Genomic DNA, 144,179 nt, shown 5'->3' on the forward strand with positions numbered 1-144,179 from the left:
ACTGGCAATGCCAGCAGATGAGTGAGAAATAAAGTGCAGAGGGTTTACTGGAACTATGCCATCCCCAGTGAGACACCTGTAGTTGAAATTCTGGACACATTAAAACACAAACTTTCTGTCATATGCAGTTGGTTACGACGGTATGGCGAAAGTCATTCCAGACGCGTCCAGAATGCAACATACGGGAGGAACCTGCGGAGCTTTTTCAGATCTCTCACCGAATCCCAACAGAGCGTCCAGACAATATAGTTCTCGGCGACGAAAGCGAAAGAGTATTGGGATAGACTTTGGGGTTTACCCGCCAAAGCATGCTGAGTGGATCACCGCCAAAGGCACTCGCCATGCCAATACGCCTGGCATCAATTTTACGGATGTTACCGACGAGGAAGCTCGACGAGCCATAAACAGCTCGAAGAACTGGAGGGGCCCAATAAATAAAATATGGCCTACGTGCTAAGTGCGAACTGACATACTTAACGTACTTAGATGACATCAAACTGTATGCTGGTACTGACGACCATCTTGGAAATTAGTTGCGAATGGTAGAATGTTCAGCCGTGATATTCGGATGGAGTTTGGATTAGACAAGTGTTGAATCCAAGACATCCGCAAAGGTCATCACGAGCCGCATGCCGGACATAGCATTGGTGACCTCCACATCGAAGCTATGACCGAGACAGACATGTTGGACCATCTCATTTCTGGCTGTACTGTTATGGCACCGGTGCAATACATCACCGGGCATAATGCTGTATGTAAGGTTATCCATCCAACCCTTGCATACAAGCATGGGCTGATCACGGGAACATGTCCGGTTTACCGATATGAGCCGCAAGCAGTACTTGATAGTTCTGCTTACAGCATGTATTGGGACCGGCAGGTTCTGACTGAACGCCACACTCTACACAACAAGCCTGACGTACTGTTAGTTGATAAGACGGGTCGCTCTGCGTATATTATTGATGTTGCTATCCCCCATAATAGCAACATTGAACGGAAATACGTGGAGAAGAAGGTGAACTATGAGCCATTGGCTCGGGAAATCAAAGAAATTTGACGTCTCGAGCGGGTGGTTGTATGATAGTTCCCATAATATTGTCAGCTACAGGTATTGTACCTAAATCCTTCACGGCTTCCCTTGATGTCCTGGGACTTTCGCACAGTCTGGTTCAAACCATGCGGAAGTGCACCATTCTGCATACGTGTTCGATATTGCGGGGAGTACTCGACGGATTCTCCCATTGACCTACCACCGGCCACCACCACCAGCGCCCCTTTAGTTTTTAAGTAGGTAGGATCGTCCGAGCCTAAATGCTTGGCACTTAGTGCTAGTGTTAGGTAAAATCCGCCATCTGCCGAGATTGTGATAACTCGGAAACAATACCACAGTGTGAGAGAGAGCCCGGTTTCCATCGCAAAGCGACTCTGCGACTCTTACTATACTTTGGATCAGAATCTCTTCTACAATAATAATTCACGAAAGGTAAATCATTACGTTTTGTTAATGAAATCTTACGTTGATTCAAACATCGCTATAGTTGAATACAGTCACTACGTACACTATTAGCTACATATTAGGTGTACTATTAGCTTATAGCGCGGGACAAAGACTTCATCCTTCAAAGGTTCAGAAAATGTTCGGCCATTCCTTTTGCAACAAAGTGCAACCTACCCTAAACCAGTTAGTTAGTTTAGTTTAGAGGGGGGGGGGGGGGGTCCAAGGAATTCGCATCATTGGGCAAGCACCCAAGTTGCAAAATTTATGACTTGCGGTTTCGTCCAAGGCAGTGGCAACTCACCAGATGCTGCCTTACCTCTGCTCTGGAAGCAGCGTGACCGAAGTGGCCCGCAAACACCCCTGCACCTGATCTGTTTTCCATGACTGACCCATCGGTGAAGATTATTAAGTCTGTAATCCCAAAAGACTCGTGGCTATTTATCGACCGTTCTCCTCTTTTGGTGGTTACGACGGAGTAAGACTTTTCGAAGACAAATCTGGAAACCATATGATCGGCAGGCTTCAGAGCCACCTGATTTTTGGCTAGAAATTTCTGGATAGGCATGATCATAAGATTGACCGCCTTTCCTCACGCCAACATCAAGCCTATATTGGTCATTAACTGCTTTCCGTTTCACCTCCAAATAAATTGGTAGTAAATTTAGAACAGCTTCGAGGGTCGCGGTTAGTCATTCTTCCAGTAATACTTACGCAACCAACCCTTCGAATCTACGTCAGGAGCAGTTCAATTCAGACGATTCTCGCATGCATCAAAAAGGGTTTTATTATGGATGCATACATCCAATGAATCCCTTTGGATGAAAATCCCCTATTGCAGTCCTGCAGCATCTAGGGATGTATGCAACCCTTATAAACCGATCTACTAGTCTTTCCAATCCTTTTAGCAGAAAGGAAATTATACTGATCGATCGAAAGCTTTTGTGACCGTTTAGGTGGGTTTCTCTGCTTTAATTATTACCGTCACATCACGCCAGCTGGTTGGAATATAATCGTGTGCTAGGCATGAAAGGTATATATTCCGAATATGTGGACTCAGGGCATCCATTTTCCCTACTACGAAAGCATTAATAACGCCATCCTGACCCGCATACTTGTATCTATGGAACGGTTTAAATGCCCATTTCACTCATTCCAATGAAACTACTTTGCATTCCAGAGTCCAACCTTCCGGTTGAAGACTATATGTATCTGTAGGCTCCGAGAAGAGATTTTGAATGCTACCTTCATCGCTTTCTGTGTACCTGCCGCTCGGTAGATAACCCAACTGCTAGTTGCGTTCTTTGACAAGGATTCACTTGAGCTTTGAGGATTAAGCAGCACCCTTGTCGTTCTCCTCGGTTTCACCAAATTCGAGTTTCACCATCTTTTTTTTACCTTTCTTTGGCATAATGAGTAGACAGCTCTCTTCAAAAGCTTCTCCCATGCTAGTTCTGATTATCTGGGTTGCTTTCTCAATTCCAGCAATGTACTCTCCGATAAGAGCCGCAATGCCGGAGGATAGCACCGTGATGTTAATGACCTCTTGATCTTCATTACCTAAATTGAGGATGTACAATTCGGTGCCTACTAGATACTCCAGTAAACTCGATAGTCCCGGGTTGATGTAGGAACTTCCCTAGCACATATGATGAGCTTTAAGATGACATCCTGCTATTATTCCCATGCCGTTACTTTTGGGAGCTTACTTACCTCTGATGAATGTTTCACTGGGAACTTCTTCTACGTCATAAGGGAAATAAGCAAATCACCATAGATTTTCCTTATCTGCATGTTACCTTTTTATGGTAAATTTGATCGTTGTGGTGTCACCATCCCATAGGCCTTTAACCAAGATAGATTGGAGGTCTTTTGAATCCACCAGATAGGAGCGGAGTCAATCACTTCCACTGGCATACAGCAAGTCAGCATGCTGCAAATGTAAGCCCCTAATTTCCTCACCAATAATCAATGGTTCTTGCATGAGGTATGTACATGCCTTCCAGCTATTGATACAGCTACTGATCAGTGCAGTGGCATATTTACAATTCTGCAAATGTATCTGAGAGGTGCGGCACTTCATTTACGATTCAGATGAAGGTTCCGTGGGCTGCATGTCCCATTCGATGGTTTTAGGAGATAACACTTCTAATGTCCCAACCCCCAGTAGAGTAGGCTGCCCGATTTTTGCCGAACCTTCTCCATATCCGGTTCAGGAACGCCAATAATAAACAATGATCTCGGCTTCTCGGTGATTCCCCCTGCATTTAGGTGGAGCTGATGAGATTATTCTGCACTCTAATTTGTTCCAGGACCTCAGCGCCATTACGTTCCTCTTCTGAAAGCCAGAGAAAGCAGGATGAGTCGCTATCCCATACATCGCTGAAAGAGGAGCAGTACTCGTTCCTGCTTTCGTCGACAAAGTTTATCCGTAACATTTTACGGAATACACGTATCGATTCAAAGCGTAGTATTATCCCTTGCGAGGATGCAGTCCTCACAGCTAGGAGGAGTTTTCTCCTAAGCTGCTCACACTGCTCTTTATCGTAACCGGCATCACACAAGAACTATCCATCGGTTTCGATAACCATGGCTGCAAATAAAGAGTTGGAATCGTCGTAAGACCGCTGCCACTATGGTTTTCCCTTAACCCCAAATGCGACAAACAATACTTTTCCTTCAACGTCGGCACAACCCGGTGGTGTGTTGCCCGCAGGCATTGTTTTGCCCGACAGCCGTTTGACTATTTGCTGCCCGAACACAAATGCTTACGTTTAGGTAAGCCTCAACAAGTGGCGTTGATTGGAGCCGGGGGCCTGAGTGCTGACACAAGGGGACTGCTTCAGTTCTGTCATTAAGGACTGGATCCCAAAAGGGTTGGTTCGCACTTGAATAAGTGGAGAATCTGAGCGGCATAAAGTTCGGTGCGCCGTCGGCAGAAACCAAACTTCCTAGATACACAAATTGATCGGCATCTTTGTCATTCTGTCCATTAACGCAGATGGAGAGAGTACGCTGAGCTGCCAGAATCTTGATTTTGTTTGTTTTTATCTTCAGTCCAAGTTTCCTTCCCTCGCTTTCCAAATCCAGAGCCACTTGGCCAAGGTACATGACCCGGCGAGAGAGCAAATAGATGTCATCAGTGTAGTCGAGGTGTTTTAGGAAAAATGTCATGGCTCATTGAAGTTCTCCACATCGTTCGGACGAGGTGCCATGAAGAATTTGACTAATAACAAGTAGAACACCGGAGACCGTCAAATCCAGCAGCTTTATTCCGTTTGAAGGCACTGATGACTGAAATGCTTTCTCATCTGTTTGGGGGAACATCCCCATGTTATGATGCCATACGGTTAAGCACCACAGTAATGTGCTCCTTCCACTTCCTCAGCCGCTTGTCATCTTGGGCGAGGAGTCGATCGCTAACTTCCCTAACAAAAGAGGAACCATTAATCCCTCTATTTCATCGATTCGCTTCCAGAGTTCCACCGTCAGCCAGTTCTTGAGACGTTCCTCGGGACTTTGCCGATGACCTGCTTAGCGTCCGCGAAAACAGTATTTTTAATGACAACCCAGTATTCATCAATATTATCTGGCGTGTTATTCAGGATATCTGTTATTCGATCAGCAAGGTAGCTGCTCCACTGAGCTGTATCAGGTAAGTGGGGTGGTCACAGCTCTCCAACGCCGCGAGAAGTAACGAATGCAACACGCACGTGGATAGTGGATGGTGTCACGAGGCTCTCAAATCACCATCCAACGTATCAAGCCATAGATGTCTCGGTCTCTCGGTCTCTTTAATGCTCAGACCAATATTAACAAGTGAATTCTCGTTAGCGCGAATTACATGAGCAAACTATTGAAGGTACCTCTACTGCCGGACATCGTTATTATAATAAAACTAATACTTCCAATATATTTATGACATTTTTCATGCTCTTTGCAACACGTTCAATATTTATTTTTAAGAGAGAAAGGTTTGTGGTAACATTAGTCATTAAATTCAACGTCTATGAAAAATTGAACTACACACACACTTAAGGTGAACATTTTTCGCTTGGCAAAGCACCTTATTTTGCCAGAACATCAAAAACAGTCTTGAGCCGCTCACAATATCTCGATAATAACTCCAGCACAAAAATCAAACAAGAAACTCCAATCAGTGCTCCAAATATCTCGTATGCCCCGGATAGTTGCTCATTACTGAACTGGCTTGCGGAGGGTCGAGATCCATGAAGTGAATATTTGATCTCAGTGAAGTCATTGTACCACTTGCCCAGCAAACCCCCGGTTGAAAACATCAAAACGATATCGTTCATAGGTTTCGCTAGGAATGAGTGTTTCTGAAAATAAATGCAATTGGGTTGGACCAGCACCCTCTCCTTCAAGATATGTAATGGGCCACCTTTGTAGTGAACGCTATTGAAATAGGCCACATAGTCACGCGGCAACAAAATACCCGCTTTTGGCAAACCCTTTTGTAGTCTTAATAGGTATGCATGTTGAGACTCCACAGATACTGTGTAAATCCTTTTGAGGTCCTTGTTAGCAAACGCGATATCCTCAGTAGGAGGATCGGTGTGAATTGTATAACCAGCATCGGCCAGCTCTGCAAATGTACTCGGCAACTTCTTTTCAGTGTTCGACCGAATGAAATCGTACAGAATACCCTGGTAAGTACCACGAAGTACCAAAGTCAAAATCAACCATTTTAGCAGGATGAACCGGGCGAAAGTGCGATTCGGTGGATGATTCACTTGTCCACCGAGCGCACTTATCAGCATGTTGTATATAGGGGTTCTATTATTTGATCCTATGATGAAGGATTCGACGGGACGTTTCGCAAAATATCGCAAAACGACTATGAGGAAAGCAGCTATGAGAAAAACAACTAAAATCCAAAACCAAACGGCGTCGCTGAATGGGTAAAAAAGACGTTCCAAAGCTGTGTAGCTTATTCCTTGTGGTATAGCAACAACTATCGGTACTTGGTAGTAGGAATAAGTTGATGCGAAATGCCTCACTCTCTGCTCTGAATATCGGAAACATCCTAAAGTTAGATCCGCTACTCCATTTTTCAGCTGAACGAAAAACAAGGAATACATTCTTTTGAAATTTTTGCTCATTAATTCAATACTTGATATAGAATCAAATACTAACCATCTCGAAAGTTCCAGTCATACTGCCATTATCGAAAATGAACCCCCGTGGGTTTTCCGCTGGAGCCGGTATATGTCTGATAGTAAAGTTAAACTTTACCGACAATTGATCCAAGATACCTCCTTCACTGCCATAGAATCGCAGAGAGCCGTCACTTCGGTATTCCATGAAAATGAAAGGCGGGTTTACCCACGTTATCACCCTCAATGGGCATTTGTGTAAGTTGGTGATCTTTTTGGGGAATAGATCGATATCCAAAACCATAGAGCCATTTACGAAGCTGTTAATTAATATCGGAGCGGTGTTGTTACAGTGAAGACGGGTGTACGGATAGTAGGTGTAGAAATCAATGGTAGACCACATGGATTCAATCAGGATGTTCACATTCGTTATGGCCACTCTAGCGCAATCGGCAAGGATTTTCTCAATAGTCACAGAATCATTTCCAACTTTGCTATGCAGAACTATTACGTAGTGGCCAGTGGAGTCGTAAATATGTGCAATTTGAAGTTGATGCAAAATAATCCTGTAAAAAAAATGAATTTAGCTTTACTGCAAGGTATCTAAAAGTCATTTGGAGGAAGGACTGACTTTCGCCCTCCTCTAGTTTTAGTTATTTATTTAAAGGAACAATTAGAGAAAAGTAAAATTGCCAACTATGTATTCTCTTCAAAGGGAGAGGAAACTAAATAACTTGTACTATTCTTAAAAGGGATAGAGTAAAAGAGATCGGGGATCTAGGAATCAAGGAGCGAAAGTAGACATCAAGCACCACGAAAGGAACTTCAAAAATGGCTGCCCTGTGTGCTATGAAAAGTAATTCCAAAAATAATACCAGCGGAGGCAGAGTATCAAGAACGATTAGGTGAAAGAAAAAAAATTGATCAAAAAAATCCTTTTAAAGAAAAGGGATCAAATTTGCGTTGTATAGCTGCAAGAGCAAGGCAGGCATAATTACTCAAGGGACACCAACTCGCAAAGCAATATTCAAGGCTGCTTCTAGCGGCAAGGTTAAAAAGTATTAAAGAGGGCTGTCGTACAGTGAAGTCGGAAGGAAAACGAAACAGGACATTTTGGAAACACCAACACCGAAAAAGCAGGGAGGGAGTCTTGCAGAAGATTTGAGTTAGTACGGTATAGCCCAATATTTGCTGGCATTACGATGCTTATTCACCGAGTTGTCCAGATGGTTCAAGGGGTTAGAGCGCTGGGCTGTCGTAGCGGAAGTTCCCGGCTCAAAACTCACAGCAGAGAGCCATTTGTTATCGTGACTGGATGAATGAAGAGCTCTAACACACTTCAGGCCCCTGATGCAATATGGATTGCACAAGCGCTCCAAATAAGACTTTCATTGACACCAGACTTACCGAGACGCTCCCACTCTCTCTCACTCCACTGTTCTGCACCAAGTGCCTTTTCGCCGACCCACTCCTCAGTCATTTTGGGAGACTAGATTCCACTGCATGGCATAGCCCACAATGCAATAGTGGCCCCTCCTATGACTTATCCACTGCCGCTTCCATCGTCCGGCACAATACTTAAGGGTGACCGGCCTGTGCGCCCACCAAGTTCTTCGTTTGAGATAGTGTCAGATCAGCGTACTCCAATGATACGAAAGCTTGAAGCTTTGGTGTGGAATTCACTTTCCAGGTGTTACTCTTATATATAGAGACACAAAAAAAACACTAACACTGAACAGTCTCAACTTGCTCGTAGTGTAGAGGTAACTGCAGTTCCAAATTTTAGACAGGGCAGCGAATGCAGATATAGCATTGCTAATGCGTCAGCCAACATCCACTTCGGTGCCACCGTCAGCAGAAACTAATCTTCCAAGATATACAAATTGTTCGGCGCTTTGATTCTCTGTCCGTTAATGCAGATAGGGAAAGTGCGATGGAGACTGAGAACTTTAGCTTTGTTCATATTTGTCTTTAGTTCAATTCGGTTTACTGCTCTTTCCAAATCCAGAGCCATTTGGGGGAGTTCCATGACCCCAGAGAGCAAACAGATGCCATCAATATAGTCGAGGTGTTTGAGAAAAGATGTCATCATCCATTAAATTCCTCCACCTCTTTCGGACAAAGCAACATGAAGAACGTCACCGATCACAAGAAGAAATAATATCGGCCACAGGATGCAACCCCGGTGGACTCCACTTTCGACCTCAAAATCCCCTGAGATTTTAGCTCGGTGCAGCACCTGACATTTTGGGTCATCATATGTCGCTCTGATAATAGCTATTAGTTTCTTGGCAATGTCCCTCCAAATGCACTCCTTGTTCACGCTATCGAAAGCTTTCTCGAAACCGATGAAGAGCAAGTACAGCGACGATCTAAACTCTATGCCCTGTTCCAAAATGACCCGCAGGGTGTTGATATTGTCAATGCAGAAGGATTCAGAGTGGAAAGTCGATTAAGCTTTCAAGATGCTCTTTGATGCGTTACAGGATTAGTTCAGCAGCTCCTTGACCTCGCAAAGATCTACTTTGCGAGGTCAAGGAGCACGCAAATGGCCCTCCAGTTGTCACACTCAAAACAGGTCCCTTCTTTGATCTTGACAATCATCTCCTTCTTACGCTTTCTATCAAAGATCTCGGATTCCCAAAATTTCCGTACAAGTGGAAGTAGATCTGCAATAACTGGAGGTGCAGCAATGCGACATTGATGACGGAAATAATTTCTCTTCTACTTTGAGGAGAATCCATATCCGCAACCTCACCGGATGTGAAACGATTAAGATCCGTGCTGAAGTGTTCTTTCTACTGCTTCAGTTGCTCATCATCAAGGATGAAAGTATGCTCCGAAGAGACCTATGAACATTCACTCATATGCACGTGAAGGTGTGGTTGCATGGGCATGTTTATGCGCATGTCGTATAGGTGGGAGCAAAATACCCACCTGTGGCCAAAAATACCTAAGGAAAGGACACTTAAAACAAGAAACCAATATGCAGGAAAAAGGGGGAGTAAAAGCCACGATGCAGTGGCTCGGAATTCCAGCACCGGCGGTTTTGGGGAGTGGGCAAGCAGGATCTTGGTCGTCGATATCCTTCGACTGCAATGCCTCGATAGTGGACTACTTGGCCACCGTTGCATCTGATACTATAAGTAGAAAACGCATCTAAAAGAGTACATCACTCCCAAATACGCCTGTTCCAAGATGCTTCACAAACTGGACATTCGTCAGCTGACAGTGAGGTAACTACACCTGATCGGGAGATCTCGCAGGAAATAGTACCTAACCGATTTAGGAAAAGTTCGACGATCCTGAGTACTCCCTTGAAGCCAATATTGCTGAAGAAACGAAATCAAGGAAGCTCCCGGAAAGCTAATAAATGCGAAAGTGCACAGGAGGAGAACAAAGCAACAGTGTCTGAATGCCGACGAATCATCGTTCCCTCCACTCGGAGGGTAAATATTAAAATTATCAAAATTCATAAGGAACATACACAGAGGCACCAAGCCATCAAAACCATGGTCAGAACTATTCGTGTTCTGTACAACGCTGGCACGGGCGATAAAAGCGCCTCAAGGAAAGCAAGCATCACTGACACAACACAAGGAGACCCTTCCTTAAAATCCAAAGGACGATAAACTTAAATAGACGACTTCATACAAGAAAAAATTAATTGATCATCAATTGACGATACGAACCAGCAAGCGAGAATGCTTCAAGGATCTTTGCACCGAGGTAGACCAAAACCCTGGGGAATAGCGTACAGGGTTGTTATGCAGAAGATAAGAGGTCCAACACCACAACTGACCCTCACATAAAGGGGAGGTGCAAAAACTATAAGCAAGCCTTGGACGTCTTTACTAGAACTGCGGTAGTCGAGGAGGAACTTGTATAGATTTTCGGGAAAATCGATGGCAATAAAGCTCCTGGTTTCGATGCTATTCCCAATGGAGCCATTCAACTCGCTAACCCAACATGATTCTCAGCATATTTGAGCCATGCTTGGTAAAAGGAGTTTTCTATAATCGGTGGAAGTGGCAAAAACTTGTTTTGCTCTCAAAGTTCAAGTCCAAGAAACCAGGGCATCCATCATCAGACCGTCCGATTTACCCCATAGACACGGTAAGAAAAACTCTAGGTAGGGGTCATCTACAATAGGCTTCCCCCTATCATAAAATGTAGGGATAGCCTATCGAAGCGACAGTTTGGTTTTCGTCAAGCTCATTCAACGATCGACACCCACGTTTAAGTGTCTTTGAAGCTGGCTCCAGACGGAATGTCGTCTAATAAATGCTTTGCCGTGATGACGTAAGAAGTCAAAAATGCGTTAAATTCAGCCAGCTGGAAGTGGATAAAAAGCTCATTGGCTGAACCAGAGGTCCTTCTCCTTCCCGTGCCAAAGAAGGCTATGATAATCGCTTTTGCTTATGACCTAGCTGTGGTTTACGTCGCGAAATAATCTGAAGATGTTGAATTGTATGCTAGCGAAACTCCCGGCGTCTTTACAGTGGGGCTGGAGATGATTCAACTTGCCCTTGCGGAACAACAGACTGAGGAGGGCATGATTACCAACCTTCGAAACAGGAACACGATTAGTATGCGTGTTAGTGGTCACATGATCACTACAAAGCCGATTATCAAATACTGGAAGGTGATGACTGACGCAAAGATAAATTTCAAGGGACACCTGGACTATGCCTGTGAGAAAGTAACAATTACCAACGTATCGTTAACACGGAAGATGCCTTACATTGAAGGTCCAAGATGTAGAAGCAGATTACTTGCGACCGGAGTGGTTCGCTCTACCCTGTTATACGCGGTACTGGTCTAGGAGGAAGCACTAGCATGTGAGAGCAAGCGGAGAAGGGTAAACATGACTCCCCGCTTAGTGGTGTTAAGGATGTACAGCGCCTTCAAGTCAATCTCAGGCAAAGCAGCGTGTGCCGATGTGAGAATGATCCCGGTGAACATCCTGCTAAGTGAGACACGCTGTCCGCCGTCTTGTACGGAGCAGAAAAAGGAGAATGAATCCACCTGAAAGGGGTATAGAATCCCGAAGGGCCGTTGGAAAAGTAGCAACAACGGTGGGATTACACGCAAAGAAGTCGCTAGACCCACACTCTGATTCCCCATATTGAGGAGTGGATTCAGCGACGACATGGCGTGATTAACTACCAACTGACTGAATTCCTGCCAAGACATGGAGCGGGAAGTATCTACATCGGTTTGGTTAGACAATTCACTCTTTTGCCCTGAATGCGATGGCACAACTGACACCCCGGAGGGAGGAGGAGTCTGGAAAACTTCCTTAAAATAAACATAAGCCCTCAGAATATCGTCGGGGATATGCTCAAATGGGAGACAAACTGTTGCCCAGTGCATTCGGCAATCGAAAGAATACAGGCCGAACTTGTAAAGTAATGTTTTGCGGCATGGAAGTCCCACGGGGAAAAAAGAAGGAGAAAGTGGGGCAGTTTTATTGGGTGAAAATTCCATATACTGCTGCAACCTGGCTTGGGGGTGTCTCTGTAATATTTCTACCTCCGTCGATAAATAAAAACAAGTCAGAAAACCGGAAGCTAGACGCTTCAGGTGTGAAAGGTTTTGTGTATTTCTTTTATAAAAACACTTCATTGGACATTTGTTCCATTAGTAGCTAACACGTAATTATGCATATATTATGTGAGAATATCTACTTTTGCGTTATATTGACATTCAAAGTCTCGGATTTGCACAGAAGCACAACTTTGACCTATGATAACTTTGTTAATAATAGTGCGATTTCCACCAAACTTGGTAGAACCATCCTCTATATTGGAGCCTACATTGCCGCATGATTCTAGGATGAACTTAAACGTTTTACAGTCGATTACAAAAAATTATAGTAAGATACTATTATTAACTGCACTTGAACAGATATCGGTATGGAGGGTATTTCGGAGCCTATGTACGATGTAGGGACAGCCTTCTGATTTATTGTATAGTATGTTCAACTCTTAACTTTTATTCAGACTTTCCACTAGCTTCAACCTTAGTCAATCTGCCGTAAATGAAGGCACGCCTGAACACATTTTCCACTCTCCTCCTATCCCTCAGTTACTTCACTGGATATAATACTAATAATCAACGACTACTTACCGAAACGCTTCATGGGAATCAACCATGACAATATTATTATATCTTAAACTTTTTTCTTGCAAACCATCGTCGTGATTCAAATACCAAAGACTATGATCAATTTCAGTCAAAACCTCATCCAAAATATCCTTTTGAAGGAATCCCATATTCTCATCGACTGCCATAGTTGAAACATAAAAGATTGACTCGTTAAATAACTGTTTTACAATATAAGCTATTGCCTGCGTCATAGGACGACTCTTTTCCGGATGAATTTCGCCATTGAACAGGAAGCCGTGAGCGCTACCAAATATCGTAATTTACACGAAATATAGAAGAACTCTAGATGAATTCATGGCGCCGACTGAACCTGCATTTCCCATTTGCGTTCTGGACGAAATTACCTATTGATTCACTGGGAATCCTTCCAAAATTGTGCACAAATTGCATAATGAGTTTTCTAATGGAGAGAGCTGTGCAATTTTTTAGCTTTCGTGCGCTTTTAGTCGCCAGGAATACCATAATTTGAAGGGCAACATTAAGTTCTAAATGTGTACCCTCGCAGAGGAACTCTTTTATCCAAACATTTTCATGGTTTCTAATGCATATTAAATACGGCATTGAATGACTGTGAAGAGTGAGGGATATCATTTGAAAGTAAGTCAAAAATACCATATAATAAAGAAATCGATGAATAGAATTTTCCACGCTCTATACCGTAGATAGTTTTTCGAAGGAAGACATTGAATTGTTCAGCAATATCATCCGAAATTTGATAGAAACAGTTTTCCAGATGTCGAAGCAATTCTACTTTTTATCTCAGAATCCTTGAAGCATAACGGGTGACCTTTAACCAGCACAAAAGCGAGGTACTTTACAATTTCAACCACCCTTATGCGGTCGGCGTAACTGCAACGTTAAAGGCATCACTATGCATGATGTTCCAAATTAGTTGAGCCAATGCAAAACCCTCGAGGACACCTGCAGATATACGGTATTCCCTGGGTCAGTCACTCATGTCTATCGGGTTTACTTTCTCTCAGATGGCCATCAACAAAGCAGCTGGGTACACTGATCATTGCCAACCACTTTTGTATTCTATCCTAATTGTTCAAATTGAATGCATTTCGCACATCCTGGCTAATGCCCAATACTTGTTGGCACTATCCTTTCCATTTTCGTTCAAACTTGTACTTAATTTGACGATATTGATGGTTGATGTTGATAACTTCTGTGATAAGCAAAGTATCAACCTAACAATAGGAATCTATTCTAAGTCACTCATTCCAGCCTTTCGTCCATAGCGTCCAAAAAGCATTTGGGTGTGCACGAAGACAATTCACTAGGAAGCTTGCCTGCTTTAGGCAAAAGCACTAGCTTTTAGCATTTCCAGGAAGGGCGAGAGATCCTTTCCACTAACTTTGCAAACATGTTCGGCATCGACTTAACAACCAGCTTAAGGACATTAATCATAATAATCGTTGGTGCAACAATCCAATTGGGTATGGATCTTCATTCAACACCATAGTGGTATAATACAAAACTACGGTACACTGTAGCAGATACTAACCACATTTGCGCTCATCACCATCATCAACGGCGCAACAACCAGTATCCAGTCTAGGCCTGCCTTAATAAAGAACTCCCGACATCCCGGTTTTGTGCTGACCTCCACCAATTCGATATCCCTAAAAGCTGTCTGGCGTCCTGGCCTGCGCCATCGTTTCATCTCAGCCAGGGTCTGCCTCGTCTTCTTTTCCTACCATAGATATTGCCCGTATAGACATTTCGAGCTGGAACGGATTAGGTGACCCGCCCACGATAATCTATTGAGCCGGATTTTGTCAACCCATAGATTTCGTCGTTATGCAGACTACGGAATCGTCCATCCTCATGTAGGGGACCAAAAAGTCTTCGAAGGATTCTTTTCTCGAACGCGACCAAGAGTTCGCAATTCTTCTTGCTAAGAACCCAAGTTTCCGAGGAATATATGAGGACTGGCAAGATCAAAGTCTTGCACAGTAAGAGCTTTGACCCTATGGTGAGACGTTTCGAGCGGAATAGTTTTTGTAAGCTGAAATAGGCTCTGCTGGCTGACAACAACCGTGTGCAGATTTCATCGTCGTAACTGTTATCGGTTGTGATTTTCGACCCTAGATAGGAGAAATTATCAACGGTCTCAAAGTTGTGGTCTCCTATTTTTATTCTTCCCGTGTGACCAATGCGATTTGATGTTGTTGGTTGGTTGGTTTTTGGTGCTGACGTTGCCACCATATATTTTGTCTTGCCCTCATTGATGTGAAGCCTAAAATCTCGCGCCGATCGTTCGATCTGGATGAAAGCAGTTTGTAGGTCTCGGGCCAGTAGTTGTGTGGACTTAAAGAGGATCGTACCTCTTCCATTTACCTCAGCATCGCGGATCACTTTCTCGAGGGCCAGGTTAAAGAGGACGCATGATAGGGCTTCCCTTTTTCGTAGACCGTTGTTGATTTCGAATGGTCTTGAGAGTCATCCTGATGCTTTTATCTGGCCTCGCACAGTGGTCAGGGTCAGCCTAATCAGCCTTATTAATTTCGTCTGGCTACCGAATTCTCTCATAGCCGTGTACAGTTTTACCCTGTCTATGCTATCATAGGCGGCTTTAAAGTAAATGAAAAAATGGTGCAACTGATGTCCATATTCCAACAGTTTTTTCATCACTTGCCGTAGAGAGAAAATCTGAGCTGGTGCTGATTCGCCTGGAGTGAAGCCTCTTTGATATGGGCCAATAATGTTCTGAACATATGAGACAATCCGGCCTAGCAAGATAGAGGAGAATGTCTTATTGTTGGTACTCAAAAATATGCTACCTCTATAATTGCTGCACTGTGTGATATCTAACTTTTCATATATGAGGCAGGTAATGCCTCTTTGCCAGTCGTCAGGCATTGATTCGCTGTCCCATACCTTAAGCACAAGTTGATGAATCACTAGGTGCAATTAGTCGCCTCTATATTTAACCAATTCGGCTGTAATTTCATCGGATCCTGGCGACTTATGATTTTTAAGCCGATAAATTTCACGGACTGTTTCTTCTATACTTGGTGGTGGCAGTATTTGTCCGTCGTCTTCAGTTGGCGGGGCCTCCAATTTTAAGATGTTCTGGTTGTCCAGTAGTTCATCAAAGTACTCAACCCATCGCTCCATTATGTCCATTCAGTCGCAAATCAGATTTGCCTCTTTGTCTCGGCAGGATGAGCATCGAGGTGTATATGGTTTCATCCTGCTGACTTGTTGGTAAAACTTCCGCGCCTGGTGCGGTTGCTGCCTGTACTTTTCGAGTTTACAGACCTATTGGTTCTGCCAGGCTTCCTTTTTCCGTCTGTAAACTCAGTTCTCCGCTCGCCGCAGTCCGGGATAAGTCTCCACGCGTGCCCGCGTTCTTTGAGAATGCATTACTCGGTATGAAGCATTCCTCCGTTCCGTTGCTAGCTTACATTCATCGTCAAATCAGCCGCTCCGACTCTTTTTGCGGCTGAAGCCAAGTATATTTGTCGCCAGATTTATGATAACGTTCTTCAGGTGACGGCGGTTATTGCGGCATCCATTTCCCTCTTATAGGTGTCGCGGAGGGTTGTGTTGTGGATGGCTTCAGTGTTCACTCTCACCTGATTGTCAGAGGGGATTCTGGGTGGTGTTGTTATTCGAGCTCGGAGCACCATGTCAACGAGATAGTAATCCGAGTCTATATTGCCCCCCTATATGTTGTGGCCTGCATCAAGGCTGGGAGTTGGCGCCGTTCGATCAGCACGTGGTCAATTTGGTTGAAAGTGGTCCTGTCTGGAGAGGCCCACGTTTGTTTGTAGACGGCTTTCCGCGCAAACCATGTACTTCCAACAACCATTTAGTGTGGCACTACTAATTGAGTAATCCGTAGTCCGTTATCATTTGTATTTTGATGTAAGCTATGGGAGCTGCCTGAATACGGGCTTCGTCCCTACTTCGCTGTTAAAATCTCCAGGTATGATGTTTGTTGGTATCATACATCGAAAAGGCTTCGGACTTATATTTCTAAATTTGCCTCACAAGCGCAGACCGCACAGCCGTTCGCTTATGTTTTCAAAGCCGATAACAGCAGGTTTCATTTTTTGGCTGACTAAGAAACCTACTCCGAGCACATGGTTTACTGGGCGGTCACTATAATATATGGTATATTGACTCTTCTCCAGGTCCCTGTCCATCGCATCTCTTGCAACACTGTTACTTAAACCCTATATTTGGACAGGGTATCGGCTAACTGCTTAGCAGCTCCATCTCTGTACAAGGAGCGCACGTTCCATGAGAAAATGCCCAAATCGTTATTTCATTTCGTTGCCAGTTCGTTGTGTAGTCAATCCAGTCCGAGGCTCCTTTGTGGTTTCGTAACAGGTTTATTTTCGGTGTAGGTTTGTCAGCCCTGCCCAACCCCGCACCTGGAGGACCAGTTGATACAATTTGTGGTTGCCCGTGATTATTACCCTGATCTCACACAGGTACCCATTCACAGCTAAGTCGACTGGTACCCGGTAGTCAGTGACAATACAAATCCCTCTGCCACTAGCGAGTTTAGAACCGTGACCTTCCACTACAACAGCCAAGTACTCTTACCACTAAACCATCCCGATACTTAAGAACTTCATTAGGTATTTATCATGCTGTAAGTGTCCAGTATTTCTTTCGTTCTTACTCCAAATATTACTATCTTTCTGCAGGCAGTCCAAACAACGAAGGGGCTTTTTAACCTTCTATGAGCTTCAAACCAGTGTTGAGTCTCCAAGTCATCGGAGGGGACGCAAAGTACACCGTAGGATCTAGATAAGGTACAATCTCTGTAGACACCACAAAAAGCTTATCATAAAGATGTATCAAGCCCTACGAACGTCCGTGCTAGAGTAGACTAGTGTGGGATTCGTTCCCACTAAAAACTACTTCACCAGCATGAGCTCGACGGAATCATCATTTGAGTACTTACTTCGCAAGATGAATTTGCATTTAGGCATTCAGTAATCTCGTCTATCCAGTTTTCTCCCTTTCCCACTGCCTTTGTCTTCCAGCTCGTCCTATATTTTGACATTTTAATTGCCTCTAGCAACCGTCATGTGCCCAACGATGCTTTGACGGCTCGTCTGAACTGAACTGAACGATAATGAGGTGTAGTTTATTGAGGAAGTCCAGCGCAGATATCGACCATGAATATTTCGATGAAGATCGGAAAAGGAGGTTCTCCATTGGGGCTCCTTTCAGATGTTTATAATTCTCACTCCCTGAAAGTGAAGTAGTTTTCCTCTATAGAGATTTGAACTAGCTTCATGAACTGTTTTACTTTACCACTCCATTGTGGATTTTCATTTTGTTGAAGAAGCCAGTGCTTTACTAAAGCAATTGCTTCTTCGACCGGGATACTTGGAAAAAGAGCCCTCACATCAAAAGACACTACGGCTTCGTCTTCATCGATTTCCCTAATCAAGTGAAGAACCTTGGAATTGAATTCTTGACCGATCTAATCTCAAGCTGTTTTTCCATATTCTGGAATTTCTTTACTAACCACTTAGCAATCTGATGCGTGGGAGACATTTCTGCTGAAACGATTTCCCTCATTCCCTTGCATAATATATGCATCTTCGGGAGTCCTTTAATCCTAGGAAGTCCTGAAATTAAGACTGCTAGTTCCAAAAAGCAGCTGGCTTTCCTTTACAACTCTGTCTACCTTAGTGACCTTTTCTATGATATATCATTAAGGCAGTTTTTAAACTCCGCCGTGGAAAACCTGTCCCTTCAGAATATTTCGCCATCCATTCGGGCTGCCCATCCGGTATTCTGCTCTTTTTGGGGCCCGATTCGCTCTTAATCTTTATGGAGGTAGCTTGATAGTCACTGCAAGCATAGTCCTCTTAGCTTGCCAAGCAAATCTTCTAATTAAAGTGAATGAGGTCCCAATCACTACGAATATAGCACGTCCTCTGCGGTCGCTCCATTCAAAAGCTCACGCATTAAACCCCCAGCTATGAATGTAAATAATTAGATGATTTTTCTTCCCTTCCTTTAATTATTTACATTAATTCTCCTTTAATTATTTACATTAATTCAATTGCTAGAAGCACCGCATGAATACGTCCTCGCACGTTCAAAGCCAAAATGTTCAGCATCTGCTCATAGCGCAGGATGGAGTATGACAGCTGCATACTTGGATTCCTTCCATTGCCGCTTTGAGAGATTCCTCCTGGGGATGCTGGATTATTACCTGAAATGTTTGTTCCCCACAAGTCTAGAACGCGCAGGCACTCTTATCAGCCTCATTCGTGTTGGGAGCTTCCCTGGACTGCAAGTGTCCACATCTTGCTTCCTTGTTGACAGTTTAAAATTTAGGGTAGCGCCGTAATCCTTACTGGTATGCCCCCCCCCTCTGAAGAAGAAGAACTTCTGCATCGATTTACAACGCAGCGAAAACGGATCGGACATTGAAGGCGTTCATCAATTTATCTACTTGTTAGCGTTGTTTTTAGTCATGGCCGCACCAAATTCAGTTTCAATCGGAGCGTTGTAGGGCTAGATCCGAATTCGCCGTTTTTTCTATAATCCGGAAATGCAGATATCTTAACACCAACATCAAGTTGATCCCGTCATGGAAAGGTATTCGGACCCAGAATTTTTTTCTGAACACTTGGAAAAATAATAACCATTCAAGACCCCCTTACCTATCACCTGGAGAAAGTCAATGTGATGGTTTCGGTTTTTCCCTGTCCATACTTACGGCGAAAAGGTCAAGAAAAACTCTCCTTCAGAAAGAAATAAATGGGCAAAATATATGACGCCTTAGAGCACACCATACATAGCCTTCGTACAATTGATATAGATTATGGACATGGTTACGTTTAGCTTTGCCCCTAAAGACCCGTCACCATGGACAGATTATTTCTAATTGGGTCCACTTCTTTCTGTCCTTAAACTTTAATTGAAAAAAACATTCTGACTAGAATTCATCGAGCACTATCAAATTTTCCAGAATGATTTTTTTCAAGTCTCCAGTAGTCCAACAACAGTCTACGACAAAGAGATGCCCTATCATGCGTCCTCTTTACCCTGGCCCTTGAGAAAGTAATCCGTAATGCTGAGGTAAATGCAAGAGGTACGATCCTCTTTAAGTCCACCCAACTACTGGCCTATGCTGACGATATCGACATCATGGGAACAACCACCTAGGACGTACAAACTGCCTTCATCCAGATCGAGCAGGCGCGCGCGAGATCTTGGGCTGTATATCAATGGAGACAAGACAAAGTATATGGTGGCAACATCAGCATCGAAAACCAACCAACCAACAACATCAAACCGCACTGGTCAAACAGGACGAATACGAATAGGAGAATACAACTTTGAGACCGTTGATAATTTCTCCTATCCACGGTCGAAAATCACAACCGATAACAGCTACGATGAGGAAATCTGCGCACGGTTGTTGTTAGCCAACAAAGCCTATTTCAGCTTACAAAGACTGTTCCGCTCGAAACGTCTCACCATAGGATCAAAGCCCTTACTGTACAAGACAATGATCTTGCCAGTCCTCATGAATTCCTCGGAGACTTGGGTTCTTAGCAAGAAGAATAGTGAACTCTTGGCCGCGTTCGAGAGAAGAATCCTCCAAACAATTTTTGGCACCCTACATAAGGACGGACGATTCCGTAGCCTACATAGTGACGAAATCTATGAGTGATACCATGACCGCCCGGTTCTGGATAAAATCCGGCTCAATAGGTTACGGTGGGCGGGTCACTTAATCCGTATGGATGAGGATGATCCCACCCGGAAAGTCTATAAGGGCAATATCTATGGTAGAAAAAGAAGGCGAGCCAGACCTTACCTAAGATGGCGCGATGGCGTAGGCCAGGACGCCAGAGAGCTTTTAGGGATATCGAATTGGTGGACCTCGGCGCAAAACCGGGATGTCTGGAATTCCTTATTAAGGCTGGCCTAGACCGGATACCGGTTGTTGCGCCTTTGATGATGATAAGTAGTCCTTCTTACCAGGTAATACTGTCTCTCAGTAGCGTTTCCAATCAGAAGCTGCCAAACGAAATTTAATCATACATTAACGCTTCCATTCAACACAAATACAGCCACGAGCATTCGCTCATATAAATTATATTATGTCTGGCAGATTTGCATTTTAATGTTTCAAATTCGCTTTAAACTACTTTCTGTCCAATGATATAATCCTCTACCAATCCAGAACAGCTGGGACAATCAGATACGTATATTCAGGACATTCAAAGTCAATAATCCTAATTACAATTACTATCAGCTAAAAGGGATATATCATTGCAGCATGGATCGAATAGAAAATTCATTCACTGTAATTCCTGCCGACAGGATAAGCGGCAGAGGGGCCTGCATACACTGCAGGGGACTACCCTGACCATGATCTGCCATGATGCAAAAACGCACTAATTGCAAATGTATGTATATTTCGCTGGGATAATTGCAAATATTTGCACGAGTTTTGTATTAATAGGATTATTAGCAGCAGATTAACTTGCATTCATCGGACTATTATTCTATCTTAATCCCACTACGTGTAGCAATCCTGAAGCGTTAAATCTCAATATCGGGGCTGAAAGCAAAAACAGACAGAGCGGCCAATTTATCATTTAATTTGACAGCGTTATTTAAGGGTTTCAAGCGGATGGAGGAAATGTTTCTTTTTCTCTTACTGAATCGTGACTGTAACTCACTTCTTAGAAGCTTTTCTCAACTACCAATAGCATTTCTCAGCACCTTCTTTTTCACCAAAACCCATCAATTGAGGTTACTAAGTGAGCTGAATCGGATTTTTGTGGTAATGACTGCTCGATTTTTTCAGCTAATTTGTGAAAACCCTGCAGTATTCCGATGTATCTATAAAAGCCGACCGCCATAACGTTGGCTATTGTCAACGGAATTTTAATGAGCCAAGTCCTAACCTCTACGGGTTGCTGCAGAATATCATCAAGAATCATGCCGACTTGATTCGAATGCCGCTGAAGTATTTGGTTTTGAAAGTCCATCCGGTAGAAACTATCTGATTGTTATTCATCCCTTGGTGAGATCTGGTTGGCCAACCACACAAACGCGCCACCGTTTACAGTTCGCTAAAATGCCCCTCCTCCCAGGACTTTCCGAGACGCCTGCACTTCACCAAGTGTTCTTGGGGCGACCAATTCGTCGGTCATCTTGAGGAGTACGCATAGCGGCAATACAATTGTCGTCCCTCCTTAATGTGTGACTTATTCACTGCCACTTCCGCCTTCCGATCACAAGTGTGACTGAGCTGTTCGTCGACTAATTTTCTTTTTAGTGTCAGGTCAACCTACTCCGAAGATTCGTCGCAGACAGGTTTGCACGGAGGCTTGGAAGCTTCTTGATGAAGATCTTGGAACTATATTTCCAGATTTGATGCGTTGATGCGCCGCAGGATTGTATTCGGGCTCACTGTTGGCAGAAACCACGTTTATCAACACCATCAGTTTTCTGCCCTTTAAAGCAGATAGGGTAGGGGCGATGATTTATCAGGTTGAAAACCTTGGCTCCGTAAGTATTTATTGTCAACCCAACTCTACTTACCTCTCCTTCTAAATGCAGAGCCATTTGACCAACGTCTATGACCGAATGAGAAAGCAAATATATATCGTCAGGGCAGTCTAGGTGTTTAAGAAAAGATGTCGGAATCCATTGAACCCATCAGCGTCCTCCAGATAAGGTACCATGAAGAACTTTACCAGTAACAAGAAGAAATAATATCGATAACAAGATGCAGCTCACTGTTGGAAGCCTTCGCGAAATCGGTAAAGAGCAGGTGAAGCCTAAATATAAGCTTCGCGCACTGTTCCAAAATGATCTGCAAAGTGTTAACGTGGTGAATACAGGTGAATTCAGAGCGGAAACCAACTTGCTTGCCGTGGATCGAGATGTTCCACGGCAGGGAGGATGTAGATACACCTACTATTGTAATTGAAATCTTAACTATCAAACGTTTTCTACTTCCTGGGAAAAAACTTAGTTTCCCAGGACTTCCGCATGAGTGTAAGTAGTAGATGCGCAGAAACTGCAGGAGCAGAGATGAATGATGATCTTCGGCAGCTTCTATTTCACTGACCAGCGCAATAACACGGTGCATACCACGTTCGTGTTCACCGTCGCACCCCGCGATCAATAGAGCCTTCAATCCCCTACATTCATCTTTTTGTTTCCATTATTTAGCAGTCAGTCAGCTCTTATGACTCTCGATGAGAACATGGCCAACGACCTGTTTAGTACCCAAGAACGAGAATTTATGTTGGCAGCGAATTTTTCATCAATGTTCTCAGGTGGGTTACTTAGGGTATCAGCCGTTCTATCAGTAAGAAAACTCTCCCACTCCCGAGCGACGGCTGAATCATATAAGCAGTCGATATTGAACTTGGGAAATCGTAGCTTTCCAACCGTGCGAGAGGTCGCGAAAGTAACACCCAAGCGAATCCAAGCCACCATCAGATAATGATCTTTTTCCTGGCACGCACTTCCCGTAGACAACTCCTAAATTTACTAATTGGATTATTCGTACGATTTCAAGCAGTTAAACGCAACTGGTCTTATGGCACGCAATGATGAGGAGGTGCAAGCTTCAGAAATCCGCAAACCTCCCACCATCGTAACGGTTGCCAGGACCGAGTAAGGTATTGTCAAAACCCACCTTAGCATTCAGATCACCAACCACGATCACAATGTCATCTTCAGGAAACCTTTCCTCAACTGAAAACAATTTCCCACAGAAAGAATCCTGTTCCGTATTATAGGAAATTCCTTTTGGTACATAGCACTATATAATGGTAACGTTCCTTAATCTGGACCAGAATATTGCAGTCAAAATCCTTCCAAAAACCGGCTCCCAGGTGAAAAGAGAGTGCCTTGTGTTGACCATCAGTAACAATCCAACATCAGATTCGCATCAATGTAAGGAGATATGTAATGAGTTCGTGCCGATAAGTGTTCTCAGCTTTGACACCCTCCGAAATAACAACTTCCAAAATATGCAATAGAAGAAAAACCTACGGCAGAGAAAATTTAGAAACAGATACTCTCCGTAATACTCTTCCTAAAGGCTGAAATCTATAACCCTTAGTCTATCCCCCAGTGTATTAACCATCTCCATAAATGACTTGACCATATCAAGCTAAACTCGAGCACGTACAGGGAGCTCAGACAAACTCCTGATAATAATCTTGATAATAAACGTCTTTGACACTCTAATCTCTATGTTAATTAGCACATTTCATCTGACATCTTCTTATAGCCAAACAACCAGGCAGACTGATTGCAATATCCCCTCCTCCGAAGCAGACTCATTGGTTTAATTTTGCAAATTAACTTCGTTGGGGCCTTCGTTTTGGCCCCCTATATGAGGATGGACGATTCCGTAGCCTACATATTGACGAAATCTATGAGCGATATCATGACCGTCAGGTTGTGGATAAAATCCGGCCCAATACGTTACGGTAGGCGAGTCACTTAATTCATATGGATGAGGATGATCCAGCCCGGAAAGTCTATAAGGGCAATATCTATGGTAGAAAAAGAAGACGAGGCAGACCCTGCCTGAGATGGAACGATCGCGTAGGCCAGGACGCCAGACAGCTTTTAGGGATATCGAATTGGTGGACCTCGGCGCAAAACCGGGATGTCTGGAGTTTCTTATTAAGGCAGGCCTAGACCGGATACCGGTTGTTGCACCGTTGATGATGATGAACTTCGTCAAACACAAAACAGCCAGATCACGACAGTCCAAAAATTAATGAAAATCCTCGCCTTGTGGATAACTGGAAACCTGTTTCATCCTTTCAACCTACGCCAAAATTTTCGAGCCGGCCACGAAATTGTTGGGAGAAAATTTCTAGTTCGCCAACCGAACAGGTAACTCGATTGACCGTATCCTCCTGGCTATAAAAGAAGAAGATAGATGTAATACCGCAGAAGTTATAGGCCACCATAAGCCGATTAAGCAGAGATATTTTTAAGTCTTTCACGCCATTGAGAATTTCTTCAACGTCAAAGTGAGTCGGATGTTGAATTTAAAAGTCATTGAAAACTCGCCTAGTCCTGGCCAGTTCTCCTTGTGGTGAAACCTGGCAAAAGTTGGCTTTTTCTTGGTGTGCCTAAGATAAAAAGTAAAGGACGCTTTTCCTTTCCCTCTCATCGAGGGGATTTCTAATCATCTCCCGAAGGGTAGGTTTACGAGTATAGAAATTCCAGACATTAAGAATACATTCTTGCAAATTTCACAGGATTGGTCATCCACGAATAAGATTCCCTTCACAGTGCCAGAGCGACTACGCGATCAGCTAGTGATCATGACTTTTGAACTCTACAATGCACCTTAAACCCTAACCTTGAACCAACACGATCTGTATGAGAGGCCCTGCCCTGACATTGAACATGAGCCAATTTGTGGCGATCCTGACAAAGTATGTACCAGGTCTGAAATTTCTTGCCTGAAAATAGTGAAACAACTGCAACTGTTACTAGCAATTTATAGATTATATCAGCGATTTGTACCAAATTACGCCAAACAGTTTTAGCCTTCGAGGCTCCAAAAACGAGTCTTTCTTCTCAGCCCCGGTCTCCCACAATCCCGACATCCCTAAATCTTTCATCTCCCACTTGAAGCAAATCAATATGGCATAGGAGGGGAACATGAAGTCGCCTATAGTGTACGTTGACTTTAATAATATATTCTGAATCGTATTCTCTCATGTAGAGCGCGTCATTTGTGGGCGAAATGCGTTTTGAATCACTGCGTTGTTAGAGCATATTACAACATTCTTGCCCACTTAGTCAAAATACATATAATTGCCACATATGCCTATATATGGCATAGCGTATTAGCCACATCCAATTTCAAACGCTTCGCCTTCATCCCAACTAGCTTATATTTCATTTATGCTGTTCTGAATTGATCATCCTGAAGAACCGGATTATAGGATAGCCAACCTTTCTTTTAATATGTAGCCTATTCATTGGTACAAAACACAAAACAACGATGTAAAGAAAAGAATATATTCATGCTTTGCTTTCTATAGTATAAAAGGCAATCTATTCACTCGCGTGTAAATAAAATGATGGGAAAAAATCTCTATTATAAACACAAACACTGTCATGCCTATCAACACTGTATAAATCTGATAGGCTCCTATCAAATTTTGATTACTGAATTGTTTAGGATATATTGTTACCTTGTCTACTGCGAATTTCTCGGTATTAAAGTTCTTACTCCACTTCATAATTAATCCGCTGCTACTGTACCGTATGACCAATCCATTCACTTCCACGATCAGGTAAGAATACTTCCGAAAAAGCATCGAATACTGCTGCATCAACAAACGTTCATTTACTATATATAGACGTCCTTCCCAATAATTCAAATTGTTAAAATGTATGACCATATCCCTGGCAATCAAAAATCCGATATTTTCTTGCGTATTTTGAAACTCATAAAGAGTCGAGAAATCGACTTTCACTGGGATCTTATTGAATTTCTCCAAATCTGTAGTAGGTAATGCCCACTCAGCAAGCAGAGAGTCAACCCAAATCGAGTACTTCTCTTTCCACAGCTCCTCGAGAGTATTCGGCAATTCTTTTTCTACATTGGTTCTTATGAAATTATATAAAGCACCCTGATAAGTACCACGAAGGACCGCTGTTATGAGAAGCCACAGCATCAACATGAACCTTGCAAAATTCCGCCCTGGCAAAGGGTTAACTTGTCCACCTATCGCAGCCACCCACATATTATAAAGGGGGGATGTATTTTTTAAACCTACAATGAAGACTTCTATTGTCTTTTTCGTAAAACATCGAAAAAACGGTCATCAAAATTGCTGCGGCCAAGAAAAAAGAACACAAAGCGATCCAGATATAAGCGTTGAACGGATACAAAAGGCTTTCTAATGATGAGTAAGATAATCCACGTCGAATTGTGATCACCAACGGTTGCTGATAATGAGGCATCGTGACTCCTAGGACTTGTGCGCGTCGACTGGAATACAGAAGACTTCCAATCGTTATGTCAACTTCACCACGCTTTATCTGGAAAAGAATATATTCATTAATAATATATTACGAACCTTCAACTAAACGGCTTTACTCACCACCCCAAAAATACCCGTTGCGGTTCCATTGGTAAAAAGTCTCGCACCAGAGAAACCCTCAACTGGTGGAGGAATCAGGACCACAGTGAAGTTCATATGCTTCGCTAAGTGATTCAAAATGCTTCCTTCCACTCCATCTAAGTAAACAGACCCATCGTCTTTGGTTATCTTAATCACAAATGGGGGACTGTGCCAAGTCATTACAGAGAATGGACAGCCGTGCAGATTCCTAGCCTTTCTAGGGAAAAGATCAGCGTTGGTCATTTCTCCATTTTCAAAACTGTTGGTTATAACTGGAACTACATAGCCGCAATGGAATTGTGTAAAAGGGAAGTAAGAATACAGGTAAACTGAATTTGGTACCGGTTCAACCAGAACAAGGACATTTACGATAAGATATTTCCAGCAATCCAGTAAGATTTCATATATACTTTCGTGGTATTTAGAATCGTGACGAAACAGAACAATCAAGTAGTAACCAGTGGCGTCATATATACTTTGATCCCTTAGCTCCTTGGAAAGTACCCTGAAAATAAAAATATAAAAAAGGCAATCAGTCAAAGCGGGTGTCATTTGTTAATGCTTTGGCACACCGCATCTTTCTCAATAATGAGGAGCTACCAGTTCTATACCAGCTTCCTCAAAATCCTACTCAAGCTGCTTAAAAACAACATCGAATGATTTGAAGAAAATGCACTGGATGGCTTTGAGGACGTAATAATAAGACCGACATCTCATTTTTCTACTCCCCGAATCCTTTCCAATATTCACTAATGAAAAGTATCAGTAAACAAAATGGACCTGATCAGTTTGAAAGCACAGTTCGTAATTCCATTCAATCCCAGGATCTAATTATCCCCAAAACATATGTATGTCTCATCTTCGATAACTGTTGACTTGGCTTATCCAGAAGACATCCGTTTGTAGCATTCCTTAAGGAAGGACGTTTCAATTTTTTGGTTTCCTAAGTAACTCCGCATCTCGCTAGAGGAGGTACTGCTCTTGCATCTTCTCCATGCTCGTTCCATTTCGCTTAATACCTCCATTAAACATTGATCGATTGAATGTTGGATCACATGGAGGGAGAGAATAGTATCACGCCATGAAATAACTCCAGGAGGGTAGACACGTTCGAACTCAAAGACGAAAGGTCTACGACACATGATGTACCCTTGTTGAAAAAAAAACATTGATATGATCATACAGCTATCGGCACAAGATACATACACACTCAATGACTCAAGGTCTCAATGATAAGCCTTATCACTGCTGCTTATGATAACTCAACTCTCAAAAGAAAAGTCGCCACCAAGTTATGGTATCCTCAATATATTCAACAGATGTTTGTTTCCCTTCCACTGAAACGTCATGTTGATAAGTAAAGATGGAGAAGGTATTTAGTTGCGTCAGCATAAAATCCTCTCAATAAGTTGAGTATAATGAGAAAACTGCCTGAGGGATTTATCAAAGCTGAGGCAATAAGTATTACAAGAGACCTATGGCCAAATCCTTAAGGTTTCTAATAAGTGCGATCTACAAATAATGCAATCTAAGGGATGGTCCGAAAGTCAGGGCAGCTAGACATATATAGCCATTCAAGAACTACCTAAAGGGCTACGCCTTATTTTATGAAAGCCAGAAAGCACACCGGAGAATAAAGGATGATGCTCTTTAATTAACCTAACGTCATAAGTGCCTCTTGAAAGAAGGAGAAGGAAAAGAATGGTCTAAGATGTGAGTAAACGTTACACCCGCAACAGCAGAAATTGAAGAGGTAGACGGAACTATTGGTGAAAGCAGGAATTGAGATGTGATTTGGCCTCTGAATGTCAAAATTGAGTGTATCTTAAGGCGAGCACCCTGGGTCACTCGAAGAGCCCTCTTCAAGCAGCTAGTTGCCAAATACCCAGGAATAACTCGAAATTATCTGCCCACATATTGAAAATAATGAGGATCTAAGATTGGATGACATTCCGAAAAAAGTTTTCAAACTAACTGGTTGAAAAATTCTGGGAGCGAAAACATAAGAATCCTGGAGATTCCTTTTAAGCTTGCTCAGTACAGTCCCTTAACCGTTTCTCCCTTTGCGATTTCACAGAAAGGTTCTTACGTACGGAACGGCATTCCTATTCTCATTCTGACTCATTGCCTTCTAACTCAATATGACCCGGAACTCTTGGTACCCAGACCTCATTGTACAAGCCAAGGGTATTTAATTTATCAAGTTATCCCGATACTAATCTGGAGTTCACTTCGTTAGATCTGAGTATAGTTCGCTTTAAGGTTGAAATAGGCCCAACTAACTATGGCACGTATCTCAGACAGAATATGGTATGCTCACTATTTGGTTCAAAGTATTATTTCCTTCTACCAATGACCCATGGGCTCGTTTCTTCTTTTGTAAAAGACCCGCTTGTAATCAGCAACGGTTTAAGCCATAGATCACTGCCACGATCTCCTAGTCCGCCCTGTTCCATTCTCCATCATTTTTCAATTCTCTTATGAAACTTCATTGTCATGGTACCTGGTACTGATAATTCAGGAAAGAATGCCAATCCTTTTCCAATTTAGGCCACTCTCCGCATCGCAATTTCTCCCGCCATTCTGAAGATGGCCCCTAACGCCATTCTTATATACGAAGATGAAGCAGAAGTAATTCCAGAAGGACTCCTGCCGTTGGGCATATTTTCATAGCCTCAGTGATGCGCTCAAAAACCAGTCTTTGAAGTTTGCATAGCTATTGAATTCTTTTGTTGAGTTTGGTTCTGTCAGCGGTATCCAATCTCCTAGGTGGAACTGGAAAGGGCTAGGACGCGACTAGCACGATCCGCATCCTACAAAGAAATATGCACCGGAATGCAACCGCTCACGAGTTGCTAATCAATGAACTACACCGTAACAAAGATCCATCTTCCTGGCATCTCAACTTACCTGGTACCGCTGCTATCTAGAAACGGAACGGCACCGGAATTCGGGTTATTATCAAGGACGGAGGACAATGTGAGACTTTCCACACAGGCTTAATGCTCTGGAGAACGCCGTTTTAAGCACAGAGGAGCGAACCCTAGTAGGCAGTGATTTCAATAATAGCGCCTTTGAATGAGTGGGACATGTCTCACTCCAATTTGAAATGACAGCGAAGATCGGACAGCTCGTTAAAAACACCAGATCCACGCCAACGTGCAGGAGGTACCCAGGCTGTAAAGCAAATATTCCTTTACTTCGGAATCACTGGACTTATGTTACGCATTACATTCGGGTTCTTCTCGTTGCGAAGAAGATTGAGCTCGGCCGGTGGAGGGACCGAATGACGAGGGGTTCTTTAAACTAACAACTCCTCCCACTAATGAAAGGAATTCGGTGACTTGAAAACTCCCTAAGCCGGGCGAGCTACAGTGCTAGCCTCGTCGATCGCACAGTCTGTGCTATTTGCAAAATGACGGTGTCAATTCACTGAAAATTCCTGGACTGCAATGGGCATTGTGGTATGACTTTCTACGCCAAATGTCTGGTGATTCCCCTTGCTTTCCTAGCATTCGGAACATTAGCTATCACTGCAAGACTTGCGGTAGTTGCATCCTATCTGATGCGATTCAATCGCTGCATCAGCACACCGCAACTTTCACGTCGATTCAACATACAGTTTCAAAGTTAACATCTAACTTACTGCCTTAAGCGTAGTCTTGGATTTGGAGACACCCCTGTCTGGCTTTGTATCTAGCCAGCCGACGACAACGGCTAACAATACTGGCACCATATCTAAGTTGCCCCAATTGACTACACTCCCATCTTTATCTAGTATTCACTATTCCAGTGTAACTATGAAAAATCGTACGAGCCCGAGGGTGCCGAGCCAAATTATCCCTGCTTTTCCAAACCTACTATATTTTTTGCTGCATTCTTTTCAACAACAGCCTCAAGGAGAACCATTTTCCCGAGCAATGGAAAGATGCTCTCATCATCTGTATCCACCCACGAAGCGATCGCACTCTTGCTGAGAATTTCTGTCTCATTTCGCTCCTATTCTCCTGTTTCAAAATATCAGAAAGGTATGTCAGCGACTGGTTGTTCGCCCACTCTGGCCGTCTCATAATGAATCAGCAACACCGCTTTGTTAAGTGTAAGTCCACTGCTTCTACCCTGCTCGACATCACCAGCTTCGTGGTCAAATGTCTAAATTTAAATCACATGATTCTCCCTCTATAAGCCTTGTTTCATGAATTGCCTCTTACCTTTCGAACTGATCTTGCCGCGTCTGCTTTAATGGTTGCACATCCCGTCCGTTCTGCCCCTTCTCTGGCATGCCACAGGGCTCTATTCTGGACCCTTTATAATTTTTATTCTCTATCAGTGTCTTCCTCCTCTTTACTCGACCTGTTTGCTCTATGCCGACGACCCTGAGCTGTTTTTCGCCATATGGTCGACTGTGGACTGTGCCTCCCTTCAATCAAGCTTAGATGCTGAAGTTCGCTGGTGTGTATGTGGAATGTGTATGTATTACTCGCTCAAATCCTCACCTACTTCCCTTTCCTACCCTTTGATCGCATATTTCTTATCATATCAGAACTACACACAGGACCCCGGAGCTACCTTCGATAATAAGTTCCGCTTCGACAACCACTGCCTCGAAATCACCAATCATACTTCGCTCCTCCTCTAATTTCGACTCGATCCAACCCATCCTAAGTCTCTTCAACTCCCTCGTAAGAATACCCCTCGAGTACTGCTCCATAATCCTCCGTGACCCTGTCGTAACTGTGATTGTCTTACCCTTGAAAAGGTGCAAGGTGACCCGTTATCTCTTTTTAAGAAAAGCTTTCCTCGTGTGGGCCGTCCCTCCCCCCAACCCAGTCCTACAGCAGCGTAGAACCTGATGGACTGCTCCGTCTTTTATGATATCCCCTGCCGTCCTGCGTCTTATAATTTTACGAAATACTAACATTTTCAATGTGCCCTTTGCCTAGCTCGAAATATCTTTCCATTCCCCGATTTCAAGACTTGGTTGAAGTTATAACGCAAACAGCTTGGTTCCTTAAACTTCTTTTGCTTCAGTAATTAACGTCCTTGCTTGCTTCTCCTTCTGAAGGCAATAAGAAACTGGAGTTTTAATCTGTTTATTGTTTATTAATAAATAAAGAAATAAAGTGTTAAATGGTTCCAGACTAGATCTCAGATGACCAAAAGGGAGGTCTTATGCTGGAACTCAAAATGTCCGAAGAAAGCCACTCTGAAGGCTTCCGCAGCGAAGTTAAAAATTTACTTAGTGAAAGTGCAGCCACCTAGGTGAGATCACTTTTAAGGCTGAACTCCGCACTGCTTTAGGGGAGCAGTTCAAGCTGCACGACTTACAGGAGGCATCCGCTGCAAACCTTAGAAACGCGTATGGAGGTACACAGACGGCGACCACCCGGCTGCCAGCAGAAGCAGCGCGCAAGCGGCTGGATGTCGGGAAGCTCAGTATTGGTTGATATTGATCGGTCTAACCGGTGCAAAGGTTGTGGTGAAACAGGTCACATTGCTCAGGATTGAAACAAAGATCACAAATGTATGTTATGTAATGAAAAGGAGTACCTGAACAACGGGCATATTGCTAAAAACGGCAAGAGTCCCGAGTTCAAAAAGGCGCTAAATACAATTATTGTAGGGTCGCTCAAGATCTGCTCTCGCAGAAAAACCCACGAATCAGAGGTACAAGTGGCTATAATAAGCAAACCCTATAGAAACCCTAACAATAATGTATAGGTAGCCGATCCAACAGGGGACGAGGGGAGGGAGGAGACCTCGTGGGCATGCGGCGATCAAACCATTCAGGAATGTATGAGGCAGTTCACATGTGGATTCGTATAGGCAAAAATAGACGGCATATACGTCTACAGTTGCTATGCCCCTCCAAGCCTAACGTTGGCCAACTTCGAGGACATGCTGAACAGATTGGTTTTGGATGCAAAAGGATGGAAACGAAATGTCATCGCCAGTGATTTCAATGTAAGAGGACGTTATCTCTTGGAGGCTTTCGCGCAATTAGATATCATATTGGCTAAAGATGGTCAGGTTGATACTTACCGGAAAGTGAGGTCCGGTTCGGTTGAGGATTTAACTTTTATTAGGCCTTCACTAGCTCGTGATATGTCGTTGAACGCCAGTGAATAGTACACCCACAGTGATCACCAGGCAATAGTCTTTAACCTGAAGAGCAAATTAAGCGGTTGGAAATTTGCTCGTCCAAAAATGAGGAGAACGTCGGGTTGGTCTGCGAAAGCATTTGCCGAACAAACATTCATTAATGTATGGTTGGACCAGGATCCTATAGACGGAACACCCTTGAAAAGAACCCTCCATATCATGGAGCGTATTGCGAATACATGCGACCCATCGATGCCGAGACGTTATACTTTCCCTAGTAGAACGCCCAACTGCTAGTGGAATAGTGAATTATCAGATCTTCAGTCGGCGTGTCATCAGACCAGGTGAGCGGCTCAGAGAGTAATGGGTAGGAATGACCAGGAGGTGAAACAGTGAACTTATAAGAAAGCCCGAGAAAACCTGAAGGGACTGCTTCAAGCAACTCTGCGCAGAGGTGGACATAGATCCATGGGGAGACGCCTACAGGGTTGTGATGGGAGGATTGTGAGGTCAGGCAGCTCCGCAAATTACATTCCCCGATCTCCTACTGAAAATCGATCAGAGTTAGTTCCCTCAGGAAAGCACAAGGGGTTAGAGTCTACGGACATCTTTAGATGTGGCTGTAATACCCCTAATAACGACGAAAGAAGGACTGGAGATTTGCGGGAGGCTAGGAGACAACAAAGCGCCTGGCCTCGACGGCATACCAAACAAAGCCCTTAAGTTGGCCCGTGGATGAAACAAAGGTTAGTGTTATTGAATATACCTGGTGAGCCTCCTGCTGAACCATCTTCCTAAAGACCTATATGTCTATTTGACACTATGGGGAAAATGTTGTAGCCAATAATCTACAACAGATTGCTCCCGGGGTAGACAGTCTAGGAGGGTTATCAGACCGACAATTCGACTTCTGTATGGTCAGATCAACAGTCGATACCACCAACCGGTCACTGGCTTAGCTGAAAATACCATGCATGGAAGGGATGGCACTAGCAAGACGTGCAAAATGCATTCAAGTCTGCCAATTGGAACCTTATAATGAGGTCATTGGCAGCGATTGGTGTACCCAGTTAGTTTAAACTGCGCTAGTCGACAACTATTTAACAGATAGAAGGCTTTGGTAGGACACAGACAATCGAACCAAAGAATACATTGTATCCGAGGGTGTTCCGAAGAGCTCTGTGCTGGGACCGCTTTTATGGAACATCATGTAAAATGATGTCTTTACGCGCCAGTTGATAGCGAGGCCGCAATAGTGGAATTATATCCATTCAAGGCAATTACTAGTATAACGAATTGGCAGAAAGGTATAGGTCTTGCACTCGCGGAGGCTAAAACCCGAAACTTGTCACGAAACGATATAAGAAAACTACTGTCCATATCAGAATAGGGAAGCATATCATCACTTCCAAGCCAGCAATTAAATACCTTGGAGTGATGATAGATGCGACGTTGAATTTCAAGCAGCACTTACAAAATGTTTGCACCAAGGCGTCCAATGACAACATGCCCCTGGCAAGGATGATTCCAAATGCTGGGGGTTCGCGATGCACTCGCAGACTGCTTACAACTAGAATGATGAGCTGTATACTGCTTTACGCAGCGCAAATTTGATCAACTGCATTGTATACCGCAAAGGATAAGCACGTTGTATAGAAATACCACCCTAAGAGTGTGCCGTGTTTAAAGAATCATCTTAGACGAAGCGGCCTATGTAGTAGCCGGAATAATGCGGATCGACATTTTGACCGACAAAATGTCACGTATCTATGATGGAACCGATTCTTCCTCGGATCGACAAGTCAAAAACGCCGAAAGGGAGGAATCGTTAAAGAGGTGGCAACAATGGTGGGAACAGGCAAAAAAAGGGCCATGGACCCACAGATTGATTCTCATCATCAAGGTGTGGACGCAAAGAACGCATGGTCAGAAAAACTATGATCTCATGCAGATTCTCACGGGACATAGCGGGCACCGTAAATACCTCTATAGATTTAAACTCGTCAGCTCACCCAACTGTCCCAGCTGCGACAATATTCCGGAGGACCCGGAGCATGTTTTCTTCCATTATCCTAGATTCGCTGAGGAAAGTAATAGTCTATGGGAGGAGCAGTAGCACCGGAAAATATAATGGGGAAAATGCTTGCATGCCATCAGAGCTGGAATGCCCTGGGCGACATGCTAGGGTGGATTCAGCGAATGTTGAGTGAGGCAGAGGAGGCGGGAAAGGTGGGTTGCGAATGCAATCGATGGGCGAAGGGAAAGGCTAGAGCCATGTCCACCCTGTGACGAAATACTTTGAGGTGGTTCCGCGGGAAAGAGGACAGGTGTTAGTGGGTGGTTTTAGTGGGTAATAATCCCACGCGCTGGAACGTGTGTACCAGCGTCTTTGGAAGATTTCCTCCCCCGGAAAAAAAGGCAGACAGACAGACAGACGGACAGACATATATGGACTCGATTCTAATAAGGTTTTGTTTCACACAAAACCTTAAAAAAAACAGTGATCAAGCTCACACTACCTAGCGAATAATACTATGACAGTCTTGGTTGGTTTGATCCTCAACCCCGTTCTCCTACACCAGATGCTAGTAAGTCCCAATTGGATTCTTTCACATCGCGTTGTTAAGTACAGCCATCAACTGATACTGGGCAGTTTCAGGCGAGGTTAAGTTATTGTTCCTTTTAGAACGCAATGGATCGGAGCCTATGATTATAAAAAAGGGAAAAAAAGCGTGGAATGTCAAGAACCGCTCCCATCTGTTTAATTGGCTAACATTGGCTTAGGGTCTTCTTTCTATGGCGCCGAACGTACCCAGGCTGTCTGCCAGTGGGTTGACTTCATATAGGTCAACAAGAACCGAATCGAAGGTGTTGTCAACCAGCCGTCGCGAGTCACGATCGGGAAGGTATTAGGAAATTGTTGGTTATCCTCCTGGGAAGCTGAGATGGTGGTTTTTGATTGGGATGTTATAAATAAAGTGACTAATATTAAGGTCCGTTAGCTAAACTGATTTTGAGACTCCAAACGACAACCACTTTGTCGAGTCAATAAACGAGTTCTCCCCCGCCAGGAGGAAATTCAATAGTCCAAACACTGCTATTTGAAAAAAAGTTCTTTGAAGATGCGGAACATTAAATAAATTGAAATGGAAAAATTTTAGATTGAAAAATTTTAATAATTGATACAGTAAATGAATCTCTACTGCAAATAAATTTGAATCTAGATAGATCTAGATAGGTAGATAACTCACCGAAATGCTAAGTACGAGTCTACCAGGATAATATTATTAACTCTTAGACTGGTGGAGTTCATATAACCACCATCCTCCAGATACCACGTGATGCAATCCACCTCGCGCAGAGCCTTCGTTAAAACATCCCTCTGACGCATATTCGTTGTCCTTCCTATTGCGATATTAGAAATATACATAACATTTCCCCTATAAAAATTTTCAATGATGAAAACGATGGCCTCCTTTATGGCGTCACTCTCCTCTAGGCTCATCCGGTCATTACGCGCTAATGCGTAGCTTTGATAACTTAATGTAATTAACACCAAACAAACAAGATTATTACGGGGATGCGTTTTCAACACCATAGCGAAGTTTAACAACATTCACCGACTGCAATCGAGAAACTAGCGCCGCATTTAGTAAGCTATAAAGGGATGGAAATGCTTCAGGTTTTTTTTATAAAGGGACATGCAAATAGGACATTATTGCTGCCTTATATGAAGACCAAAGTGCCCTTTTAACTGTAGGTAGCAATTAAGGAAGGTCTCGTGGCAATTTGATGTTCCTATTGTTACCTTTTCGCTGGAATTTTCAGAATACAAAACAACATACTATATAACATCATCGAAAAATACATTTATCAAAGCGAACGTACACACGAAGAAACAGAAAATAATGTGCATTTTTGAATAAATATAAATTATTAAGGATGCGCTGGATTTCGCACTCTACCCCAATATTCACCATGTAAATCATGGTCAAGGATTACTAGCGAATTCAAGCGAATCAATATGAACTTCTAACATTGCACTTTTAGAAAAACATCCTTTGAATTGCAAGTTCTCCCGCAAAGCACGCAACCGCTGCCAACGCACCATCCAAAAGTATATAAAAAATGCCAGCCAGATCTTTCCATCGCAGTCTAAAAGGGTGTGAAAAGTCATGATTCCTTGGACTGGTTATATCTCGTATCCATTTCTCCAAAAGTCCTGAACCCCCGATTGCCAGCAAGTCTCTTGTAAATATCTCCTTCAAATGCGAATTTTTTCGAAGAACGAGCATGGATCGCCCGAGAATCCTTAGATCCTTAGCGTAGAGAGTGCTTTTCATAGTTAAGTCCTTTTTCTGACGTTTCAAGTCGAAGAGATTAATATTCAACTTAGATGTTATCACGGTTCCTTTATAGTTGCTGTCGTCTAATTTACCCAACATTTCGTCCGCGGTTTTATTGGTGCATGCTAACCTGCAGTGAAGACGACTTTAGAAGGACAATTACAAATCAAAAAGTGAAAGGTTACCTTTTTACTAACATGTCCCCCTTAATTTTTTCACAATACTGACTTTCCGCGAAAACTGGGTATCCACTTTTTTCAATTTTCTCATAAGTATCCAACGCCCAATATTTTGTATCGACCCTCATGATATCGAACTGTTTCCCAACATAAGCATTTCGGATAACAAAGGATAAAAGTATCCAATACAACACTAAGGTCCTTGCAAAGTTGCGTTTTGGTACGCGGGGTATACCCCCTCCCAATCCGCTGGAGACCAAATTCATTACTGGATTTCTCACCGAGGCTCCAATAACAAAATTTCTTAGAGTGGGCGCTGCATATTGTAATACCATAATAACAAGGACTGCAAGTAAAAATGTGAAGGCTATTAGCGTCCATAGCAAAGTTCCAAATGGTAAAAAAATTTGTCCATAGCTGCCATAGCGAGGTTTACGAGGTATCGCAATTACAAAGTCCCGAAATAAGTGGAAATTTAAAACACTAAAATAGTCGGCACCATATCTTGGTGATGGCACGTATCCACCTGCGCCTAGGGAGGCATTATTCAAAAGAATCTAAAATAAAAAAAAAGAAAGTTAATTGATGAAACTTGTGATGACAATCAGTGGCATAATTCCAAGCTACGTATCTATCTGACGCAAAATATGGCCGAGGTGGGAAAAAATTCTTGCGAGCCGTATTTGGTACCATGATTCAATTCAAACCAAACGCAAACGACTCTCTCTCGAAGATGAAAAAGCAACATAATTAGCGGTGACAAGGTCACAAGGTGACAGTAGGCGCCATGCTTCCAACATCTACCAAATGCCGATTTAAAATCAGCGACCGCAGATGTAATCATCACAGATGATCCAGGTAAAGAGCCCACAACGACAAAAACTATAATCAAGCCCTTTTGACGTTGAAACTTAACCAGAGACTTTGGAACGCTGAATTGCTGAAGGTTAATATGTAGTAATATCTGCAATGAAGCTCTACTCTCTAGTCTACTCAAAAACTAAGGCGATTATTCAATTTGCAAACAAGTCGGAATACCGGAAGTAGGACGCTTCATATAAAGGCTTTGTGATCATCTTATGTGAAAAACTTCCTACGAACATTTTCCTGTTCGTTGATAGCCACAGATTCAGAGCGGGGCTGAGAGGAGTGGAATGAAAAGGACCTCGTTAAATACCAGGTGGTTGCTGAGGAATATAACATTAAAAGCCTGGCAGACGAACAGAAGGCGAAGCCCACCGCTCTCAAAGGCAATCAATCTTAAACCGAAATCGAACAAAAACAGAAGCGGAGCAGAGTGTGCAACAGCTTGAACGCCAAGCAACCTCTGCATACAGGTAAGCTCTGCATACAGCAACCGCCAACCGGCGAGCCACGAATTACGAAAACTCCAGTGACATCGCCAGAAGGGATGGCAATTCCCTAGCGGCAAACTAGCGCTGGAGGGGTGGACCAGTGCTGAGGCCAGGCTGCTGGAAATGGTCGCCGGCCATCAAGAGGCGGTGCTGGTTGGACTATTGTCGGAACATTGAAAGCACCAGCGAATCTGCAAAACTCAGTAAGATTCTGTCCAAGGAACATTGAAGCCCACCCTTCTTAAAAAGTCGGAAGGTTCCTGGACGGAATTTTCTGGTGAAACCTTGGAGCTGTTAGTTCGGACGCACTTTCCCGCCAGCGAGAAGGACTGTCAGTCAGAGCCTTACACGGCAGCCACTTGACAAGAGCTGTGAACAGAGGCACGTCCAGGGGTGGCGCCGTCTCTTCGATGCTTTGGTTAATAGTGGTGGACGAATTTTGCGAATATTGGACAGGAGCGAGGTAAAGGTAGTGGTGTATGCCGGGATGTTTCCCTCCATTATGAGCCAGTGTCCTCCGCCGACACAAGAACTAAAGGATCTGGTAGTGTATGCAGAATCAAGTGCGCTTGAACTTTTGCTAGGTTGGGATGCGAATGATCGGCAATCTTAGAGAAGAGAAGCTGTTTGATTTTGTCACTTCAGCTGATCTGATGACCGCGAATGTAGGGTGCCTTCCTACGTTCGTGGGTCAAAGAAGAAGTTAAGTAATTGACCTAACATTCTGCTCTTCAAAGTTGTTAGAGTGGATTGGAAACTGGCGATTGCTAGATAAAGTCTCACTCTCTGCTCGCCGTTACCTAGCATTTTGTCTGACTATTACAGACGAACAACCAAAGACGGAATCCTAGGAAAATGGATTGGACAAAGTTCAATGAACTTCTCGGCGACAAAGTGGAGCTCCCTAGGCGAATAGGACACCTTTGACGATAGAAGATTAATTGGAAACTCTGAATCACACACTTTTAGATTGCTTTGAAGAGGCTTGTCCTATTTGCTGAGGCCAACGTGGTAAAACGATAACTGCAAGGACTCAGGAAATCAACCAAACAACTTCTAAATCGTGCTTGAAAAAGCAATGGAGATGAAGACTGGTTAAACTTCCGGAACTCATGACGTGAAGATAAGAGGCTCGTAAAACGTTCGAAACGAGACTCTTTTAGAGCATACTGCGAGGAATTGGAAGATGAAAGGGAGAGTTGCAGGCTGTGCAGAGTCCTTATCAAGGATGAGTCGGTCACGTTGGATTCTCTCAGAAATGGATGGTAGTTCCACGAACTCCGGAGTTGTGTCTATACAGACTCTCTTGGAAGTACACCACCCGGGGGAACAGAACTCAGAAGTGGAAAGAAGAGAATTGCGGTTTCTGCCAATCCTTCAACCCGAAGATGATGCAAAAGAAATTGGGGCTATGCAAGAGCGGTTGTTACTAATGAAAAGACGAGAGCTGCTATACTGTCATTTGAACACTTCAAAGCACCTGGCATGGTTACCATCTACCCAGTGATGCTGAAGGACGGTATAGAGCAGTTAGATCAACTTCTAAGAAATATTTTTCAAAGATGTCTTACTCTGGGCTATGTGCCTCCCTCTTGGCAGAAGGTGAAGATAATCTTCATACCCAAGCCTGGGAAAAATGAGTATTCAAAATCCAAAGAACTTCAGGCAAATCAGCTTAACATCATTTTCGCTGAAATGTCTGGAGAGAATGGTTGAGCACTACATTCGAGAGAAGGCGCTAAGGACGCACCCGCTAAATGAAAACCAACATGCTTACCAACGTAGAAAGTCCTGTGTCTTTGATTTCAAAAATAGAGGACGCAATTCTGAAAGGTGAGTACGCGATGAAGGTGTCCGTGGCCATTGAAGAGTCTCTCAGGGTGAAGTGTGTACGATCCTAAGGACGGCAACCTGAATGATTTAGGGCGTTGAGTAGTACTTTAATAATTTCATAAATGGTTCAGGAATGTAGAAACCAATTGAACTCTGTTTCTAGTTTCAATACGTTGGAATTACTCTGGATACCAGATGTGGTGTAGAGGAAGATGAAATCTCGAATGCGTTAGCAAAAGAGGCTTCAACTTTCCCCATCCCCATACTTCTATCAAAAACTGAGAACAAGTTTCCCATAATGACAGGTGGCGGAGCTTTAATGCTGCTAGACATACCAAACTTTTCCTGTCAGAACCAAACAAACATACTGCAAAGTTTCTACTGTCGAAAAGCAGGAAGACTTGCAGAAGTATTGCGGGCGGTCTGACTGGCCATAATTCACTTGCTGGGCATATGTTCAGAATAGGAATTATCCAAGATGGTACATGTCCATCCTCTAATGGGGAAGCAGACTCCACGGAACATTTTCCATGTGAGTACCCCGCCTATCACCGCATCAGAAATCAGATTTTTCGTGATGATGTGTTCCATCACATCCACTAACGGAAATCCTGCGATACATAAACGAATCCAGGATATTCCATTAGACAGGGCAATCGAGAACAATGCACTATTAAGGTCTGAGGGCTCAGAGGCTTTGCTGCTCCTCCACCTCAAACATACACACACACATGAGCTTGCGGACTCGACACAAATCCAACTGAAACGGAACTAGTGCTACTCAACATCAAGACACGGATACCCGAATTCCACCTACCGCGGCAGAACGAACCAAGGTTAGTTCTTTTCTCCAATGTAAAGTTTCCGTGTATAATCGTCCATCCAAAGCTGAATTGCAGGTTAAACATAGAACTGAGGGGCCTATACAGCCTTCTACGCATACAAGAGAACCTTTGCAAAAATGGGGTCTCCAGCCGAGAATGGTTCTCTGGATGTACACAGCTGCCCCATCCTAACATGCGACTCTTATGGTGGCTAGCTTTGAGCAAAAAGTACAATAGAACGAAGCTTACCATGGCCCAAAGAATCGCGTGCGCCGGTGCTACCAGAACTCTCCAGTTCTGACCGGCAGATGCTCTCAATGCCTTCCCCTACATCTCCATATGAAATACGCGTACTGGGCCGTCTGACTCCATCAGTCCGGATGGTGGACAGCGAAGCCCTACGGCCATAGTAACATCCTAGACGAAGTACCTCGGGAAATCTGGGAATTTCCAACCACACCGGCGCATCAAAGGTGGTCTGTGGAGTCGGTGCCTAGTTTCCACGAATATACACTATGTATACCAGTCGTATGGTCTTCCAGGTTTCGTCTTGTATTCCAAGCGGAATTATTCGCGATAGTGCAAGTCTGTCAGGCTGACAATGATCCGAGCCTCCGATAGTCGAACAGCCATTAACACCTTGTGCTGAGCGACGACATCCACCACGCTGATGGGGTTGTGTAGAAACGTGCTTAACAGTCTGGTTGGCCTGCTAAAGATCAACCTCATATGAGTACCCAGTCATAGGAAAATAGAAAGGAATGAGTGGGCCGACGGACTGGCTAGTCGAGGCTCTGCTCTTGGAGAAACCAACTCGCACCACTAAGCAGCCGCGGACTTCAGATGACAAAGGTCCACCTTCTAAGCCAAATTAAGGAGGATTTGACCGCTTATAGCAAAACCCGATCGCGAGAGCTCTAATGCCAGACGAGTGGAAATGCAAAGAAGATTGCAGCGACCTGAACACTGGCTCATGGAGGATCATGCGCAGACTCAACAACCCTTGCAATTCGCATTGTCGAAGCTGCGGATAAGTTGGGGGGGCCTCAGGCATTTCTTTTCCGATTTCCCAACTCTAGCTAGAATCAGACTACGGACACTAGGTGAACCATTCTTTGAAAATTTCACAGAGATTTCTAGCTGCAGGGTTAGAGTGCTGCTTTCCTTAGTGAATGCTACGAGTTGGCTCTGAAGATCGGAGCCAGCTGGACTATGCCTCATACCTTTCATAAGAGCGTCGGAATCTTAGGAGTTTATGGCATTAAAACGGCGCAGTACAGTGCTTATTGAGCTCTTTCGAGCGGCCGTAGGTACCTACCTACGTACCATCTTCATCCTAAACAAATCTTTTCTATTAACGCATACTGATGTGTACATAAATATACGCACATACCTATATAAATTGGCAGCTCGCATATCGATCGTTTGTCGTCATCGGCCTACACCATCGACATGAACCACAAAAACAAGAATATCACTAAGAGCCCCCAGTCAAAGTATCCTGGAATGTATATCGAAAGTTCGTTACTATCATCAACACCACCGTAGTCCAGCTCGACATCCCCTTCTGGCGCATATCCAAAGACCACATCTGTTTAACTAACTTTCAGTCCCCGCTATGATTCATCCAGGCGCTAGACTCGAGTTCCGACCATTACTGCGAATTAACTTATCCAGACACGTAATCTGACAGGATTCATGAATTCATTGCTGAAAGTTAAGTACATTACGCCTTTCTGCTGTTCACAAGCGAGTTCGTCCCGTCGTGATCGGTTGCTCCATTTTGTTCTATGAAAGACCTGATCTGGATGAGGCCGCGAGGCTTCAGATCCACATGTAGGGTATTAAGCCACCGTTGTTTTGGCCGGCTTTTGGGTCGCTTACCATCGACCTCGATGTTCAAACCAATCTTGGCAAGTGAATTTTCCTTAGCGCGATATTCTTATTTCTAATGTGATCAAAGCGGATAACGCGACTAGTCCAACACAACATCTTCGTCTTCATTACCGCAAGACGCAGTTCACTGTCTTTCATAGTCGGTCAACATTTCGAACTAGAGAGGGAGACAAGACGGACCACACTGTCGTAAAGTATAGATTTGAGACATTCGTTGATACGTCGATCAGAAAGAACACCAGTTGTGGAATGCCGCTTCATCCAGGTTATGCTAATGTGGGCAGCGATTTCATAACGCAGTTCTGCATTGGCTGATATGATTGAGCCGAGATTGGGATGGATAGTATCTGTTTCATGAGGATCGGTTGACAAAAATTATGTTTTATTTATGTTGCATGAGGCGATTATTCCATTTTTGGACAAATTGCTCAAGATTATTTTTACTAATAGACGACAGGAAAACATCATCTGTATAAAGCAGTGTATAGGGCGCTGGACGTTGGATGTCCCGTATGACAGTGTCCATAACAAGAATAAAGAGGATTGGTGAGAGGGCGGCGCTTTGTTGGGGAATTCCAACAGAAACCAAAGCAGTTTTAATACACCCGCTACATTTCGAACTATACTTTTCGGATGGTGGTAGGCAAATTTAGCACAGCGCACAAAGGAAAATTTCGGTCAATCAAAAGATCACTTTAAAAATTGAGGAGCTCTTTCAACGAGGTATCCAAAAATTACCAAAAAGACCGTAATAATTAACGATGACAAATACTATTGTCATATATCGCCCACCTAGAATAAATGCTCAAAATCCAAGCTATTCAAATGAATAAAACAATACACAGAAATACAATACTTACTGCAGTAGCCAGTCCGGGTTGCGCCTTTCTCTCCTGGGGCTCTTGCAGGTAATCAACGGTTTGCATCGAAACAATGTCCATTGTGAAATTTCGTAGTTCAGCAATGGATTTCAAAGCATTTCCTTCAATTCCATCTAGCGTAATTCCTTGATCCCCATTCAGTTTTACCGACATAAATGGAGGATTGTGAACGATCAGCATTCTGAGAGGACAACCATTAAAATTTGTCAGTTTCTGAGGAAAAGGGTCAAGTGACTTGGAAAACACTCCTCTTTCCTGGTTAAAGCTGTTTATTTGCCTTACACCCAAATTAGAACAGTTCTGTGCAATCGAATATGGAAAGAAAGAAAACATCGGAATGCGACTACGTCCTGGTTGAAGGTGAACCACTAATACAGCCAACACATTAAAAGCAAATATCAGATAGAAGACCTCTTCTATGTCACTTTCCGCACCACTATACACAACAATGTACATCCCATTTTGTCGGTACCTACTCAAGGGACTCCACTTCAAAATATCACGAATGGAGTCCAAATTATGTACAATTAAAATGCTACGTAATCGCTCCCAATCCTCACATCCTGGCACTGAAACAGTTTGAATACTAACTTTCATACGGGGCTTCATTTTAAGAAGGATACTTTCAGCGATCACCATGTTCTTGAAATATTGTTCTCCAGGATCAGAACCAACGTTTATCATAATGAAAGGATAGTGGTGTAACGCGAAGTGAGTTTCGATGATAGGTACTATAAAATCCGCATTTGATGGGTCCTTGAATGGAATTAACTTCAGATTTACTGACGTGGCTTGAATAGATCCTCGAAGAAAGATCCAAAAAAGAAGAACAATTTTATTATAAAGCATTTTAACCAAATAATGAACAAGACCGATATACATAGACTACCAACTAAGTTACTCCTTAATGCAGGACACCTTTGAAGCTGAACTTTTTTTTAACTTTCCTACATAATGGATTTTATATTAAGTCATTAGAAAGCATATGTAACTATGCCTCCTGTTCACTCGTTAGGCCTCCATTTCTAATAATTGCAAAGGAGAGATGCTTACCATGTACTAATGCTATCCTGGCGGAATTACCATAAAAGCAGTCATTTATCTATTGTCCTAATTCTACGTGGTATGTTCAATGTGCCAGAACATTTACTTTACAATTCGATATACGATCTGCAAACTGTATTTTATCAAATCCAAAATAAATTATTTGCAAATAAAGTTTAGATTTTATTTCTCTTTCCGGTTAACATCCACTTATGAAAGAATTGGAACTTAATCGTCTATGCGATGGGGGAACCCAACCTCGGGATGCCGTAAAGTCAATGTACCTCAGAACCTGAATGAGTTATTAAGTTTCTTCGCCTTAATCTATAAAAATTGGACAGATGGATATGAAGTGCAGAACCACCTCCTCCTCTTCTTCATATTGTCTGTTCATATTCCACTCACAACCCCATTTTTCCTGGAGGCAAAGCCTGGTTGGAATCTCAGCAATGAATGTCCTCAAGAGGCAATAAAAATAGTTCCTAGCTATCCGAGGTTTTCCATTCCCTCTTTCGGAGAAGACTCAGCAATGAATGGAGTAAAAATGGTCCCAACATTATGGAATGAAAATCCTGTTGATCCTATCAGTCACCGTTTTCATTATCTATATGTCCCAAGGTTCTGGAAGCCAGTGCATCTGGTGCTAGCTGGCTGGAAGAGTGGGCTAGTAACCAACAAATTTCGACACCTCACTGCTACTGAAACGATAACAATGCCTCGGATAGGTACCGATCTCATACCAAAAACCTTTGACTCTCGGAAACGGACTATTAATCAAAAATCAAAAAACTAAAAATAACTGACGGTTTGGTCCAGGGCAGAGGCAATTCTTTAGACGCTGCCTCACCTCTGCTCTGGGAGCAGCGATGTTTAGGATAATGGTTTCTGGAATCTGCTCGCACTACTCAACAATGGTATCGGGTCTTCCAGAATGATCACTTTTTCCAACTCAAACAAGAATTTCAGTGATATAGCTTGAACATTCTGGGCGTAAGCGAAATAAAATGGTGCGACTCTTGAGAGCACTCCCCTTCCTCTTACCACCTCTATGGCAATATATTTTTGTACTCCTGAAAACCAAATGATAACAGACCAGAATCGGTGTCGAGTTGTTTCTAACGGCTTCCGTAAGCAGCAGTCCCTTCCCCTGGAAGCCAGTTTCTGACAAGCTTCTCGCTGTAAGATTCCGGAAGTCTGTGGTATGGTAGCATATAGTTCGAACAATCAGCCTGCTATAAGGTCAGCTAGATGACTTTGCAATCAGCAAAATATTTAGGAGTTATCTGCTGAACGCGCGTAACAAGAGAGGTGATCACATAAGCAAAGGGATCATCATCTGTTCGTGTATCAGTGCACTCAACAAAAGTAAAACATCTGGGGTTGACAGTCTCCTTGCAGAGTTATTTAGCGTTGCACTTGCAGTTACTGCAGATCCGCAACCTTCAATCGTACGGAAATAGTGCGAATATGAGACCATAACAAGAAAGTGAAAGAAAGGGATGATCGCCATGTTTGCAAAGAGGGGCACCCGTTTTGAGCGTGAGCATTGAGTATCTGCGTGCTGCCTGCCCACGTAGATTTCGCAAAATATCATGTGCTGCACCAAGGTAAAATCTCAGAAGAATTTAAGGTCCAAAGCAGAAACCGTCAGGATTTCGTCTTGTCACCAATATTATTTATTCTTGTTATCGGTGGCGTTTTTCATGCTGCCTTGTCCGGAAGACGTGGAGGACTTCAATGGACTATGACATCTTTTCTCAAACACTTCAACTGTGCTGATGATATCTGTTTGTTCTCTTAATGGGTAATGGACCTTCGGCAAATGGCACTAGATTTGGAAAGAGAGGCAATTAGACTTGGACTAAAAACAAACACGAACGAAACACTATCGAAAACGTAGATCAACTTTTTTATCTAGAAAGCGTGTTTTCTGTCGACGGTTTAGACGATTTATCTAGAAAACGTGTTATCTCCGCAACAGACCGAAGTTGAAATTGTTCTGTCCTAGTATTGTTTCTGTGTTGCTAGATGTGGATACCACATGAAAAGTGACCACGACTGTCACTCGATAGCTCCAAGCCCTCGTCAAAACCTATCTTCGACGTATCATCGGAGTACACTGGCCTGATAATATTTCAAACGAAAAACGTGATTGACAGGCTGGTCTGTCACCCGTACGCGATGTAATCAGAAGGCGAAAGTGGCAGTGGATTAGGTCACACATTAAAGAGGGCTGACGATTCCATGGCTTCACTCCAGGTAAATCAGCAACACATCAGATTTTCTCTCTGCGGCAAGCGATGGAAAAACTGTTGGAATATGGACGACAGTTGCACCATCTGTTCATCGACTTTAAAGCCGACTATGATAGCAGAGCCAGGGTAAAACTGTACACGGCCATGAGAGAATTCGGTATCCCGACGAAACTAATAACTCTGACTAGGCTGACCCTGACCAATGTCCGAGGCCAGATAAAAGCAGCAGGATCACTCTCAAGACCATTCGACATCAACAACGGTCAACGACAAGGGGATGCCCTATCATGCGTCCTCTTTAACCTGGCCCTCGAGAAGTGATCCATGATGCTGATGTAAATGCAAGAGGTACGATCCTCTTTAAGTCCACCCAACTACTGGCCTATGCTGACGATATCGACATCATGGGAAGAACCACCCGAGACGTGCAAACTGCCTTCATCCAGATCGAGCAGGCGGTAATCGGCGCGTCATCTTGGGCTGCACATCAATGAAGGCAAGACAAAATATACGGTGGCAACGTCAGCACCGAAGACGAACCAACCAATAACCCCAAACCGCACTGGTCAAACAGGAAGAATAAGGATAGAATAATACAACTTCGAGACCGTTGACAATTTCTCCTATCTAGGGTCGAAAATCACAACCGATAACAGTTACGATGATGAAATCCGCGCACGGTTGTTGTCAGCCAACAGAGCCTATTTCAGCTTACAAAAACTGTTCCGCCCGAAACGTCTCACCATAGGGTCAAAGCTCTTACTGTACAAGACTATGATCTTGCCAGTCCTCATGTATTCCTCGGAAACTTGGGTTCTTCGCAAGAAAAATTGCGAACTCTTGGCCGCGTTCGAGAGAAGAATCCTCCGAAGAATTTTTGGCCCCTACATGATAATGGACGATTCCGTAGCCTACACAATAACGAAATTTATGAGCGATATCATGACCGTCCGGTTGTGGATAAAATCCGGCTCAATAGGTTACGGTGGGCGGGTCACTTAATCCGTATGGATAAGGATGATCCCACCCGGAAAGTCTATAAGGGCAATATCTATGGTAGAAAAAGAAGACGAGGCAGACCCTGCCTAAGATGGAGCGATGGCGTAGGTCAGGACGCCAGACAGCTTTTAGGGATGTCGAATTGGTGGACCTCAGCGCAAAACCGGGATGTCTGGAGTTCCTTATTAAGGCAGGCCTAGACCGGATACCGGTTGTTGCGCCGTTGATGATGATGATGACGATTCCATTGTTGTTCAAGTCATGCAATAGAACTTACTCTCTCAAGTCCATCAGCCCAATTGGACTTGGCGCAAAACAGGAGAGGAGTTCGAGTGTCTCGAGAAGTCCTTGAGGAGCTTAAGCGCATTTCAGCGAACCATGAACAATGCCAGGTAGACGTTGTTGACACGCTATACCCCAAAGGAGGCAAAAAGGAAAGGCAACGGACTGGTACTGATGCTCTCGATTTGCTGCTACTTGCAGTATTCTTAAATACTCGGGGGTGCGAACCGTGCATAGGGCATGGTGCTGATGTGCTCGCAAATCCTGCACGAATTATAACATCTTCGCTGTTGTGCTGCTTGTTATCTCATGAATTCCAGTACCAAGTAATAGCACCAATGTATAAATCCAACGAAATCAAGGCGAAAGAGATTTTTGGGAACTCTGCCTGAAGCTCAAAAGATCTCCCATGAACATGGGAATAGCGTCGCTGTACGCTATTGAGCCAAATAGGCAAAAATTACCATTCATAGAGGGTAACGTTCCCTGCAAATATCAACATCTTTCGACCTTGCTAGAATGTTTGCTCCTGCTCTTTCTTCCAAATGAATTTTACCTTTTTCTTAAGAAGCTAGTCAAGTAAACCATGCAGATCCTTCAGGCCTGCGATGAGTTTGCGGCGATAGTTGATTTAGATGATAGTTGATGAAATGCTCAGGTTCAGTGGAAGTCGATTTCAGTCGAAGTCGAAATCCGGGATGTCCGGAGTTCCTTACTAGGGCAGGCCTTGACCGGATACAAAAATTCTCGATCTATCAACTTCTTTCCTAGTCTGCTGGCTAGCAGCATTCATATTGTGGTGTTGAAATTCTTATAGATACCAAGTCTTTCCAGAAATCATCGCGTTTCTCCTCTGGGAGCAAAAGAAAGCACATTTAGAACGATGAGAGCTCAGCATCCCGTTCAGGGGTTAGTCATGCTCCCCTTGCTATTGTGCTATCATCAGCAAATTTAATTTCACAGTATACATTTAACGACTTGAAGCGAAGTCTAGCTTATTGAGATGATGCAACCTTCTGTACTAAAAGTAAATTTCTCCTAAGATGTTCGAACTCCTCATCCTCGCAACCTGCTCGATAGAACTTCGGAATGCTTGTATTCATCCTCGTTGGTACAACCAGGGGATTGTTGTTTCCCCAAAGACGAATTATCGGAAGCTGGTTTGCTTGAATTTAGATTGGCCTCTGGCATTTGCATATTCATTTCAGCGGGTAAGACTTAGTAATATACAGGTGCCGATTTGAGCCCTGTGCCAACGATACTAAATGAAGGAACTTGCTTCAGCTTCAGGCTGGTTCCCAGTTGAATTGATCCTCAATTGAATATATGGTGACTCAAATTTTGGACAACATGACCGATAAAATCGAAGTATTGCTCTTGTTTTGTATATCTTAGAGCTTCGTGATTGACGTTGGTTTTTGGGGAGAAAGGATGGCATATAACAAAACACCAGGTAACTGATATGAATATCGGGGAAATGGACCTTTTTTTTGAGTAGGGTAGTTGAATGCGTTTACGCAGAGAGTGTTGAACTCCCGCAACAGCACGCTGTCGGACTACCAACTATGCACCTCTCTGTCATCAGAGAACCAGCCTGGAACCTGACGTATTACTTCGGGCTAGCCCTCCCGCTCTCCCGGCTTTGGGAGCCTTCAAGTCAAGGAATTCCTTTCACCAATGAGAGGGGAGGAGAAGAATGGAGTTGTCAGTGCAGGGAGCCCCTTACCGTCCGATCCCTCCGCCAGTCGAGTTTAATCATCTTCGCAATGAAATGAGCCCGAATATAATGCGCAATACGATTCTAGCTGCCAGCACTCCTCAGCATCTGTCTGACAATGTTGTCTGGAAAGAGCTCCCCTGTGTCTGCATAAAGCTGCTGATGAAAGCCGTCCCACTTCTCGCAAGAGAAAAAAGTGTGTTCAGCGTCATCCTCCTCTCCATTGCAGAAAACACAATCAGGAGATCGCGCCTTCCCAATCCTGTGCAGATAAAACTGAAAACCTGCATGCCCACTTAGAAGTTGAGTAAGGAAGTAATTAATCTCACCGTGCGTTCTGTGCAACCACGGGTCTCATTTGTCGATGAGCCGCGCAACTCATCTGCCCCTTGGCTCATTTTGATTTAGACAGCTTTGTGCTCCTTGGCAAGGAGGGCAACAGGGAACACTCCCGCAATCACCATCACAGCCGGTTCGGAGACGGTGCGATAAGCAGACACCACTCGCAAAGCTCCTCGCCTCTGCACTTGAGCGAGGCGTTTACGATCGGGGGCAATACTCAACGTTTTCCGCACTATTAACATCAACCCGTATAGGATGTCTGGGGAAACAATATCCGCACAATGCAGCCCATCTGGTCGGTGCTCAATATGCAGGGCTTCCGCAGAGCCCCGATTTTCCGGGGGTCATTCACCTTGTTAACAAGGTTTTACCACCCATTAGCTTTGCTTTTATTTATAGCGCTGCGGAGTTTCCATTTTCCTGATCTATACTGTGCCTTTATGCCACATGCCTCCTCGTTGGCGTGCAAACGTTGTGCCAAACGGCGGAACTTATGACGCTTCCTCCGTAGGTCGGCAAACTTTGCCGTCCACCAGTACATAGAGGCTTGTCGCGCCTGGGGCCCCTCCGGGGCATAGTAGCCTCACACGCCGTCGTTATCGGGTCCACCACTGAATTTACGACGGTGTCAGCTACGACGCTACCACCCCCGGGACTCACCACCCGTCCACCGATGATACCAGAGATTCCGACGCAAAAGTGATGTCAGGAATGCTCCCTTGACAGCCTGGGCGCCGAAACGTTGGCATGGATCCGGTGTTTAAAACTACGCCGTCCAGAATCAGTTTCCCCCTGGAGTCTGAATGAAGCATGCCCCATTCAAGAGCCCTGGCATCAAAATCACCGCCTACCAGGATTCGTCCCTCCGTGCTCGAAACGGCGTCATCCAGAGCATCAAGCCGACTCCGAAAGTCCGGCATCGTCTCGTTCGGCGTCAAGTGAACGCTAAAAAACGTTATCCCTAAACACCGGAGCCACAGCGAGCTTTTGGCCTCGAGATTCACTCTGGAGATTCACGCTTTATCGCCTCCTCTACTTCGACCTTCTGTGAGGCAATCGAGATCCCGGATTTCTAGAGAGCACATAAGCTCTAGGTTGGAAACAAGAGCCTTCTTTCCCAACAACCCCTTGACTGCTTCGCAGAATGTACTCTTGCTAGTCGCCTTCGGGGCCAGTTCGACGGGGACTCTGTCAACCCTCGTTTTTCCTATTGAAAACACCTCTGCTTCGTTTTCTTCGGGTTCCATCCTGTAGCGGATTTCACTAAGGGCTTGCGCAAATGTCTTACCTTCCATCGACTTAAAGAGCAGAACCGATGGTCTAGTCCTTCGTCGTTTCCTCGTCTTTTCCGCTTATGGCTTTTGGTTTACAGCCTCCTTGTCTTTAGACAGACGGGTCTCTGGCGACATAGTCAAATGTTTCCTTTTATCCTTCTTTACTTACTTTTTTTGCGCCCTGGGAACTACTTTTATCAATTATTGTTTAGGATAGTGAGGAATCCTAAGTCTACATCCGCTTGATGTTAGACCGGACTAAATGAGGAGCAACTTACTCTCACCTCTTTCGGTCAACGAATCCCTGGTTCGAGGCATGACACCCAAGCATTTAAAAATAGAGACTAACGGTTTTGTCCAGGGCAGAGGCAACTTACCAGACGCTGCCTCGCCTCTGCCCTGGGAGCAGCGTAACCGTAAATGGCAACAGATGGAAAAAGCTCCTTTATTTATTCACAAAAACACGCCAAGAGTGCGAGTTATATCCAAGTGAAACTGGGAATAGTTAGAATCCATTGAACCGTTTAGGAAAAAAGAGGGACACCAGTTATTTAAAAGTACACGTGTAAATTAGGCCATTGAATTTTTGGGTCCCACTAAGTTGTTATTGCTGGTGCCTAGAGTATCTATTTCATTTCTTCTTTTGAATTTTGTAAGGCCGAATACTCCTCCCTCCTGAAATTTTGGCCTATCTCTTTTCTCATTCGCCGTGCGGAACGGCTGATCCTTGCTTCGTTGAACGCTAAGCGGCGTGCTAAAACACCTTACTTTCCCTCTGTTAGAATTTTCCAGTGACTTCAAATTTCGGAAAATTTGCTAGTCGTCGGAATGACCCCCTTAAAGAATATTATTTCAAAACTCTCTAAAAAGTGCTCAATTATGTGTGCATCTACATACGTATAAAAAGCACCCACATTGGCATGCAAATAAATTGCATTAAAGTAATTATCTCATGGGCTTTTATCTGAGAGCTATTGTCCTAAACAGAAATAATTGAAAATCGATGGTGCTTTCAAAAGGAATATCCTCTCTATTCAAAGGACATCAAACAAACAGACCCATTACTAGCTCTAATTTATAAAGGAATACCACTAGTCAGTTCCGAGAAGCCAACGGAAAAATTCGCCCAAAATGCGGATTATTTTGGGATTACTAATTCTAGTTGCACCTTTGCACACCGAAGGATTTTGTGAAGACCTATTTGGAAAGCCTACTTACAAGACATCGTTATCCGAGGCGGTTGTCAATGTCATCCAAAAGTTCTTCACTGCAAATCAGGCAGATATTCAGATTCTTTCCAGAAAATCCGGAGATGACTTCAGTCTACTCTACCTTGTAAACGAGATCCTTTTTCGTATTCGTGGAGCAATTTCATACATGCATTGGCATGAACATCTTCCCAAACGAATTATGCCAAGCACATACAACATGCTAGTTGTGGATGACTACCGATCCTTCCAAAGAATCTACGAGAGATTATCTAAACGTTCGGTCAACTTTGATGGCTACTTTCTGATTATTATCTCCGAAAACTTAGAGGGAAACATGGAAGCTACTCTGAACCGTATTTTCTTGGACTGCTACAATAGGTATATAACGAATGTGAACATTTTAATAAGGAGAGCCGATCCTGATTCTGAAATAATTGATATGTACACCTATTTCCCCTTCACGGAGACACAATGCCAGGACACCCAACCAGTTCTTCATGATTCCTTCGTGGATGGAAAGTTTTCTTTGAATGTAACTATTTTCCCGAATAAAGTACGGAATATCCATCGCTGTCCATTCACGATAGTTACGTGGCACAATCCACCCCATATGTTCATTAAAAATGAACCAGGAAGATATATCCTTGACGGGATTGATGGAAATATCCTAGGCATCATCCAGAGAAAATTGAATTTCAGTCTGCGGTTCGATTTCAGTGCAGCTAACCGCGGGAATATTTTGCAGAACGGTACGGCCACTGGCGCACTTGCATTGGTAAGGAAATTTTGTAATTTAGAATTTTTAGGACATACAACTCACTATGGACAAAGTTTCACCTGTACGAATTCTCATTAAAAGGTATAATAAGCACATTATCCACAACTTCTCTACCAAATTGGAGTACATAGATATGTTACCCCTTTCAGGACTTTACTCAAAGTACTAGCCATTTGCCATAACGGGGAGATTAATAGGGATGCAAACTGTTCAGCAAGAAGCAAACTAATTTGAAAATCTGCCTGGCTCTAGCTATGCTTGGCTATGAGTGGGCAATTGCAAAAGAAGTGCATTTTTATTAGCAGCACGTGTCGTTGGAAAAGTTCGAATAAATTCTCATAATTACCAAAATTAGTTGGACCTACAAGTAAAAGTAAGGTTTGTATTGCCCGAAGTTCTCTTGATAGCAGGCCGATGTTGCTATGTAAGGTCAAGCAGTCCAATATCCTAATTCCGTGAGCCCGCAACACTGCATAATGCATTTAATGTGAAGGTCGAGTAAAAGGATGTGCAGAACTACATTGAAGACGTCTGCTTGATAAGACCTCGTACCCCAGTAGTGCCCGTACACGGAGCTCTTTCGATTCTGCTAAGCCTGGTCCAACTGTATTCCCTGCTCAGCGCTGACTATGCCCAACAGAAGGGAGGGTCAAATAAAATAAAACTGCGAAGCCCCCATTTTTCCATGAATCACTTTCTACAAGGATAGAAAGCTGTAGCAACTTTTTTAACCGCCAGTTCTACGTTTAGTCTCCAATTGAACTTAACATCCAAGATCACACCCAAATACTTTACATTGAAAGAAGGTAACATTTGTCCGTTATGTTGCAGGTAGTAGAACTCGGCGGTGATGAATATATTAGATTAGCTTTAGTTGGATTTATGCCAAGTCGCCGCCCTGCGACTCACAAACTCACTTTTTCAATCCGATATTTAATAGCGACTAGGGCTACATATTCTCCAAATGTCCACCCATTTTTGTTTGCAAAAAATGCATCCGAACTAGTAACGCCAGAACTTCAGGAGAATACTCCTTTTAGGAAGCATCCTATTTTTAAAGGTACGAGGGGCTTCTATGTTCCCTGGCCACGATCTTGCTGAGTCTTGTGGAGCTGCTGATAATTTCAACGTTGTGACAGAATTCAACCAAGTTTTGGTTGTATAACGTTATACAACCTTGGTATGGCATTAATGGCTGTTCCAGATATTAAAGACCGTTTTATGCACTCTTTAGATCTTTATACCTTTTAAGTATTTAACCAATTTTATTTTTGAATTTAACTTTATTAATTAAACACTTTGTTAATTGACATTGTAGTGGGGTAGTCGTACTAAAACTGCATTCAAATCTCTAAGAGAGAATAATTACAAACGATATTTTTAGTTTTAAGTCACGAGTTCAGATTTGGATACCTCATTTCCCAAACGTTAGAGACAGAAGAGAAGTCTCGCTTCATCTGTTTCTTTTCTGCCCCTAACTCATGGCACACTTTTCTCGCCGGTCCTCCACTCCCGTGGCGTGCTACGCAAAGTGGATAGATCCGCGCCATCTATTCGCTCGCACTCGCAACATTCGAAATAAATTTCGAATGCTGCGAATCCTGCCGCGCCACATCACTCCGCCTCCAGATGAAACCTAGGGGTTTCGGCGACTGATCCCGGAACTTCGTTCGCCGTCAATCCACAAAACGGACACGACGCTGTTTCGGGGCGGACACGGGTTTCAGCCTGGACAGAGAGACCGCCCTCCTGCGTCCACCGATCTCGAGCTGGAAGAAATGTTCTCCCCGCTCGAGAACGCGGTACGGGCCCTCATATGGAGGCTGCAGCGGCTTCCGGACGGCATCCGTCCTGATCAGCACGTGCGTGCATGTGTCCAGTTCCTTGGGCGAACAAGCAGATATGGACGAGTGTCGAGTGGGTGGTGGCGCTTTGATGCGTCGGAGATTGTCCCTCAGCAGACGCACCAACCCCGACTCCGTGAGACCCGATCTCTTGTCGAAAACCGGATCGCTTGGGAGTCTTGGGTTCTCCCCATAAACCAGCTCCGCGGGGCTGGCAGCAAATTCCTCTCGGCGGGTTGTACGAAGGCCGAGTAGGACGAGAGGCAAGACTTGAGTCCAGGACGGGTCGTCGCGTGCCATAATGGCGGCTTTCAGCGTCCGGTGCCAACGTTCTAGCATCCCATTGGACTGCGGGTGGTATGCAGTAGTCCGCTGGCGTTTAAAACCAAGGAGTTTGCCTAACTCGGAGAAAAGGGTGGACTCAAATTGCATTCCCTGGTCAGTGATGACCACTGCAGGGACGCCAAAGCGAGGTATCCACTCTCGACAGAGGGCTTCAGCACATGATTGCGCCGTAATGTCTTTCAGAGGTATTGCCTCAGGCCACCGCGTGAACCTGTCGATGATTGTGAGGCAATACTTATAACCGTGCGAGTCGCGCAAAGGCCCTATTATGTCGAGGTGTATGGTGTGGAAACGCTTGGTAGTGCGGGGGAATGAGCCCACTTCTTTCCTTACATGCCTGGAGACTTTACACTTTTGGCATGCGATGCACTCTCTGGCCCAGGAATTGATATCCTTGTTCATGGAGGGCCAGAAGTATTTTCCGGTGACTAACCGGTTTGTTGTCCTGATGCCGGGGTGCGCCAAGTCGTGAACTGCGTGGAACACTTCCTTGCGAAATGTGGCCGGAATGTATGGCCGAGGTCCCTTTTCCGAGTCTTCGCAGCAGAGCGAGAGGTTTGAGCCGAAGATGGGCAACTCCCGAAATTTGTATTTGGGGTTGGACTTGAGGCTCTGAAGTGCTGCGTCATCCACTTGCGCCTTGGCAATAGCCGAGAAATCGAGTGAGGCGGGGATGTTAACTTCGGAGACACGAGACAAAGCGTCAGCAACAATGTTGTCCTTCCCGGACACGTGCTGGATGTCTGACGTGAACTGGTTTATGAAGCTCAGGTGTCGAAGCTGACGAGGGGACGCTTTGTCGGGCTTCTGTTTCAAAGCGAACGTGAGAGGCTTATGGTCCGTGAACACTGTGAACGGCCTGCCTTCTAGGGAGAAACGGAAGTATTTGATGGACAGGTATGCGGCGAGCAGTTCGCGATCGTAGGTGCTGTAGTTCCGTTGAGCGGGATTCAACTGCTTCGAGAAGAAGCTCAACGGCTGCCAAACTTGGTCCACCTTTTGGTGAAGGGCAGCACCTACTGCGATGTCAGAGGCATCAACAAAAACGGCTAGGGGTGCATCTTGCAGAGGGAATGCCAAGAGTGTAGCGTCAGCCAGTTGTTGACGGGATTTGTCAAACGCGCAGATAGCCTCTTCAGACCACACGATCTCTCGTGTGTCCTTAGTTTTGGGGCCAGACAAGTACGCGTTCAAAATGGACTGGAGATGGGCGGCCTTGGGCAGGAAACGACGGTAGAAGTTCAGCATGCCCAAGAACCTCCTCAACTCCCTCACTGTCTTTGGACGCGGGAAGCTTGTTATCGCTTGCACCTTGTCTGGGTCGGGCTGTATTCCTTCAGGGGAAATGAAATGGCCGAGGAATCTCACCTGTTGTTGAAGGAATTTGCATTTCTCAACGTTTAGGACTAAACCGGCCTCAAGGAGACGTTGAAAAATGCACTCGAGATGGGCTAAGTGCTCAGACTCAGTGGAAGAAGCGACCAAAACATCATCCAAATATACGAAACAGAACTCAAGGTTTCGCAGGACTGAGTGAATGAACCTTTGAAAGGTTTGCGCCGCATTGCACAATCCGAAAGTCATCCGGGTGAACTCGAAGAGTCCAAAGGGTGTGCATATTGCCGTCTTTGGAATGTCTTCAGGAGCTACTGGGATTTGGTGATAAGCCTTGGTTAAGTCCAAGGTCGAAAAGATGCGGCAATTCGCGAGGTGATGCGCAAAGTCGTGGATGAGTGGAATTGGATATCGGTCAGGAACAGTCTGTGCATTTAGCCTTCTGTAATCCCCACATGGGCGCCATTCGCCGTTTGGCTTAGGGACCATATGCAGTGGGGAAGACCAACAGCTGTTTGAGGGCCTGCAGATACCCTGTTGAACGAGTTGTTCAAACTCTTTCCGTGCAATTGCCAGTTTCTGAGATGGTAGAGGACGCACCTTCGAGAAGATCGGGGAACCAGTAGTGATAATGTGGTGCTGCACATTGTGCTTCACTGGTTTGGAGAGACTACAGTTGGTAGTAATCTGGCTGAACTTTTGGAGAAGTGCCCGAACACGAGAGTCGGTAATGTCTTCTAATAGAACGGAAAGATTATTGCCTGGGTGAGATACCATATGTCCCGACGAATTAAGGTTGGTCATGGAATCTATAAGAGACTTGTTTTGCAAGTCCACCAGCAATCCATAGTGACACAGGAAGTCTGCGCCTAGTATGGGGAAGCTGACATCCGCCAGGATGAAACGCCACGCAAATCTCTAAGAGAGAATAATTACAAACGATATTTTTAGTTTTAAGTCACGAGTTCAGATTTGGATACCTCATTTCCCAAACGTTAGAGACAGAAGAGAAGTCTCGCTTCATCCGTTTCTTTTCTGCCCCTAACTCATGGCACACTTTTCTCGCCGGTCCTCCACTCCCGTGGCGTGCTACGCAAAGTGGATAGATCCGCGCCATCTATTCGCTCGCACTCGCAACATTCGAAATAAATTTCGAATGCTGCGAATCCTGCCGCGCCACACCTTCATGGTGATGACGGCTATTTTCACCGGTTGTGGGCTTAATATATTCCTAGGACCTGGTAACCGCAGGGCTGGCGTGCATCGTCGATCCATCTATCAATTCCGTCAATCATAGATTGCTACCAAAGCTTTACATGGTTCGCTTCCGATTGTACGAAAGCAGATTCTCAACGAACATACAGTATTTGCGGGTAATTCAAATCAAACTCACTTTCCCACTACTACTAATGACTGGCCGTTGCTTAGATATTTTTTTTAACTTGCCGACTTTTGTTGGTCAGTAAGTCTTCAAGTGCAGATTGAGTAGGTAGTCGCCAGGATTCAACTATCGCTTGTTGTTAATACAGTTTGAATTTGCCGTTCTTCTCTAGGCGCCTCCTCTTACACCTTCATTGTGACTGTTCTAGGGAGTGATGTACTGCACAGGAATATCTTCCCTTCCAAGTTGCTTAAAGCATCGGATTCCACGGTGGCTAAGCGGCACTTGAATGATATCGGGCGGTAGCCTGTTTCGCAGTCCTAAAGGCCGCCAGTGCTGGGGTTCTAAGTCCCGGCTCCGATTGTTTACTCGTCCTTCCATCGTCCATATAGGTTAATTGCTTTAAGTCTACTAGTAATCTGTATTTACAGGTAGATGTTTTTCTCTTATCTACCATGCTGCACATAGAGATATCCATGCACACAAAATTCAACAGATAGGGTAGGTTGGTCGTAAGTATCAGTGGTCGCTTCGAGGAACCCTACTAAGTGCTTTTGTGCGCCGTTTTTATGCCACCAACTCCTAAGAAGATGACTTACGTCGTAAGACCAAAAGGAGCAGAGTCCGGTCGGCACAGATCTTCAAAGCAGGTGTGTAGCATTCACAATGGATAACAGCTTGTCCACCGTGTCACTAAAGATCTTCATGAGGTCCTCAAAGGGTGATTTACGTAGCATCCGCGCCCTGGGTTCAGCTAAAACTGGGCAATCGGAAAGGAGATGCCTTAGCATTTCTCCATTGAAAGGCTTTCAGTATCGCCAGTATTTCCTCTTGGAATACACTAGCAGATCCTGGACGAAAGTTCGACTTGGCTACACTCAAGGAAACTCCCGCACCGCTCCACAGATCATCTTTGATATGTTAGTGAAGAATATTGCATCATAACTCTCCAACACATCGCCGGTCTTCTACTCCGCCCTAGTTGAAAAGTCCACAACACAGTTGGTCGTGAAGTTCGCCTTGCGTACAATGCAATCCGTTGGGGACGCCTACAGTGCAGGATATTACTAAGGCTGTAGGGCTGACAGCAGTGCTCACTAAAGCGTATATAATGTGGAGCTTCGGACGAAGAGATGCAGGAGTACATTGAGCGCATCTGTTGGTCAGGACTGCAACTGGCAGCCGCACACGCAATTCTTTGTATTTTTTGAATTGCATTTTGTATATTTTGCTTAGCGGTTGTGTACATCTAGAGAATCAACAACCGGAGACCCCAATTCCTCTTGCAGGCGAAGAAGGCTATGCGGGCCTCCTCACCCCTCAGTTCTACGTTCAGTCTCCAATTTAACTCAAGATCGAGGGTCACATCTAGATATTTTACATTTGAGGAAAAAAATCAATCTTGTTCGTTTACCGCCCAACCCTCCTCCGTCCATCCCAGACCTACCTTTCCCACCGTTCCTTGCATGATTTCACTCAAAACTGGGAGAAGCATACCTAACACCAATATCACCAAATTATTAACATACCACACAACCTTCACCCACTCCTGGATCCTTCTAGCTCTTCCGGTATGAAAATCACATGTGCGCAGACCTCGACCTTTGACTCCAACTCGTCTGTCCTGCGAGTTTCGCCAATTTGCGCACTGGGGAGTTTCTTCTGGGTGGCTTGACCAAATTTAGACTAAAAAGTATCCTGTCATCTGAATAGGATCTCTAGTCAGACACTCTCCTGTTCTACACCCTGAAATCCACAGTGTTGGTAAATAGGACAATATCAAGGAACTTCTCCCATATGTCACAGTCCCCTGAGCTGGGAAAATGGAAATCGAACTGACTGCCTCTTTTATACACCAACAATTTGTATGTTTGTGTCAATAATATAATCAAAGAGAGACTCACCTCCTTTACTGATTTCCTAGATGCCCAAAGCGTATACCTTACATTGACGTCGAAGCCTATCAACATGTCGGCCGTCATTACTGCAATGGAGGACCTCAAATGTACACGTTCTCCGCTTACGTCTGTTCCATTTTGACCACAGACACCCAGTCCGAATATAAAAAAGCGTGCAGGCTCTTCTTGACCTGCAGGCTTTCTGTGTCTGTCCCGACCAATGTCGCTTGTGTTATGCATTATTTTAATATATGCTTTAAAACCCATTGGGAGTTCGAGAGATCGTAAGATCGGACTTGACGAATTATGCAACCTCAACCTGAAGCATAGTAAGGCCAGGCCGCCCATATGTGACAACTACTGGCCTATTCTGACGATATCGACATCATGGGAAGAACCACCGGAGTCGTACAAACTGCCTTCATCCAGATCGAGCAGGCGGCCCGAGATCTTGGGCTGGACATCAATGAAGGCAAAACAAAATATATGGTGGGAACGTCAGCACCGAAGACCAACCAACCAACAACATCAACACGCACTGGTCAAACAGGAAGAATAAGGATAGGAGAATACAACTTTGAGACCGTTGACAATTTCTCCTATCTCGGTCGAAAATCACAACCGATAATAGCTACGATGATGAAATCCGCCCACGGTTGTTGTCAGCCAACAGAGCCTATTTCAGCTTGCAAAGACTGTTCCGCTCCGCACGTCTCGCCATTGGGTCAAAGCTCTTACTGTACAAGACTATGATTTTGCCAGTCCTCATGTATTCCTCGCAAACTAGGGTTCTTAGCAAGAAAAATTGCGAACTCTTGACCGCGTTCGAGAGAAGAATCCTCCGAAGAGTTTTTGGCCCCCTACATGAGGATGGACGATTCCGTAGCCTACACAATGACGAAATCTATGAGCGATACCATGACCGTCCGGTTGTGGATAAAATCCGGCTCAATAGGTTACGGTGAGCGGGTCACTTAACCCGTATGGATGGGGAAGATTCCACCCGGAAAGTCTGAAAGGGCAATATCTATGGTAGAAAAAGAAGACGAGGCAGACCCTGCCTAAGATGGAGCGATGGCGTAGGCAGGACGCCAGACAGCTTTTAGGGATATCGAATTGGTGGACCTCGGCGCAAAACCGGGATGTCTGGAGTTCCTTATTAAGGCAGGCCTAGACCGGATACCGGTTGTTGCGCCGTTGATGATGATGAAAATTGAGACTGCTTACAGTAAATTCGAACTCACTAGTCTAGATATAAGAAGTCTTCAAGTATTCCGCAGCTCTCCTGCGTTCGGCATCGTCCTTACCCAAGACATCCTCGTCTGTAATTAGTCCTAAATATTTGATGACCGGTTTGTAGGTAATTAAATGACCCCCAATTTTAATGCAAGCGGAATTTGAGGAGGCAATGCATTTCCTGAATCCGTCGTCGGTGTCACACCAGAGCCTTCGTTCCTGCAAGTATCTATCGACAATAGCAGCGAATAGCTATGTGTACCAAACGTCGTTAGGAACTTTTGGGTAGGACCCATTTTGCCGAATTGTATGTATTTCCTCCGTCTAGTGTCACCTTCATACAATATTTGCTGGTACAATCCTTTCCGTGAATTGCATTTTCGTAAAAGGATACCATACTGTCGACCTGAATGGCCTCAACAATTGGAAGCACTAGGCATTAACCACCTTCTACCGCTTCCATGATGCTAAATGCTAAATCATATTCTACATTCTCGTTTCAGATTCTCAATGGACACGGTAATATTACTATCTGCGCACATGGATACGTGTTCACACGGCCATCAAGGATATCAGCAAGTACAAACTATTTCTCGGCATCTGTTGTGTTCGCCATCCCCGCCCGGAAGTGTTACTCATCCTTCGAGAAGTTATTTTTCGTATTCAAACACGCTGTTTGGTACCTCACCCTCGGAACCTACGTCGCAGCTATTATTCTAGTAGCGGTTGCACGATTTTTCAGCAAAAAAGTCGTGAATTTCATCATAGGAGATCGCAATGATTCACCTTATTTAAACATGTTCACCATCTCAACTGGAGTACCCGTCTACAGACTACCTAAACGCAATTTTGCTCGATATCTACTGATGGTTTGGACATTAAGTTGGTTGGTTCTCAGAAGTGCCTACCAAGGTGCCCTTTTCCATTATCTCCAAAAAAGTGAACCGCGTCCGCAAGTGTTAACACTGATGTCCTTATTGAACAATGGTTTCACTCTATTCGTGCCTGAAGATTGCTTGCCGTGGTTTTCAGATTTCCCAGAAATCAGGCGACGCGTTGCCTTAATGAACATGAGCCTTTGGGAGTATTTCGAAAAGATGCAAGATCCCGAATATAAGGGAGTCGTTCTGACTACAGATATCCAGATTGACTACTACAATCACCGCAACCGAAATAAGACGCAAATTAAAAGCCTGGAAGAAAGAATGTTCAGCTCACCGCAAAACATTTTCTACCCAAAATATTCGTACTTGGTCACCACAATTGATCTGATTATTCAAGACTGTCTCTCCGGGGGGTTGGTCACTCACTGGGTCAAAACTTTCTTACATGAACCGGCTTCAGAGAGTTCTACGGCGCATAATCCGATTTCTTACTTTGATTTGAAAGGAGCTTTCTGGTTAACTTCGATGCTTCTATTGCTCTGTATCCTCATTTTCTTTCTTGAACTGCTAACGTGGAAAATGAGAAATGCATGGATTGTGAAAATTTGCAGAAGAAAAATCCCAGTCAATAACAGAAACGTTCACTAAATTTTATATGATCAACTGTAGTTTTGAGAATATTTTAAAATTAAACTGCTAATCACTAGGCGTAGGAAATAGAGTTCTCTACGCTATCACAAAATTGTCACAGAGTCCTTTTCGAAAAACACTGTGCTGTGTCAGTTTCACTTACTTTAAATGTAGTGAATGTGTCTTAAAAGTTCGCACCTAATATTGTTTTGTTATTACGCCACTAGAGAGAGAGTTCAAAATATATATGTAATACTCCATGTAAAGATATTATCTTGAATGGGAAAATAAAGGACATGAAATATATAAAATGTGTCTGTAGTTGGTGGTCTCATTTTTGTTTAATTTGATTTGCGATAAATATACTTAACACATAGAACACCAGCTTGGCCAGGATCTTTCGCATAGAAAGTGTAGATAACCCTGGATATATGATATAACTCGCGCTCGTACCTACCCTCTCATGAGAGGTTCTGAAACGAAGCAAGCAATAGAGCTACAGCTTTCCCACATTTTGTTTACCCTCTATTTACCAGATTTGGTTCTTGCGAGCCTTTCCAATGATTCGCGGCTTGGACAAAATGCTTAAGATGTAACGGGAGGATTGCCTTGGCAAATCGTCATTAATTGAGCGTTTTTTAAGGTTTTGCGTAAAACGAAGCGTTACTAGAATCGATTCGATGTCTGCCTGTTTTTCTTTTTCTGTTTATAGATATGGAAAGCATCACCTCCCCTCACCCGCTATGCTTCACGGATCTATCTAGAGGCAATACATCACGAGATGGATTAAAGTCCTACCGGCTTACCCTTACGGTGAGCGTTGCTCCCTCCCTGCCACTTTTTCGCTAGCGCTCTAACCTTCGAAGCTCCTCCTGAGTACAGCTTATGGTGCCAATAACTGCGTTTTACATTTCTTGGGATCTCCGTTTGTAAGGGTCTTGTCAAGAGAAGTTGAAGCTGTTCCCTTTCATTTGTAAATCTCGGACATACGAAGACTATGTGCTCCGGGTCCTCGTATTCGTTTATACACTCAGGACAGATGGGAAAATCGTCATTTCCAAAACGATGTAAATATCTGCGGTACCCATCATGTCCAATTAGAAACCGGGTCAAGTAATATAGGACATCTCCATGGCTGCGCATAATCCAAAGATGCGTATTTGCAATCGTCCACTACCCCTTGTGAGAATTATCCCAAAGTTCCCGCCACCCCTAATTGTGCGCACTCTTTCTTCTCGTCGTCGATCTTCAGCATTATGGTTACTACGTGCTTTCCAATTGAATAGTCATCCCATCAAAATCAACCAAAATATCAATGGGCACCACTCCCGAGACTACGAAAGCTGCTTCGTCTGACGTTGTTCGGAATGCGCTAACGACTTTTAACGCACTCAGACGACATACTGAAGATTATTTTCTCCTATACGCCTGAACCTTAAGGACTTTTGTCCAAACAAGTGCTGCATACAGTAAAATGAACGAACACACTCTGGCTACCAACAACTTTCGTTGCTTTATCGCCCGCGTAGCTCAAGTGTACCTTGAAGGCCAATCGATGATCCAGCATAACGCCGAGGTGTTTGATGAAAGGATTGGACTCAACATTACAAGCTGCCCCATACGAAACCGTAGAATTTCTTTCAGTTTACTGTTGCTGACCAGTACAGCCTTGGTTTTGTGTTCCGCCAATTCAAATCGATGTGATACCAACCAATCCTTGATCAACCTAACCGATGTCTCACATGCCCAGGTAACATTCTCCAGGTGTCTGTCTACTACAACAATTGCAATGCCGTCTGCATTGCAGATAGGAGTAGCTTGTCACGGAAGTTTGATGTTCACCACATGATCATCACGTTCCAAAGCAGTGGCCGCAGCACTGAACCTTGGGGCACTCCGCCGGTTATCAAATATTCATCTGGGCCTACGTCGGTGTCATAGAAGTGCTTTCCACGAAATAATTCTTGACGATTAGCTGAATATACGTGGGAACATTCAGCTGGCTTAAGAATCTTATTATATACCGTCATTGCGCTAAGTTAAAAGTATTCCTCACGCCGAGGGTGAAGATGAAACAGTATTTTTTGATACCGCCCTGCCACCTTATACCTGCAATTGCTTCCTCCTCCAAATTGACTACTGCGCTGCTAACATCCACCGGCGCGAAAACCGTATTGTTCTGTGGACATATTTTCTCCACAATTTGAAGCAGCCTGTTGCTTATAATGCGCTCCAGTAACTTTCCCATACAGTCAAGCAAACAAATGCGATGATACGACGATGGCACTTCAAGTGGTTTACCACTCTTTGGTAACAGAGCATTTGCCTTTTGCACTGAGCCGAAAAGGTGTCCTCTTCCAAGCAGGCACTGAAACTGGAAACGACCCACTCTTTTCTTGCTTTTATCGCCGCCATCAAAGCTACGTTCCGGTATTCCGCCCAGCCCGGGTGCTTTTTAGCCCCTACCTTTTCGCAGGCAATAGTAAGCTCATCCTCTGTTATACTTGGCATATCCTTCTTGCTCTCTTTCGGTCTCAACAGTGCAATTGCTTTGCTATGGGAATAGAGTGGGCACTATTCTTCGCAATAAAACAGAGCATTTTATCTGCGTTCTGGTTCCTTTGAACTTAGCCATTGCCGCTCTATAGGCTCCTCCCCTCAGGTTGATGTCGGCCTCTTCGCAGAGTTCCTTAAAGGAATTCTGTTTACTTTCGCAGATCGCCTTCCGCAGCTCTCTTCGACTAGTTTTGTACCTCGCCTTTCTCTGTGCAATTTCCTGCCCATCATTTACGCGTTGGTAGGTTCTTCTCGCTTGCAGTCAAATGGCACGCAGTCGTCTGATTTCGCATTGCATCACGGTGAGCATTATCTCGGCGCCTTGACATAGAGGCATCACATGGTTGCGACCATGTTTCTGACAATTTGCTCTGAATTTTCACTCGCTGTACTTGTTGGTGCGGAATTATCCTTAAATATCTCGGTGAGCATTTCCGCGTCAAACATCTTTTTCGTCCGGCATAACTTTATGTCTTTCGGATGCCCCTTTCTCATGTTCTCCGTTATACTAAACTGTATAGCTTTATATTCGCTATGCATGTTCTGTTCACTAACTCGCCAGATAATATCCCTCATCGAGAGTTCGGGGACTAGCCCGAAGTAATGTGACAAACGGTTCCAGGCTAGCTCTCTGGGGAGGTGTTTAGTTGGTAGTCCAACGACGTACCGAATCGGGAATCCAACACTGTTTGCGTAAATGCATTCACCTACCCTACCCCAAAAAAAAATGTCCCTCATCAATACACCGCTTATGAAATCTACCACTGAATCTATCCTTCCTTTCCGGAAGGTATTGGTACTTCCGATATTAGCAAGAACCAGGTCCAGCGAAGAAAAAGCTTCCAGCAAGACTGACTAGGCTGACCCTGACCAATGTGCGAGGCCAGATAAAAGCAGCAGGATCACTTTCAAGACCATTCGACATCAACAACGGTCTACGACAAGGGGATGCCCTATCATGCGTCCTCTTTAACCTGGCCCTCGAATAAGTGATCCATGATGCTGATGTAAATGCAAGAGGTACGATCCTCTTTAAGTCCACCCAACTACTGGCCTATACTGACGATATCGACACCATGGGAAGAACCACCCGAAACATACAAACTGCCTTCATCCAGATCGAGCAATCGGCGCGAGATCTTGGGCTGCACATCAATGAAGGCAAGACAAAATATATGGTAACAACGTCAGCACCGAAGACGAACCAACCAACAACATCAAACCGCAGTGGTCAAACAGGAAGAATAAGGATAGGAGACCGTTGACAATTTTTCCTATCTAGGGTCGAAAATCACAACCTATAACAGCTACGGTGATGAAATCCGCGCACGGTTGTTGTCAGCCAACAGAGCCTATTTCAGCTTACAAAAACTGTTCCGCTCGAAACATCTCACCATAGAGTCAAAGCTCTTACTGTACAAGACTATGATCTTCCCAGTCCTCATGTATTCCTCGGAAACTTCGCAGAGTGTAGCAACTATAGACATGAATACCGTTAATTCTAGCTCTTACGTGCCCATTACCATTGCGGTCATTTTTTTTCGAACGGGTATGGTCCTGCCGTCTAAATTGCGCACTCTTCACTTTTATCCGTGGCCATGTTTTCCTCTGAATTGTTCGCTAATAATCGCCATGTCCACATCGTAACATATGTAAATAGGTTTGCGGTAAAATATTTATAACAGTATTAAAACTGTATAACGCTCTTCTAATAAATCAGGTCTACCAATGCCACTCTAAGTACTAAGTGGCGGCACACATTGACTTGTTGGTCGTGATACAGGGGGAATCGTCTAAGACCATGGCCGATCAGACCCGAGTCCTGACGAGACTGATCTGAAGTGACTTCATTATCTGGTACCATAGGAACTGAAATAGTCTTCCTAGTTCATATTCCATCACTTTTCTTATAGAATTTTCCCATTGCTCCTGATTTGTTACTATCTTAGGCAAAATATCTTGTCTACAATTCTTAGGCACTTATTTACCAATAACATGCTTATATTTGGTTCTTGATGTCTCTCACCACCAGGATTGCCTTGAACGATTGTCGTAATACTAATGCTTAAAGTGTAACGAAGATAATCCGTTCTTCTCGACAAGAAATATGTTTGCCGTACATACGAATTTCTCCCCTGCATTATAGCGAACCCTTAATACCAGGAAATTACTAGCGCTGTCATCAGATGACCATTGTTGACTATAATGGAGAAATTATAGGTTTCAGCGGAGAAATTGCAAGACCGTGCAGCGGCCACGCCGACATGCCGTTCCTTAAAATGTAGCATCAGCACGAGTTCACAACCGTACGAATATGACAACCTAATCGCCTGATTATGATATTTCCAGCAACATCTGCAAGAAGCCCAAGTCCCCTCCCTGCATAGATACTGAGGAAAGGCGTAATGTCGGAAACGCATTAAAATTTATTTCGCATTCTTTGAAAGTTGAGTATGGATTCTGCACCATCTGCGGAGGCGCCGTCAGACAACCCTCAAACGGGAAGGATGAACTCTCCCGGCTCATGTCATTCTGGAAGATACATCAACTGCGCAGAAAACCCCGCTGATAAGCATAGCCCTTAACTCAGAGGTTGCTGTTCTCTATGCATTCAAGCGATTAAATAGGAATTTCAGTCATTGAATTGCTTAAATGGGCATTTCAATTTTTCCATAGCGGTCCCAGTCGGCAATGCACAGATCAGACATCAAGGAAGAATGAAATCTACCCTGGCCGAAGATTGGGTCAATCCAAGAGCACTTGGCGCAGAACAGTAATGAAGGAATGCGTGCGTCACGGAAAGTCCTGGATGGAGCTAAAGTGCATTTTGAGGCAACCACGAACGATGGCGCGTTGGTGTGGTTGACGCACTTTTCCCCACCAAGAGATAAATAGCAACCATCTATACATGTACGATACTCGCCTCAATGGGAATGAAAATTCAACTAACTACTTGACTTCGAATTACTTGAAAAATACCACATCCAAGGAGAATATTAAAAGTCATACAATACAACTACTGTTGCAAACCAACTGCAACTAATGGTGGCTTTCACCACAGCCACGAAAACCCTCATTTAGCCGTGGCCCTACATAAGTCAGAACTAAACTCTGCTAACAGCAGAAAATTGGAGATATCCATCCAAATGATCGCTTTCTCCTAACCTGTCTCCAATTCACTTGGAAGCGCAATGGAAAACAGCTAAATGTGCACATAGACTTGACATCATTGGAACTTAAAAGATCACCAATCATTATATATTTTTTGTTTGTCATAATCACCATCATCATCATCAACGGCGCAACAGCAGGAATCTGACCTAGGCCTGTCTTAATAAGGAACTCCAGACATCCCCGTTTTGCGCCGAAATCCACCAATTCGATATCCCTATCTGGCGTCCTGACCTATGCCATCGCGCCATCTCCGGCAGGGTGTGTCCTTATAGACTTTTCGGGCTGGATCATCCTCATCCATATGGATTAAATGACCCGCCCATCGTAGATTTTATCCACAATAAAACGGTCATGATATTGCAACATGGATTTCGGCATTATGTAGTCTACGAAATCGGCTATCCTCATGTAAGAGCCAAAATTCTCTTGCCTTCATAAAGGGACTGACCAAGATCCCGCACGAAATGCTGCCTGCTTGATCTGTTGTTATTTATTTTTCCCATAATGTTAATATCGTTAGCATAGACCAGTAGTTGGGTGGTCTTGAAGAGGATGGCACCTCTCGCATCTACATCAGCATCGTGAATCACTTTTTCCGTTGCCAGATTAAAAAGAATGCATGATTGGGCGCCGAATTCTTTACTGGCCGTATACAATTTTACCTTCGCTATACTATCATGGGCGGCCTTAAATTCCTTAAAAAGATGATGCAATAGATAGCCATATTCCAACAGTTTTTTCATCGATTACCGTACAAAGAAAACCTTATCTATTGCTGCCTGGACTGAAGCCTCTTTGATATGGGCCGAAGATGTCCTAATCATCTGGTATAATCTGACCTTGAAAGTTGGCAGAGAACATCTTATAGATGGTAATCAGCAACGTGTACCACCCTAACACATCGTTCAATAAGTCCCGGGACTAACTATGAAAACAACATTTTATCGGCAAAATTCTTTATTATTCATCAACATAATCTCCTTCAAGTGTAATACAATCATTCCAGCGCTTCTCTAACTTTTCAATGCCTTGTTTGAAGAACGATTTGTCTTTTGACTCAAAATGAGCCTCAATAGCAGCGATCACCTCCTCATTTGAGCCAAATCTTTTTCCCTGGAGCATCTTTTTGAGAACCGCAAAGAGCCAGTAGTCGCTGCAGGCCAGATCCGGCGAGTACGGAGGATGAGGAAGCAGTTGGAAGCCTAATTCGTTGAATTTGGTCATCGTTTTAATTGACTTGTGGCACGGTGCGTTGTCTTGATGAAAGATGACTTTTTTCTTCTTCATGTGTAGGCGTTTTCTCGCTATTTTGGGCTACAAACGATCCAATAACACTATGTAGTAGTCGCTATTGATGGTTTTTCCTTTTTCTAAATAGTCAACGAAGATTATACCATTCGCATCCCAGAATACGGACGCCATCACTTTGCCGGCCGGCTGTTGTGTTTTTGGAAGCTTCGGGCGGCTTTCGCCGGTCGTACGCCATTCAGCTGACTGCCGACTTGACTCCGGAGTGAAATGGTGAATCCATGTTTCGTCCACTGTCACATATCGATGCAAAAAATCCTGGTTATTGCGAATAAACAGTGCCAAACAGCTCTTCGAATCATTGATACGTTGTTGCTTTTGTTCCATTGTGAGCAAACGCGGCACCCATTTGAAAAAAACCTTTTTCATAGCCAATTTTTGGTGCAAAATAGTAAATGCACTTCCAGTTGATATGTTCACCATCTTAGCTATCTCGCGCACTTTCATTTTGCGGTCACCCATCACGATTTTCAATACTTACATGGTGTTTTCAGGAGTTACTGCCTCATTTGGCCGACCCGAACGTTCCGCATCATTTGTATCAGCACGACCGCGTTTCAAGTCAGCATACCACTGGCAAATGGTTGTTTTCGACAGAGTAGAGTCTGGATAATGTTTTTCAAGCCATTGCTGAGCTTGAACAATGTTTTTTTTCCATTAGAAAACAATGTTTTATCAACATACGAAACTCGTTTTGGTCCATTTATTCACGATTGCAAAGGTAGCGTCACTTTAACCACTATAGCTTTCTTGGTTATGTTTCGAATTACATCAAATTTTGACAGATCTTATCTGAAGGTTGGTACTTCTGAACCTTGGTATATAAATGGCATTATTAGCGCCATCTCTACGCTAGGCCCGGGACTAATTGAACGATTTGTTATAATTGGTGCAATGCACAATATCCCCCTTTTTAGGTGTGGGACAGATAAGGCTACCTTGCTAATCATCAAGCATTGAATCGCTATGCTACACCTTGGGCTTAAGTTCATGAACCACTTGGTGTAGTTGTTCGCCTACATTGTTGTTAATGACTTCAGTTTCCACCCTCACCTGATTGTCAAAGAGGATTTTAGGCGGTCTTTTTATTCCAACTCGAAGCAGTATACCAACGAAGTAGTGTTCTGAGCCTACATTGATCCCCTTTATTTTCGGACATTCATCAAGGCTGAGAGGTGGCGAGATTCAATTCAATTCGTTGCCAATTCGGTGGAAAGTGGTGGAGAGGCTCACGTTTGTTTGTGGACTGCTTTCCGCGCTAACTGGTTACATTCAATAACCATTTCGTGCGACACAAAAATTCAGTTCCTTCGATATTAGTGAAGCAATGAAGACCACGCGATTTTTGACCCTGCCTGTCTCATCACAGTAAAGCACTGTTTAGAGTTGATCTTTTGGAATCTAAGGATCTTCTACAGGACATGCTCCAATTCATGTTAATGAAATAAGTGCAATAGATATAAATGACAATAGAATCGAGTTAATCAGATAAAACTAAATTCGAAATTTTCTTAATTGGTAAAATCGAAGGACCATATAAACTTCTATAGATATTACCAGACCAATTATTCCTCCTAGTTTATCTGGAATTGCATGGAGAAAGTATCATTCAAGTTGAATATGAACCAGTGTGACAAGAGGACACGCTGGAATAAAATTATCTGATTTTCTATAATATCTTCCGATACCCGATAATGGCGTTAACCTGATTCAATTCGCTGATGAGATGCTTATTTTGACATCAAACCTCCACCCCAACAAGGCAGCCAAAGCGGTTGAGAACTACATTGTGTAATAGATCTCCGTAATTGGGAAATTAAGATAAACGAGGTAAAAACGCAAATCTGCATCTTTGGGAGAAGATGTAGATATTTAGGCTCTAGAGCTAAACGATTAAAAATGATAATCGGGAACACCACAGTGAGCTGATCTAGCTCGATCAAATAAGACCCATTATTTGCTACGGAGCACCAACTTGGATCACCAGATAGAATGTGAGGCATTCGAACACCAAATTCTTAGACACTGTAGCGGCTTTTCTTACAACTGGCAAATCAAAAAGGTCGGTAAAAACGCCGAAACGTATTGGCGAGCGAAAGTGAAAGCACTACAAGAATACGTTCTCAGTCTACTAGAAAAGCTCTTCAAAAGAACGGAGAACCACCCTAACCCACTAATTGATTAAAACCCAAAATCCTCATCCTCTTTGATACTCCTGGCCTAGTAGAGATAGATAGAGGTTAAGCACAGGTGATTGTAATGTGATTATTGTATTTATTAGTTGAGTATTTATTGTACGTTTGGTTAAGCTAGGTTAAGTTAGAATAAGGTACATTTAACTAGGTTAAGTAAGTAAATTTTCAACTTTCTCACCCCTTTAGTGTGGACGCAATTTTTTCTTAATCAAAAGGTATTACCAAAATTGGCAAGATCAATGTATATCTATAATCACATACACAGTAGAGTAGACTACAGAGAAGGTCGGGTTAGCCAAATAATATAATAGTCACCCATTTTATAGAGTTAAGAACAATTAGCTATTATCTAAGCTAGGCTTAAGTAAACGTTGTCTAGTAGTGATTATTGAATAAATAATGACGAATTAGAGGCTGACCTACAGGAAGCGCAGATAATGAAGACAACGTTAAAGGGTTACGTTCGTTGCAAAAACCTTAATCTAGAATGCTTATTCCCAATATCCATCAAATATTGAAGCTGCTCTTGGACGATTGGTATTTGACCTCCCGCTCCTGAACGACCCTTCCCCTTGACAAAATATAATTAAATTATCCATATGCCCCCACCTCTTTAATTCAGTATGTAAGCTCCTCCCTGTCTCTCGGTTCGGGTCCCAACACAACCGCTCCATTTTCGCCCTATGACCCTTCTATTCGTCTTACCGATAAATGCCCCTTCCTTAACTTTTAAACACAGTCTATCTAAAAGTACCTTTCCTTACAAGTATAAGGAGGTCGGTTAAATTCATTCCTTAAAAATTACCGTCAAATATCACTCCTTTGCTTTTTGACAGAAATTTTCAAGAAGTATTTCGAAGGCTATGTTTTGTCTTATTGGAGTTTATTGAATTGCCACTAAATCAGTGAATGAAAGAAAAGGATGCGCACAAGATATAAGCTGGTTTCTCCAAAAAGTTTGATTTCTTTGACCACACCATACCCCTCCTCTTCCCCCTAGACTGAGATATTACATATTCGACAGAGAAATTAGAGCCTCCTCCAACAATTGCGTCTCAACACCCGTTTGTTCTTTATCGGAGATATCCCAGGGTTCCATTATTAGTACATTCTCTCCCGTTCTTCATTAATGATCTTCTGCTAACCTACTTGTCTCTGCCTTTGAAGCTGTTTGCTATTGTTATCTCGCCTATTAAGGATAATCGCCTACAATCGACCTCGAACCACTTAATTTTTTTATCCCTTTTAGTTAATTTTAAAGTTAAGCATTGCTGAATGTTGTAGTACTTCGATGGGGGACCAAACGAAAATTTTGTTGCCTCTTTTTTTCCTTTTTTAAACAAATATAAAATAAATTGTAATATTGGATCCGATACCGATGGAAACTTTGCCTTAAAGTCAAAGTTTTCCACACAAGAAAAACAGAATAATTTTCACATCAACTTTCGGATCCCCGATTTGTGTAACGTGTTTTCGATAACTGGATCCATTACAATCTCAATATCTTGGCAACTTGAGGCAATCGCGTGAAAATATTTAAAACGTTTGCCTTATTTCTGAGTAAAGTATCGCCAGAGTCCCAAAACCGTTCTCAGTCTTACCACTTTCACTATAGACAACACTGATGTCCTTCATACAGTTTAGGCTGCTGAATTGAAAGGGACGTGAAAATTTAGAATTATTGACTTCTACCACATCTCTAATTATTCATTCTTGATAGCTATGCTGTTGCAGACATCACATCACCCCCCTACAATAGTAGGTTTATTCGCTTAGCATCGAAAGCAGGAAAGAAGGAAAAGTAGAATAGAGAAATGCAATAAAATAACCGAAAGATGAATGAAAACCACAAAGGCACGGCAAACCACAGGCTACAAGACCGAGGCTAAAAAACCTAACCGCGACCAAACACTCACCCACTGCCAGGAGAACTGAATTCCACCGTTAAACAAACCAGGTCGAATAAGAAAGGACATTGCTCATACCAAACGCGGTTACAACTTAATTGCTACAGAAGACTCGCTAGTAAGAATCGGCCCTTTCTCGTCGATAATACTGACTATTAACATATTCAATTTGAGCCTTCACATGTGCAGTTCCTACTAATTAAAATCAAAATAACTTTATTATAGGCAACAGAATATAGGGTTATATTATCAAATATTTAATTGGTACCCTGCCATAGCAGCGACTAATAAGATAATTCCTACCAATTCGAAGTAAGCAGGTCAAAAATTCAAGCATTCTCATGGTTTACAACTCTGTAATCTGCTCCTGGTCTTACCATTTCTAGAAGCTGAGAATATTCCTGGAGGAGTAAATTATTTACGTTTTATGAAGTGATTATCAAATCAAATGTGTCGCGTGTTCTAGCCTTCATCCTTATTCGCCGGATTGTCTGTACCTTATAATCATAAGCATAGAATATTCTACGCCGACAATTCTTCGTCTTCGCTCTTGACGGAGAGCCAATAAAAGGGACTGACTCATGTTGCTCTCCATCAGTTCGCTTCAGTATCTCTCCAAGTTCATATTTCGTATTCATAATGGAAAGTTTCGAGATCACTCAGCCTTCTCAGTTCATGGTGACAGTTTTTAAGTTTGCTGGTTTGTGGCATAATAAAGAACCATGGACGATCGTAGAGTACGTTCACTCAGTCCTGGTTCAAGTTCCATTCTCTATTGCCTACGTCCTTTTTATGTGCATCAACTTGGCTTTTGTCGATGATTTGAAGACATCCACCGAGTCGCTGTACATGACACTAACAGAACTGGCAATGTTGGCCAAGTCATACAACTTAGTAAGAAAACATCAAGAAATCGCAGCCTTGCTGAAGAAAATGCAATCCCCGATCCTAGCACCAAGGACCGCGAAAGAGTTAGACATGTACAAGCGACCATATAGGAGCTTCAACAGACAACGCGTAATATTCGTCGTAATATCTATCTCCTGTATCGTGTCAGGATATATAGCTGCAGCTGCGTCACAAGTCATGAAGCTGCCCTTCCCAGCGTGGCTTCCCTTTGACTGGAAATCGTCTGGTAGAAACTATTGGATTGGCTATTCATATGAAGTCCTTGCCATGACATTGACGACCATTACAAATGCGTCTTGTGATTTATTCCAAGCTTATATTTTGTTTCAGATAGCTCTGTTTTTTCAACTTCTGTCTACCAGATTGCAGGCTTTAGGATACAGTGATAATGCTTCCAAGTTCACCTTAATGGAGAGCATGCAGATGCATCAATACATAGCAAGGTAAGAGCATACATTCAGCAGATTTTAGCAGAGAATCTAATGGCTGCAATTTCAGTATGGCTAAGGATGCGGAAAAGATACTCACATATCCGTTGTTTTTCCAGATCAACGTAAGCGCCATCGTCATCTGTTTTTCGGCATTCCAACTAACACTGGTAAATGAAAGTTCAATCCAGAGTAGATTGATAGATCCTTTCTGGAGAGCAATTTCTCAAACATTTCACCGAATTTTCACTATGGAGTCCAAATTCCTACTTAACTTTTCCAACCTGCTTCAAGTCGCTTAAGCAGGAGTCCACTGTCAGACTTCTAGGAAGACAGATTCCGTAGAATAATACAACAAATCGTGAAAATATGAACCTACGTTAATTTGTTATATAATCCATCTACTGTCGCTCACGTCTTACAATTAATTCATTTACAGGAATACGAAGTTACCTAGTTAACCGTTATTAAAACTCAGGTAGGCACTCTTCTCGATAATTGTGAAAATCCCGGTGCGAATGCAACCTAGACCTGCTCGCTGGATGCCCCCTTACAGGGATTATTCCAAGGAAAAGTATTCAGGACACGCCCGTATCGAGGTCAGATCATTCTACCCAAACTGTCAGTATTGTGCTCTTTCCAAGCTTAAAGGGTGAAACCAAGGTCACAACGGATTTCACTAGATATAGTGAATATTCTAAAGGATCACGGCATCGGTGTTAAGTAATGTTTTTTTTTAAAGCTGGAAATCTTCAAAAGGAAGTTGAAAGACTCTTTCCAATTGAATTTAGACAATTATCATTGTTGATTTTGCCAATCTTCCGAGGGAAATTTCACAATTGCTACGCTTTCCGGAAATATTGCCGCGAAATCGGCGTTGCCTGGTATTCACCTTGCCAGTCCTTCTTGATTTTGTTATGTACCCATTGTAGATCCTCAGCTGCAAAAGATGAAACCATGGTCATCCCGCTGGTTAGGACTGCCTATGCTGCTGCTGCCATTACTTTTAGCTGGGCACCACAGTATTTTTATTTCTTCAAAGTCAGAATATGCTGTTGCGTCAATTATTTCCCAGGCAATGGTATATCTGATGACTTGCTTTTCCCGAAGGGTTCAGGGTTTTTGAGAATCTGTCAGCAGAGAAGACCTTCATTGCTTGCATCCTGTAGCCAGCTTTGACTCGAAAGTTGTTTCTGACCACCGCACACAGTGCTCTCTGACACAACTACCCAGCAATTTCTGTTCTCATTCCCTCATTGCCTTGACCCACTCCGAGCCAGCAGGTTTCCTACTCTTCTTACCTTTTCATGGATCTTTAAGGTAAGTTAAGTTATTAAAGCCTTGTGTGTGTGTGTTTAAGGTGGCGGAGAGGCAAAAGCTCTGAGCGTTCGCTCCTCAGACCAGTCTATTATACTCAATTCCCTCGTCTAACGGAATATCCCAGATTCGTTTATGCATCGCTACATTTCCATTAGTGGATGTGATGTTACCCGCTCCAGTTGGAGAACCAAAAATCTGATATCTGATGCTTCCATAGGCGGAGCACTCACATAGGAAATGTTCCGTGGATTCAGCTTCCTCATTTCAGGATGGACACGTTTCATTTTGGGGAATTCCAATTCTGAAGAGATGCACAGCCAGTGAACTATGGCCAGTCAGAATGACCACAATATTTCTGCAACTCTTCCTGCTTTTCGACAGGATAAACTTTGCAGTATGTTTATTTGGTTCTGACAGGAAAAGTCTTGTGTGTCTAGCAACATTAAAGCTCAGCTACCTGTCATTATGGAAATTTGTTCCCAGTTGTTAATGGCAGCATGAACTACTGACCCTCCAATTGCTGGTTCCGGACCGGGCATGGGAAAAATTGAACCCTCTTTTTCTAAAGCATCCGAGATTTCATTTTCCTCTACACCACAATGACCGGATACCCAGAGTAATTCCACCGTATTGAATCTAGAAATAGAGTTCAATCGGTTTCTACATCCTTAATGATTTTTGAAATGATCAAAGTACTACTCAAAGCTCGCAATGATGATAGCAACATATATCTACATTACTACCTGAGGCCTAAGTCCCCATATCGAGACAAAGGTCCGCCTATACAGCCCATAAGCTGTGAGAGCTCGTTTCATCTTTATCTCTACTATCTGTTTGTTCCAAAGAAGCTTCTTGTCTAGAATAACTCCCAGATATTTCACTTCTTCGGAGAGTTGTAGTACCCCTCATCTCTGGAAGGCAAGGACCATTCAGTTCCTTTTTGTAAATAGTAGTTTTATTTGGATTAACTCAAAGTCCATGCCTGAGACACCAACTGTCAATCAAATCAGCGGCACGTTGTGTATTTCTACACACCACTAGGAGATCTCGACCAACAGCTACGCCATCCGCATGAGTTTGATTTTCAAGTTCGCATAGTAGTAAGTTGATCAGCATACTCCATAGAAGTGGCGACAGCACACCTCCTTGAGGGCAACCTTTCGTCGCTTCGGTTGTTAGGTAGCGATCAACACCCACTTCAGCACACAACAATCTCTGCGTCAGCATAGCGTAGATCCACTTTTGTAAAGTTTCGTCAACACCATGCTCTCTGGCGGCATCACAGAGCTTTGGGAAGGTTGCACAGTCAAATGCCTCTTCCATGTCCTTGAACACCTGCATCGCATACTCGCCTTTCATAGTTACGTCCTCTATCTTTGAAACCAAAGAGCAATGAGTAGACTCACAAGACTTTCCACTTTGGTAAGCATGTTGTTTTTAATTGAGTAAGTGCGACCTTAGCGCCTTCTCGCGAATGTGGCGCTCAACCAGCCTCTCCAGACATTTTAGTGAAAATAATGTTAAACTGACTTGCTCAAGTTCTTTGGATTTGAATAGTCATCTTTCCCAGGCTTAGGTATGAAGACTACCTTCACCTAATGCCGAAAGGAAGGTACGTGCCTCAGAGCAAGACATATTAGAAAAATATTTGTTAGAAGTTGCTCTGACTGCTCTGTACCCTCCTTTTGCATCGCTGGATAAATGCGTTTCACACCAGGTGCTTTGAAGTGTTCAAATGATAGTACAGCAGCTCTCGCTTTTCGTTGGTAACAACCGCTCTTGCAGTGTCGCAAATCACCTTGCAATACCTTCGGTGGGTGCAAAAAAGTACTCTGTCCGTCGCGACTTAATGCCGACCGAAGTCGGCTCCCAGGTGAGGATCCACTTGATGTCGGACCAGACCAAATAATGTAAAAATATAATAAAAAAAGTTAATAGAAAAAAATTGCCTAGCTTCGGCCGGTCCGAACCATGAGCGGATTTATGTTGGATATAATCTGTACCCTTGTTGCGTTTTACGAATTATAAAAGGGAGCATACAACACCCTCGAACCGTTCCGGTCAGCTTACTTCCAAGGCAGAGGTGAGGCAGCGTCTGACGTGTTACTTCTGCCCTGATACGAAACTGTAGCCGTCTTTGTCCCTCTTTCATTTTTTAACTTTGGGTGTTAACCCAAAAAAAGGAATTCATCTACCATAAAGAGTGGGAGCAAGTTGTTTTCCATTTAGTCCGGTCCGACATCAAGTGGAGCGGACTTAGGACTCCTCAATCACTAAAAAAACAACAAAAGGATAAAATCAGACCTAGTAAAACGGTGAGAAATTGGTTCTGCTATTGAAACATCAAAAGCCACCTGGCGCGCAATGTCGGCCGTTGGTAAGTGCAACGTTGTGGTGACGCTTGATGTCAAGTACGCCTACAATTCGGCAAACCGGGAATGGGTTAATGCCACCCTGGCTTAACTGGGTCTCCCTGGTTAATTAGCTCGGATAATCGGGAGTTACCTCTGGGAGAGGTGAATGAGGGACACCAGACGAATGATGGGCACAAAATGAATGACGGCCAGAGAGAATACGTTGTGACAGCAGGTATTCCCCAAGTCTTCTTATTAGGGCGCTGTATGATGTATAATAGAGTACTTAGTCTTCGAATGCCAAAGGAGGCAACGTCGATTAGTTTTGCGGACGACCTAATGGTGATTGTTGTTGTGAAGGGTTCGGAGAACTATGGCAAAATGGTGACCATAAAAATCAACTAATATTACTTCAATATATTTAATATCTACATTTATTTCAAACTGTTTATGCAAATAACCTTCACTAGCAATATTATCTGTTATCTTCCCTACAGCTTTCGCCAGTCAAAGATCCTGGAACATTCCTTCAATATTTCTACTACATGGGAGCCATGATTATCGAAATTCTATTGCCTTGCTACTATGGAAATGAAATCACAGTTCAAAGTGATCTAACTTCAACAGCCGTTTACAACTCAAACTGGACTGAGATGTCTCATCCGCATAAGCGGTTAATCTACCAATTTATGGAACGACTAAAAAGACCCACCAGAATCTTGGCTGGCGGGTATTTCATGGTAAATCTAAAAGCACTCATGTCGGTAGGTGCAGGAATTGAAATAGATTATTAGTCCTTATTATAATATTTGAATTTTTCAGGTTATTCAAAGCGCGTACAGCCTTTTTGCATTGATTATAAACTTGGAAAAGTAGGCTCGACAACGGAAAATTGAAGCAATTATAGAATTTCACTTTAATCAAGCACTCAATAAGTAGAATTTCACAGCAATAAAAATTTAAAAGTTGCACACAAAGAATTGTTCACTTAATTATTTCTCATATATTTCGTCATCAATGGCGCAACGACCGGTATCCGGTCTAGGCCTGCCTTAATAAGGAACTCCAGACATCCTGATTTTGCGCCGAGGTCGATATCCCTAGAAACTGTCTGACGTACGCCATCGCTCCATCTCAGCCAGGGTCTGCCTCGTCTTCTTTTTCTACCATAGATATTGCACTTATAGACTTTCCGGGTTGGATCATCCTCATCCATACGGATTAAGTGACCCGCCCACCGTAACCTATTGAGCCGGATTTTATCCACAGCCATGGAATCGCGCATTTGGACGTTATGTACACAGGATGCGAAAGTTCAGAAAGCAAAGGCGGGAGGGGTAGTCAACATGAGGAAAGCTCTTCTTAAAGAAGAGGGAACGGGAGAATTTACGTTGCACATTTTCAAGGGTAACACAATCACAGTTACAGGACTGACTGACTAGATCACGGAGAAATACGCGAGAGTATTCCTCACGAGGGAATTGAAGAGAGCTAAGGAGTGTTGGATGGAGTCAAAATCAGAGAAGGAACAAAGTATAAAGCCTGACAATTTTGCTGCTCGATTCGTGACTTCGAGGCAATGGGTGTCAAAGCGAAACTTATTGTCAAAAGTGACTCTGAGGTGTTGAGGGGAATTTAAGCAGAGTAAGAATGTCCGTTAAGAGAGTAGGAGAAAGAAGTGGGTGAGAATTTGAGAGAGTAATAGAGTAACATGTACGTCACTAGAGTGTCTAGGTTAGATTGAAGGCAAATATAGTCTATGGGTGTCGTTGATAAAAAATAAAAATAGCAAAGGGCCCAGAATAGATTCCCGTGGGACGCCAGAGGAGGAGGAGAAGGAGCGGGCAGTGCAGCCGTCGAAAGAGGTGCGGCAGGTTCAGTTGGAATGGTAAGAGGCACACCGTAAAACAAGTGGTATGGGAACGTATAGAGACCAGAGTTTGGATAGAAGTATGTTGTGATTTACAGTGTCGGAGGCTTTAGCGAAATGGTATGTATGGATTTGACCGAGGAACGCAGAGATTTGAAAAAACTAAGTCATCATAGGTTCTAGAAGACAGGAACTTCTTCCACGCAGTGTGTTTTTGATGAAGTTTGTGGACTTCAGTGGTGAACCAGACAGGGTAAGTGCCTAAGCATTTAAGAAAGGAGGGAACGTCACAAGGAAGAAGATTAGATAAAATGGTATAAAAAGTGTTGAGTGGTTGGTCACACGTTACACGTAAATGGGTAATGGGAAGCCTGTTTATTGCCGTCAGGGCTGAGTTCAGACCTTCGAAGTTCGCCTTATGAAAGTTGAACCTGGTAAGCGTGCGCGCGACAGGAGGGTGGAGTCGGAATATCTGAGCATCGAACAAAAAAGGATTTGGAAAGCCAACGCACAGGAATGTTAGAGAGGGCAAGGTCAAGAGAGCGATCTAAGTGGTTTCTAGAAAGGTTAAACTGAAGGGCGACATGAAAGTGGATAGAGGAAAAGAAGGGTGAGTGGAGTTATTAGAGAGGGAAGGAAGGCCAGGAGTAATGGGCCAGGAGGGCATGGTAAGATTAAAGTCGCCACAGAGGTTGAAAGGAAGTGAGGGGAACAAAACGATTAGAACCTCTGATAATCTGCCGAAGAAGTCCTCGTACAGAGAAGGCGGGCTGAGGTAGGCAAAATATACACACGATAAGATAAAAGGGCATATGTTTGGCGGAATAAATCGTATAGTGACAGAATCGTAGGTAAAGGAGGAGGAGGAAAAGATGATTTCGGCACGGAGAGGGGACTTAACAGCTATTGTGGTCTTGCTAAACGCAGCACACAACGAAAGACAGAGTAATCTTCGAGGAGCTGGGAATCTGAAATTCTGTCATCCAACGAGGTTTCAGAAATGCAGATGACGTGATGTTGGAATGCTAAGGCAGACAGTTTGAAATCCGACAGCTTGGTCCTTAGACCCCTTACATTTTGATAAAACAATGTAAAGTTGTCCGAATCATTTAAGTTCGGCGAGGTAGGCGGACAGGCCGGAAAATTTCACGAAGCTTAGTCCTCTGATAAGGCTTGAGGAAGACCCCCTGTGGCCATAAGGAAGATTGGACGATAGCATCGAAGTCGTGGGGATACGACACTTCGAAGGAAGCTATCACTTGGTCAGGAGAGCTTCACACATGAGAGAGGTGAGAAAGTTGAGTTGACTTTGCTTCTAATTTTGGCCAGAATTTCGTCGGACATAGTGGAGTATGCTGGCCTCGACATGAACAGCTGTTTCGGCGGCGAGGCGACGTTAAATTGGGGCCCGCTCGGGCAGCATGAAGTCGGAAAGGCCTGCGGTTCAGCGGTGGTGCTAATGCAGCGACAATAGGACAATCGCCAGAAGTATCTAGTGCAGCCGATGCTGAGTAGGAAACATGTCCCTCGGATGGAGGACGGTTTGTAAGTTGGCTAGCGGACGTCGTCAGACTGATTCAATCTTTTTTAGACGTAGTGGAACAATTCGTGGCAGATAGAGACAGAGAATTAGCCGACCGGGGCGGCTTAGGCATGGCTCCAGTATTGAGGGCCGTAGCCGCGGCAAAGTATAAGCAGAGCCAGTTAGCGGCGTTTCAAGACCCGAGGCTACGCTAGTGCTCGATGAAGCAGGAGCTTAAGGGAGCCGAATTGACGGTGATTTTGAAACTGCATGTTGAATCGACGCATCAGATAGGGTGGTACCGCGGTAGGCTTTACAAGGATAGGTAATGTTCGGTGAAAATTTTGCGCAAATTTCTATGAACGCAGAGGGAATCCCCAAACATTTTAGATTCCGGCTCCTTACAAATAGCACACAGAATACCATAAATCGGCGAGGAAGTTGCCATAATAAATTTGAAAAAGGGATTGAATATACAGCACGGAGGCTAATGATGCAAAATGTTATACTGTGTAGTCTATCGTTGGCAAAATGAAGTAGAATTGAAACTGTATTAGCACAATAGGCCAGCGTATTGTACAGTACCACGTAGCACTTATTGTCTACTCGACTACAGGGAAACAGGAATTTAGTATCGAGGTTCGTGAAAATATATGCAAAAACAGTCTGATTTGTTTAGAAATCGTTGCACTTGAAACACTTCAAGATAATTGACCGGAGAACAATAATTGCAAAGTTGATTGCAAAATATTGTTGCCGGAACAAGATTTTAAGTCTGAGAAAGCACACAAGAAGCGCAAAAATTAGCCGTTTCACTTCCACGAGGTATTGACACAACGCACAGCGCCAGTTTAATCGGGAAAAGGCTCAAAGAACAAGATAAAGGGAAACTGCACAATATTCGCGATAAAAGTCCGTGTGACACGTCCGTTCGACTCGAAGTTCGGTGAATATTGACGAAATTCAACGAACAACGGAAGCAAATCTGCTGAAAACTAAAACAGGCCATCAATTTTAAATGTCAGTATCATACAAAGGTGAATGGTCTGACAAACTGAATGGATAAACATTACGAGCTAGGTACAAATAGGCACTGCGTTCTCAAAAATGCAGATATATTTAATATACAAAACCTTTCATACCTTAAGCTTCCTGAGGTTTCCCGACTTGCTCTTACTTGAAAGTAAATCATTTATGCTATGAATTCCCTCAAGACGAGCAAAGCCAACGGGACCAGAAAACGGTTCCTTAAAACAACTGCAATTCCCGCTGAACTACTTCTGTCATTCATTCGAAAATCGGGAGAATCTAATTTTTCATACGGAGTTGAACCCACGTACTCGAGGAGGGCGATCAGACCCGAGTCTGCAAGGGACTCATCTGAAGTGGCTCTGCCACGAAGCCTCACCGGAGGTTATCTGGTACCATGGGAACCGGGATGGCCCTCTGAGAGCATATGCTCCAGGAGAGTTCCTGGAGGATGTGTTCTCGGTCCAGTTATTTGCGGTTGGCGCCCTAGTGGGACTTTCATGGTGGTTGTGGTTATACCTACATCACGGGCAGAGCTCCTCGGAACTCAAACGTGGAGTTGCGCTGTACAACTCGGATGCCGTACCCCTTAGTTGCCGCAGAGGCGTTAGATAGGCCTCACATCCACTCATATGAATGCTGAGCCTGCACTCAGTATAAACCAGTATCGCTGTGCTAGTCATGGCGGGGCTCTGATTGTGGTCCCAAAATCAATCCGTGTCCGAAAAGGACCGTGGGATTATGCCTACATGGCAGGTACTCACGTTAATCCCCCCAGGACTTTCATACGAAGTTGAAGAAAGTGATGATCGTCAATAAAGATGGGAAGGGTAGCGTGGGGGTATTTGCGTTCCCTCTGCCGTCACAAAAATATTAACTTAAAATATCTGGAAAGGCATCAAACTATAAGCTATCTTCCCCTCTGAACTGACCTGTACTAACATCAACCACCTTCAGAATTGTCGATTTTAAGAAGGTTATCAAAGTCTATCAAAGTCTAGAAAAAGAGACGCAGCCGAACCATCGCCCTGGAAGCTACTTAGCCCAAAGTAATTTCCAAGTCCTGGTTGCTCTCTCATATATACATGTACATTCCAAAACACAACATGAACCCGAATTATATTCAGGTCTAAAACAACTTGCTTCAGGCCAAGAAGACTATAAACAGGAGATTCAACTGCCAGCGCATTCTTTGAAATTTTATGGTAACGGAGAATCATTACACATCTTCGACCGCAACGGGCGTTACGCGACAAAATTCTGGCTCATGTTAGTGCCGTGTATGTAATGCATTGCATTGGTGTGCGCCCACGTGGTTGCGTGCTAAGTGTTAAGTTTTACCAAATTAATATTTTGGAGACTAGAGGCATGACACGCCTTGATCACATGCGAAGGATACCCGCACTGAACGTGGAAAAATTTCGAGAGTGGTGTCTTCGATAGTGTAGTTACGAAATTCGCACTAACGAGAATTCACTTGCCAAGATTGGTCTGAACATCGAAGTCAATGGTAAGTGACCAATAGGCCGACAGAAGCAACGATGGCTTGACACGCAGGATAAGAATTACAATGCTTCGCCTTTGATAGAACAAAATAGCGGAACCAATCACGACGAGCTGACAAAGGCTAAAGAAAAAGAAGAAGAAAGATGTTGATCTCACCAACCTTGATTTGAACATCGTCGTTCAAGATGTTAGTTCCACAATTGATAAAGCGTTTTCCAGGCTGAATGTATCCCAGAGTTGACTTTATATCAACTCTTTCCGCGTACATACGAACTTAGCGTGTAATTTAATTAACAAATTGTTGTCGGGACACTTAAGTATTGTGTTTAGCTCTGCCTGCTTTCATGTGAAAGCCATACATGCTTAGAAGAAATTTCCCATCTAATTACCAATTTTTCCTTGCCCAGTTTGCAATTTTCCATACAATTTTCTCATCCTTCATGAAGTATTCAAAGTGAGAAGCTTCTGGCATAAATTACTTGCAAAACACTTAATATGTAGCCTGCACCGTGACACGATTTGATTTTCTACGCAGCACGAATCCAGCTCCAATTAAGGTGGGACGGATGCAGCATATAATTAGCATCGGAAAATATTCTACGCAAATTGTTACCACCCCTTGTGATTGATTGCTGCAGGAAGAAGTGCTAAATTAGAAGAACTCCAATTCAGTTCTTTCCAATCAGTTCATTATTGTGTTCCCTTCAAACGTGACAATGGAAAAATTCGATGCGATCAAACCTACTGGCTTCATGCTCACCAATTTCAAATTCGTGGGACTATGGCACAGCAAGGACCAATGGACAGCTCGCGAATATATTCACACAACGGCTTTATTGATTCTTTTCTTTATCATTTACGAGATTCTAATATGCATTAACCTAGCGTTCATCGTCGACTTGGAATCATCATCCGAATCACTATTCATCAGTTTAACGGAGCTGTCCTTGTTAGTGAAAGTTTTCAACTTCCTAGGATATCATAGGAAAATTCGAAATTTACTTCAAAGAATACAATCTGCGAGGCTAGCACCAAAGACCGAGGAAGAAGTGGATTTTTTTGAACGATTTCATAAAAACTTCAACTTTCAACGGAGAATGTTTATCAATATATGCATTGTGTGTCTCAGTTCTGGTTACGTAACGTCAATTCTATCTAGCGAGCCTAGGCTTCCGTTTCCAGCTTGGTTTCCATTTGACTGGAAATCATCCTCGAGAAATTTCTGGATAGCCCTTTTGTACGACATCGTCGCCACCACCATAACTGCGATAAACAACTGCTGCCTTGACTTGTTTCAAGCCTACATGCTCTTTCAAATTTCCGTATTTTTCCGCCTATTATCAACTAGGTTGGAAGCTATCGGGCAATCAGAGGTAAATGAAAATGGGCAAACGAAAAAGCCACCAAAAGAAGAGCTACTTCAGTGCATCAAAATGCATCAACAACTTACCAGGTAATTCATACTGATTGGTTTTCCAGAGCAGGTTAATAACCTCTATTTCAGTATGGCTCAGCAAGCAGAGGAAGTCGTCAACTATCCAGTATTTATTCAAATTAATATCAGCACCATCGTTTTATGCTTCACAGCTTTTCTGTTGACAGTGGTGAGTATTGAAATGAAAATATGAACTGTTTGAATTCGTCTTCAGCACGCGCGCGTTCCGTCTCCTTCTCAGAACAATGGGCAACGGAAAAAACGCGTGATCTTATTCCTCCAAAGAGCTACCCCATCCTGAATAATTTGCAGGACTGGGCAGGCATGGTGTCTGTATCAATATTCGTGTCCTATTAAAGTTAAAGTTAAGTTTGCTCAACCCTATGGTCACTTATCCGCCCGTTCTCGCCGAAACAAAAGCAGTTACATTTCCCATGGGAGTAAGTGAATTAGGATCACATCTGTCATGACTGCCTCGCCTGATATTCCTCTAAAAGTAATGTAAAGCCTTGAAATCATCAGGCGGTAATCCGGATTTTTTCCCAGGTCAGCGAACTATCTGACATCCTTCTGTCTGTCCGTTATCACGACCGCTTTCGTGCCTCTACCAACGCCAAACCAGCTCTTCCCAAAAACACCTCTTAACCTCTTGGCTAGCGAGCCCTCCCTGAGAACTAACTTTCAATAAGCCTTGTAAAATATGCAGACATACCTACTTCAGTCAGCGCGTTTGATTTGTTACCAATTTAGAGAGTTAAACGCATTTTCCATGTGCAGCATCAACATGGCAAATTTCGACAAGTTATTGCTATGCTTACCAAGTCTACAATTACAGTGCGCCACAAAAGGACATACATTGTTGCCACTTGGTGAAGTAAAGAGCATCAACCACACCTACGCGCCATCATTCACGCCTCACTCAAAAAGCCTTCAGCTTCCCCCAGGAGTTCCTGTGATGCCAATCATATCGCACACGGGTAACAGCCTTGTGCGCCGATCAAGTTCTTTGTTTAAAAGAGTATCAGGCCACCGTACTCCGATGATACGATGCGGACAGGTGTTAACGAATGGTTGGAACTTCCAAGTGGCAAAGAGGGTCACTTTCCATGTACTACTCCCATATAGCAACACAGAAATTATATTAGCACAGAACAGTCTCAACTTTATCTTGGTGTTGAGATAACTGCATTTCCAGATTTTAGACAAGGTAACCAAAGCAAATCTAATGCTGTTAATGCGCCGGGCAACATATACGTCGGTGTCACCGTCGGTCACGATTCCTAGATATACAAAATGATCGAAACTTTCCATGCTTTATCTATTTAAGCAGATGGGAAGAGATTGCCCTTCAAACTTAGAATCTTGGTTGGGTACACCTGTTTTCAAATCTAGAGCCATTTGACCAAAGTCCATGATCAAGTGAGAGAGGCAACAGATGTCATGAGCGTAGCTGAGCCGTTTGAGGAAAGATGTCATCGTCCATTGAATTCTTCTACGTCCTCCGGAGAAGGTAAAATAAAAAACGTCAAAACGTAACGGGAAGAAATAATATCCATGACATAATGCAACCTTAGCGAACTCCGCTTCCGACCTCAAATTCCTCTGAAATTTTTACCTTAGTGCAGAACGTGACATTTTGCGCTATCATATGTCGCTCTAATAATAACTATTAGTTTCTCCAAAATACACCTCCTGTGTAGAGTACGCCAGATAAAATCTTTGTTCACGCTATCGAAAACTTCCTCGAAATCAACGAAGGGCAAGTGCAGCGAACATCTAAACTCTGGAAACCAGAAAACGGCCTACTATCGGTCGATCAAGCTTTCGAGATATTCTTTGATGCGTCCCAGGATTATTTTAGCCATTATTTTCGGTGGCCAAAGGGTAGTAGTAGTAATAGTAGTCCCAGGGCGAAACACGGATTGGTACCCACTATGGAGCATAAAACATGGGCCTGCTTTCGACCAAATTTTATTGGATTTTACCTCAGTTTAGCACATGATATTTTACGCCAACATATGTCGCTCTGATAATAGCTTTTATTTTCTCTGGAATGCTCCAATTCATTCCAGATGCACTTCTTGTTCACGCTATCGAAAGCTTTCTTGAGATCGATGAAGAGCAAGTAAAGCGAACATCAAAATGCCGCACACTGTTCCAGAATGATCCGTAGGATGTTGATGCAGTCGATACCGGAGCGGAAACCAGCTTGGTCTCTGTCAATCATGATGCCTTCCAGGATCATTTTAGCTATCTTTGCAAAGGTAAGGACCACGCAAATACCCCTCCAATTGTCACACTCAAAACTGGTGCCCTTCTTTGGGATCTTTACGATCATCTCCTTCTTCCACTTTCTGGGAAAGCTTTCGGATTCCCAAGATTTCCGTAGGAGTGGAGGTAACAGAGCTGCGGTAACTGCAGGTGCAGCGGTAAATAAATCTGCGGGAGGCTGTCAAACGGCTTTACTCCGTTTGAGTGCACTGGTGAATGAAATGCTTTCTGTTCTATTTGAAAGAACAGTGCCTTTCATCCAGAAGAGGAGAAACCTCACTGGATGTGATACGGTTAAGAACTGTGGTGAAGTGTTTTTTCCAGTTGCTCGTCGTCGTGGATGGGAAGTCGATCGTTAACGTCCTTCACAGGATCATCAAAATATTTGCGACTACATGCAAGCTCTTTCGTGATGCGGTGTACACATCTGAAATCATTGCGTTCTGCGACTTGTTTCACTTCCCTGACTAGCGCAATAGCAAATTCTCTCAATACGTTGCACTTATCGGGGTTTCGTTCGGTATCGAAGTGCGAGCGCGTCACTCGCAGCAGTCAATAGAGCCTTCAACCCCTTTCGTTCATCGATCTACTTCCAGGATTCCGCAGTCAACCAGATCTTAGGGCCCCCTTCGAAACATGGCCAACGACCCGCGTAGAATCCGACTCACGAGTATTTTCGACGGCGGCCAACGTTCATCGATATTCTCAGGTGGGTTGCTCAGTATATCTGCCGCTCGATTACCAAGATAGCTCTCCCACTGTCACTCCCACTGTTACGCACTCGAGGAGACAACTGCTAAATTTACTGCTGATCGCGAAGTGGTCTATCTGATTGACTATACGGCGTCAGTCTATTGAAACCCAATTGACCTTATGGCAGGCTCTGTGTTCGAACAATGTGCTACAAATGACGAGGCCTTGGAAATTTCAGAAATCCGCAAACCTTCCACTATTATCGTTATAGTCATCAGGACCATGTTTCCCCATCACAAAGTGTTGTCAGAACCCACGTTCGCATTCAAATCACTCATCACGATCACAATGTCACTTTTAGGAAGCCTCTCCTGAACTACGTGTAATTGCACCTGGAAAGCGTCATTGTCCACTATATCGGAAGTCCGCGCTAGTGCATAGCACTGTACATTTGTGATGCTCTTTGCCTGGATCGGAATCGTGCAGACAGAGTCTGTCCGAAACCGGCTCCCAGGTTAGAAATCACTCGTTGCGGTAGCCGTCAGAAACAACCCAACACCGGATTCGGGTCTGCTACTACTCGGCTTTCCAAAGCACATCAGTGTCACAAGAAAGTTCTACCATCTTAATTCGCTTAGGCACAGAAGGTCCAGCTTATATCGTTGGTATTTCCGCTCGAGTTGGAGAAAGCGAGCATTCTAGGGACCCCCGGTACAGTTGTTGGGGAGCGTGTGCGCATTCCAGAAACCAATCATAGTCCGTTTTCGATAGCCAAAGATCGGAGCCGTGAGGTGAGTCCATAACCAAAGCATTATTTACGTTTGGTAGTAGTAAAATTTAGAATTTTTTTAGAAGGTTGCTAGCCCACAACTTGCTATCCCTCTCAGGCGCCTCTTACGAAGAGCAGGGAAGACTTTAAGTGTATTCTGCAGTCCCAACTCACATCTAAATTACCCCCTTGAATGTTCTGACATTCATCAAGATGGCGGCGTTCAATTAGCGCGTGATCAATTTGGTTGAAAGTATTTCCGTCTAGAGAGGACCATGCTTATTTGTGGACCTCCTTTAGCGCAAACCACATACTTCCAACTATTATTTCGTGTGTCACCGCTAGCCGAAGAATTCGCCGTCTATTCTCATTGGCAGTTTACAAGCTGCGGGGGTCAACGTATCGCTCGAACACGGGCTCCCTTCCTACTTGGCTGTTAATGTCTCCAAGTATGGTATCAGCCTTATATTGAGGCAAGGTATCGGCTAACTGATTGGCAACAAATGTACAATCCTTTTGCCCGTTTTCGCTGTAGAGTACGCCGCTGAGGGATCCGCCCAGTCCGAGACTCCTTTCGTGGAACCGTAACATGTGGTTTTCCGTATAGGGCTTTCAACGTTACCCAACCCTCAACCTGGACAGCCAGTTTTCTTTGTCGTTTCATTCAGCCTGCTTGAAATGTAAAAGGTAATGACACTAGCAAAATTAAAACCAAATAATCCGAGCTCCTAAACGTTGGCCTTATTCATATTATAGTTGATGTATGATCAGCACTTAAAGAACGGAGGTGAGACCTGATATTTTCTTGTCAACCTTCCAAGATGTTGTCTCATTCTTTCAAAACAAGCTATTACCTTCACGATTGCAGGAAAAAGTGTCCCTCAATTTTTGCATCCTTACGTTTTCCTTCCCAGAATCTTGAAAATCCCCATATCTTTTCACTTTCCCTTCCTCTCCGTTCAACCTCTACCCTCAGTTCGGCTTGAGAGACAAGTGAATGCATTGAATTTGCAGAATTGCTGCGTCTAGGTGAACAATCGTCTAGTCCGCCGAAATTCAATTTTAGCCATTTCATCCACGAAAGGTGAAACTTCATCGGGCTAAACTTGAATTACTTTTTCCATCTTTCAAACCATCAGAACTAGTAGGTAGTTACCGTCAGCATATTTAGTCGGGTCATCGCAAGATATTCGGAACACGTATTCTATATGCAGCGACTTCTACATTCTGGCCAGCACAATAATGAATTTTCTTTAATCACTGCACAAACGAAACTGTCAATTTTGGCCTTCCAAAGTATCGAGTTTCGTTCCACCTATGCCGATTGTTTGATCTGATCTTCTTGTCCCTCAGTTTGCCTTCACGCTTTAATAACTTATTTTGAACTCTGGAACGCGGTCATCATCCTTGTGTTCTTTATATCAGGGGTGAAACGCTATGCAGGAATCTGACATATCGTAATAATATGAGATCAAGTAAAAGATATTAACCCACGCAGCTTTCACGCCACCTACTCCCGGAGATGCCTTTTTGTTGCCTAAGCAGTAATACTTGTCCTTATACTATGTCTCATTTCAGACCTCGCCTCTCCAAGAGCCATTAAAATTCATTTCATACCTCTACTGCATTGGGACCATGTTGATCCAGATCCTGCTACCTTGCTACTACGGGAATGAAATAATTATTTCAAGCGACCAAGTATCTACAGCGATTTACAGCTCCAACTGGGCTGAGATGCCCATGCACTATAAGCGACTAATGTTCCAATTCCTGGAACGACTTAAAAAACCCATGGTCGTGTCAGCTGGAGGGTATTTCCCCATTAATTTGAACACCTTCATGTCGGTAAGGATACAAATAATAATAAATAGCTTTGAATAGGAAAACATTGTGTTTGTCTTCTTTTTCAGGTTATTCAAAGCGCATATAGTCTCTTCGCCTTGATTATGAACTTGGACAATTAGGAGCCCACCGTCATGTACTACCAATATCCACTTCTAGCTTATTTCCTTGAAGCATTCATGGTTAATAGTCATTCATTAGTAAACAGTCAAAATAGTGATGGTTGTCCAAGAGAGCACGTTAAAACTTGGTTAGATTAAATTTGTTTGAAAAAAATTGGTCTTTCTGGGCCCAAGCATTTCTTTTAGTTTAAAAATCTAAAAACACAACCGCGCAGATCCGTGTTCAATAGAAAAAAAGCAAATAAATTTAAAAAAAAATCTGAAAAAGGAAATTATTTCATCATATTCCTAACATTTGCTGGATAAGTTTCTTTCCTGTCCTTGCCCCACGATGATTTATTGCTCTCAAGTGTGAATAAAAAACGAGCAATAAATTTTTATATCCACTATCCCGAAAGATATCCTCCGCACAATGTTACCTAGTGGCCTCATCTCGTACGAATCCTTCTCATTTTAACAGTTTTCAAATTCTTTCAAGAACTTAAGCCGAGTGTGATTTACGAAGGTCAACATTAAACCCATATTTTCGTATGGAAGGCACGTCGCAGTGGACACGACACTCAACGCAAAAGGACCAAAATAAATTTTAGGAAAAGGAGTTTTAAAGTAAATTGAAGTAGTGGGAGTTCTAGTTCGAAATAATGAAGAAGTTGTTTACAACAAATTTTTCACGCATAAAATGTAAAAATAGTGCGTAATTGAAAACAAGGTGTTTCGTCAACGGTATTTTCTTATAACTTTAGATAAAAACAGGTGGGCAACTGGATAATCACCGCTTCAGGTATGAAAAGTTTTATTGATTTTCTATGTAATAATATTTGAGTACATGAGGGTACCATTATAAGCCTTTAATATACCCAATATTCGTAGTTATCGTAAAGTAGGGTATTTTGAGGCCTAGATGCATGTGCATGGACCACCATTCATGCTATTTTTTCAGGCTTTTCGGTTGGGTAGTTTCTGAGAACGGGCGCTAGAAATAATTGACCCTTTTCGGACACCCTCACTCCTCCCCTTAAGCCCAATATCGAAACTAAGACTTGATTGGAAATGCACTAATCGAGGTGAGAGAAGTGCGTGTGACAGACAGACAGATAGAAAGCTTTAAAACGGCGCTGTAAACAGTTGCCAGATCTTCCATCAAGCACATCACCAGGTCACGGATAGGGGCATACCTATTGATCCGTAAATTGGTGTTCACGTACTTTTCTTTTGGGACTGTTTCCACTTGTTTACTCATCTCTGATGCGTGAACCAAAATGGCTATGGGAAAGATACCCGGAAAATAAAACCAGCATGAAAGACGTGAAAAAAAGTAAATTTGCAATGCGGGAGCCCGGACCCCCAGTACCAGCGGTTTTTGGGAGTGAGCCAGCAGGCTCCCGGCTGTCGATATCCCTCGACCACAGTGCCTGATGGTGGACAATTGGGCGGTCGTGGTATCTAATGCTACAAGTTTTCTAGATTTGGAGAAGAAGGTGATTAAATGAAGCACTACTAAACCAAAAATACCAACAGGAAAGGCAAAGAATGATGGGCTAAAGAATTAAGAAAAAATTGAAACCTGTAGCACCAACAGTGTCACAGGCGGCTTTAATAACACCAAAGTGCAAGCTCATCAACCTCCGGCCAACTAAAACAGTGTGAGATAACGTGGGTTATCCCTTGAGGAATCAAAAGGAAAAAAGGCATTCTGACCAGTCCAACAAATGTAACTACAAGTTCAGAAGGTGGAAAACATGTGCCCAATGTGAAAATGTCAGTACGTTCCCAAAAACATGCGTTAACCCTTGAAATGAGAAGCAAAGAAAATAACGCAAAGCGCCTAAGCCTATTAAAGCTTTTTGCCCAAATAAATATAGTTCTAGCTAACAAACACAACGTAAGTGCCATTTCCAAAATAGGGTCTGCTTCAATTGTAAACCTGCCGTTGTTAGCCCTGCACTAACGCGGTGTATTACCTGCCACGTTACCGAGGACTATACCCACAACGATCACCAGGCAATTATTTCCGAACTATGGAGGCAGCTACACGGTAGTTAAACTGTACACACAAGGTTGGATAAACTTTTATCGACGTGTAGCTAGACCAACCTACTAAGACTAGTCGCACCACAGAGAAAACTCACCATGTGATGTATTGTATCTCCATGGCATGCCACGCATCCATGCCTAGTGATATACATCCTCTAGTGAAAGACCTCTTTACTGGTGAAATAGTTAACTGGCTTAGCAACTGGGTTAGCAACGTGGCACCAACCGGCACGAACATCTCAGAGAGCGGTACGCATGATATCGTGTGCAAAAAGAGCATTGCATACAAGGAAGCTGGCCATCCAGCCGAACGAAAGAGAATGCTTTAAGGAGCTCTGCTCTCAAGCGGATGTAAACCGGTGAGGGCCCCCCTACAGATTTGTGATGGAACGGTGGCCGATCATCTCCGCAAATCACGTGCCCTACGATCCCGTTGAAAAGCATCCAGGAGTTATTCCCGCACCAAGAAATGCGCGCTGGCACCTTTCAGAGATCTCTAAATATGACGGAAATTCCAGCAGTAACCACAGAAAAGCTTCTGGAGATCTGCAGCAGAATTGGTGACAACAGAGCTCCTTGCCTGGGCGGTTCTTAAATTCGCCGTGAAATCTAGACCGAATCTGTTCGTCGTGCTGTTCGAATCGCGCACATCCGAGAGGATATTCCCTACAGCATGGAAGTGGCAGAAGTTGATAGTATTGCGTAAAGCTGGCAAAGCTCCAGGTGAGCCATTCTTCTATAAACCCATATGTTTTCTAGATACTATGGGGTAAAAACTGGAGCTCTCTCAATTGTTGAAAACCAAGAAAGCCTCTCATATCGACAGTATGGGTCTCGTAAAAACAGATTACCCATTGATGCCAACAAATTGGTTACAAGTTTGGCCGAAGACTCACGAAAAGGGTAGCACCGACAAGTATTGCTTGCTAGTAACTCTGGGCATGCATTTCGTTCGGCCAATCGGAGTCGTATGCAGAAATCACTGACGACGATTAGTCCCCTAGCTACTTCGCTACCATTGCGAATATCTGGTATGAGAACGATAATGAAGCTCAAAAGTGGGTTATCCCCGCTGATGTCCCACAAGGCTCCCCACTACTGTAGAACATCATGTATAATGATGTACCAAACCTTTCGGTTCCGAAGGAGACCACGGTGGTGGGTTATACCGACGTCATTGCACTGTTTGTGATCGCAAAGCATTTCGGAGATACTAAGTTGTACTCATGCGAAGAGATCAGTGCTGTTAAAGCTTAGTTGGCTAGCGTTGGGCTGGCACTTGCAGAGGAAAAGACGGAGGCCCTCCTCTCCATCAAGCGCTAGAAGAGATATTTGGGTTTCATTAGAATTGGGAGCCATATCATCACTTCCAAGCCAGCCATCAAATACTTGGGAGTGATGGTAGATACAAAGGTCAATTTTAACCAGAACGTAGCATACACTCCTGAAAAACCATCCGCCATCAGTATGGATCTACCAAGAACTATGCTGAATGTACAGGATCCTGGGCATATTTGCAGGTTGCCTATAGCTAGGGTGGTGAATTTCACTCGCTGTATACAGTTCTAGTTTCGGAAAAGGGTTGCACATTTTATGTAACGCGCATAAATTGAGTGCGGTCTACCGAAGAATAGCCCTAAGAAAGTATTTGGCCTTCCGGAACGTCTCAGATAATGCGGCGTTCGTCATCTCGGGATTGGTGCCGAATGATACCTGGGTAAACGAAACGAATACACATAACATCAAATCCATCCCCCCTTTATCGGAAACAAAAGCAAAAACCGTAAGGAAATGATCTATAATTACATGGGCATAGCAACTGGCATGCCCAAGCAAGTGACTTTTGAAAATTTTCACCTGCTCAAAAAAAATACCAACAGACTGACAGATAGTGAACCAATTTCAACAAAGTTTTGTTTTCAACAAAACTTTAACAAACAATCTAAAACGTTCTCACTGTTATCTGAAAACCCGTCATAATTTGGTAGAGAAAACTTATAGGTTGAAATCGCATAATTTCTGAGTGTGTATTTCCTAAATGTTTCCTTTTTGCTTAATTTTTTTCATCCTCGCATATACCTTTTTTTGGATAGCACCTATATCCTTTTACAGTATAAGGCCCGAATTTTATCATTCCAAATCACTCTTCACCTTCCACCGCCTCGTCATTGGTAGCACATCATTCGAGCGCAAAGCTTGCCATAACATCAGTTGAGTTTCAACTGACCGACGTCGTACGAACAATCAGATCGACCACTTCGTGATCAGCAATAGATTTAGGAGTTGTCTTCTGGATGTGCATAACAGGAGAGGCGCTGACATCGACCTCAAAAGGAACCACCATCTGGTGGTCACTTACATTCGCTTGCGTATTGCGTCCGCCACTTCTCGCAGGATTGAAGAGTTGCAACCCGACAAGTTCGACGTCGACCGCTTGTAGGATCCAGCTGTCACTCGAGAGTGGGAGAGCTATCTTGCTGATCGAGCGGCGGAGAATTTCAGCGTGATGTATACCGTGACAAAAGAGAATTTGTTATTGCGTTTGTCAGGGAAGCGGAAAATGCCGCAGATTGCGATGATTTCAAAACTGTGTATTATACCACATAACAAAAGAGCTTGCATGCGGTCGTAAATCTTTCAATAGTCCTGTAAATGACGTCAACGGCCCACTTCTTATCCACGATGATGAATAACTGAAAAATGGAAAAGATGACCATGGTTCTTAACCGTATTACATCCGGTGAGGTTCCTCCTCTTGTGGATGAAATGGCTAGTCACCGTAAAATGCGGATGCGGACTGTTCCTCCAAACAGAAGATAAATTATTTTGGACATAAATGGACTTCACAGTCTCCCCGCAAAGTTCCAAATGTTGCAAATGCAGTTACTGCAGATCTACTACCTTTCCAAGAAAGCGGATGAGGGGATGATCGTTGAGATTTCAAAGTGGGGCACCCTTGCTGAGTGTGAAATCGTAGGGGCATGTGTGTGCACCCTGGCATTGCAAAGATAATAGCTGAAATAGTCCTGAAGGGCATTAAAGAACATCTCGAAAGCTTGGCCAACAAATAGTAGGCCGCTTTCTGGTTTCCACCCAGGATCCTCTTGTATTCACCCCATCAACAGCCTACGGATCATTTTGGAACAGTGCACGGAACTTAGATCTTCACTTCACCTGCTCTTCATCGATTTCGAGAAACCTTTCAACAGTGTGAACAAGGAGTTCATCTGGAACGAATTGGAATTGAATCATTCCAGAGAAACTAATACCTATTATCAGAGCAACATATGATGTCGCAAAATGTCATGTGCTGTACTGAGGTAAAATTTCAGAGAATTTTGAAGTCGCAAGCGGGGTCCGCCAGGGTTGTATCTTCGGGAGAACGTGGAGGAATTCGATAGAATATGACATCTTTTCTTAAACACTTCGACTACGTTGATAGAATCTGTTTACTGTCTCATCGGGTCATGGACCTTGCACGAACTGGTTCTGGATTTGAAAAGAGAGGCAGGCTCTCAGTCTGTCGGGTTATGGAACTCTCCAGCCACCGGTGATGTGATCGGAACGCGGAAGTGGCATCAAGGGGAGGCGACAATTCCATTGCGACAACGCCATGCAATAGGATCTACTCTCCCAAGATTACCGACGAGTTGGCCAACAACTATTTTCACAACATGTAAGTCTATACCTGCTTTGGCACTCTAACGTCAGCTTGCTCTCGAAACATCTTTTCCTCCTTCGGACAAAAACTACCCGCAGACTTCTTGGTGAATCTGCACTACCTATTACCTAGTAATACGATCGTCACTTTCACCCTTCCGCGCACGATGTGACCCCTTTCTTGAAAATAATTATTATTTCGAAGCGGTCCTTTTTTCCCTTTTTGCTTGTTTTTAAGGTTTTCCGTAAAACAAAACCTTATTAAAATCGATTAACTGTCTGTCTGCCTATCTGCTACACGCATCTTTTCGGAAATGGTTATAGCGATTGTTATTAAGTTCGGTGGAAAGGTAGAAACTGTGAACGCCCACGCTTACACTGAGTCACATTATTCTACGTCGAAAGATCCATGCATGCAAAAGGGGAGTGAAAATTGTTTTTTTACCAAATATGGTCACGTAGGGTATAAAATGAAAGGTCTCAATTAGTACTTTTCGAAGCCAGTCTTAGTTTTGACATTCGTTGGAAAGGTGGGGAGTGCTAGGGTCGAAACTGATCATTTATTTCACGGACCCATTCTCAGAAACTACTCAACCGAAAAATCTGGAAAAAATCAAGAGGCGGCCACTATGTGGTGCCTAGGCTGCGAAATACCCTCCATACCGATATATGTTCAAATAAAGTTAGTATTTTCCTATAATTTTTAGTAATTGCTTCATCCTGGAATCACGAAATTTTGCGTCACTGCAGGCTATAATATAGAGCATGATCATACAAAGTTTGGTGGAAATTACACTATTGCTAACAAATTTATAACACAAATTCAAGACTTTGAATGTCAGTATCACGCAAAAGTGGATTTTCTCGCATAATATATGCATATTACGTGCTAGGTACTAACGGCACGGATGTCCACTCAAATGTTTTTATAAAAGAGATATACAAAACCTTTCAGACCTAAAGCGTCCAGTTTCCATTTTCCCGACTTGTTGTTTATTTTTCGGGATTCCGAACGTTAGATTCTTCCAGTTTTGGAGGTGCTGAGACTAGCTTTCATGGTGGACAAGCTTCTCTCTTCTTTGCAACTTACCAACCCAAGAGGTAATACTCTCTCAAGATAAGGTAGGCCAGGAAGTGGGAAAAGAGAGGAGGAATGATATCAGTGAGCTCTCAGCGGGTGCACATTTTGAAGATAAAATAGACGGCAAAGCCAAGAAGCGTAGAGCCTTCTTCGCCTCCCTTATTTTACGAAAGTCCTAGGTCATTTTACCACATGACTTCGCCACTTAACGTTTATCCGTTTCTCTTCTACCCGATTTTAATATTTGCCCACGAATTCAAGCTTTGCAAACTGAAATGTAAGGTAGCTTAGGCAATAGTAATTGTTACAGCAGTCCGTCCTGTGGTCATAAGATTCTCCGCAATAAAAGGACACTGCCAATATATTTAATGTACATACGTATCAGAAATAGTGACTCCCTAAATGTTTCTTACTATACTTTCTCGGAAGTTATCACCCTTTTGATCAGCACGTAGCAAAGACAGTAATTTTTCAGAACAGAAGAACATAGATTATGAGCTTTCGTTGAATGATTGAGAGGACCTTAAAAGTAGGATTTGCCTCTTCAATAGTGATTTGACTCTTTGTATGCAAACACTAGGTAGGTAAGTTACAGGCACTCATTCCTCCACTGTTCCAAAATACCTCTGTAATGTGGACCATTTATCCAAAATCAATAAATCAAATTGAATAAATCAACAACTCTTGAAACATTCACTCCACAAAATTACATTAAGCAGAAGTGCAGTCGCGTTAACGAGGCAAATACATATCTACAAATAAAGGTTCCCGTACAACCATCCATTCCATATGAACCCATTGCAGATTGGCAACTTCACACAAAGGACACTCGGCTGTTGCCACCCCATTCCCCAGCTCCTGAGAGTCGTTGAATGATAAATTTCCACGCTTATGAATGTGATTGTGTTAAATAACAAATTAATTACATTTGCTCGAAATTTTACTAGCAATTAAGCCCATCGTCGGAAAATCATAAAATGCCATTACATAGAAAGCAATTCGCCCAGCAAGCTAGGGAGACAGTCTAGCGAGCGATATGGCAGGAGCCCAGGTCCTGCGTCAGGGAATTTCCTAAACATAAGTACGTCCTGTCATGCCGCCGGGTGTACTAGGACTTGAACGTAAGCTTTTAGAATTTTAAACAGCCATAAGTAATGGAATTTCGATTATAGTTTAATAGGCTTGTCGAGAGCGAAAATCACTGAACGGCGTTAACGAGCAACCAATTGATTTAAAGGGGTAGGACGGGTTTGAAATCAATAATAAAATGAACGAATGCTATCCGCTTTCTGTAGCTTTTATTCATATCAAAGGGCTCTCAACTAGTTGCGACCGAAAAGCGCTATCATAATATGAACGTTCCCAGCGTGAACCCAGAAGGTAGGGACTATAGTATTACAGTTTTATAGAAAAATGTAATCCTTTTTGTTTCAACCGAAATCTCAGCAGAATATGGAGAGCGTACTAAACCCTGAAAGTCCACTTCAGCCTAGTTTTAAACTAGTAAAAGCCAGATTATACATACCATAAACCCTGAAGACTTCCTTAATCAGCTTATTATCATACATAAAATTCAAATCTCTTGCATTTGACCTGACTACTGATAGCATAAACTATTTTCATGGATTCAACTGTCATATGAAACCCATCCCACTTCTGGGTAGTGCTACCAAAGATTCCGAGTAAAGAAATAATCCAAGGCATCAAACCAATAATTAGAAATTTAAGCCAAATCAGTCAAATCCCCACTAAGAAGATTTTACCATTTTGCCCTTAAAACGAATAATGTACACAAAGGAGGGTGCATTTGTTTTTCCACCGAATATAGTCATGTGGGGTATCAAATAAAAGGTCTCGGTTAGTACTTTCTGAAGCCGCTTAATTTTAACATTTGTTGGAAAGGTGGGGAGTGCGGGGGGTCGAAAGTGATCATTTCTTTAACGAACCCATTCTGCGCTCCTCCCCAGAAACTACCCAACCCAACCGAAAAATCTGAGAAAAATCAGGAGGATGGCACTATGTGGTACCTGGGTTCAGAAATACCTTCCATACCGATATTCTTTCAAATAAAGTTAATAATGGTACGTTATTATAATTTTTGGTAATTGGCTGCACAACCCCCTTAAGTTCATCCTAATACCATGAAATTTGGCGGTATTATAGGCTATAACATAGAACATGAACTTACCAAATTTGGTGGAAATGGCACTATTACTAACAAAGTTATAATAGATCCAAGTTGTCGTTCAATTCAAGACTATGACTGTCAATATCACCCGAAAGTGGATTCTCCCACATAATGTATGCATATTTACGTGCTACATACTAATTGGGCAAATACACACTCAACTGTCTTTATCTAAGAAATACACAAAACCCTCCATACCTGAAGCGTCCAGCTTCCTGTTTCCCAACTTGTTTTGTTTAGGCTGTGAGCGAGTATTTTATGGGTATCTTTATAGCTGGTGAAGATTTTTGGTAAATGCACACACAAAATATCTCCAATTCTCGTCTCAAGGCCTTCTACGTCCAGAGTTGAACTAATGATGTAGTGGCTTTCCGGTAGGTTCAATTGGCGACCAAGCGCACTCCGGGCTCTTCCGACGTGACGGACGTTAGTAGGAGCGAGTCCCGTAAATAAGCTCTGATGCTTCCGTCCCGAAACCTTTTATGGCATCATTGCGAAGACCAAAAAACACACTTGAAAGGAGGCTGATCCAATCTGGATTCCTGGTAGAGCACTTCATCGATGCTTTCAGCTAACAGTGTCCTCTGTTAAGTGTACCCGTTACGAGTGGAAGATACCACGCTGTCTTTTTTGAAATAATTAAAACTCGCTTTTTCTATTCGCTAGTGTTATTTATTCATCATCAACGGCGCAACAACCGATATCCGGTCTAGGCCTGCTTTAATAAGGAACTCCAGACATCCCGGCTTTGCGCCGAGGTCCACCGATTTGATATCCCTAAAAGCTATCTGGCGTCCTGACCTCTACGCCATTGCTCCATCTCAGGCAGGATCTGCCTCGTCTTCTTTTTCTACCATAGATATTGCCCTTATAGGTTTTCCGGGCTGGATTTTCCTCATCCAAACGGATTAAATGACCCGCCCATAGCAGCCTGTTGCGCCGGATTTTATCCACAACCAGACGGTCGTGTTATCGCTCATGGATTTCGTCGTTATGTAGGCTACGGAATCATCCATCCTCATGTAAGAGGTCAAAAATTCTTCTCTCGAACGTGGCCAAGAATTCGCAATTTTTTTCTTTTTTTACTAAGAACCCCGGTTTCCGAAGAATACATAAAGACTGGCAATATCATAGTCTTGTACAGTAAAAGTTTTGACCCTATGGTGAGACGTTTCGAGCGGAGCAGTTTTTATAACATGCATCGCAAATCACTTTTCCAGAACCAGGTTAAAGAGGTCGCTTGATAGGATATCCTCTTGTCTTAGACCGTTGTTGATATCCAATGGTCTCGAGAGTGATCCTGTTGCTTTTATCTGGCCTTGCACATTGGTCAGCGTCAGCCTAGTCAGTCTTATTAACTTCGTCGGGATAATGAATTCTCTCATGGCCGTGTAGAGTTTTTACCTGGCTATGCTATCATAGGCGGCTTTAAAGTCGATGAAGAGATGGTGCAACTGATGTTCACATTCCAACAGTTCCAACGCTTGCCGCAGAGAGAAAATCTGATCTGTTGCTGATTTGCCTGGAGTGAAGCCTCCTTGGTATGGGGCAATGGTGTTCTGGGCGTATGGGGTAATCCGGCCTAGCAAGATGGCTGGGAATATCTTATAGATGGTACTCAGCAATGTAATACCGCTATAATTGCTGCACTGCGTGACGTCCCTCTTTTTATGTAGCAGACAGATAATGCCTCTTTTCCAGTCGTCAGGCATGTATTCGCTGTCCTACACGTTGAGCATAAGTTGATAAACCGCGGCTGTAATTCCATCGGCTCCTGGCGACTTATGATTTTTAAGCCGCTAGATTGCACAGACTGTTTCTTCTATGCTGGTGGTGGCAGCATTTGTCCGTCGTCTTCAGTTGGCGGGACCTCACTGATATTTTGGTTGTTAAGCAGTTCATCAAAGTACTCAAGCCATCGCTCAAATATTTCCATTCTGTCGGAGATCACATTTCCCCTCTTTTTCTCGTCAAGATGAGCATCGATTATAATAGTTATACATATCTGATCTGATTTTCAGTAATGAAAATCCGTTGTTCTCTCATGGTATTAGGAAGCTTTTGCTTATAACTACATATTGCTTAAAATACAAGGACTGACGGTTTCGTCCAGGCCAGAGGCAACTCATTAGACTCTGTCTCACCTCTTTTTTTTTTGAGGAGGTGGAAATCCTCAAAAGACTCTGGCCTGGGCACGCCAGAGTGTGGTATTTTTACCCACTAAAACCACCCCCGGCTCCCCTCCTACCCCGTAGAACTACCTTCAGGTATTACATCACGAGCGGAGTTAGATTGCTTTAGCTAGGTCTCCTTTCGTCTACCCGCGGGGTTCGTAACCGTGTCTTCCTCACTTCTTCTGCTTTTCGCAGTTTATCCTGGATTACAGCGATCATGGAATTGATCGCATTCCAGTCTTCCTGACAGGCTACCATTCTCCGGACAAAATTTTCCAGTGATAACACTTCACCTAGAGTTTCCTCTAGGTTCCTGCTTTCTTCCAAGAACCTAGGACACTGGAGGAAAACGTGCGCTGGGTCCTCTGGGACCTCGCAGTTTGGACAATTAGGCGAGGTGTCCCATTTAAACCTGTGCAGCTATTGACGGTACCCTCCATGGCCGGTGAGAAACTGGGTGAGATTATAATTGATCTGCCGATGCTTTCTCTCCAGCCACTCCCGATGGAAGGGATCAACCTGTAAGTCCAACGACCCTTTTCTGACTGGTCCCATCGTGTTGCCATCTGTTTATGGATCTCCGCCTTTTGACTTTATTCACCTCCGATAAGGGAGAGATGGACCTGGTGTTATAAATATTCATCATTTCGGTTGCCAGCATGTCAATCGGCATCATTCCCGAAATGACGAACGCTGCATCGTCTGCGACGGTCCTGAAGGTAAAACACACCCTTAGGGATGTTCTTCTGTAAACCGTACTCAGTTTATGTGTATTGCCTAAAACCTCCAGTGCTTTTCCCCAAGCTGGGACAAGTATGCTCTATGTGCTGCTTAAAATTAAGTCCTCCGTCTATCATCACCCCCAAGTATTTGATGGCCGGCTTGGAAGTGATAATACGATTCCCGATTCTAATGCAGGCGTAATTTCTTTTGCGGCGCTTAGTGATGAGGACCGCTTCCGTCTTTTCCTCAGCGAGTGCCAGTCCAGCACTCTCTAACCAAGCCTTAACAACACTGATTGCTTCGCTTGAATACAACTCAGCATCCTCGAGATGCTTTGCGGCCACAACCAGTGCTATAACATCGGCGTAACCCACCACCGTAGCCTCCTCCAGAGCCGCAAGGTTGAGTACATCATTATACATGATGTTCCATAGTAGTGGGCCTAGTACAGAGCCCTGTGGCACACCCGGGGAGACAACGTACTCTTTAGCTCCATCATCGGTATCATACCAAAGTGTCCGCTCTTTCAAGTAGTTATCGATAATAGCGGCGAGGTAGGTGGGAACACCAATCGTCGCCAAAGACTTTCGTATAAGGTTCCAATTGGCCGAGTTAAATGCATTCCTCACATCCAAAGTCACCACCACGCAATATTTGCTGGTACAACCCCATCCGTGAATTGAATTTTCGGCCAAGCCAGTAACCATTTTGATGGCATCAATGGTTGATCTGGCTTTACAGAACCCATACTGTCTATCTGAAAGGTCCCCTTGGCTCTCGACGACTGGAAGTAATCTATTATAAATGACCCGCTCCAACATTTTCCCCATAGTGTCTAGAAGATATATGGGTCTATAGGAGGACGGTTCCCCTGGAGGTTTGCCAGCCTTAGGCAGCAGCACCAGCTTCTGCCGCTTCCATGGTGCAGAAAAGATACCCCCCGACATTCACGTTTCTAACAGCTCCGCGAACATATCCGGTCTACATTTGACGGCAAGTTTGAGGGCCTTATTGGGTATACCGTCAAGACCCGGAGCTTTACTCTCGCCTATTCGACTGCAGATCTCCATCAGCTCATCCCTGGTGACTGGTGGCATTGGCGTCACATTCAGGTGTCAGTACCCCCTGGATTATTTTCAACAAGAGTATAGGACACGTGATCTGCGGAGCTGATCGGCCTCTGAATCGTCCTGTCACGATTTTATAGGCGCTACCCCACGGATTTATGTCCGCTTCCGGACAGAGCTCCTTAAAACATTCCGTCTTACTCCGGTGGATGGCGAACTTGAGGTTCTTGCGAGCTTCCCTATAGGCATGCTCCTTTTGCCCCTGATCGATCCTACCTATTGCCCTCTGAGCCGTTCGTCCGGCTCTGTGGCAAATCGATCGAACGCTGGCAAGTTCACTATTCCACCAATAATTGGGTCCTCACCTCCAAACATTTAGCATTTGAAGCACCTTTTTAAAGAGATCTGTTGCCTTAGTATATAGGCCTTATGTTTTTGGGAACGAACCGCGAGATTCTCCCCAAGTAAGTTTAAAACTTGGTTACGAAAGCCGTCGGTTTTTCCGACGCTGGATTTTCTCAGCTCAAACATGAGATCCCCCTTCTGGGTCCTCCGGATTTTGCTGGCACTTCCGCCTAGGTCTTTTAGGTCGGGGTCAGATTTCACCTTCTTCAGTATTGCCGCATATGTTAGATGTCCTCTGCTGGAGATTACAATTGGCTCCGGGCGAATTCGCACCTTTGGTTTCTTATTTCTTCTTTTATTTACGTTCTTATTTTCTTTCAGTTTCGGTTCACTAGCCAACTTTTCTACTTTTGGTAAGTAAGTACTTTGGTTTCTTATTTTTTCTTTTATTTACGACCTTAGCCCAACTATCGTTCTTATTTTCTTTCAGTTTCGGTTCACTAGCCAACTTTTCTACTTTTGGTATTATACTTTGGGCCCTTCCGTTTGTTGGACTGGTCAAGACCTCTTTTTTCCTTTTTGAGGCCTGTTGATTCCCCAAAGCTTCCCCCTCCTTGTCTCGCACTCTTTTACTTGAGCGAAAGTCGACGACCTTGTGCTTGATGAATTCGGACAACTCAACTATTTTAGTCCCAAGCTACATAAAAGGTAGTTCTTCTGGGTCAGGGCTCTGTTCTCGGTGAGTCCTGGCCAAATTACTCCATTTACTGACTCCTCCGCATTTTTCAGTTGCTAAGCTCCCATGAGCTTTTTCTTTTGCCGGCTTTGATATTGGAGGAGATCGTAAAATTGATGAGCTTCTCCTGAATGGATCAATTTGCTGCTGCTGGAGTACCTCTTGATCACATTCGATGGATGTCGAAATCGCCTATTTTGGCCAGCTATCGCCTTCTAGCCAGAGTTGTGCTTCGTTTGAACACCTCCTTCTCCAAATCTAAAACACTGTCCACCACTGAGGCACTGCGGTCGAGGGATATCGTCGGCCGGGAGCCCTGCTTGCTCACTCCCAAAAGCCGTCGGTACTGGGGTTCCGAGGCCCTGCACCGTAACTTTACTCCTTCCCAATTCGTCCATGTTGGTTTTATTTTGTGGGTGTCCTTCCCATAGCCATTTTGGTCCACGCACCAGAGATGAGCAAACACTAGCCCATGCACAGTCAGAAAAGAAAAGTGCATGAACACATATTTACACATCAATAGGTATGCCCCAATCCGCCAGCTGGGGTCGCGCCTGATGGGAGATCTGGCCACTCCTCACTTCTGCCTTGGGAGCAGCGGGAGTAAGTGAGAGTAAGTTGCTCTCCATTTGGTCCGGTTCAACAACAGGTTGATCTGGATTTAGGATCCCCCACATCCCAAACCTAACCTCTTCCCTCCAATTTCGAATAAAGTTAATTTTCTTTTCAATTTCCCCACCAGAATAAGAGGACTGAACTCAACACCTCTCAAGTGGTGAAATTTTGGAAACTTGAGCTTGTATCATCAGCATTTGGTCATACAGTTTAAAACCTGCCAAACGTGCACTTCATAGACAGACTAGTTGCAGGCTCCAATCCTTTCAGTTTCGATCCCTCCCGTAAACTAAACAAAACACCAATCTAAGTGCAAATGCCACATGGTTAATGGTGCTCCTTGCATTGTTGTTTTCTGGCCATCCCATTAGCCAGAAGCACTTCCACAACATCATGAAATTATTTAGTGAGTTTGAAACAAAATTTCAATCTATAAAGCATTCCTGCAAATAGCTGATCCCCAATATGTTTACACACAGACACAACCACATATGATTCAACAAATCTAGTCTGGAACTCTTACAACTTGATAGTCTGGATGCGTTTGCCTTCGAAGCCTTAAAGTTTCACATATGCCTCGGAACGGTTCCTTTAATTCTGCAAGGATTCTTCCAGATGCTACTCTCTCCTCCTCTGCACATTCGTATGTGAAAATCTACGTGCACGTAAATATGTCTGCAGGTTTAAAGGATATTAGCAGGTTTATCGATCTTCGAGTACTATTCTGGGAATCGGCGGAGACAAATTATCCGCAGGCAATTTATCTTGGTTTGTCTTATTGGGTGAGTTTGTTGTTTTCGCATGAATTGGGGAGCAAGCGAGAGAAAGGCACTTGAAGCGTTTACCAATTCCACTCCAAATGTTTTTCCTTGCCTTTGTTTCTTGGGAAACTCACCCCCAAACCACCCCATTGTTTTAATTATAAACGAAATTTGGACTTTTGCGGGCGCATATGTTGCTGTAATCTTCAAGGATTTGCCGGATGATTTATAATTTAACTAATATCGTATTATGTGATTTTATTTGGAAATCTTTATTAATTATGTGATGGATAGGCTGAGGTTCCTCGCAAGGAATTGGCGTATTGATTTCGGGGTGAACGTATTTCTTTTTATGTTATCTTATTTGTGGAATCTACGTGAGGGTCCTAACAATAAGTTACTAAATCTTATATCGCTCATTGTCAATGTTCAGTAGTATTCGTGGACATAAATAGAATAGCAGTAACTTTTCCTGACGGAATATCACGCTTTTTAAGGCTATTTGTCTATCTGTCATACATCTCAGAAATGGTTACTTGTATTAATGCGAAATTTGGCACGAAGGTGGGTACTGTGAACGCATGCAGTGAGTAACATCTTTCTACGTTGAATTTAAGGGGAATCCCCATACAAGAAAAAAAGGGGTGTCAAGTTTTTTTTCCACTGAATGCGGAGGCTGGAAACTGATCAATTTTTTCACGGACCCCCGCTCGTTGCAGATGTTCAATATTTGGATTTTGGCACTTCCCCATAGCTGAATGCCCAAACAAAGCTCATCTGGTATATACTATGACCACCTAGTCCCAGAGGAATTGTGCGCTGAGCTAAATTTATCTACTGCGATCCGAAGAGTAAAGTCCGAAAGTATATCAAATCGCTCCGTTCCTCCCTTGGTGCAAACCAAGGAAGCGCACTCTCGCCACTCCTCGTTGTTCTTGTCATGGACGCTAACATCCACCGTTCAACGCTCAATACATTGCTCTATGAAGACCATGTTTCCTAGTGTCTCAAAGCAAAGTTGGTCTCAAGCAGCTTGACAAAAATGGGATGATTATCTATTACAATACAGTCCGCAACTGAATCTGTATTAGACAGATTCAACTGACAAGAACTCTCTGTCAGTGACAGTGCCCTGAGGAAAACCAAATAATTTAAATATGTAATTTCTTTATAATCCTGTATAAAGTGACCCTTCTCAATCAGCGTCCCTTCGTTGTAATGGTGACGAAAGCATCGCGATCGATATGGGGTTGCATCCATTATAGAGAAATTTCGAAAGAGACGTCTAGCCTTGATGATAATTTAAGAATCTCTAAACTCCACCGGCCGAGCCTAGAATTAATAAAATGACGAAGCCAATTTAGGCAATTCCACCCATACCGGCGGTCCCGGACTAAAGGTGACGTCCCCACCTAAACAGCTCTTTATTTTCATGCTATCGTTCGAAACTTCTACGGATGATGAACTGAAGTACATTAAGAGCAAAGTTAGTTTACTTTTTCCTCTGTCATGCGTCAAACTGACAAAAAAACAACAATATCGACCGGATGATTGCATCTTTCATGGTCACTTATTCTCACGAATTTAAGGTTCTCCACAATCCTTCTTTCTGATCTGAAGATGTATTCATTAGGCCCTACAAGCGCCCCAATTCGCGGGTAAATTTCAGGACAACTAGCCTGCCTCGCCGAGCAATATAATTGGATCCATATTTACTGTCCCTCTGTTTTATCAGAATGCTGTTAAGAACCAAGCTGAAGGCCTTCAATTTATCCGCCATCTGTATTTCCGAAAGCTGGCTGGACGATGCCATATTAAACTCCCAGCTCCCCGAAGGTTACTCTCTCTACTCATTATACGCTGTGACAGGGACCGGTATGCATCTCTTAACTTCACCGGCGGTGGGGTCCTAATTGCAATAAAAGATACACTCCCCGCCGAACTCGTCTTCTCCTCATCTAGCTTTCCTTTTGACTGTGTTGCTCTTCGTGTCTCCCCGCCCAACTTCCTTCTGTTCACTGTATCTTGTGTATACGTCCCCTGTGCTCGCCCTTCTCACCTGTATGAACAATTGTTTAACAGTTTGTCTAAACTCCTTACTGTCAGATTCCTTTCCCTCCCTTTCTTCCTTTGCGAAGATTTTAACCTTCCCATACTCCACTGGCCTAATCAACCTCACCTTCCAATTCCTTCCAACAACCTCTCACATTCTTCCCTTTTACTTTGTTCGTTTATAAACACTTGCTCCGCTCTGAATTTCAATAGCACCAAAAACTCCTTGGGCCGAACTCTCGATCTCTTCCTTTCCAACCTCTCCGAGCGCCACCTCTCTTTATTTCCTTGCACATCCCCATATGACAAAACTGATGCTCTCCACCTTGCGCTTGAATTTGAAGTGTAAATCTACTAAGTTCAACTTCCGCAAAGCCAACTTTGACATTCTGGGCTCAACTTTGACATTCTGGGCTCAACTTTAACGTCTATCAACTGGGTTCATAAATTAAACAACACAACGTGTGATCAGCCTCAAAGCCCCTTTGACAATCTCCTTTCCGGTATTCTCTCCTAGTATGCCCCTTCTTCCCCTGCTTACCTGCGTTCATGCCCAACTTAGTTCACAACAGAGATCCTTAATAACATTCCCCGAAACATGCACTGTGGAAGAAGTTTCACACTTCTAAGAAGGACGCCGGCCAACTGCTCACTTTAAGGCAATGATTAAAAAGCGCACGAAAGGTACTTGTTGAGCGTCGAAGCCGACTTGCCCATGGTAACTTGAAATCCTTTTGGACCCACACTCGCTATTCTAATGATGCCATTCTATCTCTCCCTTCTTCTGTCCGTTTTGCTGACTCCACTGCCAACTACCTACAACAATCCCGCGACCTTCTCTACATCTACTTCACTTCGCCGTTTTCTACCTCGACCACTCTACCTTCTATGCCTCTTCTAACTGCAGACTGCTCCAAACCTCTGCCATTCTTCTCCTTATGTCTTCCGTGGTTGAGTTCCTCATTGGTAATCTTGATCCCAATGTCAGACCAGATCCCGATGAGCTTCCTAGCGTCTTCCTTCTTATTTACAGAAAACACATTTCCCTCCCCTGTGTATAACCTACAACAAACGTCTCTGGAAAGAGGCCCATATCATCCCTTTCCTCAAGAGCGGAGACCCTTCTCTTGCTGGGAACTACCGCCACATCTCTCTTCTCTCGTCTTGCCCCAAAATCCTGGAAAAATACGTCAATGACTAGTTGACCGCGCACTTCGGTCACCTCAGTGTCAAAGAGCAACATGGCTTCATGAAACATAGATCCACGGCTTCAAACCTTCTGGTCTTTACCAACTTCGATGTCAGATACTTTAAATTACGACAGGAGGTACTTCTATTTATATTGATTTCTCCAAAGCCTTTGATACCGTTGACCATAATATTCACCTCTCTAAACTCTCATTACTCAACTTTCCTCTCATTTCTCGTACCTTTCCTGCAAAGTTTCTTTTCATGGTTAGTCATCTCGCTCCTTCCTGAGGTGTTCCCCAAGGCTCTCTACTTGGCCCCCTATTCTTCCTGTTTTTTATCAATGACCTCGCCTCCATACTCACCTGCCCGTGTTTGCTATACGCAGACGTGGTTAAATTATTTGCCCCTTTCCTCTCCATTGGACTGTGCACTTTTGCAGTCCAACCTTGATAATTTGGTCCGTTGGTGTTCGATCAACAAGCTAACACTGATTGTCAGAAAATGCCACTGGATGTGCTATTCGCTTAAAACCTCCCCAGCATCCTTTTCCTATTCTCTTAATGGACACTACTGACCTCCTTCCAAGACCTGGGTGTAATATTCAACTATAAACGTCGTTTCAATTTCGACTTAGTTGACATCATCATTAGATCTTCCAAAATGTTTGGTTTTATCCTACGCTCTTAAAGTTGAACAACCTTCCACGTGTTGACTATCCGTCACGAATCCGCACTCTTAATCTCCCCTCCCTGCAGCAACGCCGTATCCTCCTTGATATATGTATTTAAAACTCTGCAATTGTCTGATGAACTGCTCTGCCAACTCAGGTATTTCTTTCCGCACCACGCCTCATAACACACGTAGTGCGAACATTTTTGAAGTACCCTGTGCGGAGCTCATGATTTACTTTCACTCCCCGAACCCGAGTCTATGCCGGTCGTACAACGCCCTACAGCTTGGGTCCTTTGACTCTGTGTCCTTCTTTAGTTTTAAGCATAAGGTAAGCCATTTACTTGCTCCTCCCTCTGAGGAGATTATGTAATCAGGAATTTTGTTTTCCATATATTTTCTTCATTAAATAAATAAATAAAGTCGACCACACTACAGAATATGGTTCGCAGTTTTGTTGCAATAAACTTCTAAGACCATGACTGCTGTGAGAAGGACAATGGCCCCGAATCTCGTGATCGGATCTTGTTATGGAACGACCAAATCCTCTTCGACTTGGCATATATGTTCGTTGATTGCTGCGAGTAGATCCCACTGTTCACCTTTGGCAGTGGGATGCCAAACTGAGGAACTATCAAAAGCAGAGCCCCGCCTGGCCACTCCGGCGAACAGTTCTTTCCGCTCTAGGTTCCTATGATTGGGAATCCAGAGGAAGGAGAATTTGAACATGCTGTCTAGTGTATGGACGCCTGGTTGTCGGTCAATATGGGTTTGTTACGCTTGGGACTCGGACCAAACCCAGCCGTCGGCAGACCTAGAATACATTCTCTTATCCCGGAAGTAAAACTCAACTACCCTGTCCTCATCTGAGAAAACCTCCACACCGACTCCGCAGACCATCTATTATAAGTAAGTGAAGAATACTGTGTCATAATTTCGCAACACATCGCCAATCTTCCAGTTCGACAGCAAAATTTCACTTACAGCTCGAGTTGCGTGTGGCGTAGTCCGTTGTAAATATTCAGAGTTCGCAAGGTACTCCTTCTAGGATATTAATACGACTTAAAGCTTCGTTGCCTAACATCCGGACTCACATAGTCAGGCAGACCTTTACCCTACAGCGAAATTAATATGAATGTCCAAGAGAAAATTATGTTGAAGCACATTAAGGGCAGGGCACCAGAGCGCCAGTAGCAACTTCACACGCATCCAAGATCACACCCTGATAATTTACATTAAAGGCAAATGAAAAATTCGGGTACTCTTGCCTTAATGGTACATAACATCAGTTCAGTTTATGTCTAGTTCGCATCTTGCAGCCCACAGGAACATCTTTCTCAACGAGCCCTTCATAATTTCACTCATAATAAAAGATCCATGACACCAATATAACTAAGTCGTCGTCATACGTCATCACCTGCGCCCACCTCCTGTTCAATAGTCATAGAATTTCACTATCATTATCAACCAGAGTACCGAAGAGATAGCGCCATCCTGTCGAAACCCTCTACTCACAATTCTGGTCAAGTGGCTACCTTCCAAATCGGATTGGATTATCCCGGCTGTTAGCATAGGTACTATCCTATGCGTAAGACACCCCTCCAATTCTATTCAAGCTAAATTTTTTTCGTGGCTCTGGTACTAATACAGCTAGCGTATGTTGCTTATAGTGGCAAGAGCGGAGAGATATTTCAAGAAGGACGACTCCTATATGATCGTCCTTAAGTGGATATCCAGGACGCGCTCTGTGGTCTTCAACAGGAAAGAGGTCAGGCTACTTGATCGAAAATTCTTCGCGAATTCATAACTAAGCCTGTCCGCTTTCAGTATTAACACTACCGGGCGCATCCCCAGGAGTACGGTACCTATCTGCACAAAATGCAGCCCTGGTAAACCTCCACAAGCCACGGTACAATCCTTTCTTGCTGTTTTTGCAGCATGACTGGCATTCTACTTTCTGGACCCGGAGATTTATATGTGGAGAAACTTTTTTTAGTTCAGCTGATCTATCTCAGAGATTATTCATTTAACAATCTCATTCAACTTAGGCTGCATAATCTTTAAGCGGGACAAGGAAATGCATATGGACTAGAAGCTCTAGAGTTCCACTAGAGAATTCTGTCCAGGAGCTTTCTGACTTTTAAGAAAGAATGGGCTCTCATGTTCCTTGACCAGAAACTAACTGAGTCTCGGAGACTCGTTAATGCTTCCAATATTCTGACAATAATCCAACAGCGACCACTTCCTTGCAGTCTTGGTGGCCGACATGTACCTCTTCAAGGAGTCCTTGTATAGCTGCCAATATTTGCTCATGGAACTAACTAGCCTGAGATTTGATAAATCTTCCGTCCAGAGTGGAAATATCTTTTCGCTGTATTCTTGATAACTTCACCAAACTTCTTGTAGTTGATCCACCTGAATTTCTAAAAGCATAGGGGAGCTCTACAGCGAGATTTAGGCTGAAAAATATTCATCTGTGATCTCAGAAGGATTTCTGGTCAGATACTCACCAGTTCTCTACCCTAAAAGTCCCATTGTCGGTTCTTAGGATGATATCAAAGGCCTCCTCGCAACCGAAAGATGGATAATTAGTCTACTGTCCCTGTTACACACAAATAAGTGTGTTGTATAAGAAAAATTATAAAATGAAAATGAAACTCACTGCTTTCATTGATTTCCAAGATGTCTCATAACGGGGCTGACCGTTTGTGAACAATGTGAACCGACGAGGCAAGCATGTTTTCCGGCTCAACAAGACACAACAAGACAATATTGAGCTCCACCCCGTCCCAGGCATTACTGATCTTAGCTTCACAGGAACGGAAAAAAAACCGGGAAAACTGGTCTTCAAACGCTATTACGTAGTGCCCGCAGACCACCTTGAAGGAATCAAAGCAAGGATATATCCGCCCTATTCCCCCTTCCTATCCAGAAAATACTCGATGACTATCTCGGACAGTTAGGCCTCAACGCTGGTCCAAACCTTCGGGGCCACTTTGCCGCAAGCGGACATTAAGACTATGGCGTGGTTTCTGGAACATGCAATCAGTTCTTAGCAATAGTATCAAGGGCGAGGCCCAGACCTAAAGAAAGAATACCCTCTTGCGATAGTGGGATCCCTTACTCTGGCAAATCTAGTGGTAATAGATACAGTTCGGTGTCGAACTGCTACTGGAAGATCCACGCGCCATCGGAGAGTTTCGATTTAGGAATGAAAAGGCAATTATACGCATTTTTAGAAAGGCGTTCTGCGGGTGCCATTCCTATCATGATGGTTGACCGTAATGCCAAGGTCAGCTCCGAGAAACTCCGCTCAGACATGTGATGGCGATGCATTATCTTGATGACCGTATTAGTAGTGAAAGGTTTATAGATTTCTGCAATTACCACTTCCACTTCTGACAGCATATTGTCTGAGGACAGAGCCTTCAATAAAATCAGCTAGGTTTACCGCATCGGCAATGAACGTCTTATCAGAGGGGCCACACCTCGATCAGCAATAGATTTAGGAGGAACGTAACAAAAGGGGATATTGACCTCAAAATGGGCCATCATCAAATAGCCTCCTATCTTCGCTTGCCAGCCGTAGCTGCGTCTGCTCGCCGGGGAGAGTCCCTCCCTCAAACAACTCTTCGAGGAGACCGTCAAGCTCAGCGGCTTTACCGTGTTTGAATGCAATGAAGTGGTAAAGGGTTCTTCCCACCTTTTCAGTTGCTCGTCATCGTGGATAAGAAATCGAGCGTTAACGTCCTTCACGGGACCATCAAAAGATTTACGAACATATAATAGTTATCGTTCCGATGCTTGTAGTTCTTCTAAATAAAAATAAAACTAGGTAGCTTGCTCCTACTTCAATATATTTTAATAGTTAGTAAATACGTATTTCGAAAGCTACTTCGTAGCTTAAGTACTGAGGAAGAGAGTAAGTAGCTTTCGAAATACGTATTTACTAACTATTAAAATATATTGTAGTAGGAGCAAGCTACCTAGTTTTATTTTTATTACGAACATATGCAAGTACTTCTGAAATCACTGCGTACTGCGTCATCTTTGGGTTCCCTAACCAGCGCAATAACCAATCCTCTCTTGTCACGGCACACACTAGGCTGAACTTCTCGAGATTTCGCTCGGTAACATAGTTCAAGAGCATCACGCCCACCATCACTCGCAGCGGTCAATAAAACTTTCAACCCCTTCTGTCCATCGATCAGCTTCTACGATTTCTTAATCAACCGGATCTTATGGCCAAGGCCGGCGACCTGTGTGGTACCCGAGAAAAGACCATTTTTGATGGCAGCCCAAAGTCCACCGATATTCTCAGGTGGATTACTAAGTATATCTTCTGTCCGATCAGCGAGATAGCTCTCCCACTGTCGAGGGACAGCTGGATCACACAAAAGATAACTCCTAAATCAACTGCTGATCGCGAAGTGGTCGATCTGATTGCTCGTACAGTGTCTGTCAGTTGACAGACCTTATGGCAAGCTCTGTTGTCGAACAATGTGCGACCAATGACCCATCACGATCACAAAGTCACTTTTAGAAAGCCTCCTCTAAACTGGGTGTAATTCCTCGTATAAAGCATCCTTCTCCACTACATCTCCGAAGACCCCATTGGTATGTAGCATTGTACAATTGTGATGCTTCTTAACCTGAACTGAAATCTTGCAGTTTGTCAGATGCCGACTCCCAAATCAAGAGAATGTGCCTTGCCGTAGCTGTCAGAAACAACCCGACATCGGATTTGCGTCTGCCACCACTTGGCTTTCTAGAGTACAAAAACAGATTGCGGCTAGAGGAAAAGGATTACTATCCAGAGTCCCACAATTTTACTTCGCTTAAACCCAACTTATATCTTTGGAATTCCCGCTCAAGTTGAAGAAAGCGTTTACGAGGAACGTGCACACATTCCGATAGGCAAAGTTTGCGGTATGAGGTTAGTCCCTATCCGAAGCATTGTTGACTTTTCGCTAGCAATGAAGTTTCAAAATTTACAAATTTCTATCCATTTTAATCGTGTCTTACGAAAAGCTGGGAAAACTTCTAATGTATTCTTAAACTCCAACCCACAAAGGTTATGGGAGCTGTTCATAGGGAATGATCCCACACTGTTATTCAAAAGCTCCAGGAATTCGTTAAGTTTTGTCTCCATCGTATCATCGTGGTAACCTGGCATGAGACTTGAATTTAAACTTCGGTAAATTACTTTCCGCTGAATATCGTGGTTTAACGAAGTTCCCCCATTTCATCAAGAACTCTGAGAATACCAACTGTGATGAATGGCCTACTATCGAGTCATATCTTCTTTCCTCGCCCAAGTTGTAACCAACTGGAATCCTATCCTAAGGCGATTGATATCGACTATGGACTTAGAAAAGTGAACCATTTCTAAATGGATCTGACGCTGGAGTCTTGTCTAAAGGCGCCAGGTTTCAGTTTAAGACCACCACTGTCAATATGAAAATCGTCATTCACCGAAAGCCACTTTCTGTTTTCTGCCCTGAAAATATCTACCTCTCTAGGCTTCGAAAACCTTGCACTTTAGGTATGTACTTATATTCAAAGCATTTCCCTATCTCCGACATATGCCTTGAAGTAGTATAAATTTTCAGACTAACCTTCAAGTGCCTACTACTGGAGTAGCGCCTTTCACTTTTTAAGATAAATGCATCTGTCATCTTTGCCTTGTCAACTCAAGACACCTAAGTCTATCCTGTCAAATAACTTGTTTTAAATAAATTTTAGTAAATATGATGATATTTAAATTTTATTTTAGTTTACTGTCAATGTTCATATTTATTTTGGTAACTTCTGCCCAGAAGAGAGTTGTAAATGGCCAGAATGCAAAACCACGTCAGTTTCCATTCGTAGTGAGCTTACAACTGCGCAGAGGACAAAACGATTGCGGTGGAACTTTGGTTACTACCTCGCTCATTCTCACCGCAGCTCACTGTGTTAAGCCCTTTTTCCTACTAACGATGGTCGCTGTTGCAGGCACGATTAACTCTAAGAAATTCGACAGAGGATACCAAGCACAACGTGTGGTATGGGCAAGCAGTTACAGAACATCCTTGCTTGAACGCTTGAGAGGCAGATGGAATGACGTTGCTGTAGCTCGCACAAAATATCCTTTTAAAATCAGTGGCCAAGTCAAAGTGCTACCTTTCAAACCTCTAGAAGCCCCCATGGGTTCCTCTGTTATCATCCTGGGTTGGGGCGCATACACAGACAATGGACGATACCCTGAGATTCTCCAGTGGGCGAAAGCTGAAATTTCCTGGATGAGAATTTGTGGATATCCCAACGAACCAACGGTCTATTGTGTTCGTGGAAACGGTGCAATCCAAACGTATGCACGACCCGGAGATTCAGGAAGTCCCCTTCTATATAGAAATCAAATTATTGGAGTGGTGTCAAGAGGCATTCCTAAGCCGGGCTACGGAACATTATATACAAAGTTGTTTCACTATCGGCATTGGATTTATGCAACGATCGGAACGGGCAAAAAGAAGAATCAGGGCTCCAGTAGCAGAACAAATTTTAAGCAAAAATATTTCGCATCTATCACAATAATTGTAAATATTTATTTATTTTCTTGTTAACTAAATAAGAGTAGAAGCGAGATTTTGTTGACAGTACAAGCCAACTGGGTCAATTTGCTATGTTGTTACCAATAATTAGGCAGCTGCAGGAAGAGAAAGCTTATACCGGGAGCACTTAAACTGCATTGAGTCATTGTACGCGAAGCCCGCATCTAACGAAGTGGAGTCCTCTAGGTATCACTGGAGTTGCATTGCAAATGGAATACAAAAGCACCTCGAATCTGATGTTTGATATCTCCGTAGCAGGCGCACTCATATAAAAATATTACATGCTGTGATCCTCCAGTTCGTCAATGCATATCTCGTAAGGAACTGGATAATTTGGTAGTCGCTCTCCCCGTATTTTTACTCAAACCATACCCTAAAGTTGGGAATGAGCCCATGCGTCCGTTGCTCCTTCGAAGGCTAGTCCCAGCGACGTTCCCGTAGATCATGCGATTCTGACCTTGATGTGTTTCTCCGTTCCCCTCCATACGTACGCATGGTATAGCACAATCATTTCTCCCACCAGAATGTCGTTTGGGGGTATGCTCGCCACCAACGGTAGTGTCCCATTGGATGTAATTCGAAAAGCACTACCAACTCTCAAAAGTATAAGCGAGTAAACCATTTCTTCGCGTTTGCAAAGTGGTTCCGGTTAGATGCAATAGTGTTTTGGGACGCACGGTAGTGTTTCTGCAAGCACAATGAACAATTAACTAATGAACACAAGATTCCCCTCGGACAGATAACTGTCAACTAAATTCCCTAAATATCCAAGAACACTTAGATTCGCCAATGCACCTTTACTTCGTTTCTAGTTGACGAAGTTAAATGCATTTTTTATATCCAACACAACATAGCATCCGCCCGAATTTAACACGTCCTTTTCCTGGTCCTCCACCATACTTATTGCATCTATCGTATAATGAGCGCTCTGAAAGCCCATAGTGCCCATTTGACAGGCCATTGTTGCTTTTCATGATGGATAAGTCTGTTGTAAATGACTCTCTTGATTATCACACATCAGTGTATCTAACAGGCAGACCAGGCAATATGATGTTTGTTGAGTTTGGGATACCAACTTTTGTTTTTTCCGCAGAGCAGGCATGCCTTAATATTGTTGGTGAATAAGTCGGGACTAACCTTCACTGCCCGCTTGGAAGCTTTGCAATGGATGGCATCCAAACCCGGAGTCCCTCCTCTGTAGCTGGAAATCCCACGCACTCGCGGAATCGAATCACCTTATTTTGGTGGTATTGAAACGGAATTGCGACAATTGCAACAAACGTCGCGAAAAGTCACCTGGACTGATCTTCGGAGCCTTTTCATTAAAATTATATAGGCCCCACCTCAAGGGTTTATGTGAGCCTATTCTACAACTGTATGAACCAGTTCCTTTTACTTTTTCGAATGACCCTTTTAAGCGACACCGCAATTGTTCCATACCTCCTGCCGAATATCGCTACCAGATTTTCCTTTAAACCTCTGGTAAAGTCTACTTTCCAGAAAACACGCGGCTCGCAATGTTCTAATTTCATTATTCCACCAGAAATTGTGTTACCCACTGGGAAGCAGTCGCCTTCTGGGCATAATACTATTGGATCCTTTCGTCACCCATTGAGAGATCTACGCCGGGGGAAATGTGTGCCCCTGAAATCGTTCAGCATGCCTTCAGGCAATCCTCTGGGCATTCCACGAAAACTCTTCTTGGTGCTCAATTCGCGTCGATCTTCACACAGATCCCACTGTAAGCGAAGCCCTAACTAACTGACCATGTAACTTTTCTGCCTAAAGTAACGCTCACATATGTCAGGTCCACTACAGATGACAGGACACTTTTTCCTAAAGTAAATTTGATAGTATCACGTGCGGCTACTCCTATGCTTCGAGCAGACCACATCCTCTCAGTTTCATTGTCCGGTTACCTCACTCAAGAACCCATGCGACTAAATTCCCTACTATAATTTTTGGGCCACGTCTAAACCCATCTCCTCATACTGCGCAACTTTAGTCCGGAGTGGAGCATAGCAGCTATATATGTATGTGAATTCCTTTCACTTTCGTTCTGGTGAATCCCTCTTCCGAGCGATTCATATGTTCTACCCAAGCCCATGACACGGCTTGGTCCATTTGATATTTGATCTAAGTGCCTAATAATTGCATTAGTAACGTCGAAATCTTGCTGGCTAATAGTTTGCGACGATAAGTCCTGCGCCGCACAGTAATTGAGGTTGATTCGTATTAACCTCATCTGGGATTTATATTGAAGGCTCTCGTGCATTTAGGCCACCTGCTTTTGCAAGTAATGTTTTGTGCCAATGGTTCGCGCCCTCCTTCTCTCTACAGTCTGCAATTTGTGTTAGCCACACAGCCCTTTCTGATATTTCCCTCTGCACCTCATCCTCTACATTTGTTGAACACGTCATTCGCGCTGGTGAAGCTAATGCATCGAAAGCACCATTTCAGTGCCACGTACTCTCTTAAGAAGAAGAAATTAAGAATGCTTAGAATCAGGCCTAGCTTTCAATAGCGGAACCGAACAAGAAGGGAGCAGCAGAGGTCAGCCCACATGAGACCAATGTTCCCAAAAAACAAACTTAATCCGTACTCAAAAAGGAGGAATTCTTAGATAGGCCAGAAGCAAGGTAGGAGCCAGGAGACCCGCTTTGTCCATGCATCCGACCGAATACACCACCTATATAATTTCCTCAGCAAATACTCATCTCTGAGGAACAGGAAATCATTGGGGACCTTATCGTAAGACGGAGCGCCAAGCTGGTGTTCCCCGATCAGATTTTATAATGATGTACAAAGACACGGCGGAATGGCTCCGGACCATAGCCCCAAACTGTAAGGCTGCAAGGGAGCAGTACTGTCGAAATGTGCTGAGAGGGTACGCCAAGAGCAAAATGAGGATCTTCAAACACACACTCAGAAGTAAAGTGGAGGAAAAGGCAAACTCCTCACGATCCAGCGGGTCTTGGTTAAAATCGTGATTGCCATATGAATCATGGATTCGGTAATGCCCCGGTGCATGGTATAAAGAGAAACGAATGAAAGATCCTTTGTAGGACATATCGGATGAAAAGCCTAGGAGGAACTCCGAAGGAATCGCAGAGGCCGAAAAAACAATTACGAGTGGAGAAGGGGACCTACTCCTCAGTGAGGAGCAGAAGCTAGACTGAACTAGAACTGGATCTTCGTAGGCTGAAGGCGGAGTCGCAGGAAAGCGTCAGGTCAGAAAGGGGAAGAAAATTCTCCGACACTGGAGATGAGCTTCACAGATTAATGGAGCCAATGTCCACCATTAAGGTAGTCTAGATAAACCTCCTTCATGCTGTACTCGCAGTAATTGCAAGCGCAATTAACAAAGATAGAAATAGGATAGGAATAGTGGTGGCGCAAAACCCCCGGTTGAACCGAGGCAGATTCGTAGTCTGTAGAGCTTGCATCATTCCTAAATGCAAATGAAAATAAGTGTGTTTTTCAGAGTTCCTCATCAAAGGTCTCGTAGCTACCCAAGTTCCATTGGGAGCCCACAGGAGAACTCTAAAGGTAGTTACGGGTGGCACCTGGTTACTTTCCAAAAGACGACACCCCGCTCTCGCTGAAATAAGTCGTTAGACTCAAGAAGTACTACGATTCGCCTTCCTCAACTGGTTTTATTATATGATAATACAAATGTTCCCTTCAGTATTACATGCCAGCACAGGAATGATATGAATCAACATTAGTTAAGTGAAATTATGCAGCACCACGATGGAGCTAAGCTTCCCCAGAAGTTAATCTTCAAACTAGAAATTCTCGCTCCATATATGTCTTGGATGGATAAATCAAATCATCCTTTCATCCCCATTTACTGAAAGCTGTTCTCGAGATAATGCTATTGAACAAATTATTTCCTGTATATTTTCATAAGAACATAGTCATGCAAATTACCAGACAAAACAATAATCAATTTCCCTGCCTAGGACATTTTCCGGCGCTGCAGTCAGTCCCTCTCTGAGCTAACATTGAAGCACTGAGTTTTCGATTCCTTGAGGAAATGAAAGCATGCAAGTGATTTCACAGACGATATCTTGGAGTCAATTGAATCTCTGCACATAGGAGCCTACTACCTACAATGAACCTGCAACCTAGCATCGCATGGTTGCTTCCTTCGCATGGCGAACATTGTACTGTGCGAACAGAAGCAGATATACTTTGCATTCAACCCGAAACTACAGTTACATGTGTATGATTCCGCACATTACAGCTTCATGTCGGGCATACAAATTGAGAAATTTCAATTCTAATTACCGCATGCATCAATATGCCCTCGGCACGACAATTAAGTCTTGTCGGCAATAGAATGAAATGAACAGAGTCACCCCAAACCTCGACATTCCCCAACAAACAGATTGTTGAATTGTAATAGTAACTTGGGTCGTACATCACATTGTGTACAATCCTTATGCCTTACGCTCCATGTTGGGAGTATCAAAAAGGTTGCAGTACAGGAGACAGTGTTTGCCAAAATCAGTGGACAGGTGGTATGCCTATTATAAAAAGGATTCCAAACACCCGTAGGTGAAGAGAGGTGGGCCAACTCCATCTAAGTATCATCGCTGGCGGAAATTCCGCAGTTCCTTAGTAGGTGACCTATGCACCGCCAACTCGTCTGCATCTGATCTGAACTGCAGGTAGCTCCAGCATCAGGTCGCATAACTTGTTCTCCGTGTGATTAACTATACTACTTTGATGGCCTGCAAAATACCCTATTTTAAAAGTGTGTCGAATTCTTTCCTCTTCCGGGGTGGTAATGGACGCAGGCATGGAAGATATGATACGAGAGACTACTTTCGGTAGTTATTCTGCTGTATTTGTGAAGAAGTCGAGCTACTTCTTCAAAAAATAATCGAAAAACTAACAGTAAAGCAAAGGGCACGCTTACCTCAAGACCTATGCGAAGTTACGGGATCTATAAAAGACCTATTATGCAGATCCACTAGCAATCCATAATGGCCTAGAAAGTCTGCGCCTAATATGGGACAACTGATATTTGCTGCAACGAAACGCCATAAGAATGTTCGTCGAAGTCTCACACTTACGTTTACTTGCCTATAACCATAAGTGTATATGGTTGAGGAATTTTCCGCCGCTAGTTCGAGTTGTTGCGGAATCAGTTTGTGATTCCTAGATACCAAAAGAACTGAAATGTCTGCACCTGTGTCGATCAGGTAACGCCGCTTAGTCAGGGGATCATCATCATCATCAATGGCGCAACAACCGATATCCGGCCTAGGCCTGCCTTAAAAGGGAACTCCAGACATCCCGCTTTTGCGCCGAAGTCCACAAATTCGATATCCCTAAAAGCTGCCTGGCGTCCTGACCCATGCCATCGCTCCATCTTAGGCAGGATCTGCCTCATCTTCTTTTTCTACCATCGATATTGACCTTATAGACTTTCCGGGCTGGATTATCTTTATCCATACGGATTAAGTGACCCGCCCACCGTAACTTGTTGAGCTGGATTTTATCCACAACCGGACGGTCATGATATCGCTCATAGATTTCGTCGCTATGTAGGCTACGGAATCGTCCATCCTCATGTAGGGCCAAAAATTCTTCGGAGGATTCTTCTCTCGAACGCGGACAAGAGTTCGCAATTTTTCTTGTTAAGAACCCAAGTCTCCGAGGAATACATGGGGACTGGCAAGATCATAGTCTTGTACAGTAAGAGCTTTCACCCTACGGTGAGACGTTTCGAGCGGAACAGTTTTTGCAAGCTGAAATAGGCTCTGTTAATTGCCAACAACCGTGCGCATCATCATTTGTTGATGCTTCATCTCCAGGAACTGTTGACTGCGGTTATTGCGGCATCCATTTCTCTCTTATATGTATTGCGGAGGGCTGTGTTATAAATGGCTTCAGTGTTAACTCTCACCTGATTGTCAGAAGGGATTCTGAGTGGCGTTGTTATTCAAGCTCGGAGCACCATACCAACGAAATAGTGATCCGAATTTATATTTATCCCCCTATATGTTCCGACATTCATCAAGGCTGAGAGGTGGCAGCGTTCGATCAACACGTGGTCAATCTGTTTGAAAGTGGTCCCGTCTGGAGAGGCCCACGTAAATTTGTAGACCGCTTTCCGCGCAAATCAGGTACTTCCAACAACCATTTCGTGTGTCAATGCTAATTGAATAATCTGCAATCCGTTATCATTTGTATTTTGATGTAAGTTATGGGAGCCAACGTATCGCCTGAATACGGGCTCCGTCCCTACGTGGCTGTTAAAATCCCCAAGTATGATTTTGATATCATATTTGGGGCAGGCTTTGAGGGTTCCTTCTATTGCCTCGTAGAAGGTATCCTTCTCCGATCCTGCAGTCTCCTTTGTAGGGGCGTAAACGTTAATGAGGCTTATATTTCTAAATTTGCCACGCAAGCGCAGAGTGCATAGCCGTTCACTTATGTTTTCCAAGCCAATAACAGCAGGTTTTACTTTTTGACTGACTAAGAAACTCACTCCGAGCACATGGTTTACTGGAAGACCGCTATAATATATGGTGTACTGACTCTTCTCCTGTGTAATGCTGTTACATCAGCCCTATATTGGAACAGGGTATCGGCTAGCCGCTTGGCACCTTCATCTCCGTACAAGGAGCGCACATTCCATGAGAAAATGCGCAAACCATTTTTCCTTTGTCGTTGACGGGTTCGTCGCTGTATTATCCGTCCAGTCCGAGACTCCGTGTGGATTCGTAACTTCGTTTTCCCGTGTAGGGTTATCAACCCTACCCAACCCCCAACCTGGAGGACCAGTTGGTACAATTTGTCCAGCAGGCGTTTCCCAGGTTTTATGCTCTATCGTGGGTACCAATCCATGTTTCGCCCTGGGACCTATACTACCCTTTGACCAGTCAAGGGATCGGATATTGTTAAGTGGCGTGCAGAGTAGCCGCCGCCGGAGCTTCCAACGAGTTCAGTTCTTTGAAGCCGTAAACGTGCACAGGTTGACACATTTCTTTGCTTTGTTAACAAAAATGCGGTGGTACCAGCGAATTGCAGGACTCGCTGAGGTCCTCGAAGCACGACTACCCGATCGTCCATTTCGAATGTCAGACCACGAGTTCGGGGCCTACCTCCCGAGTTCCTACCGTTGCCGCTATTTTATCGACGGTAGCTGCGGGGGCTGCCACCGACTATTGAAGCTCAACAATTTAGCCCGTGGCTTCCCGCAAGATTTCACTGACATTTCACGGAGCACGCTTGTACCTCGTGGATTTTGTCAGTAGTGTTTGCTAACACCTCCAATGATGATGATAAAGTTAGCACAGGCCAAGATGGCTTGGGTGCTTTCCGGAATTGGTTGCAACCACAGCGACTTCAGAAGCTCAACCCCCACCTTATACCCGCCCAACTGCTTCATCTCACGCAGCAATTGTCTCGGGGAGCGGTCGCCTAAGATGAATTCCGTCAGGAAGTGATGCAGCTTACCGACAGTCGCTTGATGAAGGTGCCCTTTAATTTCGAGTAGACACACTCCTAACGTCGGCGACGAGCTCTATCGACTCTTCGTCCAGGCCGACGAGCGCGTGATAAAATCGTGTGGCATCAGCAGTAATGCCCGCGAATGTGAACTGCGCCCCCAATTGCTGAAACCAGGCCTCCGGATTACGTCACCAAAACGGTCGGCACTCCTACTACCTTTGTGGCCACGGAAGGTACGGATGCATCAGAGACGTTTGCCGCACTGTTTTCGAACGACATTTGTGAAAATGGATGGATTAATTAGAGAAAACGAAAAGTCGTCCGATCCCCTCAACGAACGGAAAACGCAAAAACTCAATTAAAACCGAAGCGAAACTCACGCCCGGAGCGGAAGGACTCGAGCCTTTAGCTTAACCAAATTCGAGTTGAGATGCAACTTGTTGATTGAATCCGTTGGGAAGCGACCGGCTAGTAAACGTGACTCGCCGACTGCTGCGGACCACCGCTACTGCTTTCCGCTGTTCCTTTTGTCGAGTTTTTGAGGCTGCAGGCTGCCACTCTGGCAGGTGAGTTCCACTTCGTGGTGGATTATATTGTTCTCGGACGAATCCTCGTTAATCAGCTGGCGCCTCCATACCCGCATGCTTTGGATGGCTTGGTTCCAACCATAGGGTGGCTGATTGTCCAGTGAAAGACTATGGGTGCCCTCGTTGCTCGCAAAATAGTCATATGATCTCGTCCTGCAGCAAAAAAATGCACTGCCGGAAGTGGGGGTTCTGAGAAATTCTAGCCTGGCATATGTTACGAGTGACGCTATGCGCTATTTACGCCTCGAGGGTGGATAGAATAAATGACCGTCATTAAGTGCCATTTCGGTCAGATTGCTTCAATTGAATTGCGCCAGAGCACTTCCGATGTTAGACAGCACATGTTAGTCATGTTGACGTTACCAGTGTGAGTGTTGCAGTAAGGGAGCTTATCCAGTCATGGAGGTGATGGATGCAACATCAGCAACCATACTATTATTGAGGTCGAGCTGGCTACGCCAATTTGATGGGTGTAAGTGGGTGGAATATGTTGCTCCGATGGTGGAGCTAACCGCTCTTTCCTCTCTAAGCTGGTGCCTAAATCAGCGGATGAAAATGTCGAGTTGTGGATATCTTCCGTGAATGATGACATGCTGAGACAATCTGATCGGAATGTTCCCGCAGTAAACGGAACGCTCTTCACAGTAAATGGGGGAAAGTCCCTTGAAAGAGGAAGAGATTGCAAAGACACATCGTCGAGGTACTGTTGACCCTCTTCTAGATTTTAACCAGCTTAGGCCCATTTACAGGCGTTTCGTCCTATAAGCAGTCAAAAAAAAGCAGATTGGAGGCGGTGAGCGTAGCTATAACGGTTGGGTAAGGATCTACCTGATATGCAAATCTGCGGCCCTACAGGGCCATGTCTTTTCTCCTGCCCTTTTGCGGGATTGGACTATAGTCGAGCGACTGGTGAGAAAACATTCTATTTACCATCGGACAGACAGTACGGATTCTGAACTGATAGGTCCACCGACGACGCCTTGAAGCATGTGAAAACTTTGTTCTCCAGTGTGCTAGCAAATATGTCCTTGGAATCTTCGTAGATGCTCTTTTGGTAATCGAATACCTGAGCTGGCCATCTTATTGCCGAAAATTAATTAGCTCTGTGAAAGGGCTACTTTCATGATAAGAAAGCATTTGTCCAAAATTGTTACTGAACGTGTGCTGGTTAATCTGGAGCGCAGCTGCCCACTGGGATCTACCACAGCCCAATTTATATGGAACTTGATGATAAATAAACTGTTAGGTGAGTTGCCTATGCGGATGATCCCCTTATGCTTGTTGAGGGAAATAGGCAACTTGAAGTCGAGCAGTGGGGTATTGAATGCTTGCGCGTCGTTAATGCGTGGTCTCTTCAACTCGCCATTTGAATGAAAAAACCGTTACGATGTTGCTCAAAGGCGGCCTATGTAGGCCACCTCTATTTAGATTGAACGTTCGAGTCCGCTTGCCGTCAAAAGAGATGAGAGCGTTACATCTCAGTGGCAGCTGAGATAGAACGAAAGTGAGAAAGGTCAGGTCACATATGAATACAAAAAATATCTGTCTGCAAGAATATGTTAAGTTCTATCGTGGTCTTCAGGCTCGAGCTGGGTTTTCCTTCGGACGGCGTATAGTACCTTGAATGATTTCCTGTGTACCGGAACTATGTCTCCAATCAGGGTTGTGTTCTGTGTAGGGCAGACTCAGAGCACTTGCTTCATGTCCTCTGTGTTTGTCCAAAGTACTATGACATGCGCAACCTGGTCGGCATGGACGTTCATCTAGTGGTCGGCATCTTTTATTTTAGCCAGTGCCTTGCTAGCAATGATACGCTGCGATGCGCTAATACATACGCGCGTGCTGCCTTCTGACGGTCGAAGGAATTTCTCGACGCTGTTTCATCTGCAGTATAATGGCCGAATGGCCATAGTAACCACCAGCTTCATGTGGTTTGTGTTGGAGTTGTCTTATGATGTCTTATCTATTGTGTTGGACGCAGAACGGAAGTTGACTGGTGGAAAAATGTCGTTTAAGTTCTCCACATCGGGCTGATCCAGTCAACCAGAAGGGCGATCAGACGCGGGTTTGCAATGGGACTCATCTGAAGTAGTTTTTGTCACGAAATCTCACCGAAGGTTATCTGCTACCATGGGAACCCGGATGGCTCACTGATAGCATCTGCTCCAGAAGAATTCCTGAGGATGCATTCTCGGCCCGTTTATTTGCGGTTATGCCCATATCGCGGACAGAGCTCCTTCTGGACTCAAGCGGAGAGCTGCGCTGCACAACTCGGGCGCCGTACTTCCCAATTGCGCCAAAATTATTAAATAGATCTCACTGAGCCCGCACTCAGTATAAACCAATACCAATATGTCTTCAGATTAATCCATGTGTGTAGGGGATCGTGGGATTATGCCTACGTGACAGGTAATCACGTAAAATCCCCAGCACCTTTATTTGAACACCACTGAGGTCGACGAGTCAGTGAAACAAAAGAAATTGGGGAAAACAGCTACACCTGACGACATCGCAGGTGAGCTCTGGAAACCAAAGAGCTTGGACCCAACACTGTGTCGGGCTATTAGGGATATGGATCCCAGTATGGAAAAAGGAAAGTAATCCTACAAAATGTTCAAATTACCGTCCAATCCGCTTACTATCCCATACCATAAACATAGTTCAACGCATTCTTGACAACCGTATTCGCAACACCGTGAACCAAGCCGAGTTTGTAAAGAAATACGAAACACCGTGAGAAGCATCGGCTTTTTTACATTGCATTAGATAAGACGTTTGATAAGGTGCCATAAAAACTCATCAAACACGTGCGTTGGGTTAAATTGGTCTACCGCGTTCCGGAAAAGAAAGTTCGAAATGTGACGAGTATATCAAAACCGCTTCGTGTCTCTGTCGGTGTTCATCAAGAAAGCGCCCTCTCGCAATGTCCTAGTTAGTTTCCTAGCATCTCATAGCAAAACTAATCTCAAGTAACTTGTTCAAAAGTGGGATGAGCACCTCATGATACACGATCTCTCTGAATCTAAGTGAAACAGAATGTTTAACGGCTGATCCCAATGAAACTGGCACTTTTACTGTCATTAGCAGTGACCTGCCCAGATCTGAGCGATTTGTATATCTCGGATCAATGCTATTAGCCCATGGTGAACTGCGTTATGAAATTAGTTGGCGCATTACCGCAACTTGTATAAAGCGGGTTGTAGAAACAACTGGCATTCTTTGTAATCGCCGCCCTGTCACATTGTCTATGGTTCTGAGTGTTGGCCGACTATAAAAGACAATGAACGGCGCGAAAGGAAAATATTACTTTGAACTAGTGGCGTAACACGCCACGATCACACCCGAAATGCGGATATCCGCGATCGAAATGGGGTTGTACCGATTATGGCAAAATGAAACAAGATCTGAACATCGAAGTCGATGGGAAGCGAATGAAAGGCCAGCCGAAGGTGGTGATTTGATAGCCCGGCGACTGCATCCAAATCATGCATTTGACCGAGCCAAATAGCGCAAGCAATCAGGCAAGCCGATCCCACTTTTGGACAGGAGAAAGGCTGAAGAAGAGTGCAGTACAGATTCTTAACTACTCCGCCAGTTACTTTATATTGAGCTGTGCTCTGGCTGTACAGAGTTATGTGAGTTCTTCACATTAAGATTAATGGCGAAGTAATATTTCCTCATGCCATTGCGCTCCTTAATGTTCCTTTTCCAAAGCTAACCGAGATCCACATACAATGAAGTCGGGTTTAGTCATACACAACAGTCTTTCGCACAATTCTTTGCCAGGTGCCTTACCTCTACTTTCCTCCACTTACGCTAGCTATATGACTATATTCCAAACATCTAAAGCATCTGTTGAACTCCCTTCCTGCCTTTGTGAACTGCCGACATCTTTTTCGTCCACAAAATTGGGAAATTGATAAGCGCAATCTGAACAAGGACTTCATTGCGTCCATGCATCCCCCTTATCCCTTTTTCTTCAGATGTCTTCCGCCGTGATTATTTGTTAAAATCGCTCCTTTTTCGTGAGCTATTTATTTGGCTTTCCTCCTTAAAAAGCTGCTAACTAGTTTCTGATTAGTAGCCTTCGTTTCGTCGCTAGCTTTCTTGGGCTCTAAGAGGATTTCGCCCTTCCGGATTTTTTTTTTTTAATATTTGACCCCAGGTCGCCTTTTACCTTTTGCAATCTCTTTGCATAAGGACAAGGCCTCTTACGTTTAACTCGCTTTTTAGCATTTACCTGGCTACTAGTTTTCTGACTTCCAATTCATATTACATTTGTCTCAAAATCCTTCCATTCCAACCCTTCTTCCGTTAGCACCCTATGCTCCCATGGTCCGATATCATGTAAATGTGAAATATAGAACGATCCCAATAATGTACCACAGGAGTCTTAAATCTCGAATGTCATCTAAGAAAAGCAGAAGGTACACAAGTTAAAATGTACGCACATAACTCATTTCGCCCTCAAATAAAAATCACCAACGAAGGGACTTTTGGACCTAAGAAAGAACCCTTCATCAACAGGTTAAAAATATTGCTTTCCTGATTCAAGTTTCTAAAGAAAAATAAAGTTTAAAAGTTAAGCGCCACCTTTCAGGAAAATTGTAAACAGGACCAAATAAATTTCCATTCACAATACCCAAAAGATGTCTAATAAATACGTGCAATAAGGGACCTTCCTTAAAGAACCCTCGAAGTATTAAATTTTCTGCAATTTCCCCAACAATTTTCGTTGTGTTAACTTTTATGGCGCCAACTATTATGCGAGCGAAATACTAACGGCATGTATGAAATAGGTACACCGAATATGTAATAGTTATAGCAAAAAGGATTTCAACAGGACATCCTGCACACGATTGCATAGAGGCGAGGTAAGACGAGGCGTAGTCCTCAACGAAAATTTGTACGTGAGATTTCATAGGGGGGTCATGGCCTTTACTAATGTCGCGCTAGACTAGATGTAAACTATCAAAAAGGATCAGTGAAGGGGTCGCAGGGCACGATACCGAGGCGCTAGTATGCAACTATTGCGGTGGAGTGATTACTAACATTTGGTGACATAGACGTATTACAGTCTATCGGATGGGAGCAAATGGCTTTAAGGGTATTAAGAAGGGTATTAGAGTATATGCAGTTCCTCTGGTGTTTCGAGATTTTCAATTAAATACGCTTGAACTCAAGGTTCTGGATTTTGCTACAATATGGGATGGATTTTGATGGTCGCACGTAATGGCTTGGGGAGTACCGGAGAGAATACGTGACAGATTTTGAAAATGAGCTCCGAAACATTACAAATGATATGCTGGGAGAACAATGGAGGCGAGACATGAAGAATTGAAAGTTCATAAAGATGAATGAAGGTGACAATTAATATAATGAGACAGCTCAGATGGATTGGGTATGCAAGGGTCAAGTATAGCCTTTTTATTTACTACGTGATATATCGATAGACTGATGGGACTAAGATAAAGTTTTACTGATAGAGATACTGAATTTATGAATGAATTTATGTTCTTTCCACCTCATTGTAGTTGGGTAAAATCCCCTAAGGAATATGTTGTCGTACCTGTCAGTGAAGTTAAAGCTAAGGATTAATTACAACTGGATATGCGACATGACGATAGAACTTGCAATTAATTATAAAGAGCTCAATGGTCACCTCGCTCCAGTCTGATTGGATTTAGAATGAACGATTATTTCAGTTATTGGAAGTAGATTAAGCTAAACATATACCAAGCAACTTTGCAAAACAGTTTCTATCCGAATTTCTCCCGGCGACAAGTTAAAAAATAGAGTTTAGTAGGTCAGCGGCATCCCTTCCTCTAACGGTGTAAGTTTATTAAATTTCTACTTTTGTGAGATTGATTCGTCTGCCCCCTCTATTTCTGTTTGGAGAAGCAGTGCCGGAGGTTATACAATTCAAAACCGCAGTGATCACTATAGATGAAGAACCTTCGGTTAACGCCCCTATCAAGAGTGGGGGGTTAAGGTTACGATCACCCGCAAACTCGTTAGTGATGCAATATACGATAGGTCGATGGCTGCTATTTGTGACAGTTTCTACTTTCCTCATCAACGCAATGATGAAATACTTTTTGTCACGGCATGCGCTACGCTGCACCCCTACTACTTTTTCATGCTTATGGAGTTCTAATGTGTCGCACGTATCTCTTCTCAAAGCAATCAACAGAGCTCCGAGGGGACGACGACTCACACTGAATTTAGGAGGCCGACGTTCTTCCCTGCGAACAAAGATAGTAGCGGTTCCTTTCGAGGCCGATGGCACCAACCCTTTCGTTGCATACGTTAGGAAGACAGCTCCATACATATAAATATACAAACGAACATCGCACACAAACTAGCCAAAACACGTGTTCGCACGAAAAACATGGTTAAGTTGGGTCTACATTGGCCTACTCCGAGGACTACAACCAACAAAGACCACCGCTCAAAAAGCAGAGACAGTCCACAGCCCTACTGAGGTCAGTATATCAGACGTCAGAAAGGAGACAAGCCTCAGTAACGCAGGTGCTAAACGATATCTGCGTTATCTAAAGAAAGGCCTGAAACCAGTAAAGGTCCTTAAGAAGGCTCTGGACAGACCTAGTCCTTCAGCATCAGAGCCAAGAAAGCGAGGAGCAGCGAAGATTAGCCCGCACGAGGGGAATGGTCCAAAAAAAACCCAAACCTGAACCCAACACGGGGGAATCCTGGGTAGGTCAAGGGTGAAGGCAGGAGCCAAGTGGCCCACCATTAGCTATGCTAGTGCAGTCAAGGGCATTCGACTGGCCATACTGCCAAAAACATTTCGGGAGCAAATACTCACTCGGGAGGAGCAGGAAGCAACCGAGCACCTAGTTATCAAGCAAATGTGAAAGAGCGCAAAGCTTGTGTTCATCGGAATATGCTTTCAACCAGGTCAAATAGTTATGGACTGAACGACGGACGTCACTGCGGAATAGCTTAGGACTATATGTAATCCCCGAATTGCTAAGCTGGGAGGGAGTATAATTGTTGACATGTGCTGAGGACGATATGCCAGAGGCACACATGGTGACAGAGTTAAACGATAACGCTAGAAACGGAGGGTCTTATAAGCTTCCAAATTACCCATAACGATGATCTCCATACACGATTATGGAGAGTCTTCAACAACAAGATAGAGGGCAAACGCAAACTCCTCACGATCGTGGTAGATGACCGTTCCCTGGAGGCAATCAAACGTCGAAATTGCCACATTAGCTATAGATAGGACTACATACCTGCACGCGTGCACAGGGAAAAACCAAAGAAAGGCACTTCGGAAGAAACACCAGATGGAAAACCTACCGAGATTCCCGAAGGCATCTCGAAGGATATAGAGGTTGAAACGACTGGAACAAACAGAGAAGTAGATCTGCTACCGAACTTAGATCTGGATCTTCCAGGTCGGAACCGGAGGGTGATACTCTGAAGGTAGAGAAGAGCCCCAAACAGTCAGTGACCAGCGCTAAGGTAGCCCAGGTAAACCTTCACCATAAAAAGCTGCATCTGCAGTAATTGTAAGGGTAAGTTCCAAGAATAACATTGGAATAGTGCTGGCTTAAGAACCCTGGGTGTACCGGGGGAAGATTTATGGTCTGCAAGGAGGAAGCATGCAGGCAATTTGAGACTCCTCTTCCGAAAAACCAAGAGCAAACATTTATTCTTGAACGTACTTTTAAAATATATATGTCTTTCAAAATTCCTGACCAGAGAATTCGTGGCTGTGCTCACTGAAAGCCGGGAAGAGAACTCAAAAGGCAGTATTGGCATCGGGCTACTTCCCAGGAGATGACATCCGGTTCCCACTGGAGCTAGTCACTAGACTGGTGGAGTTCTGCGAGAGAAGTGCGCTACTTCTTCTACTCGGCTGCGATGCCAACGCCTATCACGAAGTCAGGGCAAGCAGCGACACTAATCAAACAGGTCAGTACCTTCTTGAATTTATTCTTAGCAATAAGTTAGAAATATATAACAAAGGGAGCACAACAACATTCGTGACCAGCGCTACACAAGAGTTACTAGAACTGGAGGGTGTCGGATTAGTCTTCTATGTGAGATCAAATTCGACAATAAGGGCAGCACGAAAGTAGATAAAATAATAAGGAATCCCAGGAAAACAGACTGGGATTCCTACACAAGAAACCTGAGCAACAATATGGCTCATTTATAAGGGAGCGGTGATATCAGGAGCGAACTCAAACCCCAAGTGGAAGATCTCAACAAAATCGTCATTAAAATATGAAACCAGCTGTCTGGCCAAGACAGGTAAGTCATCAAGAGATGTACCCGGTGGAACAGGAACCTAACCAAATGAAAACAGAAGTACGAAAACTCTTCAAACGGGCAAAACAATCGGAGACTGGCAGCGGTACAAAAATGCACTGACAGCATACGGAAGCATACAAAGCTATACAAAGCTATGGCCAACGATAAGGCAATGTCTTCTGTCTGTCTGAAGATGAGGCATTTGCCGAAAATGATTTCAATAAGGTTTTGTTGTTTACAGAAAACCTTAAAAATGACGAGGAACAGCTAAGCGAACTATATTGGGCGAGCCTAATGGAATGGAGCATCCCAAGGTGCTTGTAGCGTAATACGAACCCAAGCGCACACAAAAATTCCTAAACCTCAGAAAGAAGAGCCTCCGGATTATAGTCGGAATACTCACTGTTTACTGCCGACTACACTATCACATGAGGAAGTTAGGGATATCTATGGACACTGCCTGCAGGTTCTATGCGGAGTGTTATAAAAACTCCGTACACGCTCTGGGACATTGTCCGGCACTTCGGAAAAGTAGGTCGAGGCACCTGGGAGAATACTTAGTACCAGATGCTAAGTTGAAATATATTAAAATTCCAGGCGGTTGTTGGCTTGCTAGACATACTATAGTTAATAGGTACACTATACCCAGTAAAAGGAGCATTATAGTTCCTTGAGGACGCAATGCAACTTCATAATAATTGCAATTCACTAAAATCAATGAAAGAAAAATAACGATTTATTCATTTCCGTCATCTACTCTCCACGCTCACCCAACAAAAATTAAACATCAAAAGGAATTAATGGGGTTTGCTGGGAACTAAATAAATAATTTGAACAATGAGGTACTTTCCCCCACTACAATCTCATTAGTGCAACCACCATTAATTTTCCAAATTTTCCAGAAATACATATATCTGAGCCTCAAATATTTGCTTATATTTTCTAGAATAAGTTGAAACTATAATATTTCCCAGTAACTACTGAAGGTTCCTCCGCATTGTTATTTCAGAATTTTAATTAGCTCCCTCCCGGATGCCGCAAAAATATCAAACTCTTGTTAATATCAAATTCAAAAGCCTTTTGTCAAATCCACAAAGAAAAGTCTTTTCACTCCAGTGCCTTTAATACCAAACCTTCGGCCACTCACCTTCTTTTGTTTAAAATAAATATTTATGTAGGCAATTTCTTGGGCCTCCTTTCTTCGTCGACGCTGATGAATAACTAAGAATAACTATAACCTTTACTAAAGGAACTTATGCGGGCAGTTTATTCATCATCACAAGCATTAACCTCTCTCCTCGCATCTATGATGACGATGAATGAAAAAAGGATAACCTCAGATACATCTATAGCTCCGCATAGCATGCCGAGCTGAGCTAGCATAAATCCAGAAAGAACGAAAAAATGGGAACAAGGCCACAGTACCTCTTCACGGTGACTGCTTTTCGACAATATTTGCCGGCAACAATAAATGATTGTGGATAGTAACGGGGAGTCAAGGATGACAACAACGACGACGTGCTCGAAAGGACATGAAAGGAGTAGTAAAGATGTTCTAATGGCTATACAAACGATAGGTACACACCCACCAAACAATTTATCCACTCAGCGATTAGGTATTGATTTTTTTCACTGCCTTTTACAATTTATTAATGGTGGAGTGAAATCAGATACAAGTCTGAAGTGCACACAAACTGAGGAACACTTTCAATTTCATTAGTGTCCTGTTACCGTTCTACAGGTTTTACCCACGATATAAATACAAATTTGAGTATGTGAATGCAAGGTCTGGCTTTCCGTGCCCAGATGCAGCCCATGCTGCCCCAGTTTATGCAATTTGCAATAAACGACCTACCTACTTCGCCTTTCATTGTAACATGTGTGTACTATATGAACAAGTATATATTTGATGAACAGAACGAAAAAACATACATATTTATAATTTCAGGAGAAATGGCAGCATAAAACTAACGATAGAGAATCTCGGGATCGAATTACAGGAAATTAAGGCTTTCATATATAATCTTTCTAACCAAATATGTAATACTGACTTTGGTTATATTCATATATTATTATTATATATTATATATATTCATATCTGTATTGTGCATTTGTATCGCTAAGTATAGTACGCTATCTCGGGATAAGCTGCATCTGTGTATACGCGTCCAACTCCCGAGACCAAAGGCTATGATTCCACACAGCATGACGTCAACTTTTCCCTAAATACTCATCATTTCCAAATAAACAGGCATTTTTCCAAAAAAAAGATACTTCCCTTTAACTCATGTCTAATTATCTTAGTCCATAAATTTCCATTTGTTTTCGTTGAGGTCAATGTCACAACTTTGTAATTGGATAACTGCAATTAGTACACTTGTTCTCTCTTCCAGAGGAAGCACTTTTTTCTGTGACCTCTTTTTTGGGATGCAACATTGCATCTGCCCCGAACAAGTGTGCTGCAGATGAATTGCATTGAATTGCGCAAGCAATTGAGAGATTTCCATAATGCAAGTGTTCTAATATTGAGAAATGGTGGTGAGGGGCTAACATTTTGTTGGGAAATCGATTGCTATAAGTGGGCACTTTCAAATTTCAAACATTCTTCTGAATCAGAGTTGGCACAATCGTAATCTTGGTTATGATTGCAATTATGATTACGATTGTAATTGGGAAGTGAACATGATTACATCAATGTAATCATAATTAAAGGCCATGATTACGATTGTATTCGTAATCACTCTAATCATAACCATACTATCATATGAAATCATCATGAAATAATGATCACAAGGTATTACATCACGGGGCGGAGTCAGCTCACTTCAACTTGGTCACCTTTGGTCTTTACGCGGCGTACGAAACCGCGCTTTTCTAGTCTACTCTGCCTTTTGCAGTTTGCTCTGGATAGATCCCAATGTTCCTGACATGCTATCAATCTTCGGTCCAGATTTTCGGGTACGAGCACCTCTCCTAGAGTCTCCTCTAGGTTCTTCCTTTATTCCACAAATCTTAGGCGGTGGGAGAATACGCGCTCTGGGTCCCCTGGGACCCCATTGCAGTTTGTACAATCCAGTGAGGTATCTAGTTTAAACCTGAAGATATGTCAATGGGCAGCATTCCCGAGGTGACGAATGCTGCATTATTTGAGACAATCCTAAATGCAGAGCACACCTTTAGGGCTGGTCTTCTCTAGACGGCACTAAGTTTGTTTACTTTAAATCTTACCTGCAATGCCTTTCCCCAAACTAGAGCTGCATAGAACAGGATCGAATGCACTACCTTAGCTATAAGCAACCTGGAAGCATGCCGCGGCTCTCCCACGTTCCGATTTACGGTGAATGCTTTGTCATAAGCATACTTTACGTGTTGCATATAGCTAAGCTTCCCATCTATCATCACTCCCAAGTACCTGATGGCAGCCTTAGCATGATATGATTCCAAATTTGAATACGAGCATAATTTCTTTTACGGCCCTTGGTGATGAGGACTGCTTTCTTTTTTTTCCTCCGCAAGTATCAGACTAGAACTCTCTAGCCAGCCCTTAACAGCACTGCTCGCTTCGAATGAGTATAACTCAGCATCTTCGAGATCATTTGCAACTTCAACCAGCACTATATCGTCGGCGTAACCCACCACCGTGGCTTCCTCCGGAAAGGGTAGATTAAGTACATAGTTATACATGATATTCCACTGCGGTGGACCCATTACGGAACCCTGTGGGGCACCCGAAGAGACGGCATCCTCATAGGATCCCCCATCAGTGTCATACCAAAGTCTTCGTTTTTCTAAATAGCTTTTGGCAATAGCTGCAAGATAGGCGGGGCTGCGAATCCTTGCCAAAGATTTCCGTATTTGATTCCAATTAGGCGAATCGAATGCATTTCTCACGTCCAGGGTCACCGTCACGCGATATTTGCTAGCACTACCCTTTCCGTGGACTGCATCTTCAGCCAAGCCAGTAACCATGCATTTGATGGCATGAATGGTTGATGTGGCTTTACACAACCCATACCCCCGATCTGAGAGGCCTTACTGGCTATCAACAACCGGCAGTAATCTATTGTAGATTGTTCGCTCTCTCAAAACAAATAGGTCTGTAGGAGGTTGGCTCACCTAGAGGTTTAATAGCCTTAAGCAGTAATACTAACTTGTGTCGCTACCATGATGCAGGAAATATCCCCTCGGACAAGCACGTTTTGAACAATTCAGCGAACTTGTGCGGTCTGGATTTTATGGCAAACTTAAGAGCCCTATTTGGTATGCATCCAGAACCAGATCTTTGTTATCTCCTATTCTAGCGCAAATCTCGGTAGTTCAGAGGTCGCTTAAAGCTGTCAATGCCCTCCTCTTGCTTGGGGAATAACCCCTGGATTATTTTTAACAAGAGTGAAGGGCACACGATTTTATGAGCGATCCCCTACTAGTTTACGTCCGCTGCCAAACAGAACCCCTTAATTCATTTCCTCTTGCTCCATTGGATGGCGAACTTGGGGGTTTTGTGAGCTTCCTTATAGGCGCGTTCTTTTTGCCCCTGGTTGATTCTGCCTACCGCCCTGTAAGCCGCTCTTCAGGATCGGTGACAGGCTGATCAAAACTGCTCACCATTCCGCCAGTAGTTTGGTCTTCTACTGGGGAATGAGCACCTTCTAGGCATGGACGCATCACATGCTTTGGCGATGCATTGGGCCATGTGGACCGTTCTTTCCGTAGAGGCGCCTGCTTTATTAGGTTGGTCTAGCCACACTCTATGAAGGTCTGCTCATCCAGTGCTTTAGCAGACCAGCCTGACATATTTCTCCGTTTCGGCCATGATGGTCTTCCGTCCTGTGACTCCACCCATAGCCCCCCATAGCTATGGTTGTAGTCCTTGCTGACGCACCAGGACATACCACGTGCCAGTGCAGGGCTGACAAAGGTTACGTATACGTTTGAGATAGACCCGCCTTCTGAAAGGTGTTTACATAACCTTTGTTGGCCAGAATTATATCCAACTGTACAAAAGCGGACAGTGTCAAACTTGATGGGCATAACCGCTGTGCACCAATACCGCGGCTATTTTCGTCCACACAAAGCTATTGTATGGCCTGTCGACCGCTAGCCCATATCGCCGCTCCACCAGTCGAATCTGTGATCCATATGCCATCGTAACGGTTTCTATACGGTTCACTTATGATGGCGATTTCCATCTCAAACTCAAACGAGGTCTGCTCAAGTACATCGTGAGCGACCCTGCAATGATTAAGGTTTATTTGAATAAACCCCATATTCACATTGCAGCCCCTTCCTAAAATTTGGGGTCCCTATTGCACTTCCTAGCAATATAGCTTTTCTACCCACACCTTCTGCATCGATCGGATCGATCAATACCGCTGTTGCATGCCTTCGCGAAGTGCTAAACATAAGGCATTTAACCTCTTTAAAGAAGTTTGTTCTCTCAAAGTTTTTGACTTGAGTGCAAAACTCATCAGCTCGAACATGAGATCCCCTTTCTGAATTCTTCGGATTCTGTTCACATTTCCGCTCAGTTCTTTTAAGTTAAGGTATCAGCTTTGACCTTTCTGAGTGTCTCCGCGTAGGACAGATTGCCTCTGAACGAATTCGCACTTTTGCTTTTTCTTTCGCTTTTTTGCTGGTTACTTTAATCCATCCATCGTTTTGGTTCGTCTTAATCTTCACAAGGCTGGCCGACTTTCCTACGCTGACCGCTCGCGTTGAAAATAATTGTCGGCTGTATTTCGAACCGCCTATATTTGGAAGCATCTTTGCTAATGTCGAGCTGATGGTTTAAAGTAAGGTTTAAAGCTAAGCTTTAACTCGAAAGTTACACCCAGGTATTTTAGCGGTTGCTGAGAGTGAACGGTATGTGAACCGATGTACATATGTAGATCTGAACGGTTTTTTTTGTTTCCGCCGCTTCTTAAAAACACCAACTCCGTTTTCAGTTAGGAAAATTTTGAGCCGAAGTCTTCAAGCCAAGACTTGATCGTACGGATAGCCTCACTCGCATAAATTTCTACTTCGCCAGGGTGATGAGATGTTACGGCGACCCAAACTTCATCTGTGAATCCCACGACAAAAGCCTGCTTAGGTACTGGGCGCCGCAGAATGCCATCATACATTATGTTATATAGCAAAGACTCATGCGGAAGTCCTGCCGCGCAGATACGGTTCCATCTGACAGAATTAAATGCGTTTTTGATATCGAGAGCCACTAGGTCCGCAGTATTTTCCTTCGAGAGAGCCTTTCCTGGCTAGTTCAAAAGTCACTTTGGAGGCATCAACTGTAGACAAAGCCAAACTACCTATTTGACAAATAACCGCCGCCATCACTTATTGAATAAAACCGGTAATATATTACCCACTCGAGAACCTTGCCTATCATATTTAGACGATAGATAGGTCTTTAGGATGTTGACTAACCTTTCAGGCTACCTAGCTGCAGGATCAACACAAGTTTTTATAGTTTCCACTCTGCGGTGAAAAATCCTCCTTTTAGGCAGTCTGCGAATGCTTGTGCGAAAATTCTTGGTGCCATTCTCATTGCCAGTTGCAGCGCCTCGTTAGGGATTCCATCAACACCGGGGGCTGACTCATTTTAATGCATCCAGATCTTCGTCTGCAGTTACTGCAGGGATGACTTCGGCAATTAGTGATATCACTGGGAAGGTAGTTTCCAGTTGCTGGGGAAACAACTTCGAAACGATATCCCACAGCCACTTGGGGCACATAATAGAAGGATACCTTTTACTTTTTACTGCCAACGTAACCCATTTATCATTGCAACCTTTTACGCGCGTGTTTTTACGCAAGGTGTTGTTGTTCATATTCCGGCATATCTCTTCGGCGTTGACTTCATCTTCTGGTGTTCAAACATTCCGGTCAGTATTTCGCTATTTCAGCGTTCCACCAGTAGGTGGAATTCCGCTTTTGAGAGTGTATACGTCTTATCATGGAGGCATTGCATACTCGATCATGTATACAAGCCGGGTAAGCGGTACATCAAACGAGATACTTGGCTTTGGAATGACGATGTTGAAATAAAGGCCCGTGAAAAGAAACGCCTCTACCACAAGTTTCTCCACGATCAAACGCTGGCTAATTGGCAAATTTATAAGAATCGCAACCGGAAAGCAAAGAAAACGATCGCCGTCACTCGAGCGTCTTTGTCTTTGTTTGTCTTTACGACAAACTGGACACTCGGGATGGCAAGACAGATCTGTATTGACTTACCAAAAGCCGAAACGAACGCAACCACACTTCCGTTGCGTTAATGACAAGAACAATACTTTGCTTACCAACCGTCAAACAGCAACGGATAGATGGTGAGAATACTTCAAGTAAATTTCAACTGAAGAATTGGCCCATCCTCCACTCCCACAATCATTGCCGACATTTGAAGCAATTCCACCAGTCAATAGAACGAATAAGATCGGGGAAAGCCGCAGGACCTGACGACATCGCATCTGAGTTCTGAAAAGCGAAAACTGGGACCCAATACTGTAGTTTAGTGAATTCTTTAATCGGGTTATTCAGGAAGGAAGAACACCATCTGACTAGCAAGAAAGTATCACTGTTTCAATATGAAAAAAGAAAGGTAGTCCAGCAGAATGTTCAAATTAACGTCCGATCCGGTTACTTTCCCATACCATGAAGATTTTTGAAAGCATTCTTGACAACCGTATTCGCGAAATCGTTGAAATAACCGTGAATCAAGCTGGGTTTGTCAAAAACTGCGGAACTACTGACACAATACATGCTACACGGTTACTCATGGGGAAACACCGTGAGAAACATCGCCTTCTTTACATTGCATTTCTGGATCTAGAGAAAGCATTTCATGTGGTATGCTTTGCGACAACACTTAGTGCCTGAGGAACTCGTGCGCTGGATTCAATTGCTCTACCATGATGCGAAAAGTAAAGTTCGCTTCGTGTCTCTGTTGGTGTTCTTCAAGAAAGCGCCCTCTCACCACTCCTCCTTGCTCTTGTTATGGACACCGTCACACGGGACATCCAACGTCCATAGACTGCTTTATGTAGATGATGTTTTCCTAGCGTCCAATAGCAAAAATAATATTGAACAACTTGTCCAAAAATGGAATGATCGCCTCATGCAACACGATCTCAAATTGAATCTAAACAAAACTGAATTTTTGATGACCGATCGCCATGAAACAGGCACAATCACTGTCAGCGGCAGTGACCTGCCCAGAACTGAGCGATTCAAATGCTTCGGGTCAATGCTATCAGCCAACGGAGAACTGCGTTATGAAATTGCTTCACGCATTAACGCAACCTGGATGAAGTGGCGTTTCACAACTGGTGTTCTTTGTGATCGACGTATCAATGAACGTCTCAAATCTCAAATTTACCACAATGTCGTCCGTCATCTATTGTTCTGAATGTTGGCCAACTATAAAAGACAATGAAAGGCGTCTTGCGGTAATGCATACGAAGGTGTTGCATTGGACTTGTGGCGTTAAACGTTTTGATCATATCCGAAATGAGGATATCCGCGATCGTTATGGAGTTGCACCGATCGGGGAAAAATTCCGAGAGGGGTCTTCAATGGTATGGTCTGAACATCGAAGTTAATGGTATGCGGCCAAAAGGCAGGCCGAAACAATGGTGGCTTGATACGCTGGATGGGAATTTAAAAGCCTCGATATTGCACCCAGATCAGGCATTCGATAGAGCCAAATGGCGAAACCGATCACGACGAGCCGACTCCGCTTGTGAACGGGGCAAAGGCTGAAGAAAAAGAAAATTGCATGCTCGATATATCTGTTGGGCAACTGCGACGCCTTGTCTGCAGCCATTTCTGTGAGCGACCGCAATACCTCCAGAAATGTACCCTCATCAAACAATCCTGATGACCAACCTGGTTCTGGTCTCTTCAGGCTGACATTTATTGTTCTAGGTCGCTTATCAGTGGTGATATAT

General features: G+C 43.6%; 5 protein-coding genes across 5 annotated transcripts; 2 read left to right on the forward strand and 3 right to left on the reverse strand.

Moving 5' to 3' along the window:
• Positions 1-5,562: 5,562 nt before the first annotated feature.
• On the reverse strand, positions 5,563-12,908 carry LOC119658094. Its single transcript, XM_038065358.1, has 3 exons — positions 12,745-12,908; positions 6,653-7,178; positions 5,563-6,573 (listed from the first exon to the last, which is right to left on the reverse strand). The coding sequence occupies exons 1-3, from the start codon at positions 12,906-12,908 to the stop codon at positions 5,563-5,565; spliced, it is 1,701 nt and encodes a 566-aa protein (XP_037921286.1).
• Positions 12,909-20,956: 8,048 nt separating this feature from the next.
• LOC119658095 lies at positions 20,957-27,098 on the reverse strand. The gene is made up of 4 exons (XM_038065360.1): positions 26,898-27,098; positions 26,734-26,835; positions 25,983-26,588; positions 20,957-21,040 (listed from the first exon to the last, which is right to left on the reverse strand). Exons 1-4 carry the CDS (start codon positions 27,096-27,098, stop codon positions 20,957-20,959), a joined length of 993 nt encoding a protein of 330 aa, XP_037921288.1.
• A 9,833-nt stretch (positions 27,099-36,931) lies between these two features.
• LOC119657743 lies at positions 36,932-37,998 on the reverse strand. Its single transcript, XM_038064787.1, has 2 exons — positions 37,552-37,998; positions 36,932-37,496 (listed from the first exon to the last, which is right to left on the reverse strand). Exons 1-2 carry the CDS (start codon positions 37,878-37,880, stop codon positions 37,067-37,069), a joined length of 759 nt encoding a protein of 252 aa, XP_037920715.1. The 5' UTR covers positions 37,881-37,998; the 3' UTR covers positions 36,932-37,066.
• Positions 37,999-53,378: 15,380 nt separating this feature from the next.
• LOC119658096 lies at positions 53,379-74,827 on the forward strand. The gene is made up of 3 exons (XM_038065361.1): positions 53,379-54,233; positions 62,779-63,572; positions 74,743-74,827. Exons 1-3 carry the CDS (start codon positions 53,379-53,381, stop codon positions 74,825-74,827), a joined length of 1,734 nt encoding a protein of 577 aa, XP_037921289.1.
• A 722-nt stretch (positions 74,828-75,549) lies between these two features.
• Positions 75,550-93,248, forward strand: LOC119658097. The gene is made up of 7 exons (XM_038065362.1): positions 75,550-76,281; positions 76,337-76,436; positions 80,438-80,704; positions 86,554-87,320; positions 87,372-87,471; positions 92,614-92,880; positions 92,946-93,248. Exons 1-7 carry the CDS (start codon positions 75,569-75,571, stop codon positions 92,997-92,999), a joined length of 2,268 nt encoding a protein of 755 aa, XP_037921290.1. The 5' UTR covers positions 75,550-75,568; the 3' UTR covers positions 93,000-93,248.
• The last annotated feature ends 50,931 nt before the right edge of the window (positions 93,249-144,179 follow it).

Source organism: Hermetia illucens, chromosome 5 (assembly GCF_905115235.1).
Source record: "Hermetia illucens chromosome 5, iHerIll2.2.curated.20191125, whole genome shotgun sequence".
NCBI lineage: Eukaryota > Metazoa > Arthropoda > Insecta > Diptera > Stratiomyidae > Hermetia > Hermetia illucens.

Coding starts and splice junctions, on each gene's coding strand:
- LOC119658094 (XM_038065358.1), bottom strand. CDS start 12,908: ATGGCAGTCGATGAGAATATGGGATTCCTTCAAAAGGATATTTTGGAT. Junction 7,179..12,744: donor GATTCCCATGAAGCGTTTCG/GTAAGTAGTCGT, acceptor TTTTTTTTACAG/GATTATTTTGCATCAACTTC. Junction 6,574..6,652: donor TGACTGGAACTTTCGAGATG/GTTAGTATTTGA, acceptor TTTTTCGTTCAG/CTGAAAAATGGAGTAGCGGA.
- LOC119658095 (XM_038065360.1), bottom strand. CDS start 27,098: ATGACTTGGCACAGTCCCCCATTTGTGATTAAGATAACCAAAGACGAT. Junction 26,589..26,733: donor CTCATTATCAGCAACCGTTG/GTGATCACAATT, acceptor TTTACGAAAAAG/ACAATAGAAGTCTTCATTGT. Junction 21,041..25,982: donor AGAAATTCGCAGTAGACAAG/GTAACAATATAT, acceptor TATCCCTTTTAG/CTGATAGTAATTGTAATTAG.
- LOC119657743 (XM_038064787.1), bottom strand. CDS start 37,880: ATGGTATTACAATATGCAGCGCCCACTCTAAGAAATTTTGTTATTGGA. Junction 37,497..37,551: donor GGGGACATGTTAGTAAAAAG/GTAACCTTTCAC, acceptor TCTTCACTGCAG/GTTAGCATGCACCAATAAAA.
- LOC119658096 (XM_038065361.1), top strand. CDS start 53,379: ATGCGGATTATTTTGGGATTACTAATTCTAGTTGCACCTTTGCACACC. Junction 54,234..62,778: donor CCACTGGCGCACTTGCATTG/GTAAGGAAATTT, acceptor TTCTCGTTTCAG/ATTCTCAATGGACACGGTAA. Junction 63,573..74,742: donor CAAGACTGTCTCTCCGGGGG/GTTGGTCACTCA, acceptor CATTCTTGATAG/CTATGCTGTTGCAGACATCA.
- LOC119658097 (XM_038065362.1), top strand. CDS start 75,569: ATGGAAAGTTTCGAGATCACTCAGCCTTCTCAGTTCATGGTGACAGTT. Junction 80,705..86,553: donor ATCTAAAAGCACTCATGTCG/GTAGGTGCAGGA, acceptor CTTTCCAATCAG/TTCATTATTGTGTTCCCTTC. Junction 87,472..92,613: donor CAGCTTTTCTGTTGACAGTG/GTGAGTATTGAA, acceptor GTCTCATTTCAG/ACCTCGCCTCTCCAAGAGCC.